Genomic DNA, 139,949 nt, shown 5'->3' with positions numbered 1-139,949 from the left:
TAAGTTTTGTGGGAATGTTATAATGGCTATAAAAATTGATTGGGGTTTTTATCTCCGTACCAAAGAAGGGAGGAAGAATTAGCTGGCATTAACGATGAGGCATTGTGTTTTATCCCACGGTAGCAGGAGGTATTTAAAATTCAATTTTTATGTATCCTTAACCTCAAGTGGGATAATTACCCCAACCTGTTTGGTTTGCTTTTTGCTGTTAGCCCATAATGTAGATAACAATTAATTTTCCAGCTTCTGGCAGGCAGATGATGATGGGGAGAGAAACACGGGTGGTTTTTGATTAGCAGGGAGTGTATAATTAGCACAGATTTTTTCTTTTGCCACATCTATTTGGCTGACGTCTTTTCTGTAGCATTAGTTTATAATTGTTTATATTTTCATCTGAAAAGGATGGCAAAGCAAATCCTTGAGAGCACTGTACGAATTGCCTAGCCTAATCACCAAATCTCTTAAACTTACTCCATTGTAAGGCAATAACAGGGTATCACAGCTTTATTTGATAGCAGGCTGAAGGCGCATCAGTTTTGAGGCTGCATGTGAAAGTGAAGCTCTACTAGCTGTAGAGTGGAACAGAAAGTACAGATAGGAATGGCCATTGTCTTTGATGACTTTAAAGGGGTACTGGACAAATTTGTGGAGCTGGCAATGGTTATTAATCACAATGGTTATTTACCCCCGGTATCAAAGACAGTGACTGCCAGCTGCTAGGGTACCCAAGCAGGAGAGTATTATTGGCACTTGTGCCCTGGATGTAGGCTTCTCATGGTGATTGACAATTGAGGGAACAAAATGCTGGACTAGACAGACCTTTGGTCTGATCCAGCTGGGCTCTTTTTATACATTTTTATTGATTTTTTAACATATCCGTTCCAACAGTCATACAACATATCTTCTCACCTTATACAATGTTTTAGACTTCCGTCAACACCTCTGATGATTTTCCGTTCTTTATCACTTATTCTGCATTTCTTAATTTCTATATTGCATTTAATTGTCCTTAACTAATAATTCTTTTCATAGTCTTTCTTGTAATATTTCAAATAATCCACCTTACAAAACTTCTTGCAGTCTACTAGTGTAATCTGTTCATCACAATTACTTTTCAAATAGTTCATATATTTACTCCAGTCCTCTAAGAATCTCTGATCCTGCAGGTTTCTAATCGTGCCTGTTAATTTATCTAATTCTGCATAGTCCATCAACTTCATCCTCTATTCTTCTTTCGTCGGTAATTCTTCTTGCTTCCATTTTTGTGCCAATGATATTCTTGCTGCTGTCGTTGCACCAGCTGGGCTCTTCTTATGCGTTCTTTGCCAGTGTAAAGCCACATGGATAGAGTCTGCCTAATAGCAGCGCAAGCTTGTGTCCTGCTGGTTTATGGAACTCACTCAACCTTAGCTTTTTGCTTCTAGAAACTGGTGCGTCATCATCAATATCATTGAAACAGACCTGGTGTAAAAACCAGTCATATACACATAGAAAATGTGCAGCGTGACATGCAACTTTGATGCAAGTGATGTCTTCACCCATTTATTAAAGCACAAATAGCGAAGCCACATGGGTTGCCTTCACTGCTTGTCTTTGCTTGGGAAAAGCAGGCTGAACTTCTGATGCTATGTCGTTTTCCAAACGTCAAAGGCAAAACAAGTGTGTGTTTTTGCAATGCCCTGAAAGATCCTTGTTGAAGGATGCAAGCACAAGCAAGGACATAAAACCATTGGCTCCTGGCAGAACCATCTACGGCCTGTGAGACCCCAATTGGGGCAGCTGCTCCCCCAACATCCCTGCAGCTGCTAAAGACCCATAGGAGCCAACTCCTAGGGGCTTAGGTCCTTTGGCCTCCCCAATAAAATATTTGAGGGGGCCACTGTGGCGATCACAGAGGGTCCCCAAACATTTCACCATCTATTGATCCCTGTGCCACCACTTTATTTCTCGCTGCCACCACCCAGGACCTACCTGGTACAATACTGAGTCCAGTCAGGGTTAAATTGGAACATAAGTTTAACAAGCGTGTGGTTTCATAAACAGTATCGGTCCATTACAATCATTGGGTGCCTATCCAGACCTACAACTTCCGCTACCTGCTCTCACTCACTAAACCACCTCTCAGATATTTACTTGTCTTCCTAGCCCCTAACTGTTCCTGACTCAGCTTATTTCTCGACACTAACTCAACCTACCCACAGACTCACTCCCACTCCAACCAACCTCCCAACGAACTCCTCCCTTCGCCCCTCCCAGAGCTGGTTTTATAGTCCCTCTGACTCCACCCCCCGGGTTCTGATTGGGTAACCCGTTTAACTATTTCACCTCCAGCACTCTCATATATTAACGTCATAGCCACCCCCCCCAAGTTGATGGGCATTGCCATTCAAATGGTGCATGTGCACCATGTCATGTGATCGATTATGCAGGGTGGGGCGCCCCTGGCCTCCCCCCCCATATTTTATTCAAGTTGGCCCAGACCAAGGGCCACATATCCCATTGGCTCCCAGTTGGCCTGAGAGGACTCTTGATTACTCTGCATTTTATATCTTAGTGTTTTAAAATTGTAAGGCACCCTGGGTTCTGTGAACTGCCCTGACACCTCCGGGTAAAGGGCCGGTATATAAAGTCAATAAATACTAATAATAAATAATGATGACAGTGAGCCTCAAAAACCTCACTTACACCCATCCGAAGCTAAATATTACGTGGAGGAGATTAGCAAAAGTTGGGCAAGCTATTATTTGCAGAAGCTTACCCTCCTCCACTACTCTGTGAGAAACTCCTAACGTGCTCCTGCAGAGCACCCTTTGGAAACAACTGCCTCGCACAATTTCCCATTCCCTTATCAAAAATCAGCTGAAACCCAAGGACAGCATTAACAAAGAGCTTTAAAAAAAAAAAAAAAAAAAAAGATGGCAAGAGGAGGAGGGGGAAGGGAGAGCAGGCAATTTGACCTTGTCTCAAATGAAAACCCACCCACAACTGTTAATTTATTTGGTTATCTATTAACAGTCTCTAGGCAGCTTAGTTTTTACGTTTAAAATTAAGTGCTTGATTGATTATTTTCTGGAACAGTGATGGGATGTTGTTCTATACTTAAGCCAATCCATTAGTGAGCTCTCATTACTGATCTCTGGCATGTGTGTGTGTGTTTATGTAGAAAAGGCATTGAGGGTGAAGGGAAGACCAGGGTGAGCTCAGATTCAAGATGCTGTATGGATTTGATTAGCCATTAAATGCAGGTCCAACGTGAATGTATTGCTGTATACATGCATGTGTGTACATATGGAAGCGCACGCACATGACCCCGTGATCCTCATTCATGGCTGCATCCAATCACAGCAAATTAACCATAAGATGCTTCTTAAGGGCAGGAGATAAGGAGCTGGCCTTCCAGGCCAAAAAGGCTTTCTACCCCTGCCCCAGGAGATACCCAGCTGTAGGTATGTATTAAGAGCCATGCCACAGAACTGCATGAATTCCTGTTTCATAAACCTCTTACATTACCAAGACCTATAGGGAGCCTAAATCTGTAGGCGAGAATCAACAGGCTGCATATCTGTTATTACCAGGGTTGTCAACCTCTTTATATAGTAGCCTTCTTAAACGTTTCTTCAGATTTACAGTGGGACCTTGGTTTACGAACTGAATCCGTTCCAGAAGTCCATTCTTAAACCGAATCCGTTCTTAAACCGAGGTGCGCTTTCCCTAATGAGGCCTCCCGCTGCCGGTGCGCTTCCACCGTTCAGCTTCCGTTCGTAGACCGAGGTAACGTTCACAAACTGGGACAGTACTTCCAGTTTTGCAGAGTTTGTAAACCGAATAGTTCGTAAACAGGACTGTTTGTAAACCGAGGTACTACTGTACTAGTTAATTTTGGTTTATCTGTTATTATCAAGCTTTTGGCGTGACATTTGGGTCTCTGCGTTGTTGTTTTTTCAAAAGGTCGTGTATATACTTCCTGAGGAGTATTTAGATTTATGACTAATTTAATTCTTCTGTTATAAAAGGCTTGGTAGGCCTATGGGCTAGAGAGCTGGGCGTGCCAATGACAGAGATCCCTTTGCATTAGAAGAAGAAACTGTTTTTAAACTACATACCCACACACCCACACCCCTGCAACAAATTGTCTTCACATTCAGTTTCTGCTTGAATCTAACATTTCTGGGCCATTTCAAATTTCCACAGAGCTTATTTTTTCTTGCTAGTAAAAAAAAAATTCTCAGCAAATGTTTAAGACCCACTCTCCTGATTAAGTGACAAAAATTCAGTATCAAGCCTTAAAAGTTTGCTGAAAATTATGCTCTTCCCAATGCCCTCGGAAAGGAAATCTAGAATGGTAGTATATTTAATTCCCCTGCAAGAGTTCAGGGAAGAAAAATCTTAACATTTTGAAACTCTAAATATTATGATTAGACCATGTTTACCGCTCTATGGTGGTTCCTTTTATACCTATTTTTTTCCCTTTGCCAACCAACGCATAGCAGATGAATCAGCTGAAGGGAGATATAGGTACTTCTGGTCACTAAGGCCACTTGAGCCTCACATGACGATTCTGGATCCAGGAGTACACCCAAACTTCAAATGTGGAGTAGTCTGGGTGTTCTGAAAGTGTACGTAGGAATAAGCCATCACTATTATTTCCTTAATCCATGTGTAGTGAAATTTGCTTAACTGCAGACTGAATTGTCTCACGATGTTGTATGTAAGTCCTTCCATTCCATCCATAGGCCGAACCAACATATAGAGGAAAGTGGAAGGTACAATTCACATTTGGTTTGTGATTCAGCTGAGAGAATTACTGGGCAATGCTAATTGCATTAATTAAAGATAAACAGGGTTTAAGCTTTCTGTTGATCCTAAAATGGGGGTTTATTACGAAGCTATTAAATCCAGTCAGGTCAGTGTGGTGGCTACTGGAGTGGGGAATCTTCCACCATTCATGCCCATATGGGGAAAAAAATATGGACGTAACAGTTCTCAAACTGTGTTATAATCAGAGAAGGGTGACAAGTGAGAAGTCTGTAGAAAAAAAGGATTTGATTTGCTCAATATGGAAATGAGAAGTACAGTTGATAATAGTGGTCAGTCATTTTCTTGACATCATAAATTGCTTCCTTTACTCTTGCCGTAAATTATGGACAAGGCTAACCGCATTAGTTAAAGGTACAACAATCTGGATATGTGTTGTCTGTTGGTCTTGAAACTAAACTAAACGAATCCTAAACGATTTAGGCCTCAACCCTATGACCACTGGCCTGGGACGAAGACCTATTGGGGCTTACATTCATTGTGTTGTTGGTCAGCTAGTTGTCCAGCCTCACAAAAGCCACTAGATTCATCTGGGAGGAAGCAGGCAAGAGATCCTTTAAACAAGAATGCTCTGAGGTTCTTCGCCTTGTCACAGCTCTGAATCTGGCAGCTTCCCCCTTTATTGCAGGGAAGAGTGAATAGTGGACCCGTCTGGCTGTCACAGGCCTAATCATGTCAATTCTTCCCACTCATCACATCACAGGCTGATTGGAAAATGCTTGCCCGCTGCTAAGAAAACACCCCACTTAGACTTATTGCATCCAGAGAAATCTCAAGGTGCTACAATACCCGAGTTGCAAAAACCCAACCTGCACGGTGCCCCTCCACTGTGGTACAATATGCAATGGTCAATTTGTTGACTTAAAATGGCACCTTCCTCACCCTACCTAATGGTAGAGGCTCAGCCTCTGGAATTCTCCTTTCTCCGCTGACAAAGTACAAAGTAATCCCTTCCAGAAGTCCGTTCTTAAACCAAAACCATTCTTAAACCGTGGCGTGCTTTCCCTAATGAGGCCTCTCACTGCCGGTGACCTTCCACCGTTCGGATTCTGTTCTTTGACCAAGGTAAAGTTCTCAAACCGGGACACTACTTCCGGTTTTGCGGAGTTTGTAAACCGAATTGTTCGTAAACAGGACTGTTCTGAAACCGAGCTACCACTGTATTTCTGTAATATTTATTGGAACAGGATGATGAAAGGGATGACTTAAAACAACAAAGAATGACGCCTGGGTAATCTCAATCAAGGAAGGCCAACATTAACATCCTTCCAGCACCAGGTGAAGACCTACTCTTTCTTCCAGGCAACAGAGAGAACGTTTCCTTCCACCGCTGAGCATCTTTCTCCCCATCAAACCACAGCGAGGAACGGCTTGCAAATTAATCGTTCTTGTCAGTCACGGCTTGGAGAGCCTTCCCCTCTGTCCCACGCTACCAATTTGCTTTTGCACCTCACCGAGTTGGCTCGGAGGGTCGTCCTCCCCAGCTCTGTTGCAGCTCCCTCTCCCCTCGCGACACCTCGCCCCACACTTCCCTCCCCTGGTCCCCAATACACAAGGCGAATTTAGATTCAGGAGCGAACGCCGGAGAGAGAGAGAGCGTCATTTAATTTGTACGCCGTGCCCTGATTGAATGGCATTCTTTATTGTGACCGCGCAGAGATGGATCGTCTCTCAGGGCTTCGCAGTCTTTTATCCTCTGGAGTTCAGAGGTTACATCAAAAACTGCCTGCCTGCTGCCTGAGGTGACCTATGAACCACAAAGGCCAGGAGGTCATGAGGCCAGTGAAGAAGGCAAAGGCACCGAGAGTGTCATCCCCATTGTTCTCGAAGGAGAAGAGTTTAAGGCTGCACCACATGGCTCACACTGGGTGGAATAACGAGAAATGGCACCCGCAACTGCCTTGTGATTAAGAACTGGCGTTGAGCCTTGGGGGTCACTCTTGCACCCCGCATATATTCTTATAAGCATCCCATTTTAATAAGAATGTTCGTTCTTTTCTGTCATGCTTTTCGTATCTGTCTAAAGCCAATAACACAACATTTAATTTTTTTATCTGCTTCGCACATGTACAGAAACGCTTCACCGAGGTGGTTAACTCTCTAGGGTGCTTTTCTCCTTTTTTGGTCAGGACTGTCCAGCGCTTGATGATAATAAAGGAGCCATCACTCCCCGTCGGAGCGATTTTTATGTTCTTTTAAGGATGGTACACAAAAGCAGGGAAAGAAACGAAACTCTTTTAGCAATTAAATAATAGTAGTAGTACAAGGAATTCGGTGGCACCATAAAGAGCAACAAATTTATTGCGGCATAAAGTTTTGCAGGCCAAACCCCACAATATACTTGTAGGCCTTTAAGATGCCACCATGGCGTTAGTTTTGCTACAACTGACTAGCATGGCTGCCCGCCAGGAATCTTACGAATTAATCCTCTGCCTCGTGGCTCAGGAAGAGTTCTGCCACCAATTTTGTTTTCCCAGCCACAAGTGATGGATTCCCACAGAATACAGTGGTGCCTCGCAAGACGAAATTAATTCGTTCCGCAAGTTTTTTCTTCTTGCGAGTTTTTCGTCTTGCGATGCACAGTTTCCCATAGGAATGCATTGAAAATCAATTAATGCGTTCCTAGGGAAACCGCTTGCCAGGCTGGCGGTGCGGAGAAGGGCTTTTCTCCCCACCGCAAGCCTTCAGGACAGGTACGGGAACAGAGGGGAAGGCGCGCAGCGCTTTCCCTCTGTTCCCAGGGCTTGCGTGGGAGGAGGGTTTTTCCTCCCCACCGCCAACATTCAGAACAGCATTCTGAATGTTGGCGGTGGGAAGGAAAACCCTCCTCCCACCCCAAGTCTTCAGGAAAGCCATCCGATGCCGGGCGGCGGGAGGAGGTGTCCCCCCCCCGCCCGGCATCGGAGCTTCTTTCCGATGCCGGGCGGGGGGAGGAGGCGTTCCACCCCCCCCGCCCGGCATCGGAGCTTCGTTCCGATGCCGGGCGGGGGGGAGGAGGCGTTCCCCCCCCCGCCCGGCATCGGAGCTTCGTTCCGATGCCGGGCGGCGGGAGGAGGCATTTCCCCCCCCCCCCCGCCCGGCATCGGAGCTTCGTTCCGATGCCGGGCGGCGGGAGGAGGCATTCCCCCCCCCCCGCCCGGCATCGGAGCTTCGTTCCGATGCCGGGCGGCGGGAGGAGGCATTCCCCCCCCCCCGCCCGGCATCGGAGCTTCGTTCCGATGCCGGGCGGGGGGGAGGAGGCGTTCCCCCCCCCGCCCGGCATCGGAGCTTCGTTCCGATGCCGGGCGGCGGGAGGAGGCATTTCCCCCCCCCCCGCCCGGCATCGGAACAAAGCTCCGGTGCCGGGCTGGGGGGGGGAGGAAGCGTTCCCCCCCCGCCCGGCATCGGAGCTTCGTTCCGATGCCGGGCGGCGGGAGGAGGCATTTCCCCCCCCCGCCCGGCATCGGAGCTTCGTTCCGATGCCGGGCGGCGGGAGGAGGCATTTCCCCCCCCCCGCCCGGCATCGGAGCTTCGTTCCGATGCCGGGCGGCGGGAGGAGGCATTTCCCCCCCCCCCCGCCCGGCATCGGAGCTTCGTTCCGATGCCAGGCGGGGGGGAGGAGGCGTCCCCCCCCCGCCCGGCATCGGAGCTTCGTTCCGATGCCGGGCGGGGGGGAGGAGGCATTTCCCCCCCCCCCGCCCGGCATCGGAGCTTCGTTCCGATGCCGGGGGGGGGAGGAAGCGTTCCCCCCCGGCATCGGAACGAAGCTCCGATGCCGGGCGGGGGGAGGAGGTCCGAGGACAGTGGGGAAGACGCGCTGCGCTTCCCCGCTGTCCCGGAGATTTCCCTATGGGCTTTCGTCTTGCGAAGCAAGCCCATAGGGAAATTCGTTTTGCGAAGCGCCTCCAAAACGGAAAACCCTTTCGTCTAGCGGGTTTTCCGTCTTGCGAGGCGTTCGTCTTGCGGGGCACCACTGTACACGTTGTTATGTACTGAGCTGAATCCTAGAACAATAGGATCCAGAATGCAGCAGTCTGATTGGTCCGCAGGGGCCACCCAATCCAGCTCCAGGTGGAAGTGAATCAGCAACCTGATTGGCCTGCATGAGCAGCCAATGAGGCTTCTGGAGGAGGTGAATCCGCAACCTGATTGGCCTACAGGAGCAGCCTGGAATTAGCCAATCACGCAGGGCCCAATGTGTAAATAATGTATATATAGCTAGACATTTTGGGGAAAGTTTCATTCATTGCTACTATGAGCTGAATAAACAGCATGAAATTCACAGTTGACTCCGAGTATATTTCACACGTGTTGCTTCAAACAGACATTTTCTTCGTTCTCTTTACTTTCTCATGGTTCCCTGCCCCCTCCCCTTCCCAGTCGCTTGATATAAACTAGATCTCAGCAGCTTCCATGCCTATGTATGTGGCCACACTGCATTACGTGCCTGATTCTTACAAATGCATAAACACTTTGGCTAGGATCCATTTTGTGATGTTTGCTGGAGCCAACCTCAAAAGCATCCTTCCTTGAAATACTTTGATCTCTCTCTCTCTCTCTCTCTCTCTCTCTCTCTCCCCCCGTCAGGGTAAGTAATGGCTGTATGAGAATTTTTCAAAAGAAAAATAATGCTGATTTGCAATGTTTTTCTTCAGTTTCCTGAACAGATAATATACATAGCATTTATTTCGTGCTTTACTATGAGCTTTTTAAATTGCAGCAACTTTAATAGATACGACTGCAGCTGGCACCAGACTCGGCCTCCAATGGATCCTTGTTAAAGGATTTAAAGCACACTCATTCCAAATACAGGGACTTAAAAGAGTCCTATATGGTGTGTGTGTTTTTTTTATCACTACCTCCCTGACTTGGAAGTGGTTAATTTGTACACCTGCTTCCTTCCTTGGATGTGGTATCTTCTTTCCCAGGGAACTTCATTCTGATTCTCCATTACTGTGGTAGACGCAAGCTAACTATCATTTATTTCTTTATTAAATATCTATCCTGCCATTCCTCCCAAAGGAGCCCAGGGTGGCAAACAACAAATAATGAAAATGATAAAAACATCCATAAAACAATTCCAATGCAGATGCAGACTGGGAAAGTCAGTCAGTCAGTCAGTCAGTTTTATAGCACATAGCCTAAGGCTGCTGCAATGTACACAGAATCATTCAACAATTAAAAGAAAATATACCGGATTGATACAAAAAGCTTAAAACATTTATATTATCAAGACATTACCTACTCTAAACAGAGCTATAATATTAATATTATTAATAAGGTATTAATATTAATAATATTAATATTATTAATAAGGTATTAATATACCTTAATATACAAATTTAGACGTTAATAAAATTTATAAGCTAAAATTATCACATGGCCACTAATATATATATAAAAATGTTAATTAATACAGTGTGCAATTATATTCAGAGTTTGGTGATAAAGATAGAATATAGCTTGATGTAGATAGGGTCAAATAAATTCATCTCCTTTACAGTTGGTGGCTACCTTGGCTATATAATTTGCTCTAATTTTCCTAGCGGCAGTTGCAAAGAGTACTACACACCAGGTCACATACTTATCTGTGTCTGCGAGGCGATATAAAATCATGTCAGAAGGGTTCTGGCCAGGGAACCTTGTCATAGGTGCATAAGGTCCTCTACTTCAGGACATCCCCAAATGCAAACACGTTCGTTTGTTGGTATGCCTCTGTGTCTCCCATCTCTAGACTGGGAAAGAGGAAGTTCTTCAGTAGGCACTGAAAGAATAACAGCAATGGTGGTTGTTGCTGGCATCCGTCTGTCTTGAGAGACAGTGGAGTGCGCCTCCAGGGGTCAAGTCAAACCCCTGCGTTAGAAGCACCAAAGTGACCTCCCCGGGGTGCAAGCCTGGGCAGCGTGTATGGAGGTTTTGGGGGTGCCCAGATTACAAGACCCCCCTCTTGGCCTTGCTGATGTGGTCCAATGGAAAGCAGAGCAAGATGTTTGACACCAGCTTGTCTGCAGGAGTTGCCAGAAGGAGGCGTACAAGGCATTATTCAACCATCCTAGGGACGGCTCTGTGTAGGGTTAACTCCTTAGCCTTTTCTTCCCCCATAGATATCACACAACGCAGTGGCAGTGCCTATCTAATACCATAGTGTGGGTGTCACAGCACTAAAGGCCCCGTTCCTACATTGTGCGGAACCTGCAGAGCTCAGTGATCAATTTGGTATCTAAGGGATAAGCAATCTTTTAGGCAACTAAAAACAGATGGACACTATGCCTCTCAAGCATATTCAGTGCACGTTTAAAGCACATGACTTCCCCCAGAGAATCCTGGGAACTATTCTTTGAACTGGAGAATCCTTGATTCAGCTTAGTCTTCTAAGCACTACACTAACAGACCCTCCAAGTGCTCCTATTTTCCAGGGACATCCCTGATTTAGAGAAGCCACCCTGGTTTCTGATTTGAGCCCAGAATGTCCCACTTTCCCTTAGGACATTCCTATTTTCATCAGAGAATTGTTGGAGGGTATGGAGTTACCCGACCCCCAACCCATCTGAAGGCAATCCTGTATAGGGAAGTTTTTAAAAAAATGTTTATGTTTTTATATATGCTGGAAGCTGCCCAGAGTGGCTGGGGCAACCTAGTAAGATGTGTGGGGTATAAATAGTAAAATTATCATTCTGGAATGGGACGTCTCTATTTTTATCGGAAAAATGTTGGAGGGTGTGCACTAAACTAAAGTAACAAAACACACCAACATTTCTCTTTCTCTTGTACAGTGGTACCTCGGGTTAAGTACTTAATTCATTCCGGAGGTCCGTTCTTAACCTGAAACTGTTCTTAACCTGAAGCACCACTTTAGATAATGGGGCCTCCTGCTGCCGCCATGCTGCCGGAGCACGATTTCTGTTCTCATCCTGAAGCAAAGTTCTTAACCCGAGGTACTATTTCTAGGTTAGCGGAGTCTGTGACCTGAAGCGTATGTAACCTGAAGCGTATGTAACCCGAAGTACCACTGTATATTATCATAGCAAATGTTTCCAGTTTACACAATCTGAACCTTTGGTTCTCACCCACTCAGTTTTCCTGGGTAACTGGCCTGTTCCTTAGTGAGTATTGAGGTGCTTTCTACTATCCTTCCAACCACCCACATATTGATTATGCCCCTGCCCCCCACCATCAGCGCTGATGTGATATTCCCTCCCTGACCAAAGATCTTATGAGGTTCATTAGGCCCAAACAGATATTCCTAAAAGCTCTTTTAAGAGCTATTTGTCTTACAAGTAATGGGGAGAATGAAGTAGGGAAGCAGTAGAAGGAGGGAGAGAGAAACTACCCTCACTGCTCAAGCAATGGACTAAAAAGCTTTTTTTTTAAAGTGTCATAATAGTAACTATTACTGCTTTTTAAAAACACAACACAGCCACCCCCAAGGGGATTGGAAGCAACCCAAGCTTCAAAACACAGCGAGATGTCATTAGAGGGCGGGAGGAACAACTCTCTCAACATCGGTTTCTCATTTTTCTATTCATAAATTCTGTTCTTCGAACCTCCCTACCAGTTTGCTAAGTAATAATATTTTTTTTAAGTTGTCGTGAAAGCTCATCAGCGTTTTAGTGCAAATCACTCTGGATGTAGACATTTTTGCATGGAGTTTTCCCTAATACAACACCTCTTTTTTTTGCATGTTATATTTTCACTAATATATGCATTCCTCTCATGTACACATTTTGCGTGCGTCGTTTGGTCGGAGGAGACCACCAAATCTGGGAAAGCGCAAAGTTTGAAAGATAAACGCAGTTCGGTTTGCGTATTGTTTCAGAGTATATGAAATAAGGAATTTGCACTGCAATGCAAACTGAACCAAATGTTTACCCCATCCCTAATTCGAGGTGAGAAGATCTACAGTGGTGCCTCGCAAGACGAAATTAATCCGTTCCACGAGTCTCTTCGTCTTGCGGTTTTTTCGCCTTGCGAAGCATGGCTATTAGCGGCTTAGCGGCTTTAAGAAAAAGGAAACAAACTCGCAAGAATTAGCAAGACGTTTCGTCTTGCGAAGCAAGTCCATAGGGAAATTCGTCTTGCGGAACGACTCAAAAAACGAAAAACTCTTTCGTCTTGCGCGTTTTTCGTCTTGCGAGGCATTCGTCTTGCGAGGTACCACTGTACTTGGAATAAGAGCAGCACTACGTTCCGTGCCTGGCTAGCATCTCAATACACAGCAAAATAAAATAACTACCAGATAAAGTGAATCTGAACACATTTAGTGTTCCTGACGCTTTGAAGGACTGTGCCCCCCGGTGCTCCCAGAGATTTTTATGGACGCCTTGGGTGTTCAGAATTTCCCAGTAAGCCAGGCCTCAGCGGAGTACAAGGGAAGTGTCTCATTGTCTCACTACAAAAAGACATTACAAAAAATTAACTTGTGCTGATTTATGCCAAGGCTTCAAAGATCTCTTCGGAAATGCACGTGGAGGCACATTTACACTCCCCAGAGGTCTGGAAAACCTTATACAGCAGCAGAAAAGCAAAATACGTGAGTGAAGCTGAAAGCTTAAGAGCAGGGAGTGCACAGCCGTGTCTGAAAAGAGCCATTATAAATAGAAATCTCTCCTCAAACAATATCCCCTGACGGTCGTGATAGTGCACCTAACTCTGTGCCAAAAGCGCTTTGAAACGCAATGCCTACACGCACACTTACACACACCAGCCATAGATGGTATCCCAACAATTCAGATGGAGGGGAAAAGGAAAGGGAAACTCTTGTCTATTTGCAATGTTTCTCTTTCTCTATCAAGGACTAGGATCTTCCTTTGTCTCCCCTCCCCCTTGTTTAGACATTTCCGAAGCACCTATTGCATGGGTAGGCAAACTAAGGCCCAGGGGCCGGATCCAGCCCAATCGCCTTCTCAATCTGGCCTGCGGACGGTCTGGGAATAAGCGTCTTTTTACATGAGTAGAATGGCCACCTCATGAGAAGAGAAGACTCCCTGGAAAAGACCCTGATGTTGGGAAAGATGGAGGGTACAAGGAGAAGGGGACAACAGAGGACGAGATGGTTGGACAGTGTTCTCAAAGCTACGAACAAGAGTTTGACCAAACTGCAGGAGGCAGTGGAAGACAGGAGTGCCTGGCATGCTCTGGTCCATGGGGTCACGAAGAGTCAGACACGACTAAACAACAAAGAATGTGTCCTTTTATTTAAAATGCATCTCTGAGTTATTTGTGGGGCCTGCCTGGTGTTTTTACATGAGTAGAATGTGTGCTTTTATTTAAAATGCATCTCTGAGTTTTTTGTGGGGCATTGGAATTTGTTCATCCCCCCCCCAAAAAAAAATATAGCTTGGCCCCCCACCAGGTCTGAGGGACAGTGGACCGGCCTCCTGCTGAAAAAGTTTGCTGACCCCTGACTATTGTGTATTATAGTCGCCCACTCTGCCTTCTGTTGGCTTCTGAAATAGGCAGTGATGTGCAACACTCTGTTGCCCTTTGCATTTTTGAGTGGACTTGCATAGGATTGCACTGTTACATTTAGGCAGTTATGGATTTTTTGGGCACTGCAATCTCGCGCAGCCCCGAAAGAAGCGCATGTTTTTTTTCCTGCGGTGCCCCAAAATGCATGTTTTGGGGGAACCATGCTTTCAAAGAGCACACCCCCTCAAAACAGAATGTCCCCATCATGGGAACAGTTGAGGGGTATGCACTCGCATACCATGTTGTAGATGTGTCACACTTGGCATCGAGCAGGAGGCTAAGTGGACCATGATTAACCATAATCATTAAAGGATGAGGTGCTGGAAAGAACTCTGTGGACCACAGATGACTGAGCTTACTCACAGAAAGGAACTCTGAGTTGTTCATCAAAGATGAAACTTCCTTCTAATGTTGAGTCATGGTGAACACACATTTCAGGACTGTGATGTATGCAGAGAAGGCCAAGATATCTCTGAAACAGAGGCAGAAGACTACGAAGGCAGACTGCTTTCTGACATGGCACACAGAACAATGTGAAACTTTAATAGGATCACACAGAATGGTACTTTTAAAATTGCTCAGGACAGTCAACTGCTCAAAAAATGACAGCCCGACTTTTGCCTAGTGCTAGATGACGAGAGCATATCATTCTGAGTTTGTTCCAGCATCACTGGTTACCTGGGCTTGATTTAAAACTTCAGTATTGGCCTTCAAAAATGGTCAAGGGGTTGGTTTACCTCAGGCATTACCCGCTTGCTTCTATAGCAACAGCCGGCCCTGCCATTAGGCAGAGTGAGGTGGCTGCCTCAGCAAATTTTGGGTGTCACGAAAAAGCAGAAAATCATTCGTTTAAAATTTATTATCATTGCATTTCCATTGCTGAGAAGCAGGGCAGTTGCTCAAGTACCCTTGTAACTTGACTATCTTTGGCGCTATGTACTGGAGTGCAGGTGGTGCCATTTGCTATTCTGCCTCAGGCAGTAAAATTTCTTGGACTGGCCCTGCTGCCTGGACTTTAATGTTTCAAGAATCTCTGCTCTCTTTGTGCCCTCATTATAGGTGGCTAAGCGAGTGAGTAAAAAAGACAGAGCCTGCTTGATAGAGACTTTGGACTGCCCTCCCTGTGGGGTTCTCACCTGGTTCCATCCTTCCCTGTTCTCTGTTAGAAATACATTGCTTGAACTGATTTTATTTTTAATTCAGAGGCTGTCAATGTCTAGGTCTGCTCCTGCTTTAAATGACTGCTATATTAATTGGTGGGTTTAATATTGCCTGTTGTGTTTCTGTTTTCTTTTCTGAGTTGTTCTAGATGTTAATCTGAATAGAAAAGTGGGGTGGAAGTATGACTGAATAATAATCTGCCTCTCAGCTTCCTCATTTAGAATGCGGTTCTCACAATGATATAGGAACATGGGAAGCTGTCTTATATTGGGTTAGAGCACTGGTCCGCCTAGATTAGGACTGCCTGCACTGCTTTGCAGTGGCTCTCCAGGTTTTCAGGCAGATAATCTCTCCCAGATTGGGACCATCTGCATTCATAACAACTGAGCTACAGCTTCCCATTATAAACCTTTGAGTCCTTCTAGGCCATGCACTTATGCTTATAGGGATCTTGCCTATAATATCTGTTTCTCGATAGATAGGGATATGGATTGATTAAATACATAGACAGATAGATATAGATTGGTTAGATTTCCTTGAAGGTTGAACCAAAACAGTAGCACAGAACAGAACTGTAGAGTTGAAAGGGACCTTGTCTCGTCCAACCCCATGCAATGCAGGAATTTCAACTAAAGCATCTATGATAGATGGCTATCCAACCTCTGCCTAAAAACCTCCAAGGATGGAGAGTCCACAATCTTCCAAGGAAGACCACTCCACTGTTGAACAGCTCTTACGGTCAGAAAGTTCTTCCTGATGTTTCGGCTGAATCTCCTTTCTTATAACCTGAAGCCATTGGTTCGAGTCCTACCCTCCAGAGCATGTCCAACTCAGAAGTAAGCATGCTCACCTGAAGCCCCTTATTTGAAAAAAACACATGATGCTGGCTGCCTCGTACCCCTGAGCTATGGGGCCTTCCCTGGAAGGTGGACCTGCCCCCTCTGTTTTCAACAAGTGGAACTCAGCCAGTTCTTGGCATGTTTATGTGGGAGATAAAGGGGAAAGCATTGCTAAGACTACCACCATTCTCATTTCCTGTGCAGAAAACACATGGGCACCAGCAAGCACACCCTTATATGAGAAGGGCCCCTGAGATACGTTGTTTTCTTGCCATCGGTTGGTTCGGCACACTCAAAACGTGCTATGCTCCTTCGTTGCGTTTGTCATAAAGTGGTAATTTTCCCACATGGCAACGTAATGGAACAAGAGGCGTAATGGACCTTTCAGAGCTCTCTAGGTCGTTCATTCCCCCCTCCCCTCCCCTTCCTCCCCTCCCCACCCCTCCCCTGTCATTTTTAAGGATGATCCACAATGTGTGAACGCCACCCACAAGTGAGGCCTAATTACGTTTCTTAAGTGAGCATGTTGCATTTCGGAGGAAGTCTTAAACGAGCACTTATGCAGTAATGCTCCAGAGTCCGCCGCTGCGGATTTTAAGGCCCACTATGTATCCTGGAGGCTGTGCTGAGCTGGTCGCGGACTACTCCCACAAGTACTTTTAGCACAGAGTTATTAGACCATTATGGCCGACGATTGTCTTTTACTGCCTTGGATCTCGTCTGTTGTCAGACGTGAGGAAAGTGATGTGTAATCCGATCCAAAAGGCTCTTGTTTGTTTTAATCTACTGTTTTAATATATTATGGCTTCCTGCCATTATAGCTTCTCCAAGAGATGGACCCTGGAGTAATTGGGAATGGTTTCTATATAGGCCAAAACGTAAAGCTTCCCGCCCCTCCCCCTCTCGTTCCCTACCCAGCCCCCACTCCAAATGGCCATGTACCATAAGAAGGAACACTACCCTTGCTCTCTTGTAGCTCTTACGCAGAGCAGGAGATGGAGAGGCATGTGGTGGATGCTTGTAATGGGCTGTGTGGGTTAAAAGAGCCCTCTACACATTTATTGCGTAATGCATTATGGCTGTGGGCCTCAACTCTCCCTATGGATGCATGATTGCTTGGAGGTGCGAATTGTTCCTTAGGCTTCTCCCAGCCATGATCTGAATGTGTCTTGGTTAACATGACTCTGTTCCCATTGTAGTGGATCAGGACCAGACAAACGGCATTTTAGGCCACTACTCTGAGCTGAGAGGCTCTCGGATTGCTTACTCTGCCTTTTTTTGTAATCCCTACCCCTATCTTTGGAATGCACTGTCAAGGAACGGCAAGCAGAACATCCTCCTGGAACAAGGGCGAAGATGAGGAAGTCACACACCCCAGAACCGAAGAACAAGTAGAAAAAGTTGAATAGTGTTATGTACTGAAGTTCTCACCCTGGGCCAGCAGGGGGATACTGTAGATAGTTTTCACTCAGGTCCACATATGCAAATAAGGGATTGAAAGTGATGTTAAGTGATTGGAAAATTAAAGAAAGTGGTTACAGTTGCGTTGTACTGGAGCTCTATATAAGCAGGCTGGCTGAACCCTTCAGTTCAGTTCTGTTCTGGCCTGTGAATAAACAAGAGCTGTTCGAAGAATCGCTGTGTCGTCTGATATGTTCACCCACAACTTAACAAATAGGGTGCAGCTAACTTGATTCTACAATGGGACATGGATGGTGCTGTGGGTTAAACCACAGAGCCTAGGGCTTGCCAATCAGAAGGTCAGCGGTTTGAATCCCCATGACGGGGTGAGCTCCCGTTGCTTGGTCTCTGCTCCTGCCAACCTAGCAGTTTGAAAGCACATCAAAGTGCAAGTAGATAAATAGGTACCACTACGGCGGGAAGGTAAATGGTGTTTCCATGCACTGCTCTGGTTCGCCAGAAGTGGCTTAGTCATACTGGCCACATGACCCGGAAGCTGTACCCTCGGCCAATAAAGCGAGATGAGCGCCGCAACCCCAGAGTCGTCCTCAACTGGACCTAATGGTCAGGGGTTCCTTTTTACCTTGATTCTACAGCAATGTATACGTCAACGCTTTACAACCAACCAGCATATAGCATGATATACCCTACTGATGGCTTGATGTAAGCAAAACAGGCACCCATGAGGTGTGCAGGCTTGAGAATCCATCCCCCTGTACCTTCTCACTGCAGTCTGAATAAATCTTTTCCTATTCCACCCTGGTGCAATTATTGGCTCTGGTCACCCCAGCTCCGGACTCCTATTATCTGTCACTCCATTTCACAGCACCCTTTCTTAAACAACGTACAAACTGATACACCGCCATCCTTTGAAATTCAACCACCTCAAAATTTTGCAGCAGAGTTTACCAGCCACATAATGTGTACAAGAAATGCATGTGCTAGGGTGAGGTGTGTATATGGATGCATAAAAGATAAAGGGACCCCTGACCATTAGGTCCAGTCGTGGCCAACTCTGGGGTTGTGGTGCTCATCTCACTTTACTGGCCGAGGGAGCCAGCTTACAGCTTCCAGGTCGTGTGGCTGGCATGACTAAGCCACTTCTGGCAAACCAGAGCAGCGCACGGAAACGCCATTTACCTTCCCGCCACAGCGGTACCTATTTATCTACTTGCACTGGCGTGCTTTCGAACTGCTAGGTGGGCAGGAGCAGGGACCGAGCAATGGGAGCTCACCCCGTCGCGGGGATTCGAACTGCCGACCTTCTGATCAGCAAGTCCTAGGCTCAGTGGTTTAGACCACAGCGTACATTCGGGCAAATAACATACATTAATGTAACGTCTTAGGGGAATGCTTTTTTTCAGAAATGCATGCATTAGGCCAGATTGCGTACAAAAATGTGTATATCAGCAGAAATTCGCACTAAAACGCTGATGGTTTTTCACGAAGCAAACTGAACTTTTGCGTCAGGCAGGCACCTTCACTGTACTCTTTTCAGCACCTGCTAAAAACATTTTTGTTTAGAGAAGGCTACCCATATACGTGGAACGTTGGTGTGACTTTTAATCTGTTTCTAGTCTATCTCAGGTTTTCATTTAAAAAAAAAAACATTTTAAAGAGTTGTTTTTAACTGTTTTTACTGATAAATTTATTGTTTTATTCTTTTTGTAAACCACTTTGAGGTTTTGCTTTGCAATGAAGCCGTATATAAATTTTATGATGTAATTAAAATGTGAATAAACTGAAGACTGCAAAAGTGAGAGAATGGGAGAAACCGGAACTTGACATATTTGTCCATTCCTTGTCTTGGTGCAACCATGTTTTCCCACATCATCCTTGTTGTGTCTCCTGGTACATTCCTAAAGTTCTGCTCTGCCTCATGATGGAAACCAGGCTGTATGGTTCCTCTTTTCCCTACTGCTCAGTTTCTCAAAATGGAGAGTGCTCAGAATATGAAGGGGCAACTATAGAGAGCACCACAACCTTACTTCGCCCAAGATTTGGAGAGCCAGTGTGGTGTAGTGGTTAAGAGCAATAGACTCGTAATCTGGGGAACCGGGTTCACTTCCCCGCTCCTCCACATGCAGCTGCTGGGTGACCTTGGGCCAGTCACACTTCTCTGAAGTCTCTCAGCCGCACTCACCTCACAGAGTGTTTGTTGTGGGGGAGGAAGAAGGAAAAGGAGAATGTTAGCTGCTTTGAGACTCCTTCGGGTAATGATAAAGCGGGATATCAAATCCAAACTCTTCTTTTTCTTCTTCTTTAGGGCTGGCACCAGGTTTAGGCATACCCAGTTTATTTATGTAATGTTATTTAATTTATGAATCACCAAGCCAAAACAAAGAATCTCCGTTTCTCCTGATACCAAATTCTAGACACGTTATCAAAACTCTGTGTTTGTGCTGCATTTGCATGGAATATGCAGCCCTACCTTTGAGGAATAATGTGGTAAATCAATCAATTAATAATAATCATAATCGTAGTACTTTGAAATAACTAATCACTCCTCTGAATACATATTTCCGTATAGGTGTTTAATCATTTGCGCTGTTGTTTTTTCTCTGTTCAAGGTCAGAATTGTTTCTCGTTTCTTTAAAATAAAATAAGAGAGAGAGAAAGCGGTTTAACTTGAAATAATCATGCAAGATCTTGTCGGGTCAAAAAGCAGGGAGACCAGGGCAAGGTCATAAGAATAGACTGATTGCACAAAGTGAAGTTAATCTGGCTGGCACAGAATGTAAAATGTTAATGGAGAATGGAGTATAAATGTCATGACCTTAAACTGATAGAAACAACCGTATGACAGAAATGTAATTTTTGTCTTAGAAGGCTTTTTAAAATATATTTTATTGATGTTTGCCAGCCAAGAGGGAAAGGCATTTCCTGTGTGGTAAATGAATGCTTTTCTCCTCACAACTCCTGGTGGTGTTAGTGAAAATTATACTTGCAGTCCCCTGAGCTGCACCTTGATTTTAAAGAATACAGAGAGAAGAATTTGAATGAGATTATAAAGTGGCAGTGATGTTTGCTTTTTTGGTAGGAAAACATGGTTGGGAGGCGAGAGGAATGACAGAGGGACATAAAATTATGAACGATGGGAAGACTGGGAGAAATCCTCACTGCCCCCCCCCCCACTATAGGACAAAATCGGCAATACATTCAGGATGGAGTAAAAAAGTAATGACATCTCCATGTAACACATAATTAAATTATGGAACAATGTAGGAACATAGGCAGCAGGCTAATACAGAGTCAGACCCATTGGTTCATCTAATTAGGTATTGCCTTTACCAAGGTGGGGAGCCTTCAGTCTTCTGGTCAAACTTGACCGCCATTTTGAGCATTGTGACACCAGAGGATTGACTGGTGGGCAGCCCCGTCTACCTGCCAAATTTGGATGCTAATCAGGATTTAGCCCATGAAGCCTAAAAGGTTGTTTGGTTATCTCAGTCCCCTTGGAATTGCTAGGGATTCGACAGTTGGGAGAAATCCAGTCCTCTCCTGGAGCACGTTTGGTGAAATTGCCTCCTAATTTTGCTACCTGAATTGGCTGCAGAATTTCAGGTGTACTTATTCCCCCCTAGAGTTCCACCCAGTACCTTCTTGCCATCCATCCCTGACAGGTGTTAGACCTGCAGAGCTTGGGGAAATGGAGGATCTTCTGCCACAGAATCTGCTTCCTTTACTGAAGCTCTCCAAGAGTGGAGCTTAAATCATCCGGGGCGTGTGGAAATAATCACACAAAAAGCGTTTCACATCCATCGGCTTTTAAATACATACATTGTGGGGAGACTAATTAGACTCCAAAGTCTTCGTCCTAAGTGGTTTATAATGACAACCAATCTAAAGAAGCCTATAAACATCCTAGAAAGATTTCCTGTCCAATCTCTTGTCTCCCTGCTGGCGAAGAAGATAATATATTTTGTGTAGGGTGGCTGCACATTCCCCCACCCCCCACCCCCACTCATGCTCTGGAGAAAAAAAGTGCAGCTCTTCACAGTGTGCTGCTGTTACCAGATACACAGATGTTTTCTGTGGATGTTTGTTTGCTCCAATTTAGCGGTAAACAGTGAGTTTTCCAGGGGAAAGCGGCAGAATGAAAGAAAAAGCTCTCAGACCTGAGTCCAAAAATCAGAGGACAAGTGTTAGAGTGGGCGAGCCCTTCGTCATGTTCATTAATGTCAGTGGGTCTACTCTAAGGTTACCAGATTTTTTTCAGTGAATCTGGTGACACTTCAACTTCCTACTAAATAGATGGATTTTGTCAGGGGACTGTCCCCAGGAAATGGAGACGTCTGATAACCTTAGTCTTGCTGTTGTTTAGTCGTTTAGTCGTGTTCGACTCTTCATGACCCCATGGACCAGAGCACGCCAGGCACTCCTGTCTTCCACTGCCTCCCGCAGTTTGGTCAAACTCATGCTGGTAGCATCGAGAACACTATCTAACCATCTCGTCCTCTGTCGTCCCCTTCTCCTTGTGCCCTCCATCTTTCCCAACATCAGAGTCTTTTCCAGGGAGTCTTCTCTTCTCATGAGGTGGCCAAAGTATTGGAGCCTCAGCTTCAGGATCTGTCCTTCCAGTGAGCACTCAGGGCTGATTTCCTTGAGAATGGATAGGTCTGATCTTCTTGCAGTCCATGGGACTCTCAAGAGTCTCCTCCAGCACCATTAACCTTAGTCTACTCTGACTAAAACTTAGTTGAATGCCACTCATTTTGTTGCCTGACTTGTAACAACAAGCGGCACCTCTGCCTGCTAAGGTGCGTATTATTATACTCTCCTTCCTTGGAAGTTATGAAGTAGAAGTTGGACGGCCATCTGCCATGGATACCTTAGCTGAGATTCCTGCATGTTTAGTCTCCATGGGGCTGCTTTTGGGGCTCCATTTTAAAACTTTGTGTGCTTCTGGAAGCCGTGGGGCTCCCCTGAGGATGAAGACACAATCCCAAAACGGTTTGCTCATCTGAAGCTGAATTTGATGTCTTCTCCGCACAGCTAGCAAAGGCCATTTTATTTAGAAACTGAGACAGGACATTTGTTCATCTAGTTGGAAGATGAGAATGGCTACCAGCCACAATGGCTACCTCCTGCCTCTTCTGTTGGAGGTAGTAAGTCTCTGAATGCCTGCTGCTTGGAATTGCAGAGTGAGGAAGAGTGCTACTGCACTCAGCTTCTGCCTGCAGGTTTCCCATGGGCTCCTGTCCTACTCAAGTTAATTGTATTGCTTCTGTTTTGAGTGCAAGAGACATCTTTGTACTACCAAAGTACAGTGGTACCTCGGGTTACGAATTTAATTCTTTCCGGAGGTCCGTTCTTAATCTGAAACCGTTCTTAACTTGAGGTACCACTTTAGCTAATGGGGCCTCCCACTGCCACCACACGATTTCTGTTCTCATCCTGAAGTAAAGTTCTTAACCCGAGGTACTACTTCCGGGTTAGGGGAGTCTGTAACCTGAAGCATCTGTAACCCAAGGTACCACTGTATGGCTATTGTTTTGGGAAAAGGGAGGTTCATCCCAGTTTCTTGTGTATTTTGTGTTTTTTATCTTTCCATATGAACCTACCCATCATCTTCTGAGGCCCTCCTTCGTGTGCCTCCTCCTTGTGAGGTTCGGAGGACGGCAACACGAGAACGGGGCCTTCTCTGCAGTGGCTCCCCATCTGGGGAATGCTCTCCCCAAGGAAGTTCGCCTGGCGCCTTCATTATATACTTTTAGGCGCCTGGCAAAAATGTTCCTTTATAACTAGGCCTTTGGTTGATCTAATTTACATCCTACGCCCTTTTAAAATGTGTTTTTTGTGGGGAAGGGAAGCTATTGGGTTGTTGTTTTTCTTTTTATTATGTATTTTGTGGTTTTATATCTTGATTTTGTTTTGTGAACCGCCCTGAGGACCCCCCCCCCCAGGTATAGGGCGGTATATAAATTCAATAAATAAAATAAATAAATAATAAACAAATATGGTTGTTTTGTGTTGTGAACAGCCCTGAGATCTGCGGGTATAGGGAAGTACAGTGGTACCTCGGGTTAAGAACTTAATTTGTTCTGGAGGTCCGTTCTTAACCTGAAACTGTTCTTAACCTGAGGTACCGCTTTAGTTAATGGGGCCTCCCGCTGCCGCCGCACGATTTCTGTTCTCATCCTGAGGTAAAGTTCTTAACCCGAGGTACTATTTCTGGGTTAGCGGAGTCTGTAACCTGAAGCGTCTGTAACCCGAGGTACCATTGTATACAAATTTTAACGACAACAACAACAATCTGATTAGTCCTGTGAGAACAGGATGCTGGACTAGATGGGCACCTGACCTGATTCGACAGTGTTTTCTCATGTTTTTATGCTCATTCTTGCCCACACTCATTGGCAGACAAGAGACTCTGCCAGTCCCTGGAGATGCCAGGAATTAGACCCGAAACCTTCTGCAGGCAAATTAGAACCTCTACCAACTAAGCTGGCTTTAATGTGAGCGTGTGTGCCTCTGCCTCTGTGCTTTATTGATTCTGCTGGCTTGTTTGTTTTTTATTAATTCCGCTTAGGTTTTTTTTTATTGCTCTTCTGTGTTTAATTTATGTTTGTTTTTCTTTGATATTGCTCTGGCGACTGGGAGTTTTGTTAAACGGAAGGGCGGCACAGAGATGCCTTAACGTAAACAAGTAAAATAAAATAAAAGCAGTTTGCCTTAAATCTGGGGGCTCCGTTTAGCTTCCTTGGATGAGAGGTTGGCGGATAAATTGGCCTCTTTAAAAGCTAGCGAAGCCAGTCAGTGCAATAAATGAATTGCATCTTGAGTGTGAAGAAGCAATTCCTTTTGTCCATCTTGAATGGGCTGCTAATCAGCCCAAACAATTCTAGATCTGGGCTGGGGATCCTGTGGTCCTTCAGACATTGTTGGACTCCACCTCTGAGTCCAGCAGCCAGCACTGCTACTGGTTAGAGATGGTGGGAGTTATAGTCTAACTATAATAATAATAATAATAATAATAATTTATTATTTATACCCCGCCCATCTGGCTGGGCTTCCCCAGCCACTCTGGGTGGCTTCCAACAAAATATTAAAATACTGTAATACATCAAACATTAAAAGCTTCCCTAAACAGGGCTGCCTTCAGATGTCTTCTAAAAGTCTGGTAGTTGTTCTTCTCTTTGACATCTGGTGGGAGGGCATTCCATAGGGTGGGTGCCACTACCGAGAAGGCCCTCTGCCTGGTTCCCTGTAACTTGGCTTCTCACAGTGAGGGAACCGCCAGAAGGTCCTCAGCGCTGGACCTCAGTGTCCGGGTAGAATGATGGGGGTGGAGATGCTCCTTCAGATATACTGGACCGAGGCCGTTTACTAACACCATCTGGAAAGCCAAAGCTGGTAGAATGGACTCTACTGCTTCAGAGTACAAGTCACATTATTGAATGCTTTGCTGTGTTTTAAAATACACACAAACTTCCTGTACCTAGCAAAGCGGGGTGAACACCCTGGTCTGCAACATTTCTCCAGTATATGCTTAAAAAAAAATACATTGGAGTTTTTGTTTGTGTCCGTAAGACAGCAATACAAGTGACACCTGCAGTCTGGAATAGTACATTCCACTCTACCCCCCTCCCCTCCCAAATTATCACCTTATCCTGCTGTGTGTATAAACCAGGCCTAATATTGTTCCCAGTGGGGTGGTTGTTGGAATGAATGGAAATGTTCAGAAAGGATGTTGTCAATCAAGCCGCACAATGCAGGGCAGGGTAATTAATACAGTGAATTGATCCCATCAGTTAATTGCCACTTCAGATCCTCTTAATGGCCATTTGGTTTGCTCCAGTCACCCACTCCAGAAAAATATGAAGTGGTTTCTTAGATTTAGTCAAGTGGCTCAGAGTCAGAAGTGACAATTGGTTGCAGCCGGTTGAACTACCATCCATCTCCGCGGTCTGTGCTGCTTAACACCAGGTCAAGCGAAATATAGGCTCTGTAAGTATCCAAAGTCTACAAAACTGAACTCACAAATACAAGGGCAACACAGATGGGTCCTTCCGGTTGCTGGACTGGTAGAATGTCACTTATGCGTTGCCAGAAGAAAAGGAAACACCTCTCCAAAAATGGGGACACAGAAGATGGAGGAAACTCTTATGGGAAGACATGCAGAATGGTTGCCCGGCTGAGGTGGAGTTGCTATGTTAGCTTCTCAGCAGATTGGGTCCTCCCTTAAAGAGGGCACGTGTTGTGGTGAGACCTGGCAACCAAACCCTGTGTTGTGGGTGGGTACAATTGGTCAGCCACAACACCCAATTGGTAGGTCTCTTGACGCAGGGTGCAATCTGGTCAATGGGACGCAGTCCAAATGGTTCGAGGGACCTATTTATGCCCATGCACATGACCCAGAGCTTCCTCTTTTGGCTTGTGCATTCAGAACACCTGCCCACCTCTCCCTACTTTTAGGGCATTGTGCAAATGACCTTGCTATGCTGTCGTGTGTCATCTGTCGTTGGGCTGGGCACGGCAGGAATTTTCCCACTTGGCTGATTGGCTGGTGCCATTTGGGTTTCGCCTGCCGCGTAGCAAATCATCACAACTTGTAAGGTTGCAGATAGGCTCTGGTTCAGGTGATAGGGATGGGAGAACGCTTTTGCCATCCCTATGTGAAGGGTATTCTGTTAAAGGAATCCAGGGACTCGATGGTTTGGTCAACCCTGTGAGGGGGTTGTGCCCGTGCCTGAGTCCAGGGGGACATCTGGGTGGTCCTATCCGGGTATTCACCCTTGGCTGACCTATGCTGGTGCCCTGGGTCAGCGCTACCTGTAACGGTGCAGGGAGTTAGTCGGACCAGAGCCTATGCAACCACTCACTTGCTGTAATCAATAAAGTTGTGGCCCAAATTCTGCCAAAAACCAAACCAAAATTTGAGTCTTGTCTGAATTTATTGAAGGGGGAGGTTTAAAGGTCTGAACATGCAAATGGGCAGCTGCTGTTTACCAGGCGGAAGAGGGGGGTGGGATGAGGCAGTTGAGAGGTCAGCATCATGCAATTGCACCAACAGAGCAATTCTGATGCTCAGCATTGTTCAGGTTCACCAATGGGCCAAATCCTGTAACCAAAGTACCTGGCTGGAGCCCTGCCCCACCGGACCAGGTTTACACAAGTCGTCCTCTATGGCTGCTTCTGAGCAAACTGATCCCATCCCATGCCACATGCAAGGAGTTGTCACACTAGTGACCATTGTTCCAAAACTGTGTCTCTCCTAGCCTGATACTGAAGTCTTACTTTCTTCTTCTTAGTTGAAACTGGAACCGCCTTTCAAGACGCAAGCCCAGAGTAATGAAGAACAGCCAGCACAGAACACAATTGTGTCTCTGGGTGAGTACTTTTGGGGTGATTGGAGGGGTGGCTTTTTATTATTCAATTAATTTATTTCTCATGGCCTGCTTGTGTACCCTGGCACACCAGCTTGGGAAGGATGGCTTTAAATATTGCTTCAGCAGGTTAGTACGAGCCACTGTCAGCCCTGAGACCAGTTGCATCTACCGTCAAAGGGAAATGGACTTAAGGTCCTGTGTATGTATTTGTGTGTGTGCGCTGTTTTTCCATTTCAGTTGATAACAGAGGAAATGGCTTCTCTAAACGCTTTAACTTTTTTTTTTCCTTTTAAAAGAAGCAGCAGCTCTGAGACACAAAGGGAAAGTTCACTCCTAAGTGCTTTCCCTTGTTTGTTGATGCAATTGCATCTGTTCTACTCTGTGTGAGGCCACTCGAGAGACAAATGCTGGACTTTTCCATTCAAAGTAAAATGAAGGTCAACGGAATCCATTGTCAGAAAGCCTTCAACTCTCTTCTAGGTAACTAAAACACTTTTTTGGGGGGGGGGAATTGTGTCTACATTGGATGGTTTCGCTCAACTCTTAAAAGATAACTATCCCAGTTATATTTGGATTCTCTGAAGTGGCTGCCCTTTTATTCTCTCTCTCTCTCTCTCTCTCTCTCTCTCTCTCTCTCTCTCACACACACACACACACACACACACACCTGTTGGACTTACTGATTTAACAGTCTTTCTTTCTAGAGAATCTTGGATTGGGAACTTGTGAGGAAGGTCAAAAGCTACACAATACACTTAGTACATACTGGTGGCATAGACGCCATATTTTTAAACCACATTTAAAGCACTCCCCCCAAGAATTCTGGGAATTGTAGTTTACCTCTCAAATAGCTACAATTTGCAGCACCCTTAACACGCTACAGTACCCTGCATTCTTTGGGGAAAGTGGAATGTGCCTTACATACCCTTGCAAGGTATGGTTTGTATGCAGACTTTGCCTCAGTTTCTCCCCCCCCCCCCCACTTTGGACTAGACACCCCATCTGCTCCCTTCCCATTCTACAATTCTATGGTTCTAAGTGTTGCAAATACTGTGAGTGGCACCCGCTGGAATTTTTCATCACTCAGGGAAGTGAGGCAAGCCCTTTGGGAACTATAATAACAGAAACTCCAGACTGAGGCTATACTCTCTCTTGGCCAGTTTCCCGCTTCACTGGGATGAATTCTGGATAAGCCACCTTATGCATGTGTACTCAACCCTACTGAATTCAATGGGTGTTACTCTTAGGCAGTGCTTTTTTCTTAAAAAAAATGTTTAGGGGTACGTGTCCCCCTGCGTCCCCCCAGGAAAAGAACCCACTGCTCTCAGGCATTGCTGTTTAGAAATGCAGCCTTATACAGTGGACCCTCCGGATACGAATTAAATTCGTTCCGGGGGTCCGTCTGCAACCCGAAAAGTCTGTAGGCCGAGGTGCTGCTTCTGTACGCGCACAGCGAAATCCAGAAGTATACACTTCCGGGTTTGCCGCGTTCATAACCCGAAAATTACGTATCCAGAGTGGTATGTAACTAGAGGGTCCACTGTACAACTGTGGGTTGCATCAAACCAAGTTAGCTGAACTTAGTTCCCATTGAAATCAGTTGGGTTGAGTTAGTCCTAACATAATTCCTGTTCCGCTGGCTTCAATGGGAAGTAACTTTGCCTGAATGCAGGCCTATGTTCATTCCCACCAGCTCAGCTTTGTAGCTTTCTAAGAAGAGTTTGGATTTGATATCCCACTTTATCACTACCCGAAGGAGTCTCAAAGCGGCTAACATTCTCCTTTCCCTTCCTCCCCCACAACAAACACTCTGTGAGGTGAGTGGGGCTGAAAGACTTCAGAGAAGTGTGACTGGCCCAAGGTCACCCAGCAGCTGCATGTGGAGGAGTGGGGAAGCGAACCCGGTTCACCAGATTACGAGTCTACTGCTCTTAACCACTAACAACATTTGGGCATAGCTCAGTGTCTACAATGATTGGCAGAGGCTATGCAGGGTTTCAGGCAATCGCTCCCTTTTTGTCCATGGCACAAGGTGCGTCTTGTGCAAGGGGATGCAACAAAATAAAAGTAAAGTAAAATAAAAAATAAAAAAGAGTAGGCATTCTTCATTTATTCAACTTTGACAAACCATACGTGTTTTTCTCTTTATTTTCACATCAAGAACTATAAATTAAGACTTTGACACATATACAGTAATTTGTTATTAAGGTAAAGGATGTCTGTTGGCACAAATAATTGAGTAAAAACCATTTAATAATAAAATAACATTCATTCTGTAGCTACTTTTATTTGTCTGGAACACTCGATTTAACATATCACCTTCACAAAAGAAAAACAAAAAAAACAAAAACGAAAACCCAAGACATATAATGGCATTATAAAATATACCTTAAATTACAAGTATTCTTGGCAAAACTTAGTAAGCTGGACCACCTGCTGTTTGGCGAAACAGCAGCTGGCATTGCCATTCTCTCACATACCCCTTATTTCCTTTGGATCGAAAGAAAAAAATAAAATAAATGCATTTGAGTGTTATGCAAACATTACAACAAACGGCTGCATTTTGGGTAACTATGGTTTGTGAATCTGTTAGCATGACTGGAATTCACTTGAAACAGATATTTGGTTCGGCTTATTGCGGAAGAACATATAAAGCTTTTGGGAAGTTTTTTTTCTTTTTCTTTTTAAACACTATTACAATCATTAACTGTCTTACAAAAAAACCTATTTAAAATCCTTGTATCCAGTACCATCTTTGGCAGATAAATAGGAAAACAAAAATAAACAGACTATAGTACAAAGCTTTCGTTTATCACAATCTACTTTTATAAGGCCAAATAAAAAATATGTTCCTTTGCACTAATGTAAAGCACACGTCCAATATATTCTTAATGACAAAAGACATAGAAACACACTACGGATGTTAATGTTGGACGTCATCTTGTATAGCAGACTGCCGTTTCCCACACACGGCCTATTTCCTAAGTGGCACTCTCCTAAACATAGTAAAGTGTACTTAGCAGTTTTTTTGGCTTTATGGTGTGGCCGGGTGGATGGGTTGAGGCAGAAAGTTTGCAGATGGGACCAGTAACGAACCCAAAGGAGATCCGGTGTGCTAATGACAAGCCAGTTCTGCCACATACTATGGTTTTGTTTTTGTTTTAATTTGGTCAAGGCTGGTTCAAGTATTGTGTGCTACCCTTGACAGGAGAGTGTGCTGCAGGGATTGGGCCAAAAGGAATTCCCCTCATAACCTGAGAGTGCACCCCATCGTTCTTGTTAAACCACAAGGATTCTGCAAAGCACTCTTGCAAGGAGCTGGCTGAGACAGATGCAAGAACCCATGTTTGACATCTGATAATGGCAGGCCCAAGGTCTACCCTGCCTATATGGTTGAGGCAGCCTTTGATTCCAAAATGCTGGACCAGATCTTGTGGGTGTCCAATTTTTGCGTTCGTGATTGGAATCAGCGAAGGTGCCCCAACCAAGGACCAAAATCTATTGCTGCCCACCCTCCTTAGCAAAATGCTTCTGAAAGGACCGAGTCAGAATAGAGTGCACAGCATTCTTGACCTGTCTCCAAAATATACCTTCGTGAATATAAGCCGTGGCGCCCTACTTTGTCCTCTAAAGAAGGCTGTCCCCATTTTCTTTCTTTCTCTTTTTTTTTGGTGAGGTACAAAACAAAACGGACAAACACCTTTCGGACACACTTGAAAAGTGAAATACAGTTGCATAGGCAAGGTAGATGAGTAGCTATTATAACCGTGTTGGGTGTGTTTTTTTTAATTGAATTTTTTTTTTAAAGACTGAACTACCAAAAGAGCCTGTTGTCAGTCACAGCAGACAACAAGACTTGAACAGACCCTGCTAATTCTGGTGGGGTTTGGCTTATGCCAAACATTGACCACCTTGTATACACCCCAAGAGAAATAAAGCACTGGACCATCTGTATGGTGTTCATTCCCAGCAGAGCTAAGGGGGAAATTGCTGCTCTTTCTTCTTCATCTTCTCAGAATTGCTATATAAATTTGCTATAATATTTCATGTATTGCTGGAGATTTATTTTATTTTATTTTTTAACCATAAAGCCAAAGGAACTCCTTTTGTATTGGAAAACAATGCACAGCTGACTCATATTTCCAATTAAGAGGTGTCAAAGTACTCACATATAAGTGACATTTGTCTTAGAAACAGGGAACTGCCGACTGGCCAATCTTTCTTGTTAACATTATAATTTGAATCTAATTTGGACTGGGTGTGGGTTTTTTCTCTCTCCCCAATGTGCACTGATCTAAATGCATATTAGAATAGAAATACCTTCACTTTGCAAACCAATATTTCAACTGTATGAGACAGAACTGTGCACATTTTTCACAGTCTAAATGCAATGTATACACAAACTGTTTCACAACCGCTAACGGATAACAGGCTCTCATGCATAAATAAATTTCATCAAATGAAAGGGAAACATCTATTTCCAAATGAAAAAGAAATTGCTATTAAGAACCACAATGCATTACACTGCTAAGTTTTTTTTCTTTTGCCTCATGCATCAAAATTATAGCACTGAAATTATAGCAGTTGCTAATTATAATACTACACCGTTAACACAGAACAATTAATTGTTCAGACCAAGTAGCACAAATGTAGAAAATAAATCATACTTTTTTTTCTTCTTCAACAGAGCAAATTAACACAGATTGTTTCTTCAGCAAAATATGAAAAACTGTAAACTTTGGGCTCATTCTGCAACTTTTCCCAATCCAGAATAAATAAAAATCCAAAGGGAAGAAAGACGGACATACAACTTTAAGCGCACCTTTTTTTTCCTGTCTATTACAAAAGCACAACCTAAAACGTATAAAGCTTTTTTTTATTTCTTTTAAATCACAGTTACCAAAATGAAACAAGTGAATAATTTATTACATACGCTATAATAACATTACTCTAAACACTATCATCTATGAGGTATATCTGAGAAAATTCGGTAAGGAATTGAGCGGTCTGCGTTGCCAACATGCCCATGGTTATATTTTAAAGCTTTGGAACCATGAAGAAAGAGAGAGGAGAGGAAGAGAAGGAGGGAAAAGGAGGAGGAGGAGAAGGAGAAGAAGAAGAAAAGGAAAGGACCTTTGGTATTATTATTACAAGTCATGTTCTTTGCAGGGTTGCATTGCAAAGCACCACAGTACAATAAGCCCACCAGTTACAATATGGCGGCCCAGTTGACGCTGAGGTATTCACAGGAAGAATTAAAAAAAAAGCACAGAGAGGTCTAGACTGGCAAAATCGTTGCTTTGGTTCAAGCAAGGCACTCATCCTGTGGTAAGTTCACACTTTGCACGTGAAGCATGAGTCTGATAGGAAATGTGGTTTGCCATCAAAGGGCCCTGCCAATTTTGCATCATTTTCTGTGTCCAGGCTCTGGGACTTCCTTCGACGTTCCCTTGCAGGGCGAGAGGTCGACGGAGGGCCCGGCCGGGAAGGGCTCAACACAAAGGATCAATCATTGTCTTCCACACATGGAAGGCATCCTGAGAATTATTATAGCTCTATGTTGAAGGCATATCGCCATACGCAATGTAGAAAACTTTACACAATAGGAGTCAAGAAACTGGTGGCGGTGGGAGGGGGGTGAAGTACGTCATATGGAGGGGATGGGAGGAAGGAGGGGAAAGGAAGGATGCGAAGGCAAAAAGGAATCTGTGACAGGATTGGGGTTTCGTTGTGTTGAACTGACGAAGGGCACAGTTTGCACGTCAAAAAATCTATGCCGATCTGCTAAAACCTTGTTGGAAAAAAGCAAAGTGGAGGATGGGAGAGGAACCATTGTTACTATTATTAATTACATTTGTATACAATATTGTCTCATTTTACTTTTTGTATATTTTAATCTGCTGTAAGATGCCTTGGATCTTTCTTAGAAATAGGCATTAATAATAATAATAATAATAATAATAACTAAACTAAACCAAGGTCTCATCTGCACTATACATTAATATACTATTATAAACAGCCATGGCTTCCCCCACCCCACCCCTTTTCGCCTCACAGGGCTATTGTTTCCAGGGTGGGGTTGATTGTTAAACTCTGGGAATAGGTAAAACGAGCTTTGCAAATTTTTAAGCTGGGAAATGGCAGAATAGAGATGGTTTAAACAGTATTCTAAGAAGCAGGTTTCCCCCCCTGGGACAGTGAGTTCCTGCTTCAGGTGTTCTTTTTGGGGAGGCCAAATTGGTGATGGCTTGGAAAAGGTCTTCTCCTGCGTCATTTTTATGGAATTCCGAGCCCAGGAAAAACCTGGAAGCAAGTTCTCCTCAGAGTTTGTGAGGAACTTCTGAAAGCACATTTCACAAGGTCTTTTGAATATTTTGGAGTACAGGAAGTTGCCTTATACTGAGGCAGGCCATTGCTCCATTTACCATTTAAACTATACTGATTTAATCTGCCTTTGGTTTGCTTTTTCAAATAATAATAATAATAATCAAAAGATGCATATTTGTGATTTTTTGTTTACTCTCTTTTCTTATCCCTTTAAACTGGATTTCTAGTAGAGGACTGTCCTGAAATAAATGACTATGTATTGTAAACTAAGACACACAGACAACCTGAGTATGCCAGAATCAAATGGTGTCAACAAATCTTGGGTGAAGTCCCTCAGATATTTCCAACAAGTATTTAGCAGCTAGCAGAAGGAGAAACAACAACGGCTGAGGTAATTTCCTAGGAACAACAAGAATAGCAATAAAATATGACTCATGTTCAACACATTTGCCTTCTTTACTTTGTAGATCCCCACAGCTTGATCTCAAACACATCTACCCTGATCCTTGTGCAGAAGCTTGCATGAGAATCAAGCTCTTCAATGAAGTGGCAGTTCCTTGCATTCGAAGAGATGCCTTGCTGAGCTTCTGCTGAAATGAAACATGATCGTCCTGGAAGTTTGTGCATTCACAGAAGCCCACATGGCTGGAGCTCCACCTCCAAATGGCCACAAGGCAGAAGAACACTGGGCAAACTGAAGTTAATCAAATGCATAGGTTGATGGTCCAGCCACAGTTGCTCTGAAGTAGGCACCACTGGTGTTAGTTGGATTTACTTCCAAGGAAGGGTATAATTTAGGGCATCCTTCACCAACCTGCCCACCCTCCCAATGTTTTGGACTACAATGCCCATCATCCCCGGCCATCTGGGGATGATGGGAATCGTAGTCCAAAACACTGGGAGGATGCCGGGTTAGGCAAAGCCTGCTTTAAGGGTATGATTAGCACATTCATTTATTTGACCCGGACCCTAAACACACCTGCTTGGAGATTGCATTGATCTCAGTGGAACTTACATCCAAGGATGGGAATCTATAATCACAGTCTTACACAGAGTCTGAATGCTCCCCTCAAGTTAATGTGAGTCCCCTTAAAACTGGTGCACTTGCTGCATGTCTGTGAACAAACCAAGCTAAATTATGCTGTGTCAGACCATTGGTCCGGTCCAGCTAGCTAGTAGCGGGCAACAATTTTGGTCTTCAAGAGCTGCATTCTCTCAGGAGTTACCACCTGCTACCACCTGTTACCCATCAATTGTAATCCACAGTAATAGTTGTAGTGTATCTCATGCTTCCTTCAGCAGCGATACATTATTTAATTTTAATGGGTGATGGCAGTGGTTGAACCTGCGCCCTTCTGGGTGCATAGCCTGTGTCCTAGCACCAAGAAACTGTCTCTCTCCATCGGTCCCAGGCCATAGTCCCAATCAAGTTGTAGTCATGGGCAACTAGATCCAGTAAACTTAACTAGATTCCAGAAAGGGACTCACATTCCCATTCAGCTGGCTAAGGCCACTCCAGCAGAGCATCCAACATTTCTCTGATGAAAACAGGGATGTCCTATTCCACAATAATAATTTTACCATTTATACCCTCGCCCATCTGACTGTGTTGCTCCAGCCACTCCAACATATATAAAAACATAATAAAACTTCGTCTTTTTTTTAACTTCCCTATACAGGGCTGCCTTCAGATGTCTTCTAAAGATTGTGTAGTTGCGTATCTCCTTGGCTTGGAGGTCATGTAACTCCATACCCCCCAACATTTATCTGATGAAAATGGGGGTGTCCTAAGGAAAATGAAGGAGATTCAGAAACTGGGATGGCTTCTGTAAATCAGGGAGTGTCCCTGGAAAACAGGGGCACTTGGAGAGTCTGCTCCAGGGAGCGCGATGCTAGTTTTTGTACGTCTTTCTGATTCAGGTCATTCCAGAAAGGCATGCACGCTGCCATCCTTCAGAGTAGCAAGCGTGAGCGTCATGATGCAAAAATTGCTGGGCAATTCCATCAGCTGCACCCACCCCCCTCTCTTTTCTGCATGTGGATCATTCTTGCTGTAAGAAGGCAACTGTGCCTGAGATCAAGCTGTGGGTCTCATTTTTTGGGGAGGCAGTGGGTAGGGACTGGGGCAGGGGGAAGAGGGGGTGGCAGAAGGATAAAACACAGAAAATGACTTTGTCAGAATTAGCAGTTCCCTCTGATAACGGTGTTTGTCGGGACAGAGGACGGGGCATCTAAGTTGCAGCTGTACATACTGGATGTAAAGGAGGAAAAGTTAAAACTATAAAGAGCACAAGCAAAATGCAGACCGCACAGAGAAAGAAATCTTTGGTATCTTTGGTATCATCAACACGATTAAAATTACAAATGGAAAAAGTCAGTGAGGTAGCCTCTTTGGTTCTCACTAGAAATAGAAAGTTTTTTTTTCCTTTTTCAGTTTTTTTTTTTAATCCTTTTAATTTTTATTTTTTTTACACACACACAAAGTTCATTCTTGGAAGCAGCTACTTTAAGGGTTTCTCTCTTTTTAGGTTTTTTTTATTCGTTTATTATTATTATTATTTTTTGCTTGTTGTTATTTTATATTTTTTTCCCCCAGCTTAAGTTTTTAAAAAGCCACAAAGTTCAGGCAAAGTGTTGCAGTGTCTTGGTTTTTTTTTTTCTTTAAAAAATCCCCTGTTGTTCCTGAATGCATGGTTTAGACAAAATATTCCTTGCTTGTCCAAAAAGAGAAAAGGAAAAAAGAAAAATCATCATCACTCTGTTGTTCTGACAGCAAATAAGTTGTAGTGCTTTAAGTTGATTTCATAAAAAAAATAAAAATATAAACTATACAAGGGCACCTGCAGTAGATGCTGAATAAGTTAAATAAATAAGTTATATTATGAAGGCTCTTATGTGCCATAATAATAATAATTAAAAAGGTATCCCTCACTGGGTTTTTTTGGTTTCATTATTTTGAGTGAGGTGAGGAGGAATTAAATTAAATAACTTAAGGGTCAATCATTTTATAAAACCATTGAGATTGATTATAAGAAATAAAGCATGCTGCAGTTTGGGGAGAGGGGTTGGGGACTCTTTAATATTTTTGGTACCTTGTCTCCCCGCCCCCCCCCATGTCTGTAACAGAACTTTACTAATACTCCTTCCCTCCCTCCCCATTAAATTTATGTGCTAACCTCAGATTTGCATCTAGGATGCACTACGATTCTAGGATTGATAAATAAGGGGGGGAGAGCAAATTAAGTCTAACAAAAAGGCCCAGCCCAGCAGGAAAGGCTCTTGCACACGACCCACTGAAATCTGTGGCAGTAGCATGCATCCATGCTCCTGCACAACTTTGGTTCATTTCAGTGGGACATGTTTGGGAGCACATCCAAGTGGGCTGCGACCAAAATAACCAGCAATGTCATCAAAATAATCACAAAGGGTAATCAACAGAAATCTGACCCTACCGTTTTAGCTCCAGCTAAAGTCGCATCCGAAAATCCAAGATGGCGCACTGGCTCCATTGGAACCAACAGAAGCTTTGGTCGGAAGGAAAATTTAACTGGAGCTAAGGCTTTTGGCTTAGGTCTTGATCTCATCAAAGCAAATCTTACGATCGATAACCACCAATATAGCCCCAACATTATCAGGAAAGAAATAAAGGCTTTGAAGATGACTGGCGTAACTTTTAAACAATAGCAAAAATAATAATTCCCATAATAAATATAGAGTAGGCCAAGCATAATCTATAAAAAAAATCACAAAATACTTAAATATGGTGACAAGCAAGAAAAACATCAGAATTTTTGTTCCCCCATAGCTATGTCATTGCCCCTTCTCCTCTTTTTTTTGGGTAAAAAAAAAGGAGGTTGCTATTCCCGTAAGTCGGTCTGAGCTTTACGTTTTGCTGGTTTTTGTCCTCCGTAGGTCTTTGGATTTAGCTTTAGTTAAGAGAGATCCAGTATAAAGCTATTCAACCGAAGTAATCAAGCACATTCTTTGTTCCTCCACAGATGATTAAACAATATCCAAGGTTTCTTGAAAGTTGAATTCATCTTGGATGTGCCCATGAAAAAAAAACTCCAAGTATAAAAGGTAAGGAAGATGTTGGGATACTATATCGCTATTATTTGCTGGAGCAGAACACACAAAATGAGCAGTACTCAATGCAATTATACAGAAGTTTAAGCCAAGACATTAAAAAAATTTAAAATCTTAACAATGGCTGCCATGTCTCCAAGATGCCCTTGTCATTCGGTGAATGGCAGGTAGCAAAGTTACATAAATGTTTACCAACAGTGCAACTGCAACGAAGGAAATACAGCTGGGACAAGTCAAAATAAGACCTCAAGAGGTTAGGAACAGAAGTAATGGGAACAGAGACACTGGAAAACTTCAGAGAAGGAAGAATGTGTGTTATACGTTGAGTAGAAATCACCAGCTAAACTGTTGGCAGCCATTGGTGGAGCTACAAATGGCATGTCAAACATTAACCACTTTCTTTCGTATTCATATAATTAAAACAGAATATGCGTCTCATGCCTGAGTAGATATACCAGATGACAGGATTTGACAGTCTGAGATTATCCCTTTTCACCAATATGACCATTACGCCAGAAATGCTGTCAGAGTTCTCTTTAGAGTAAAACCGCAGGTAAGTCTGAATGTGTGTGTCTATATATGTATATATCCATGTGCAATGGGTACACACACACACACACACACACACACACACAGGAACACATAATTATGCATAAGGTATATTTTATCAACACTTGGGCACTCCAATCCTAGCAAAGCACAGCTGTAGCAACCTTGATTGTGTGCAATGAATCTGCTCTCCACACAAACTCTTTCTCCTCATCCCTAGGGATTCCTGTTCTGGTGCTTTGCCTTCCAGGGCTTGCCGTGTGTGTGTGTGTGTGTGTGTGTGTGTGTGTGCACATGTGCACACACACATAATGCCAGTGCTGACCTCAGGAATGCAGTTCAATGCTGATGAATACTTTTGATGTTTCGGACTATGTGAAAAAACCCAATGAGATACATGCTCTACTGTTCTGTTCTGAGTTTAATCTCTCTCTCTCTCTCTCTCTCTCTCTCTCTCTCTCTCAAACCTGGAGTAAATGGAAGACCTAATGTGTGATGATAAGCAAAAGCCACATCTCTGACTTGTCCCCAGGTAGCAGGGAGCTAAGGATCTCTAAAGGAAGTTTCTTTCATGGGATTTTTAGGGGAAGCCCACTATAAATTTGTAATGTAAGTATGCCTTACTGCAGGGATGGGGAGCCTCAGTTTTGCTGGATGGGAGTGGTGGATTTCTCACAATAGCTGCAGGGCCACAGGTTTCCCATTCCTGGCTGACTGCTTTGCCAGTGCAATCCTATACACATCTACTCAAAAGTAAGTCACACTGAGTTAAATGACACTTTCTCCCAAGTAGGCGAATGTAGGATTGCAGCCTAAACCTTTTGCCATGTAAAATATTTTCACGCGGATTTTGCTTGGGTAGAAAGGGAGGTCCTAGCTAAGAAGAACATAGTCAGTCAAAATGCAGAGCTCTTGCATCAAGTGTATCATTTGTACTGGGCTGTTGCTCAGTACAATACCAGCAATTATCCTGAGCCCTGGTGCCTCTAAGTGCTTGGATAAAACTGAATTCCACTCCCCTTAACATGCAAAATCTTTGTCTTCCACATTTCTTGTTTTTAAACTAGATTTCCTGTTGTCGTTGACTGTGACTTCTTTGCCTGCATATAACAGAAATGGGGTGTGGGGTCTTTCATGACTTGTGACTCGCATAGATTACAAGCCTCTTTGGACAGCAATCTTAGCACTGAGATGTTTATAATGTTGTCTAGCCTTTCCATAGATAACTGAGTGCTTTCTGCCCATTGCTTGTCTGTATGGTATGGCTGCAATTGGATTTTGTCCGCACCTTTGACAGAGGATGGCGGGATTTGTTCTGATACTGTCTCAGTGGGTAGTTCTAGCTCAGGGTTTTCCAAACTTTGGTCTCCAGATGTTTTGGGAATACATTTCCCATCATCCCTGACCTGCTAGCTAGGGATGATGGGAGTTGTAGTCCAAAAACAGCTGGAGGGCCAAGCCTGGGAAACCCTGTTCTAGCTCAAGGAATAGGGGAGCACTTAGTTATCCCTGCCTTACCAGTTGTGTGTGTGTACTGTCATGCCAGTGCGTGGGGTGGGAGCAGGTAAATGTGGAGGGAATCTCCCTACCCCTTTGCTTGAAAGTTTGTAACACCAATGCAAGATACTCTTTGGACAAAGGCGGACTTCTGCAATTTAGGAAATCCCTCCTGTTGCAGCCGTTTACACTGATGCAAAGACTCTGCAAGTGACTGAGTGTAACGAAACCTTTTCCCTGTCGCATCTATGGCAGTCATCCCCAAACTCAGCCCTCCAGATGTTTTGGGACTACAACTCCCATCATCCCTAGCTAACAAGACCAGTGGTCAGGGATGATGGGGACTGTAGTCCCAAAACATCTGGACTGATCTATGGGGGTGCCTGATCTATGGTATCAATTGACAGGATTGGAGCGCTGGCCATGCTCCCTAAAAAAATGATCCAGAAACATCTTCTGCAGTCCAGAGTGTATCTGATGGTGTGAGCACCTGGATATTAAAATATATATATATATTTCCCACATTCACCAACAGCTGGAAAAAAGGCAATATAAATGGATTCTAGATCAGCGGCATTCAATCTGTGTCACTCTAGGGTTCCTGAGAAGTCTTATCAGGGCTTCCTGGATACCTAAGAGCAGCCAGCATGGCAGACAAGCATTCCGAGAAAGACAGCTTGCTTATCACTGCTAATGTTTCCCTGCAATGTACACACAGCCACAGGGGAAGGGGCGGCTGTAATATAGGGCACACTCTCAGTTCATGCAGGGCAAGAGTGAGGCCTGACAGTCTTAGCCAGTGAGCTGCTTGAACTGACTGTGCTGCCTAGGAAGTTTCCCAGAATCACCCATCTCTCCTTGGCAAGCAAAGGAAAAACAGAGAGCAGTATTTGAAGAGGTTGGAAATGACCTTTTGCTCTTCAGCTGAAGTACCATGTTCATCCCAATTAGACGTCTGAGACATATGAGCAAATCAAATGCAAGAATGAATCGACAGCATTGCATAAGTGAACATTCTTGAATAGAACATGACCCAAGATGCAAAGTGTGTATCTTATTTTGGAGGGATGGGCCACATCTGCCGATGCCTGGATCTGACCATACCCAGACTTTCACATGGACCTCGTGATCCTTTTCATTTGCACAAGAGGCTTTGCAAAACTCACTCAGTGTTGATGTTCTGTGACCATTGAGAAGCCACTGTGGCAATGGCTGGACCTCAAGCCAGGCTTTCAGTTTCTGCCGTGGCAATTCTTAAAATAATTAGAAGGGGAAATTTAGGTTGTTGGCTCCAAGACTTTTAGGGCCAACACTCTCTTCTGATATAAGCAAAATCCACCTCTCACACCAAAGCACTTTGGAATGAATTTTGGGTGCTTTTCCTTTAGATCTTCAGGTTAGGATTTGAAAAGACGTTTCATCTTGAACTCTTTCTCATGGAAGAATCCAAGTTTGTTCTACAGGTGAAACAGTTCCAAATTCTTTCCTACAATGAAGTTAATCATAACCACCCTGTTATTGTTATAGCGATGGATCTGAGCTGAGGGCTTAGTCCAGAATTGTTTTTTTAAAAAAGAAGGGGAGAGTTTTGCTACCAAAGTCTGGCAATACTAGCAACAATTTTAATGGGTGTGGATGATACCTGCAAGTCAACATCTCCAGCTCCTCAGCCAGCTTAAGTTACTGATTCCCAAACAGTAACACCCCACAGAGGAGTTGGAGGTGTCTTAAGGGTGGTTCCCCTTTGAAGTGGGGTGACTGAAGGTGGATTTTGCATATAGCCATTATGAAAATTTCATTACTAGCTCGAATTAACAGAATGCAGGCTCTCGATGGAGACAGAATACCATTGGTGGGTCCGCAATATTTAAAAAGTCACCAAGAACAGTGTTTCTCAACCAGGGTGGTGGTGTGTTATTACTTAATACGCTTTCAATATTCTGGGTTCTCCAAAGGAAGGATTACCACTCCACTCACACTGATGACTGAGAAGGGTAGAGTCATTCATCTCTGATGTTATATGTCCAGTTCCTGAGTTCAGAGAGGGAGTTCTCCCAGGAAGAGTGAATGTATATGAATCTGAGGGAAGAAGCTGTATACCTTGGATGAATCAGAGCTGTATACTGTGTGAGCAGGAGCTAGGCATAGGATTGTTTGGGCCTGCTTGGTGGTGTGGGGACCAAAGAGCTAGAAGGTCTAGAAGGTCTATGATTTTCTAATTTGAGAAACACTGGTCTGGTGGGAAGATCTGGACCTGAGTGGTCAAGACTTAATGGCCATGTGCAGGACACTGGACAGTGAAGTTAAACTGCCCAAAGATCTGACAAAGAACTAACTATTCACTGTCTGGATTATATGTGTCAGGCTCCTTTCCAACAGTATGAGATTCCTCAAGTATGAAACAAGAACACATACCATTCATTTGCATTCACAAAAGTTGTCCTCTAACCCCTGTCTCCCAGGTTATCATTTAAAAATCACATAACATATGCAACCCCACTGAGCCAAAATTATCATTTAAAGAGTAAGATGCTTCTCCGCTCTACACACGCACAACATCGGATTGGAGAAGATCCATTAGCTTAGTATCCCAACATCTTATACTTGGAGCCCATGGAATCCTTTGGAAGATTCCACGTGAGAGCAGAAATTGGAAAAAGAAAAGAAAAGAACCTTTTAATATTAAAAAGAAAAATATCATCCTTTTTGTGTGTTTGTTTTTTGTTGCTCAAAAGAAACAGAATCAATTTACCTTTGCACAGATCAATCATGCTCTACGCATATTAGCTGTGCAAGGGGGGGAAGAATGAACTGAACTAAAAGTCGTGAGAAATCCTCATCTTTGGTATTGTAGCTGTTGAGGTCTCGGTTGCTCTGTTCCTTGTTCTTTTGAAAAAACTGCATAGGCACAAATTAAAGACAATCTTCAACTTTAAGATTACTGAGTTGTCAAAATGAAGCAGCAATCCCCATTGGCTTTTCCATTCGTTTCCTTTCTTGTCAACCCTTTCTTTGAACTCTGCTTCCTAAAAATGTCCCAAGATGTCTGTCAAAACACAGTGTGTTAGCATTGGTTTGTTTCCTGACGTGCTTCCTTGGTTTGGTTTTTTTATTTTTTTATTTAAATTATTATTCATTTCTTTATTTTTTTCCCCCCTAAATGGAACAGTTTGTTGCAGAAGAAGTAGGTGCAGAAAAAGTTTCTTTGGTTTCGATTAAGTAGTACATAAAAGAGTCTCAAGTGTCTTTAAAGGATCGTTACAGCATTTGGCTTGCTTCTGAACACTCAAGCGGTGTTCCAAGGAATGGGGGGCTATTCACTGGTGAATATGCACATTGAGTGACCATAGCAATTCTGATGAGAAAGATGGCGCGTGTTGTGTGTGGGTCTCCTTAGGTGAACACTGTACCCTAGTGAGATTAAAAGTTATCTTTGATGCTTCACTTGAGAACACTGTCTCTTTCAGCTCACTGGACAGGTGAACTGGAATAGAGCTATACATTGACTGGTGTTTACTTCTAACATATTCAAAACCTGACTACACTGATGAGAAGGACAATGGCGATGACAATGAGGTTGGAAAATGGCAAGTTATAATGGTCTTTGGCTTGCAATATCCTGCATCTTTGGTGTGTTGCATTCTTACATGAAGTGGTGGGTGGGATGTTTTTTATCCATGGAAGAGACTTGGAGTAAGTGCTCCAGTGGTCAGTGAAGTTATGAAGGCATTGGCTTTCTTTTCCTGCCTGGAAACACCAACTAACTCAAACACAGAATGGATGTGGCCAAAAAAAAGAAAGAAAATTAAATAAATAAGTGACGGGATGAAATTGGATGTCTCATAACTGTTTAGGACGTATTCACGATTAGTGTTTTTTTTAAATATAAAATAAAGTCTAGAGCGTTTCAAGTGTTGCATTTGCTCTATCTGTAGTAGCATCTTAATCTGGCTTCCTGAGTGTGTGTCTGCACTATGTACAAATAGAAATTGTGAAGACCTGCAAAAGTGTGCTTGAAACCAATGTGTTCGCTAACACCCCCTAACTCCGAGCACGTCTTGTAAGAACAGGCAAAGAGTCCAGAGCTGTTCCTGTTTTCTGGTGTCTTTGTGCTTGATAGTTTGGGTTCAAGGGAACCGAATCGTACTGATCCAAGACCTTATCTTCATTGACATTTTTCCCCCCTTAAGAGAAAGCAAGTCGGATAGTTCTGAAAATGTTTAACGTAACAATGCCTGAGTTTCTAAAATAAACCCCCCGTGTTCTTAGGTCTAGATTAAGTTTGTGCTCAGTACTTGTATGTTTCAATGCTTGTGAGCTTTGGTATAGTAGTGTGGAGAAACTAAGCATGTTGGAAACAAAATAGGTCCAGTGTCTTTGGATTTCCTTTGGTGAACAAATCTTAGCAAAGTTGGTGCTGTCTTGTTGACCGATTCCTTGGCCCTCGAAGCTGATGAATATTTTCAGCTTCCATTGGCTCTGTCATGATAACCCTGGATTAATTTGGGTCATGCACGACCTACTTCTGTTTCAGACATGCTTAGTCTTGCCTTTTAATGTATTTTTGACCTGCACATATATTTTTTTAAAAGAAGAAAACCCTAAAAAACCATTTAAATAAAATTAAAATGCCCTGTGTTGTAAATCAGTATTACTGTTTTAAGAGGATTGTGCTTTCAAATCACCAGTGAAGGGCCCCAGGGAGAATCCATTCCTTTTCATATATATATTAGTTGAGTTGTGCCCAATTTAGATTCTGATTTTCGATCATGCTTTGGTACAAGTGGTGGAGGTTGAGGAGGGCCCCCCGGTGCTCAGATCATCCTGCCATTTCTCGAGGCTCCGCCTCCTAGCATTCATGAAGAAGTTACTGACAGTGGTAAGTTCCAAGCCCAGCTGCTGAGAGATGGTGATCTGCATTTCTTTGGACGGACGTTTGTTCTCTTTGAAGATGGCAAAAAGTGTTCTGCGTTGGAGATCAGTGAAAACCAGACGAGATTTCTTCTGGGAGTTGTTCCTATCTTTGTTTGGTTCTTGTTCTTTGCGTTTGCATGCTTAGGAAAGAGAAACAGAGAGAGGAGAGAGAGAGAGAAAGAGAAAAGAGAATCAATGCATGCATAAGTACCAGTCAACTGAGCAGGTGATACATTGAAAACATTGATGAAGCTGTAGAGTAGATGTAAACTGTTAAACTTTTATTGTGCAAATTGCAGAAACGTCAATATCCAACCTGCCCAGGCCCATCTTTCCTGACTGGGAGTGACTAATGCAAGTGAAGTGCATAGTAAAAACCATCTCCGTTAATACAGAGTGTGTAATTAACCGGGTCGGCATTAGCATATAGGCAGACTACCATGCCTCTGCCCCTAGGAATGGAGGAGAAACTCTGCTCTGCTCAGATTTCAAAGGGAACCCACCCTATCCTGTACTTTCCAAAACAATACGCAAATAGTCATCCTTTGAAATTTGGACTCCTCTGAATTTTGCAGCACTGAATTCTCCAGCCAAGTAATGTGTAAAGGTAAAGGGACCCCTGACCATTAGGTCCAGTTGTGACCGACTCTGGGGTTGAGGCGCTCATCTCGCTTTATTGGCCGAGGGAGCTGGCATACAGCTTCCGGGTCATGTGGCCAGCATGACTAAGCCGCTTCTGGCGAACCAGAGCAGCGCATGGAATCGCCGTTTACCTTCCCGCCAGAGCCGTACCTATTTATCTACTTGCACTTTGACATGCTTTCAAACTGCTAGGTTGGCAGGAGAAGTAATGTGTACAAGAAGCATATCATACAAAAGTGAATTGTTTTCGGGGAAACTACACTGCAGAAATGTGTATATTAGGCAAATTTGATGAATCGCACAATTTCAGTTTCTCATTTTTCCAGCCTCAAGTTCAGTTATCCAGATTTGCACATTAGTTTGTGGTTGGTTGGTTTTTGTTTTTTTTTAAAAAAAGTCGTTGTGAAAATTCAACAGCATTTTAGTGTACAGCGGTACCTTGGTTTGCAAACAGTCTGGTTTGCATACATTTTGGATTATAAACACGTCAAACCTGGAAGTCCGTGTCCTGGTTTGTAAACTTTTTTTTTTGGATTACAACCCATTTTTTTGGGATTACAACAACAACAACAACAAAATTGGAGGTCCCATTGGTGAAAGCACGCCTTGGGTTACAACCTGTTTTGGTTTACAAACGGACCTCCAGAATGGATTATGGTTGTAAACCAAGGTACCACTGTATTCCCCCCCCCCTAATGTGCCCATTCTTATCCCATTTCCCCTAATGTAATGCATTTTGCATGTCCTTTTCACCAATATGTGCATTTCTCCCCACACGTCTCCCCAGTATGTGCATTTTGTACACATTACTTGACTGGAGAGCTGCATTGCAAAATTGGGAGAAGTGTGAATTTTGAAGGGTGGCTGTAGTTTTGTGTATTGATTCAGAAAGTGTGAATTTAAAAGGTCCACCTTTACTTGTGAGCCCAATCAAAATTCCTCCTTCCGAACAAGCTTGTTCCATCCTCCACGTGACAGCCCTTAAGATATTTTGTGGCTATAAACTCTCAGTCTCCTCTTTCACAGACTAAACATACCCAACTCCCTCAACCATTCCTCATAAAACTTGGTTTCCAGGCCCTTAACCATCTTGGTTGCCTTCCTCTGCACATGTTCCAGTTTGTCAATACAGTGGTACCTCGGGTTACATACGCTTCAGGTTACATACACTTCAGGTTACAGACTCTGCTAACCCAGAAATAATACCTCGGGTTAAGAACTTCGCTTCAGGATGAGAACAGAAATTGTGTTCCGGTGACGTGGCAGCAGCAGGAGGCCCCATTAGCTAAAGTGGTGCTTCAGGTTAAGAACAGTTTCAGGTTAAGAACGGACCTCCGGAATGAATTAAGTACTTAGCCCAAGGTACCACTGTATCCTATTTAAATTGTGGTGCCCAAAGTTGGACACTGTACTCCAGGTTGGGTTTGAACAAGGCAGAATAGATTGGGACTATTACATCCCTTGATCTGGCCCCTGTACTTCCATTGATGCATCCTAAAATAGCATTAGCTTTTAAAATTAAATTTATATACTGCCCTCATAGGGCAGCTTGCAACATAAAAACACATAACATATAAAGACATAAAAACACATGCAAACAAAAACATTAACTCAACCTGCCCCCTGACACATTTAAAAGTGTGTTAAATCCCAATCACTGATTTGTATGGACAGATTCACATCTTCCTCACAATCCTAAATGAAAGCTGGGCATTCACAGATTCATAGATACGAACACTGAGAAATCTATGTGCAAAACAAACCGAAAAGCAGGTCTTACAATGGATTGTGTTAATCCCTTGGGAAGAATTACCGCAGACACAGTTAAATCATTGTATTTCCAAAAGATACAGCTATTAGTGTTGGCTTACGCTACTGATTCCCTCCTCCACCCCCAAAATTAAGAGACCTGATTATCTGAACGCTGTAGGATATATTCCCAAATGGAAGCGTTTTGCTCTTTTCCTACAGGGTCTCTTCAGCAGACATGCTTCTCTGCCTGATTCCTACAGCTGTTGGTTTGTGTCCCTCAAATCCAGCCCTGTGTTAGGCTGCAATCCTAACACCACCTACTCAGGAGTAAGCCCCACTGAATTCAACAGGTAAAAGGTAAAGGTAAAAGGTAAAGGCTGGGCTGGATGAATCCCAAGCCGGAATTAAGATCGCCGGAAGAAATATCAACAACCTCAGATATGCAGATGACACAACCTTGATGGCAGAAAGTGAGGAGGAATTAAAGAACCTTTTTAATGAGGGTGAAAGAGCAGAGCGCAAAATATGGTCTGAAGCTCAACATCAAAAAAAATAAGATCATGGCCACTGGTCCCATCACCTCCTGGCAAATAGAAGGGGAAGAAATGGAGGCAGTGAGAGATTTTACTTTCTTGGGCTCCATGATCACTGCAGATGGTGACAGCAGTCACGAAATTAAAAGACGCCTGTTTCTTGGGAGAAAGGCGATGGCAAACCTAGACAGGATCATTAAAAGTAGGGACATCACCTTACCAACAAAGGTCCGTGTAGTTAAAGCCATGGTTTTCCCAGTAGTGATGTATGGAAGTGAGAGCTGGACCATCAAGAAGGCTGATCGCCGAAGAATTGATGCTTTTGAATTATGGTGCTGGAGGAGACTCTTGAGAGTCCCATGGACTGCAAGAAGATCAAACGTATCCATTCTTAAGGAAATCAGCCCTGAGTGCTCACTGGAAGGACAGATCGTGAAGCTGAGGCTCCAATACTTTGGCCACCTCATGAGAAGAGAAGACTCCCTGGAAAAGACCCTGATGCTGGGAAAGATGGAGGGCACAAGGAGAAGGGGACGACAGAGAATGACATGGTTGGACAGTGTTCTCGAAGCTACAAACATGAGTCTGACCAAACTGCGGGAGGTAGTGGAAGATAGGAGTGCCTGCCATGCTCTGGTCCATGGGGTCACGAAGAGTCGGACACGACTAAACGACTAAACAACAACAAAAGGTAAAGGACCCCTGGACAGTTAAGTCCAGTCAAAGGCAATTATGGGGTTGCAGCGCTCATCTAGCTTTCAGGTGGAAGGAGCCGATGTTTGTCCACAGACAGCTTTCCGGGTTATGTGGCCAGCATGATTATACTGCTTCTGGCAAAACGAGACACCGTGATGGAAACCTGAGTGCACAGAAATACTGTTTACCTTCCCGCTGCAGTGGTACCTATTTATCTACTTGCACTTTGACGTGCTTTTGAACTGCTACGTTGGCAGGAGCTGGGACAGAGCAATGGGAGCTTACCCCGTTGCGGGGATTTGAACCGCCAACCTTCCGATCAGGAAGCCCAAGAGGCTCAGCATCCCCCGCATCCCTATTCAACAGACTTACTTGTGACTTGCTGTGGTTAGAATTGGCAGCCTCGGGGCTCCTCCAGATTATCTGTTTATTGGGCATTCATGCAGATTTGCTTGCAGAAAGCTTATGCAGAGGTTAGCCTATGTCTGGTAATTACTGAGCATTTATTCTGATTTGTCTGCAGAGCAGTTACATGACAATGAGAAGTGGCTATCCTGATTTGCTTGCAAGGTGTTTGTACACCTTCCAGTTCATCCTTCATTCATCATTTTTCTAACCTAAAAAGAGCATGCTTTTAAAATAGTGAATCTGTTGCACTAGAGCACTTTAAAGTGCTTTAATTGCACAAACCTAGTATGCTCTCCAATCCCTCCTACAAAATAGCGATGGTTCGGAGGCAGCCCTAGTCCATAATCTGGGAGGCAAAATATAGCATATTCTTGAAGCAAGTGAAAAAGGGTGTGAAATGAATCCAGAACAAATAACTCTTTTAGCATAGCGGGTCAGACAATCTTGACCTAATATTTTATATCTACTCCCATGAACTCTACAGTACTATATTTCCTGCTCCGTTCGGCAGTACTATGCTGAGTAAATGCAACATTAATCTGCTAAGTTAATGCACATGGTTGGAGACAAAGCTGAGCCAACATAATTCTCCTCCCCTCCTTGTTTTGATTGTGGAAAGGCCTTGCCAAATGCACATTTGCAGAACTGAATTTCCTTGGATGAAATGTGGAAGGCCCGTGGGGAACATCTACATCAGGCATGGCCAAATTTGGCCCTCCAGCTGTTTTGGGACTACAATTCCCATCATCCCTGACCACTGGTCCTGTTAGCTAGGGATGATGGGAGTTGTAGTCCCAAAAGAGCTGGAGGGCCAAGTTTGGCCATGCCTGATCGACATGTATTTCAAAACAAAACAAAACAAAACAAAGCAATGCCCTTTGAGAAACTGTTTAGGTTCAATTTAGACTCTAGCAGGGCAAACCAAACCTCCTTTGCACATGGCTGGGGATGGTTTGGATTGGGTGAAAAGCGTTCCTCTGTTGGGTCTCGGTGTCAGCCTTCTGACATCATGTGCCTTTTATACGCATGTTGCTTCCGTTCCCACATGATTCATCCATGAAAATGGCAGGAAAGAACTGTCTGCTGGAATGCCACCCCAAATTGACAAATGTGGGGAAATTACACCATGGAACTCCTACAATATTCAGGCTTAACGAGTTTGCAAACATTTCTTTTTCCTTTCTGGAAGCAATCATCGTGAAAATGAGTGCAACACATCTGCTAGATTTCAAGGAGTGGCTTTTGTGCGAAATATCACATAAAATGCAGGAAACATCAGGTGTGGAACTGGGGAAATGGAATGAATGCTGTCTGAATGCAGCCTTAGGCTGCTTGTTGAAAGATAGCGTCTTTCTAATATTCAAGGGGAGGGAATTCCAAGGGCAGTAGATGCCACAACACTAAAGGCCTGGTTCCTATATTTTATGGAATGAACTTTCTGATAAGATCTGCAGGAGGTCTTCCCCTGCTGTGACTGATTGGGCATATAAGGGGCTGGATCAGGTGGAGGAAGCAAGTCTGCAGAAGTGTTTAGATGCAGGATTCCTCATCCAGATAGAAACGGAACCAAGGCAGATTGTTTCTAATTATTATTATTATTATTATTATTATTATTATTATTATGCGCTCACCCTAACTGGATAGGAATAACATGCCCGTCAAAAATCCCGTTTTCACCATTCTGGCTTCTGATTGGATGTCCTATTTTTTATGCCAAGCTCTCATGTGAGTCAGCTGGCTCCAGCGAGATCATGGCACCAAAAGATATACATCCTCATTCCTTTATAAGACTCAGCTCTATGACTCTTATGACTCCAGACCTTAGGAATAACAACAGCAACAACTACAATAAGTGGAATAGTAATAGTACTAGTGGTAATAATAATAATAATAATAATGGTAACTATTAGTACTAGTGGGACAGGGGTGGCACTGTGGGTTAAACCACAGAGCCTAGGACTTGCCGATCAGAAGGTCGGCGGTTCAAATCCCTGTGACAGGGTGAGCTTCCGTTGCTCAGTCCCTGCTCCTGTCAACCTAGCAGTTCGAAAGCACGCCAAAGTGCAAGTAGATAAATAGGTACTGCTCCGGCGGGAAGGTAAACGGCATTTCCGTGTGCTGTTCTGGTTTGCCAGAAGCGGCAGTAATGGCCACATGACCCGGAAGCTGTACGCCAGCTCCCTCAGCCAATAAAGCGAGATGAGCGCTGCAACCCCAGAGTCGGCCGGCCACGACTGGACCTAATGGTCAGGGGTCCCTTTACCTTTACTAGTACTAGTAGTAACAACTAGTAGTAGTAGTAACTACTACTACTAGGACCTAGCAACTACTTCTAGCCAGGGGCAGAGGAAGGGGGGTGCGGTAGGGGCGGTCTGCCCCAGGTGTCACCACTGGGGGGGTGACAAAATGCTGGGTGGCACTTACCATGGGGCCTGCAGCGCACCCGAGCCACATGTCTCCGTGCTCCACGCCGCCCCAAACAGTCCGCCCGCCGCCTCCCCCTCAGCTGTAGGGCGGCTGAGTGGAAGGAGGCAGGTGGACTCCTCGGAGGCCCCACGGAGGTCCTGCCCTGGCTGGCCCCACTCCTGGGAGCAGGGCACACGTGCCGCCCCAGGTGCCCGATCGGCTTGCTCCACCGCTGCTACTAGCAGCTACTACTAGTAGTATCAGTAGTACGAATAGCCCTGCACACTTAAGAGAGTTTCTGTTCACATTCTCCAAAACTTCTTTTCTGCCTTGGGAAGGAGAAAGACGAGAGAGAGAAGGTAACGAGCTGCTCAGGAAGCTTGCAACCTTTCCCTTTTCCAAAATACCCATTCCCTACTGGAATAAATCACTGCTGAAAACCAATAATGTGACATCAGCAGCCATCAAGCCAATCTCTGCCCTCATCTCATGCTTAGTTGCTGTTTTCCCTCATGAGAGGGAAAAGGCAGCCAGCAGTCCCTAGCACCATTATAATGATGGCCTGTATTTGTGGCGTCATTTTGAGACACATTCCTACGAACGGGTGTTACTACTAAATCACTATCATTACAAATGTTATTTCAGTTACCCTTACAGTTACCCTTGTAAAGTAAGCCAGTCTATTATGATTCTCATGTAACCATACCAATACCTGCCTTTGTCTCTCTGGAATCTACCAGATTTTTCCGTGTATAAGATGCCCCCTTTTTGGGGGGGGGAGGGGTTGCCAATAATCCCTCACCTGCCTGACCACCACTGCAAATCGCACACCTCGACAAGGCGACCAATTGTCTGCCCACTTTCCGCCATCAGCCGCCAATCGCCTGCCATATTGCCGCAGCAGCAGCCAATCGCAAGCAGGCCTTGCCACAGCCACCAATCACACGCACAATTGCCACAGCAGCAGCCAATCGTCAGCAGGCCTTGCCGCAGCCACCAATCACCCGCCCAATCACCAATCGGATTCTCCAATTCACGAATGCCACCAATCGCCCGTTCCTTACCTACACTATCCGTGTATAAGATGACACCCTAACAAAACATCGTTTTATACATGGAAAAATAAGGGTATTTTCACTGTCAACTCAGGCTTCAAACATTTGAAGTCCTACTGAAGGCAAGAGTACCTCTGAGCATATGAAAAGCACTTTGCCTGCACCTCTGAGCAATTACACCTCCAAGATGAGCCGTAAGGACATCCTAAATGACAACGTTGTGGCTTTTATCAATTTTCATTTTTATTTTACTTACAGTGGGACTGCCTTATAAAGTTCTCAGAGCAGTCCACAAGAAGAAATAAAACAACCTAAAAGTCATAAAACCCACACAGAGTTGGAAGGGAATGAGGCTTATCTAGTCAAAACCCCCAACCCTCAACAAATGGCAGCAGTAATATACTCTTTTGCTAAGAGTAAAAATGGCTCAAGTCTAAAATGGATTTAAAAGGCCTGGGGAAATAAGAAAGGTATTCACCAGGCACCTGAAAGTGCCAGATGAGCCTGACATTGCAAAATGAGGGGCCACCACAGAAAAAGACCTTGTTCCATTGCCGTTGTTCCTAGTTGTACTTTTCATGAGGCAGGAGCTAAGAGAGGCTTTTTTAAAGGTTCTAATACCCCCCCCCCCAAATCTTAAACTGTGTATGTGGAATAATTACTGGTTTAATAGGGTCGTATGAGATTTCTTCCCCAACCTCAACACTCTCCCCCCCCCCATTTCTTTTTGCTTCACTTAGGTTATTTATTTATGATGCCTGTCTCCAATATGGTCCCGCAAAAAGCCAAGAGAAGTTACGGAATATGATCAGGAGCTCTTACCTTTTCACTGTAGTTCCTAAAAGGGTTTTTGGGAGGTTATTTTATCACATCACTAATTCATGGCCTTATCCTTCTCAGTAGCGAACAATAAATAATGCAAAGGCTGAATGCGTCTCGATGCGATTCGGTAAATACTTTCCTCCAGCTGTTAAGTTTGCTCTGGAAAAGGAATTGTGGGGGGTCTTCTCTGCCCTCCTCATCTCCCCTTGCCCCGATCACTGAATTTGAAATCACATCTCATGGCTGCAAAAAAACCCAGCACCACACTACACACCAGAAATACATGTTTGGCTAAGCGTGTGACATTTGCACGAGGAATCTTGAGGGTTTGTTTCCGGGCAGACTGTAGAGTGCGCTGGGATTGAGGCAGGAATGTTTGAGGATAGAAGCACAATAAATTACCTCGCGATGAGCCTAACACACATAGTATTGTCCACACTGACTGAAGAAGAAGTTTCACTCCCTTTCAGGAGTCTCAAAGCGGCTAACATTCTCCTTTCCCTTCCTCCCCCACAACAAACACTCTGTGAGGTGAGTGGGGCTGAGAGACTTCAAAGAAGTGTGACTGGCCCAAGGTCACCCAGCAGCTGCATGTGGAGGAGCGGAGACGCGAACCCGATTCACCAGATTACGAGTCTACCGCTCTTAACCACTACACCACACTGGCTCTGACTGACAGCAGCTCTCCAGAGTTTCAGGCAGGAGTCTTCCCAGCCCTACCAGGAGATGCTAGAGGAATGAACCTGCAACCTTCTGATGTATAGATGGTATATTACACCAGTACAGATAGCAAAAATGTACAAAACCGGGTCAAACATATGTTGGAAATGTAAAGAGAAAGAAGGGATTTTTTTATCATATGTGGTGGGAATGTAAAGGTAAAGCTAAAGGGATCCCTGACCATTAGGTCCAGTCGTGGCTGACTCTGGGGTTGTGGCGATCATCTCGCTTTATTGGCCGAGGGAGCCGGCGTACAGCTTCCGGGTCATGTGGCCAGCATGACTAAGCCACTTCTGGTGAACCAGAGCAGCGCATGGAAACGCCGTTTACCTTCCCGCCGGAGCGGTACCTATTTATCTACTTGCACTTTGACGTGCTTTCGAACTGCTAGGTTGGCAGGAGCTGGGACCAAGCAACGGGCACTCACCCTGTTGTGGGGATTCGAACCGCCGACCCTCTGATCGGAAAGTCCTAGGCTGTGTAGTTTAACCCACAGCGCCACCTGCATCCCAGTGGGAATGTAGAGAAGTTAATTTGGGGGGGGGGGGGAAATGATATATAATGAATTGAAAAAAAATGTTTAAAATGACATTTGTAAAAAACCAGAAGTATTTCTGTTAGGGATTGTAGGACAAGACCTGCCAAGAAAAACAAAGAACTTATTTATGTATGCTACAACAGCGGCAAGAGTCTTGATAGCACAAGGATGGAAGAATGAGGAAATCCCAACGAAAGAACAGTGGCAAGAAAAATTGATGAGCGACGCAGAGTTGGCTAAATTGACATACAAATTGTGGGACAAGGACAACTGTGACTTTAAGGAAGAATGGGAGCTTTTCACAATTTATCTAAAAAGACCACAAAAGGCAACCCAGTCAGTTGTGTGGGGAATAATCATAATCATAGGTAAAGATAAAGGGACCCCTGAGCGTTAGGTCTAGTCGTGGACAACTCTGGGGTTGCGGTGCTCATCTCGCTTTACTGGCCGATGGAGCTGGCGTACAGTTTCTGGGTCATGTGACCAGAATGACTAAGCCGCTTCTGGCAAACCAGAGCAGTGCACGGAAACACCGTTTACCTTCCCGCCGGAGTGGTACCTATTTATCTACTTGCACTTTGACGTGCTTTCAAACTGCTGGGTTGGCAGCAACGGGAGCTCACTTCCTCATGGGGATTCGAACTGCCGACCTTCTGATCAGCAAGCCCTAGGCTCTGTGGTTTAGATTAAATTAATCATTTGTAATTTGTGGGTTAAAGGGCCAGCTCTCTACCATAGCACCAAGTGAAGCGAGTTGCTTAGAGTAACATCATTTGGGTACATTTCAACCAGGGCAGCCGCAGTTGTTAAATCCCTGTTCCAAGGAAGCACGCCAAATGAAGGAGACAGATGAAGGTGGGCATTGATGTGTGAAAGGATTGGCCTTTCTATGGAGGGGGGGTGGGCAAGGGGCACGGCTTGGCGCTTTGGTTCAAGAAGCAAAATGTCTTGGACTGTCACTGCTGAGCTGAGCTGTCTCTGGGATGGATTGTCTTGAGGCTGTCCCTGGAAGGGAATAAGGAAATGTCAGCTACTTGCCAGGGAAATTTGGAAAACGCTGTTGAGGAAATCTCCGAAAGGCTAGGAGGGACGCTCTGGTGAGGCGCTCAGCAAAATCATTAGCATTCACAGCCAGAGAAAGAAGCTGCCATTGCATCAGGTGATTTCTCAGAAGCAAAAGCCTCGAGAGATAGAAAAAAAGAGAGGAAAAGTCATGTCAAACAAGAACATTTTTAGTTCTTACCAGACATCTAACAATGCAGACTCTGGTAACTAGAGGACAAGAGACCGGCTGCGAAGATGAGTGATGATATGGAGAGCCCACTGCCAGGAGAATTGAGACAGAATCTGGTATGTTCCCCCAAACTTGCAACATATGCATTCTGCATATTGAGCCATTTTTGCAGGCTGGGAAGATTTTGGAAAGCTTGCACACCTTGTTAACTGGCATAATGTGTGTGCGCCTCTGCATGTGTGTAAGGCAGAATTGGCTGTCGAGATTAGTCTCTGTTCAGAGTGGCAGGCATTGCTTCTCGCAGACCTCCTGTGGGCCCTTGTTTGTGACCTACCCACCTGCTAACTCAAGGCCTTGACAGGAGAGAAGGGGACTGAGAGACCTGCAATCCTTCCACAGAAGCAGCTGGATTTTCATGCCAGGGAATACAGGTCCCATTTTGGAATTCTCAGTAAAGCTGCAAGCGTGTTGAATGGCTTCTGCAATCTGCTTTGACCTAAAATTTGGATCTGAGAACTCTGCTGGCCAGATTTGGGTTTGACCCAAATGTTCCAAGCTAAAACCTTAACCTGACTTATCTGGGCTCCTTTACAAGCAGCACAGACCCTACCATTAGGCAGAGTGAAGCAGCCACAACTTTGGGTGTCATAAAAGAGCAGCAAATTGTTAGTAACTTCACTTTCTTATTGTATTTTTGCTGCCAGAGAGAGAGAGATGCAACATTTTGTGCACCCCTATCATGTCTTCAAAAAAACTAAGATCAAGGCCACTGGGCCCATCACCTCCTGGCAAATAGAAGGTGAAGAAATGGAGGCAGTGAGAGATTTTACCTTCTTGGGCTCCATGATCACTGCAGATGGTGACATCAGTCACGAAATTAAAAGACGCCTGCTTCTTGGGAGAAAAGCAATGACAAACCTAGACAGCATCTTAAAAAGCAGAGACGTCACCTTGCCAACAAAGGTCCATATAGTTAAAGCTGTGGTTTTCCCAGTAGTGATGTATGGAAGTGAGAGCTGGACCATCAAGAAGGCTGATCGCTGAAGAATTGGTGCTTTTGAATTATGGTGCTGGAGGAGACTCTTGAGAGTCCCGTGGACTGCATGAAGAACAAACCTATCCATTCTTAAGGAAATCAGCCGAGTGCTCACTGGAAGGACAGATCGTGAAGCTGAGGCTCCAATACTTTGGCTACCTCATGAGAAGAGAAGACTCCCTGGAAAAGACCCTGATGTTGGGAAAGATGGAGGGCACAAGGAGAAGGGGACGACAGAGGACAAGATGGTTGGACAGTGTTCTCGAAGCTACCAACATGAGTTTGACCAAACTGCGGGAGGCGGTGGAAGACAGAAGTGCCTGGCGTGCTCTGGTCCATGGGGTCACAAAGAGTCGGACACGACTAAACAACTAAACAACAATAAATCATGTCTTCTCTAACTTGCATTCCTCTAAACCGAAAAGTTCCAGATGCTGCAACTTTTCCACATAGGGGAGTTTTTTTAATCCCACACGGTCATTTTGGCTCTGCAATATCCTTTTTGAGGTGAGACGGTCAGAACTACACACACTGCTCCAAATGCAGTTGTGTTCTCATATTATTTCACATCACTTCTAATTAATTTTTTTAATTGCTTCATCCTTAGGCTAGTTCGCACACGATGAAGTGCTGTGGAGTGCCCTCCCTGCTGAAATAGTAGATGCCCCATCAACATTGGCATTCCGCCGGCTCCTGAAAGCAAACTTTTTAAGGCAAGTATCCTCCTGGTTTTATTGTTGTAACTGGTCCTTTTATCTGTTTAAACTGCTGTGCTTTGTGTGTTTTATTATATGCTTTAATTAAGGATGTTTCAATACTCCAGTGGAATTGTTATTGCATATTTTATTTATAGGTGTAAAATGCTCAGGTGCCATTTTGGCATATAAGGCACAGCAATAGATTGTCAGTGCACTTGAATGGCAGGCATTGAAAAGTGCTGGGTTGATCTGAAACTTCTGCCTGTGGCCTATTTGTCATGCCAGGAGACCTGAACTTGTGGTCCACTGGGCTACAACGCCCATCATACCTGGCCAACATCAGCTGGCAGGAGCTGATGGGAGCTGTAGTGCAACTACACTTAAAGAGTTTCCCACGCCTGATGCAAGCCATCACTTGATGCTGCAGTCATCAGGTGATGTACATGCATTTGTCAATGAGCCCCAAGGTTTCCCACTCCTGTTGCAAGCCATCACTTGATGTTGTAGTCAGCAAGTCATGCACACGAGCAAGTCAATGGCAAACACCCCCGTTGACTGAGAGGCGTGACAGCAGGTTTGCCAGGGACACAATAGGAAGCAACCACATATCTCTTTGCAGCAAGTCAGGGTGACTGTATTCAACTAATTGTGCAATCCATTTCTTAACTCTGAGCAAAGCATCATAATGTCCCCTTGGATGCATTATGGAGAAGTGATCAGATCTGTAATGAGGAAGAGTGATTAATGAATCACTCTATATGTATGAACTGGAAAGCTAGTTCAATTAGCGTGAGATCCTTAATGAAACAGGCTTGCAAGCCTGCCCAATGCAGAATACTAAAAATATTCGCACTTAATGCTGACATTAAAAGTGTTAGCATTTTAGTTGATCCTGTTGCAAGATTAATGGAGGGCAGGGAAGTTCAGGCTTTCTTAAGCTATCTGTTGGAGCTGTCTGAAGCTGGAGCTGCTTACACATGCAATTCCCCTGATCCAGTAAAAGGAAATCCCTGCATGGAAACCGGGGCATCATTTAAGGAGGACAGAGGGGAAGCAGGGCCCTCCCTTCCCCTTGTTTCTGATGCGATCATTCCTCAGCAGCATGGATATTTCACTGGTTCGACACATTAAGTGGCTATCTCTACAAACAATTAAATGGGCACATATCCTTGGAGCAAGGGGTGGCTGTGGTGACTCTTGGTTCATCACCTTTCAACCAATTATTATGAAGCTTTAAAAAGCAACAATAGCAAGTGCTTTTAAAAGACACCACTTTTGCTCTCCCCATTAATTTTTTTAAGCACGCACACACACACACACACACACACACAAACAACATTATACACCTTTTGTTTCTTTGTTAACAAGCTCACATCTTATACAGTTTCCTACTTCTTCCACAGGTCATGTCTCAAGTCTGCATTCAAGCTGCCAAGTTCCAATATGCTCAGAAAGTCACAGTCTGCTTTTGGTGAATTCACCACTGGGTGAGCCGAAAACCCAGCCTGTTACCTACAGCCCACGTTATTTGGAGATCAGGGGCCTTTCCAGAGCCGGCTCTGTACCACAGCCAATGATCTATTAGTGCTTTTGTCAAGAGATATGTTGCGGCCCTCTATTTTCTCACATCAAGAAACACAAGGGCCTTTACTCTAGCCAGAAGCTCAGCCTTGCCCTTGCCGGTTTTGGAAGGAGCATTTGGAAAAGTCCCATATGCTCAGAGACTTTGCGCCTGCCCATTAGGGGAAATAGGAAGCCCCAAGCATTTATTTTTTAGATACAGTGGTGCCTCGCAAGACGAAATTAATTCGTTCCGCAAGTTTTTTCTTCTTGCGAGTTTTTCGTCTTGCGATGCACAGTTTCCCATAGGAATGCATTGAAAATCAATTAATGCGTTCCTAGGGAAACCGCTTGCCAGGCTGGCGGTGCGGAAAAGGGCTTTTCTCCCCACCGCAAGCCTTCAGGACAGGTACGGGAACAGAGGGGAAGGCGTGCAGCGCTTTCCCTCTGTTCCCGGGGCTTGCGTGGGAGGAGGGTTTTTCCTCCGCACCGCCAACATTCAGAACAGCATTCTGAATGTTGGCGGTGGGAAGGAAAACCCTCCTCCCACCCCAAGTCTTCAGGAAAGCCATCCGATGCCGGGCGGCGGGAGAAGGTGTTCCCCCCCCCCGCCCGGCATCGGAGCTTTGTTCCGATGCCGGGCGGGGGGGAGGAGGCGTTCCCCCCCCGCCCGGCATCGGAGCTTTGTTCCGATGCTGGGCGGCGGGAGGAGGCATTTCCCCCCCCGCCCGGCATCGGAGCTTCGTTCCGATGCCGGGCGGGGGGGGAGGAGGCGTTCCCCCCCTGCCCGGCATCGGAGCTTCGTTCCGATGCCGGGCGGCGGGAGGAGGCATTTCCCCCCCCCCGCCCGGCATCGGAGCTTCGTTCCGATGCCGGGCGGGGGGAGGAGGCGTTCCCCCCCCGCCCGGCATCGGAGCTTCGTTCCGATGCCGGGCGGGGGGGGAGTTCCGATGCCGGGCGGGGGGGAGGTCCGAGGACAGTGGGGAAGACGCGCTGCGCTTCCCCGCTGTCCCGGAGATTTCCCTATGGGCTTTCGTCTTGCGAAGCAAGCCCATAGGGAAATTCGTTTTGCGAAGCGCCTCCAAAACGGAAAACCCTTTCGTCTAGCGGGTTTTCCGTCTTGCGAGGCGTTCGTCTTGCGGGGTACCACTGTATCCCTTTTATGATGAGATACCCAGAGATACCATTGACCGTCAGCTGGAGAGGCTTGCTAACCTTTCGGATAAGTCTAAACTCAATTTTCTGCTCTTAGGCAAAGACCACAAGACGACCTGGATGGTCGCCAGATTATGCATGCAGATTTGCAGGCGCAGACCACCCCCTGAAACAAATTAGTTCACCAGGAAAACAGTCGAAGTCGGCCTCCATGGTGGCAGGGCCAATTTGTATGGTAGCACAAATTTTAGGTCTTTATGTGTACAGTGGTACCTCTGGTTGCAAATGGGATCTGTTCCGGAGGCCTATTCGCAACATGAGCAGAACGCAACCTGTGTGCGCGGGTCGCGATTCACCGCTTCCGCGCATGCACGTGATGTCATTTTTGCGCATCTGCGCATGCGCGAGCGGTGAAACCCAGAAGTAACCCTTTCCGGTACTTCCGGGTCACTGAGGGATGCAACCTGATAACACTCAACCTGAAGCAAACGTAACATGAGGTATGACTGTATATGCGTTTATCTCTTATGTGTATATGCATTTATGTCACTGCCAAAGAAAACCAGGGTTTGCCATGCTTCATAGAATTGTAGAGTTGGAAGTGCCCCCCCCCAAGGGTTGTCTACTCTAGCCCCCTGAAATGCAGGAATCAGGGGCAGGGAACCAAGGGCCATATTCCTTTGTGTGCATCCTTCCATGGGGGTTGGGGGCACATGCCAGTGATGAGCAAGGCCAGAGGCAGAAGTGGGAAGAACGAGAGATGTGACTCTGAACTTTGCACAGAAGGCTACGCAAAAGCCAGAGGTGTTCTTCTGCATGACCTCCCACCCCAAATATGTGTCATCCATCCAGACAAACAAGAAGCATTATCACCATCCAGGGACTCTTTCCAGCCAGGCAAAAGAATACAGGGAAGGCATGGAGCAGGGCCAATAAGAGGGATGGTCTAAGCAGAGTCCTGAAGGCCAGGCAGAAGTTCTCCACCCATGTCACCCTTTATTCTTGAGTGCATCCCACAACAGGCTGCCGGGGATTGGCAAGACTCTGCAGAGAGTGTGCCAAAGGGAAGGGACCAGGGGAGTGACCCAGGAGAGGGACCAGTGATTTGTAGGGTGTGATGCCACTCACAAGGCAGGAGCCAGGGCAGTCCAAGGAAGGGAGAGCCAGGGCAGTCCAAGGAAGGCGCACAGTAGATTCCCCACCTTCCCCTGCACCACTGTCTCCCTGAATTCTGGAGGTGAAAAAGCAGGATTCAGATTTCAAAATAAATACATACAATTAAGCAAGTCAAGGCATAATTTTGGGAAACTGAAGATAGATAGAAAAGTCATCACACAGAGCATGTTCAGGGGCAGAGGAAGGGGGAGCAGGCTGCCCCGGGTGTCACCACTGAGGGGGGTGACAAAATACCAACGGCATTCACCGCGGGGCCTGCAGCGCGCCCGAGCCACGCGTCTCTCCTGGGAGTGACGCGATGGCTTGGGTGCCCGCCATAGCTGTCAACGTTTCTCTTTTTAAAAGGGAAATTCCCTTATTCCGAATAGGATTCCTCGCAAGAAAGGAATCACATAAGCCTCAAGGCAATTTATAAGCATACAACTAAAAACAACTAAGATAGAAACACCCAGGGCAGAGACCTAGGAATGAAGCATTCATCGGGTTGGTTCGCACATCACTTAAAACCACAGTTACGCCTAACTATGGTTTACAGGCGGAAGTGCAGCACACAGGTGCACAGGGGAAAAGCCACAGCCTCTTCCCTCTTTCCTTCTGTGCTAGCAGGAGTTAAGCCATGGCTTGGCTCAGCATGATGTTCAAACCCAGGTTTATGGTTTGCCTCTCTCCAAACAAAGCACAGGCTGTAACCAAAGCTAGCTCACCAGTCCTGGAGATAAGCAAAGCACAACCCCAGGCTTGGATAGAATGCCAAGCGAAACCATGGTTTTAGCTCTTGGTAGCAGCAGAAGCGGGTGGGGGGGAGGGGGGACAGCAAAGTGGCTGCAATTTTCTCCCCGTGAACCAGCATGCTGTGTGTTCACCTTAAAACCATAGTTAAGCTTAAAGTGTAGTTTAAAGTGGCGTGCAAACAAAGCCAGTGTGATCGCAGCAGTTTGTGAAGTGCTTTGCCCATCTGGTGTTCCTGCTGGTGCATTTGCACCATGCTGACCTGCCCACCACCTCAGCCCCCCTCCCCCCTTTTCCTTCCTGGTAAGAAGAAGAAGAAGAAGAAGAAGAGGAGGAGGAGGAGGAGGAGTTTAGATTTGATATCTCGCTTTATCACTACCCTAAGAAGTGTCAAAGTGGCTAACAATCTCCTTTCCCTTCCTCCCCCACAACAAACACTCTGTGAGGTGAGTGAGGCTGAGAGACTTCAGAGAAGTGTGACTAGCCCAAGGTCACCCAGCAGCTGCATGTGGAGCAGCGGGAAATTGAACCCGGTTCACCAGATTACAAGTCTACCACTCTTAACCACTACACCACACTGGTAAGCAACAGTAACCCATTCACTGGGACGCTATCACAGCAACACCCTCCACCCAGCGAACCGCTTTTGAAGTATCATGTGGAGTGCAGCCACATGACTAAAACCCATCAACCCTCAACAGGATCATATCCATAGCCAATACATTCCTAAGTCACTCTGCATTTTTTGCAAGGGAAAGGCTTGCATATTGGTTTATTATGCATTGTTTTCTGCGTGTGCAGAGTGCATCTAGCTCAGCCGAGTTATCTGCCCAATGGAACTAAAAAAGAAGAAGAAGCAGCAGTTTCTCAATTTGATTTCAAACAGACCTCAATGTGAAGAGAAATTCAATTACGTCCGTAATGCTGAACACAATGAAATGACTGTCAAAAAGGGGCTTCCAAAGGTTTAAAATGTTTTCCTTTTTCCCTCTAATTTAGTTACAGCAACCTCTTGTATATCTGTGTTAGTACAATCTCTTAAAAAGTAGGCCCCAGAAATCAATTTGATTACCTCTCTGAATTAAGTATGCACAAATGAGAGCAATTGAGATCGATATAAATTAGGTTAAGTACTCCGCTGTGTACAAAACCATTATGTAACAGGGAACAATTGGAATGAAGACACAAATAAACATAGCGTAAGGGGGGAGGCTAGGACGGTAAACATATTTATCTGCTTATTTCCACCAGGTAGTTGCCCATTAAGCCTGCCTGTTATTTTTAACCTTAGGAATACCCTCTAAAGACACTTTACATATCACTGTAAAACAGGCATTCGGAAGCCGTTAGTCAAGCCAGCAGTCCTCCTACCGGCATAGAAGTTTCCCATCCCTGGTGGGTGCTGGAACTTCAAGCTGATTTGGTGACCACTGGGAGACTGTAAGCCCAGTTCAGACATTGCCCTAGCGAGTGTGGCTGCCATGCCAAGGTCAGCTCAAGTTGCACTGGTGACAAGAGAAGTTTCCTACCATATGGGCCACCCAGATTGCATAGGTACTTCACACACCAGCGCCAGGGGTGTAAGAAAGCATCGTTTTCCCATTCTACCGCATGCAGCGCTGTTTCTAGTGCACTGCAGTTCATCTGCCACCCAATACTACATCATTCGTCTCGCTGTCCACTGTGGTGAAATTACATAGGTTACACCATTTACCGTATTTTTCGCTCTATAGGACGCACTTTTCCCCTCCTAAAATTAAGGGGAAATGTGTATGCGTCCTATGGAGCGAATGCAGGCTCCTTGGCTTCAGCGAAAGCAACACGAAGCCTCCAAAGCGCTCCCTCTGAGCTTCGGAGGCTTCGCATTGCTTTCGCTGAAGCCTGGAGAGTGAGAGGGGTCGGCGCGCACCGACCCCTCTCGCTCTCCAGGCTTCAGGGATAGCCGCCTGAAGCCTTCAGAGTGCAGCGCGAGTTCCCGCTGCGCTCCGCAGGCTTCAGGTTCCTTTCGCTGAAGCCAAGAGAGCAAGACTCTCCTGGCTTCAGCAGAGAGGGAGAGCTGCGCAGCGCCCCTTCAGCCAAGCGGGAGGAGAAATGGAAGGGGCTCCGTTTCCCCTGCCGCTTCGCTGAAGGGGCACTGAGCAGAGAGGGGGAGATTTTTTCCCCCTTGTTCCTCCCCCTCTAAAACAAGGTGCGTCCTATGGTCCGGTGCGTTCTATAGAGTGAAAAATACAGTAATTGCGTAAATTACGTTGTTGTTACATTACGCCATTCCATTTGTACCAATGCAAACAAGGAAAGGAAATGCCAATGGGGTGGAACATAATTATGTAACATTTACAGACCGAAAGCAGAAGCAACAGCGAATAGCAATCTTATTCGCTGGGTTGATTTCAGTCCTGGGCATGGGATGAATATGCAAACACTGGCCGTTCCTGCTCCTGTTTCCATTTCCACTGGAATTTTCCAACATCTCCAAGTGGTGTGAGTGTGTGAGTTTAGCCACAAATATTTCATCCAGTCATTCTTTCATTATTAAAATGCATATTCCATCTTTCCCGGTGAAACGCCCACTGAAGGCAGCTTATAAGAGCGAACTCAGGTGGCAAGTGCAGACTAAAAAAGAAGCCCAAACTGGACGACAGAGAAACTAAGGAGTGGCATCAGCATACTCATGGTTTTCAAAATATAGACTGAGCATGCTCAGTAGTCTAGCTTTGGTGCGCTGGGTGTTCATAGGCAAAGAGAAATGGAAAACCAAGTGGGAGTTGCCATGGTTTGGCTGGCTGGAACCCTGATCAGGAGCACGCACCTTACATACCCTCTAACATTTTTCTGATGAAAATAGGGACGTCAACAACAACAACAACAACAATAACAACATCTCACCAATCAGACTGGGCTGCCCCAGTGGCTTACAACATTTTAAAAAACTTCCCTATCCAGGCTCTCTTCAGATGTCTTGTAAATGTTATACAGCTACTTATCTCCTCAGTTCGTGGGGCTCATAACTCCGTACCCTCCAACATTTCTCTGATGTCCTAAAGAAAAGTGGGACATTCCCGGATCAAATTAGAAACTGGGGCAGCTTCTGTAAATCAGGGAATGTCCCTGGAAAATAGGGACACTTGGAGGAGCTGTTCTTAGGAGGCAAAAATATATCACAATGTTTTGTTGCAGCAACCTTTTTTGTGTACCTTATGCAAGATAACAGAATGAGATAAAATATAATGAAAGCATAAACCAGTCTCACTAGACAAGGCTACGTGGAGCATATCCATACATCTGAATGACCTACAATATTATGGGGAACATCATACTCTTCTACTTCCCAGTAGGGTTGCCATGTTTCAAACTTGAACTTTTTTTTACCAAAGTTGTTGAGCTTTTTTTAATTTTTGGCAAAACATGTTGAGTTTTTTGTGCGAAATTGCAGAAATAAAAAATTCTCCTCCTACCAGGTCCACTGCCCACTATTCCCTACTGATCTAGGCCTTTATACCTAATTACTGTATGCTAGTTTTGGGGGGATTTTTACACTGCAGTAGCCTCTCTCCCTCCCCATTGCCCTCTGAGGTGTAGTAATTTGAGTGCTGTGCTAGGATATAGGGGACCAGAGCTCAGATCCACACCTGGCTATGAAGCTCAATGGGTGAAATTCATCCAGTCACTGTCTCTCAGTCTGCCTTGCAGTGTTGTGAGGATAACCCATGTACCATTTATGCCACCTTGAACTCCTTGGGGGTATAAATGCAATGCTAAATAAAATAGAGGGCGTTGCTGGTTCAGGTGTCTAATTTCAAGCAAGACTGTAAAGGCGCCAGACAGATGCTGCTCCCCATCTCTGTCTTATAGGAAACTGTGTTGTGCTACATCTGAAGATTTGCCAGTTTAGTCCAAGGGTGGGGAACCTGCAGTTCTGCAAAGGCTGGACTCCACCTTCCATTAGCTCTGGCCAGCGGTGGCAGACCTACATTTTTTGGGCCCTGAAGCTTGAACTGTTATGGGGGTCTCTTTGCAACCAGCAACAAGGTCTGAGTAACCACTGTTATCTTCTTCAGTTGTGGGTTAAGGTAACCACTGTTGTCTTCTTCAGTGGGGTTGTTCCACAACACCACAATTTTTGGGTGGGGAAACACACCTCAAATTTTGATTAAAATTGCTATACTGAATTATCTCATATTACGTGAAGTACATTCTGCAAAATACACCTTTTCTGATTTTTCTAGCAATCTATTCACGTACAGTTTCATCCTATGAGAGTTTCCTTGCAATATCATTTTCTAGAGAATAACAAATTTAAGCCCTCTTACCGTGACATTCCACTTTACAACGTATGTCCTACTGACTCTCAACTTTGGGATTGTTGACATATATACAACAAGAAATTAAACAGTTTGAGTCATGCAACTCAAATTGGGTCTACTGGACCTAATTTTTTTTTAAGCAATGTCGATGAAAGTCGCTTCTGGGGCCCTTCCTGGATTAGGTGCCTTGAAGCTTAAGTTTCATTCGTTTCATAGTAGATCTGCCCCTGCTGGCCAACAGGGCCAATGGTCAGGGGTTATGGGAGCTGGAGTCCAGCCACATCTATCAGGAACTCAGGAAGCTACCAAATGGTCCATCAAGCTCAGTCGTGCCTACATTGAGTAGCAGAGGCTCTTTGAGGTGTCTTCTCCTAGCCGGAAGGGATACACAGGAAGTTGCCTTGTACTGAGTCTGACCATTGATCCAAATAGCTCAAAACTGTCTGGGCTGGTAGGCAGTGATTTCCCAGGACTTCCGACAGGGATCTTTCCTACTTAGAGGTGTAAGGAACTGAACCAAGGATCGTCTGCATGCAACGCATGTGCTCTAACTACGAGGGGCTTAGTTAGATGTCCCTTTCTGAACTGCTGAAGAGCCACTGCCAGCCTGGTGCCCTCCAGATATTTTGGACCACAACTCCCAGCAAGCATAAACGGACCATGAATGGAAGCTGCAGTCAAAATATTCCACAGGGAACCAGGTTTGCAAAGACGGTTGTAAGTTAAGGCCCTGAATCCAAAACAACATTCACTGTTCCTGAGATGAAGGTTATCTGGTGCCATTCTGAACATGCTCAAAAGAAGTGAGAGGAGAGAGTAGATTAAGCTTCTTCTTCCATTCCCATTCTGGAGTGTCCAAAGCTGTTCTCAAATAATAATAATAATAATAAATTTTATTTATATCCTGCCCTCCCCAGCCAAAGCCGGGCTCAGGGCGGCTAACAACAATAAAATAGTACAACATTCTAAAATCATTTCATTATAAAATTAATTCAACTCAAATTGATGGCAACCATTAGGCTAAAGTTCTGTGAAGATTGCCAGAGGAGGGAGTCAGGCTGTGCCCTGGCCAAAGGCCTGGTGGAACAGCTCTGTCTTGCAGGCCCTGCGGAAAGATGTCAAGTCCCGCAGAGCCCTAGTCTGTTGTGACAGAGCGTTCCACAAGATTGGAACCACAGCCAAAAAAGCCCTGGCTCTAGTTGAGGCCAGCCTAACCTCTCTGTGGCCTGGGACCTTCAGGATGTTTTTGTTTGAAGACCGTAAGTTCCTCTGTGGGACATACCAGGAGAGGCGGTCCCGTAGGTACGAGGGTTCTAGGCCGTTTAGGGCTTTAAAGGGTAAAACCAGCACCTTAAACCTGATCCTGTACCCTACCGGGAGCCAGTGCAGCTGGTATAGCACTGAGCAAAATGCTCTGTGCAGCTATGGAGCAACTTGGGTTGCCCAAAATGCCCCATCTGTCTTTTCTCTCTCTCTCTCTTTCCTCCTCGACACAATGTGCACACATCACCACCGGCCTTATATATTCGCGCTACCTCATATTTTCACACCCCAGCAGCTTGATTCTGTATCTCTCACCATCTCTCAACTGCCCATCATTCTTCTTACAGTTTATATCAATGAAAAGTCTGGTTGACTATCAAATGAGAGTGCAATGCCAGACACTCTTCACATGCAAATCTCTGCCAGAGATCAATTGGAGATCTGAAAGCAGCGGGGGTGGAGGAGTGGGGTGGGGGTGGGGGGGTCAACCTGGCAGGAACAGGCTTAGACAAAAGACCCTTCACTTTGACACACAAACCTGTTCTGCTTTCAGGACTTGAATGGCATTCCCTTCTGTCAGAGCAACGCTGAACATGGATCTTTTTTTCTTTCTTTTTGACAAAAGGGTGAGCTAGCTTGTGTCTGGAGACCCACATCAGGTGTATGAACATGATTTCAGTCTATATTATCTTTTGCAGAAGATGCTAAGAATGATGTTGTTGTTATGAATACATATCTCTTAGTACATTTCTGAGCACAATTCAAAGTGTTGGTGCTGACCTTTAAAGCCCTAAACGGCCTCGGCCCAGTATACCTGAAGGAGCCTATCCACCACCATTATTCAGCCCGGACACTGAGGTCCAGCTCTGAGGGCCTTCTGGTGGTTCCCTCACTGCGAGAAGTGAGGTTACAGGGAACCAGGCAGAGGACCTTCTTGGTAGTGGCGCCTGCCCTGTGGAACATCATCCCATCAGATGCCAAGGAAATAACTACAGTCGTAGCTTGGTTCTCAAACAGAATGTGTTCGTGGAACCTGTTCGACTCCCGGAACCATTTGAAAACCAAGGCGAGGCTTCCGATTGGCTGCAGGAGCATCCTGCAGTCAATTGGAAGCCATGGAGGCCGAGCCAGATGTTTGGCTTCTGAAAATCATTCGAAAACCAGAACACTCACTTCCAGGTTTCGATGGTTTGGGAGCCGATTTGTTCGGGAGCCAAGGCGTTTGAGATCTAAGGTACGACTGTATCTGAATTTTAGAATACATCTGAAGGCAGCCCTGTTTAGGAAAGTTTTTAATGTTTGATGTTTTATCGTGTTTTTAATATTCTGTTGGGAGCCGCCCAAAGTGGCTGGGGAAAAAGTAATAATAATAATAATAATAATAATAATAATAATAATAATAATTAGTTTAAATCACTTTGAATCAGAATGGCAAAGAACTGATTTCTCAAGCATCCATGGTTGCATCCAATACAGTGGTACCTTGAGTTACAAACTCAGCTAACCCAGAAGTAGTACATCGGGTTGAGAACTTTGCCCCAGGATGAGAACAGAAATTGTGCGCCAGCAGTGCAGCGGCAGCGGGAGGCCCCATTAGCGAAAGCACGCCTCAGGTTAAGTACAGTTTCGGGTTAAGAATGGACCTCTGGAACGAATTAAGTTCGTAACCCGAGGTGCCACTGTAGCAGCTTTGCAGTTATATAAAGTAATTCTACTTTCCCAAGATGGGGGGGGGGTCCCATTTCCTCCTGACCATACTGCTCTGAAGGACCCCCCAACTCCCAGGAGCAGCTTTTCAGGGTGTATTTGGAGAGATGGAGGTCCTGCAGTGTGGAAGTGGAAATGATGGAAATTAAACATAAGATAGAACTAAAGATGGGCAAATCTATTTCAGTTTCTTATTTCACTTCCTCCCCATTAGTTTGCAAGGGCTTTTTTCTTACAAACGTCCGCATAAATGTATTTGTTTTTGTACACAGTGAGTGGCTGGTGAACTGCACTGCAAGATTGGGAGAGGTGCACATTTCGAGTTTCAGTTAGCGTGTTGTTTTGGAAACTGTGAATTAGGTAAAAAGGTAAAGGAACACCTGACCATTAGGTCCAGTAGTGGCCGACTCTGGGGTTGCAGCACTCATCTCACTTTATTGGCCGAGGGAGCTGGCGTACAGCTTCCTGGTCATGTGGCCAGCATGACTAAGCCGCTTCTGGCGGACCAGAGCAGCGCATGGAAATGCTGTTTACCTTCCCACTGGAATGGTACCTATTTATGTACTTGCACTTTGACGCGCTTTTGAACTGCTAGGTTGGCAGGAGCAGGGACTGAGCAACGGGAGTTCTGATCGGCAAGTCCTAGGCTCTGTGGTTTAACCCACAGTGCCACCCGTGTCCCTGTGAATTAGGTAGGTTTGCCTTTAAATGCAAACGCAGTTGAATTCCTAGACAGATCCCCCCAATGTCTTCTCCCTGATATGCAAGGTTCCAGGGTACAGCCTAAAAGCAAATGTAGCTACCACCTTGATACAGCTAAGCAGGTCTGGATCCAGTCAATGCCTGGATATGTGACCTTAGTGATGTTTTACCCTGTGCAAGGCCAAAATTCAACACCCTCTCCAGCCTTGCCCCACCCTATAAAAACTGAGTAAGTGATGGGCTTTAAGAATGAGGTGTGAGGCTCTGGCAGTGTCCTGAAGCCCTTCCTCCTCCTTCCCAATGCCCAGTTAATGCCCAGCTTTAGGAAGGAGGTAGGAGGACTCTAGGACCCTGCCAGGCAAGTGCTTACTAGGCTTTGAGAAGATGCCCTCCTTGGCTGCATGTCAACTGTGGGTGAACCAGTGGCGCTGCCCTAAAACCGCCTCCGGTGTGACTACCTGGGTCCATAATTGAAGAAAAGATAGGATATACATGAAAAAAAGCCAATAAAATTACTCTCCACCTGCAGAAAACATCATATGATTCCATACCCTGCAACACTTCTCCGATGAAAACAGGTATGTCCTATTCCATAATAATAATAATAATAATAATAATAATAATAATAATAATTTTATTATTTGTAATCTGACACGGTTGCCCCAGCCACTCTGGGCGACTTTCAAAATATATAAAAACATAATAAAACATTAAACATTTTTTAAAAAACCTTCCCTATACAGGGCTGCCTTCAGATGTCTTCTAAAGATTGTATAGTTACTTATCTCCTTGGCTCGGGGGTCGCATAACTCCATGCCCTCCAACATTTCTCTGATGGAAATAATGATGTCCTGAAGAAAAGTGGGACATTCCAGGATCAAATGAGAAACCAGGACAGCTTCTGTAAATCTGGGACTGTCCCTGGAAAACAGGGACACCTGGAGGGTCTGTGCTTCTCTGTGTTGCTAGTTGTGATTGACTGAATATACAGTGTGCATATTCTGAATATAAATATATGACTGAATATAATGACTGAATATATGACTGAATATAAAGTGTGCAGTGACTAAATATTATCCATTAATTAAACGCAGGAACTGGCTGGTTGCAACTGTTGTGAAGGGAGGGGAACCAGTTGGTTTTTCATTGCCCTTTTGTCCTTCCCTTCTTGCCCTCTCCTCTTTGCAAAGGATGTTGCCTCGACTCAGGGGACTCTTATTTCCATCTCTTTGAGGAGGTGCATTTTGTCAGATACCTTTGGCCAGCCTACTGTCCATCTGCACCCCTGTGCAATATGGAGAACGAGGTGAGAGGATTCCTCGTTTCCCCAGTGCTAGAGGGTTTGTTTTTAATATTTAAAAAACCCCAGCTATGTTTTATTTATATTATTCTATAAATATAAATATATAAATATATATTTATATTATTATATTATTTATTTATATTTTTTAAAACCCAGCTATGCTGAGAAAGTAGTGATGTATGGAAGTGGCTGTATGGAAATGAGAGCTGGACCATCAAGAAGGCTGATCGCCGAAAAATTGATGCTTTTGAATTATGGTGCTGGAGGAGACTCTTGAGAGTCTCATGGACTGCAAGAAGATCAAACCTATCCATTCTGAAGGAAATCAGCCCTGAGTGCTCACTGGAACGACAGATTCTGAAGCTGAGGCCACCTCATGAGAAGAGAAGACTCCCTGGAAAAGACTCTGATGTTGGGAAAGATTGATGGCACAAGCAGAAGGGGACAACAGAGGACGAGATGGTTGGACAGTGTTGTCGAAGCTACCAGCATGAGTTTGACCAAACTGCGGGAGGCAGTGGAAGACAGGAGTGCCTGGTGTGCTCTGGTCCATGGGGTCATGAAGAGTCGGACATGACTAAACGACTAAACAACAACAACATGTTGAGAAAGTGTTAATATGGCATTTGTTCCAGTGGAACCAAATCAACGTGAAACATGAAAACTTGTGAAACCTGTTGAAATTGCAAAAAACAGAAAGGAAAAAGGATTCCAATCCTGAGCACACGTTTACGAATGGCAGTGCCTAGCATCAGTGCCCACATCAGCATAAAGAAGAACACCACTAAAAAACTAAGGAAACAGAAAGTCCCAACCAAAGAAGAGTGGATAACCAAGATGATGGAATACGCCCAAATGGCAAAGATGACAGTGAAGATCAGACACCAAGATGATAAAATTTTTTAGTCAAGAGTGGGAAAAAGTTATCAAATACCTTAAAGACCACTGTAGATACTTAAAAACGTTAGCAGGATTGTTATAACGCAAACAGGCATGTCCAAAGTCCGTTTCGGGGGCCTAATCTGTTTTAATTCGGCCCTTGTGACAGTTTATTTCCTGGGGTAAAATCCTAAAAAAAACCTTCAACAACTTCAATCCTAAAAAAAAGGTTGGCCCTTCACTTCATCAAATCTGGCCCTCTTTGAAAAAAGTTTGGATACCACCGAAGGTAAAAAAGGAGATAAAATGTATCAGAAAAATGTAATTAGATGCAATAAAAATAGGGAAAAATTGGAAACCCGGGGGTGGGAGGTGGGGAAGTCCGAGGAATCTAAGTAATCCCAGAAGTGCAGAAACTGAAAATGATGTGAATGTATAAGAATATTGTTAAAGAATGAAAATGAAATGTTTTTTTAAAAAAACAAAACCAAAGGAAGCAAAAAGAGAGAGGCTTCCGTATGCTCCTGAAAATGACTTTCTAACAAATAATAATCATTATAAAACAAGAAAATACCCCATGTGTTTCAGTTGTTGACATCCTTCTAAGATTAATGTTCTCCTGCCAAGGTAACGTCACTAGGACTTCCCACAATGCCCAAATGGAATATTGCTCTGAAGCATTATGTGAAATTCCTAAGAGCAGGCGAATTACAATACTAGCAGCTGCCCAACACCACATAAATCCAGGGCAGGAGGGCCCCAGTCCCACACAGGTCAACATCAAGAGATCCCAAGCTGCCCAGGAATGCCAAGTGTTGATGCCAGACCGAAAGCCCATTTCTTCACTGGGGATTAAACAGGCTGCGTGCAATGCAACCCAGAGCTGCATAACAATATTTAGAAAACCTTGCGTGGCAGATGTGCCTTCTGTACCTTGCATGGTTCACAAACAGCTCCACAAATGTGTTCCCAATACTGGAAGACACCCAAGTCTTGAACAACTAAAACAAAACCAGATATATCGCTTTGTTCAAACCACCTGTTTTAATGGCTAAGATATAGGGCAGCCTTTGCCAAGATGGTGCCCCCAGATGCTCTGGACTACAACCCGCATCAGCCCAGATGCTGGGAGTTGTAGTCCAGAGCATCTGGAGGACACCAGGTCTGGCAAAGACGGATAGAAACTTTCTTCAGAGCACAAGACGGTACCAAGTGTATTTTGTATCTGTTTTCCAAGTAAGTCTAAAGAGCTGCCAAGCCCAAAACACCTTGTCTGCCCAGCTACATGTTCCTTTGTTACCCATCATTAGTGGCACAACAACATCTGGGAGAGGGAAGCAGAGCTGACCACCCAAGACTTTTTGCTGCCTGAGTCAAAGGCCAAGGTGCTCCTGCCTTTTCATGTGCAGAATTCAACTTCATTGGCATTTCAACCTTCCTTCAAACTAGCAGCAGAACAGAGTCTGAAACTATACCTGGTTTGTTTGAGCAGGTCCAGGGAACCCTTTTCCGCCCTAGTGATGTGTTCCTTAGTGGACAACCTGACTTAGAATCGACTCTGAGGGTCACCCCCCTGCAATGCAGGAATTTCAGCTAAAGCATCCATCCAACCTCTGCTTAAAAACCTCCAAGGAAGGAGATTTGCAAGATTTTAGGTGGGGGACATTCCCAGCCCTACCTGCAGATGTCGGGAATTGAACCTCATACCTTTTACTTGCAAAACAGATTCTCTACCACTGAGCCTTCCTCTATGTTTCTTAAATTTCATTGCCTTTTAGCTGTATGGTTTACTTAGTAAAGGTAAAGGGACCCCTGACCATTAGGTCCAGTTGTGACCGACTCTGGGGTTGCGGTGCTCATCTCACTTTATTGGCCGAGGGAGCCGGCGTACAGCTTCCGGGTCATGTGGCCAGCATGACTAAGCCGCTTCTGGCGAAACAGAGCAGTGCATGGAAACGCTGTTTACCTTCCCGCCGGAGCAGTACTTATTTATCTACTTGCACTTTGATGTGCTTTTGAACTGCTAGGTTGGCAGGAGCAGGGACCGAGCAACGGGAGCTCACCCCGTCACAGGGATTCGAACTGCCGATCCTCTGATTGGCAAATCCTAGGCTCTGTGGTTTAACCCACAGCGCCACCCGCTAACACACAAAAATACCCCTAGGTATGAAAGACACCTGGATAAGTGGATTCCACTCCATGAAATCTTTTGTCACAAGGAGGTGCGAAACTCTTGCCTGGCTTTGGCCAGAGCACCTACAACGATGGTTTGATTACTGGGCTCAGGTAAGACATCAGATCCACCGTGGTTTGCGCTAATCAGACTTAAGAACTGAATGCCATGGTTTGCGTACAACAGGAAAACTGTGAAGCAGAGCTGTTTGTTTTTGTTTAGCCACGCCAAAACCACCCATCCCACTGCTTAAAAACATAGACAGACCAACAACGACTCAAAACCAAAAGTGGGAGCGCTGTGTAAATAACGCTGCAATGGATATTGCAGCATACACAAACATACACATGGGCACACAATGATACTCTTAACCGCTCCCCCTTGCAGTTTAACCTTGAACATCTCCAAAAGCAGGAATTTGGACCTTGCGAAATCTTGTTGCAACATACCAAAAATAAACATAACTTTGTTCCTAAACTATTAGTAATGTTTGGCATGGAGTTGCCTGGCTTCCATTCTTAGGCATGATGCTACAGCAGCTTTTCCTGTCAGCAGGGGTGAGGGACCTGTGGACAAATCAACCCATTTCAATTTCTCATTTTGCGAACTTTCAGTTTTCCCCATTTCTGCATCCATTTGTAACATTTTCTCTTACAAACTCCGACAAAGATCCATATACATTTTTGCACAGAATGCACAAATCATAAGTGCAGTTTTGCACGCATCTGGGTCTACTAGAATGTAGCTTGACACATTATTTTCACAAATGCATGCATCCTTGTGCACACTTTTTGCTGAAGAAATGCATCACAAAATTTGGAGGAGTGCAATACTCACAGGATGACTGCATTTCGGTTTGCTTGTTGACTCAGGAAATTTGAATCGGGTAGGTATGCATGAACCTGCAACCTGAACACATTTCTTTCTCCCCCATCTCTACCCATGCCCTGCCCTCCCCGATGCTGTCAGACCATGCTTTTCATAATCCCTATTGGCCAAGCTGGCTGCAGGTGGATGAGAATCCAGATAACCTGCAGGGCCACAAATTCCCCTTTCCTGATCTATTGAGATGCACTTTAAAAGCACATGGTTCAGCACCTGGGATCCATATTCAACTTATGCAAGCATTTTGCTCATCAACCTTGAGGGGAGGGAAAATGCAGAAAGACGGCAATGTTTGTAGATTGCAGAAGAGGGTCTTGCTGCCTTTGACTCTTTCGATGGACTATCATTGTTTATACAGTAGGCCTACTTGACCCTTGACCCCTGGCTTCTGCAAATAGCCAACAAATGAGAAACAGGTTAATGAAACTTGCTGGAATCCCTAATTGCATAAACAAAAGGCTCTCTCCATTCTAATAGAACCACTTTTTATTATTCATCGGTCTGAGTATCCCCCTGCCTGCCCTCTCTCTCCAGTTTCTGCCTCTCCTCTGCACGTCAGTCGTTCCAGTATACCAATTATCCAGTGGCAAAAGAAAAACCTGCTTCTTATTCATAGAGTCATAGAACTGTAGAATTGGAAGGGACCACAACGGTCATCTAGTCCAACCCCCTGCAATGAAGGAATATTTTGCTCGATGTGGGGTTAAAACCCACAAGAATAAGTAGTATTTTACAAACAAAACAAAAATTTATAACCAAGTAGTGTGAGCCTGTCTTAGCACTTCCATTTCTGTAAACAGAATTCCTTGTGGCACTGCCCCAGAAATGCAGCTGTTTGCCTACCCTGGATTTGATACAAAACCTCTGTCTGAAATTTTTTTTACTTGCTTTTTTACTTGCAGGAGCACACAGACCCTAGGAACCTGGCTTTGTGTGCAATTAATCTGAACCACGTTTGAACTCTGCCCTTTGAACTCTTCAGAATGGTGATTTTGCTCAGATTTCCCCAACCTGGTGTCCTCCAGCTACTTTGGACTACAATTCTCATCAGCCCCGGGACTGTTGCTCTTCTGTTCCTGGTTGAACTGGTTTTGCTGGGTTTTAAAACAAAAGAACACCAGCCCTGTTAACCAGACAGTAGAACCATTTCCTGACAATTTCATCCCACCCACTTCCTTGCTTGCTTCTCATCCAACTAAAGGACCTTCAGCCTAACAAGGCAAGGGGGCCTCTGCAAACCCAAAGCTGGAGCCAGCTTAATGTTTCCTTCCATGAGAATTACCCCAGAATGATTTCCAGAAGATGTTGCATCAACTAAAAAGCCATGCAGTTTGTGGAAAGATCCCAAAACAGGAAGAGGTGGCAGGGGTCTAGGATCTTCTGGCGAAGGCTAGCTCAGTGGCTTGCCTGTCATGGGCTACTGGGAGAGCCACTGGCTTCCACTGGCTGTGCTGCCCTGTTCATAAGGGTTTCTGTTTGTCATTGGCTTTGCTGCTCTGAATCTGGTCTGAGAAGGATGTCTTCAGCATCATTGGCTACCCGTCCCAGTTTGGTGTCATCTGCAAATCTGATGAGCATCCACTCAGTACCTTCATCCAAGTTGTTTATACAGATGTTGAAGAACAATTGGCCCAGGACAGAACACTGTGGCACCCCACTTGTCACTTCCCCCCCAAGATGACAAGGAACTATTAGTGAGCACTCTTTGGGTTCGGTCAGTCAACAAATCAGCCAAAATCAGTTAACTCGTCCAGTCAGGGGCGTCTTACCCATAGAGGCTAGTGGTGCAGGGTGCCAGGGCGCCAGATTCTGGAGGGCGCCAGGGAAGAGGCGGAGGCTGGACGTGGCGCCTCCTGGCATCAGCTCGCCGCCCTCACCCGTCTCCACCATGCTGCGCCAAAGCAGCGCCGTGCCCAGAGCCTCTGTCTGCCATGGCCACCGCGGCAAGAAGTGGCCAGCTGAGCCGGGAGGCACCGCATCCAGCCTCCGCCTCTTCCCTGCTGGAGGAGCCGCCCTCCAGCCGCTGCCTGCCTTCTCCAACCCGCCAGCAGCGCTGTCCTCCCTAAAAAACTCTGGGAAATTGGGGGTGGAGGGAGCTTTGCACCGCGGCGCCAGATATGCTTAAGACGGCCCCGCGTCCAGCCCATGTTGGCTCTTAGTAATCACAGCATCCTTTTCTATGTGCTCACAGGCCAACTGTTTAATTATCTGTTCCTAAAATATTTTTCCCTCAGACACTGCTGAATCTCACCACCATCCTCACCACCCCTGCTCATGAGATCAGCTGAGAGATTCTAAAAATGCACAACAGCCCTATGCAGATGTTTCACTCAGGTCCCAACCCATAAGTGCGCCTGTGCCGAGTAACCCCCTCACCATGACAGGACATGCCATCCGGCCCCACCTTCTCACAACTGGACATTCATAGGGAAGGAGACTAGATGCATACGTGTGAAGCCTCCTTCCTTGCAGACATTTGCAATGTAGACCCAGGTGCTAGGATGGGGTGGGGGAATAGCTGGTGGACGTGAACACAGGAACTCAAAAAAGAGTGTAATCCAGAATGCCTCGTTGTGTAAATAGCCTGAGGCAACCTTCTTCAACCTTGGATCTTCAGATATTGTCGGACATCAATGCCTATCATTCTTGACCATTGGCAAAGCTGGTGCTGATGGGAGTTGGTGACCAACAACATCAAGACCCAAGATTGAGTAACTCTGGCCTGAAATATGTTCAGATAATCCAAGTTCTGATAAAACCATAGGGATGTAGGGAGCTGCCAAATCAGACCATTGATCCATCTAGCTCTGTACTGACTGCCAGTGGCTCCCTGGATTTAAGGCGGAAAGTAATTTCCAGCCCTATCTAGAGTTGGTGTTGCTGTTTAAATTCGTATACCTTCATCCAAGGATCACAAGGCAGTTCACAGCATAAAAATACGAAACGAGAACCCAAAATACATAATAAATACAAAAGCAAACCAATAATTCCCCTCCCACAAACCTGGGACCAGTGTGGGTGTGAGGCCTGGAAGCAGGGGTGCCAACTTGAATTAAATATTAAGGGGGGGCAGGCCTTAGTCTCAAGGTCGTAGGTTTGAACCCCACGCTGGGCAAAAGATTCCTGCAAGTCTATGACTCCAATTCCCATCAACCTTGGCCAGTGGCTGCAGGTTAGCCAATCCTAGAGCCAGGGCAAAGGCATCATGTTCATTCTTGCTTCTTCTTCTTCTTTTACCATGCCTTTTGTGACACAACTTGCTGCATTTTTGATAGCAGCCGGCCATTGCACAGGCATCTTTGGCGAGCTTCCGCTAATAATTCCGAGATTTCTTTCTTCGGCGGAAGTAGCTTGCTTTCCATTTCGTCCGCTTGTTTAATACCATCCGCTGTTACCCAGACGAAACCACTTAAAAGAATGTTGCAGGCACATAAAGGATAAATCTATCGAATGGGTGTGTTGGGTGGCGGGAGTGGGGGGGGGAAGGGTGCCTTTTAACTATGCGGTTTCCTTAAAGGGAAAGATTGGATCAATAGGATCAATAGAAAAGGTTTCCCTGGCTCTGCATAAAGCATGCACACACATACACACACACACAACGGGCGGAAGCCTTCTTTTCTCGATGGTTTAACTTCCCTCCCTGACAAATGCAAATCAATGGATGTGTGTTTACAACAGATTCCGCTAACAGACCGGACTTGGGGGATGCCATCACTTAAGCCAATGGAAAGAAAGAAAGAAAGAAAGAAAGAAAGAAAGAAAGAAAGAAAGAAAGAAAAGAAAAGACCCAGCAAAGACAATGGTGCTGGACAGCTGCCAAAAGACCCCTGGGTCACGGCCAATTTACATAAAATGGAAAACATTGAAGGTGCCCTTATGTTTAACATGGAAATAGGCTCTGGGGATTCGGCAGCAACGATGCAGGCTAAACACTGCACAGGCCTCCCGACCCATCTTCAAAACCTTAGGCAGGCAACAGAGTCAAATTGGATTTTAAAAAAGATGCTTGCAATAATTTATGCAACGCCATCAATGTACACAGAACTTTACAGAGCAGCCAAAGCAGGCAGAGGAGCCTTGCATCCACAGCACCAGTAAATGAAGAATAGGCCGTGCAGTGTCAGTGGTGGGGACCTTATAATTTTGCATACATTACCACCACCCCCACCAGTCTCTTTATCACCTCTGCACACAACAGAACATAGCTCCCCATGAACCACCACACGGCAGAGTAAGAAAACAGGAGATGCCGGATTTTCAAATAGACACATGGTGCCACGTACTAATTGTGTATTGCAATCTATTTCCCACTGCATTTAGTAACTCTTCTTTGCATCTTATCAAGACTGCAAGTTTCAGTCCAGAATTACAGCTAAGATGGGGACAGAGGTAGAACTTTTGTCTGTGCATTCTCAAAAGCCTACAGTGAGGGCCGAGAAAATTACAGTGGTCTAGGACAGGATGGGGAACATGTGGCTCTCATAGAATCATAGAATTGTAGGTTGGAAAGGATTCCCAACCCCCAGCAATGCAGGAATCACAGCTAAAGAATCCCTGACAGATGGCCATTGAACTTATGTGCAAAAACCTCCAACGGCTTCCAAGGCAGACCATTCAACTGTTGAACAGCTCTTGCTATCAGAATTTTTTTCTTGCTGTTTAGTCGGAATCTCCTTTCTTGCAACTTAAGTCCATTGGTTCAGGTTCTACCCTCTGAAGCAATAGAAAATAAGCTTGCTCCATCTTAAATGTGACAGCCCATTCAGATCCTTTTCCTGGGCTACAGCTCTGTCTCTGCATCATCATTTGTTCTATTATAACCAAGTTGAGCACTGCTTTCCTTTTGGGTGAAGACACAGGCAAAGTAGGCATTGAGCATTTCCACCTTCTGTCTGTCACCCAAGAGCATTTCTCTGTCTTCTCCATGCAGAGGACCTATTGCTTCCTTGTTCCTCTTCTTGCTTCAAACATAAAGATAAGGTAAAGGGACCCCTGACCATAACGTCCAGTCGTGGACGACTTTGGGGTTGCGGCACTCATCGCTTTACTGGCCAAGGGAGCCGGCGTACAGCTGGTCATGTGGCCAGCATGACTAAGCCGCTTCTGGAGAACCAGAGCAGCGCACAAAAATGCCGTTTACCTTCCCGCTGGAGCGGTACCCATTTATCTACTTGCACTTTGACATGCTTTCAAACTGCTAGGTTGGCAGGAGCAGGGACCAAGCAACGGGAGCTTACCTCGTAGCAGGGATTCGAACCGCTGACCTTCTGATCGGCAAGCCCTAGGCTCTGTGGTTTAACCCACAGCACCACCCGTGTCCCGATTCAAACATAGCTTGGGAGAAAGCCATTTTAAACTTCTCTCACAAGCCTGAGCTTGTTCAGAGTTTCATCGCACCTGACCTTCTCTCTGAAGGTGCTGGTCACTCATTTATACTCTTCCTTTTGATTTGCCCCTTCTTCCATTTCTTATACATGCCCCTTTAAAACCACAGCTCTTCCAAAAGCTCCTTGCACAGCCACGCCGGTCTCATTAGATTACTTCCAATTTTCTTTCTTGTTGAAATAAAATACGGCAACCCTGCCCCCAAATCCATGTAGTGAGAACTTGCACGCTTTATGGTCTGGGCAGGGGCAGAGGAACGGGGGCGGTGGGGGCGGACTGCCCTGGGTGTCACCACTGAGGGGGGGGGTTGACAAAATGCAGGGTGGCACTCATCGCGGGTCCTGCAGCGCGCCCAAGCCACACATCTCTCCTGGGAGTGACACGGTGGCTTGGGCACCCGCAGGCTCCGCGCTGCCCAAATGGTCCGCCCGCTGCCTCCCCCTTAGCTGTAGGGCAGCTGAGTGGGAGGAGGCAGGCAGACTCCTCAGAGGCCCTGCGGAGCATCCTACCCTGGCTGGCCCCGCCCCATGGGTGGCTGGCCTCGCCCCCGTGGACAGCTGGCCCCACCCTGGGCACAAGGCACGTGCACTGCCCTAGGTGCCTGATTGGCTTGCTCTGCCACTAGGTCCAGGGCAGAGATCAGTCATCAAGGGGAACCACGCCCAGTGTCATCCCTGTGGCAAGCATATTGCATGCCCAATAATAATAATAATAATAATAATAATAATAATAATAAATTTTATTTATACCCCGCCCTCCCCGGCCAGAGCCGGGCTCAGGGCGGCTAACACCAGTAAAATTACAGTAAAATCATAATAGGAAAAAAAGCAACCCAATTTAAAATACAGGTTAAAATGCAATTTAAAATGCAGCAGTGTTTAACATCAGCAGCCAGGAGTGCTTCAGCCCTGTTTTTGAGTCTGTTTGAAACTTAAAACCTCGATTTCTTAATAGGGCTATGTTTAAAACTTGTTTGAGTCTCTGCCCTGTTTTTGAGTCTGTTTGAAACTTAAAACCTTAATTTTGTATTACTATTGCTTGGTCCTCTTAAACAGGGTTATGTTTAAAATTTGTGATTGAGGTTTTCATACCTTTTTTGTAAACTCGAGGAAGCATTTTCAGCCCTGCTCTTGAACTTGTTTGATATCACTTAAAATCTTATAATTTCTTTACTGTATTTCCTTCTGAGGAATCATAGAATCATAGAGTTGGAAGAGACCACAAGGGCCATCGAGTCCAACCCCCTGCCAAGCAGGAAACACCATCAGAGCACTCCTGACATATGGTTGTCAAGCCTCTGCTTAAAGACCTCCAAAGAAGGAGACTCCACCACACTCCTTGGCAGCAAATTCCACTGTCAAACAGCTCTTACTGTCAGGAAGTTCTTCCTAATGTTTAGGTGGAATCTTCTTTCTTGTAGTTTGGATCCATTGCTCCGTGTCCGCTTCTCTGGAGCAGCAGAAAACAACCTTTCTCCCTCCTCTATGTGACATCCTTTTATATATTTGAACATGGCTATCATATCACCCCTTAACCTCCTCTTCTCCAGGCTAAACATGCCCAGCTCCCTTAGCCGTTCCTCATAAGGCATCGTTTCCAGGCCTTTGACCATTTTGGTTGCCCTCCTCTGGACACGTTCCAGTTTGTCAGTGTCCTTCTTGAACTGTGGTGCCCAGAACTGGACACAGTACTCCAGGTGAGGTCTGACCAGAGCAGAATACAGTGGCACTATTACTTCCCTTGATCTAGATGCTATACTCCTATTGATGCAGCCCAGAATTGCATTGGCTTTTTTAGCTGCCGCGTCACACTGTTGTCTCATGTCAAGTTTGTGGTCAACCAAGACTCCTAGATCCTTTTCACATGTACTGCTCTCAAGCCAGGTGTCCCCCATCTTGTATTTGTGCCTCTCATTTTTTTTGCCCAAGTGCAATACTTTACATTTCTCCCTGTTAAAATTCATCTTGTTTGTTTTTGCCCAGTTCTCTAATCTGTCAAGGTCATTTTGAAGTGTGATCCTGTCCTCTGGGGTGTTAGCTACCCTTCCCAATTTGGTGTCATCTGCAAATTTGATCAGGATGCCCTTGCGTCCATCATCCAAGTCGTTGATAAAGATGTTGAATAAGACTGGGCCCAAGACAGAACCCTGTGGCACCCCACTAGTCACTCTTCTCCAGGATGAAGAGGAACCATTGATGAGCACCCTTTGGGTTCGGTCAGTCAGCCAGTTACAAATCCACTGAGTGGTAGCATAGTCAAGACCGCATTTTACCAGCTTCTTTACAAGAATATCATGGGGCACCTTGTCAAATGCCTTGCTGAAATCAAGGTAGGCTACATCCACTGCGTTCCCTTCATCTACCAGGCTTGTAATTCTGTCAAAAAACGAGATCAGGTTAGTCTGACATGGCTTATTTTTCAGAAATCCATGCTGACTATTGGTGATCACAGCATTCCTTTCTAGGTGCTCACAGACTGTTTGCTTAATGATCTGCTCCAGAATCTTCCCTGGTATTGATGTCAGACTGACTGGGCGGTAATTATTTGGGTCCTCTCTTTTCCCCTTTTTGAAAATAGGGACAACATTTGCCCTCCTCCAGTCTGCCGGGACTTCGCCTGTTCTCCAGGAATTCTCAAAGATGACTGCCAGTGGTTCTGAGATCACATCTGCCAGTTCTTTTAATACTCTTGGATGCAGTTCATCTGGCCCTGGAGACTTGAATACATCTAAACTAGCCAAGTATTCTTGTACTATCTCCTTAGTTATTCTGGGCTGTGTTTCCTCTGCTGAATCATTTGCTTCAAATTCTTCAGGTCGGGCATTGTTTTCTTTATCGGAGAAGACTGAGGCAAAGAAGGCATTGAGGAGTTCAGCCCTTTCTGTGTCCCCTGTTTGCATTTCACCATCTTCTCCTCTGAGTGACCCCACTGTTTCTTTGTTCTTCCTTTTGCTACGAACATACCCATAAAAGCCTTTTTTGTTGCTTTTAACCACTCTAGCAAGCCTGAGTTCATTCTGTGCTTTAGCTTTTCTGACTTTGTGTCTACATGTGCTGGCTATTTGTTTGAATTCCTCTTTGGTGGTTTCCCCCCTTTTCCATTTTTTGTACACATCCTTTTTTAATCTTAACTCAGTTAAAAGTTCTTTAGATAGCCACCCTGGCTTCTTTAGGCACCTTCCATGTTTCCGTCTCATTGGTATTGCCTGAAGTTGTGCTTTTACTATCTCCCTCTTAACAAACTCCCAGCCATCATAAACTCCCTTTCCTTTTAGTATTACTGTCCATGGGATCTCACCCAGCACTTCCCTAAGTTTTATGAAGTCGGCTTTCTTAAAGTCAAGAAATTGAGTCCGAGTATGCTTGGCTGCTCCTTTCCGCTGTATAGTAAACTTCAGGAAACTGATTAGTTCAGTGGAACGAGTTTTGTAGCCGGCATCTCGTAAAGTCTTTGTTTAATTCTAGTTTATTTTTTGATTATTGTTATTCTATAGTCGATTACTTCTCGTTTCAGGGATTTTCACGGTAATTTTGTTTCATTTTGTGTATTTTAAAAGTAGCCCATAGATCAAAACCATAAGGGGAGGGAAACATAAGGGTCAGACTGAGTCCAAACCAAAGGCCTGGCGGAACAGCTCTGTCTTGCAGGTCCTGCGGAAAGATGTCAAGTCCCACAGGGCCCTAGTCTCTTGTGACAGAGCGTTCCACCAAGTCGGGGCCAGTACTGAAAAGGCCACGGGGTCCCCTTGGCAGGTTTCATCCACTCACCCTACTTTTCAAACCCAGCAGCTGGTGTATCTAGAGCGTCCAACCTGATGGAAGGAGAATGACATTGACGAGACGCAAGCAGCGGTCAGCAATCTGGCTGTCCAGGATAACATGCCAGTCAGGTCTTGCAAGAAAAGCTCCCGCCATGTAAATGGATCCTTAATTATTAAACAGACCTTATCCTGCTGTGTTTGGCTGAACAAGATTCCCAGTGGTTCAACCAGAGTGGGGATTTTCTGCCTTAGGCTGTCTGCACATCAATACCCTTTGTCACATTTTATTTTGCCCCTCACTGCATTTTCCACTCATATTATACAACCCCGCTCCCCTAGGGTGGTGGTGCTGCCTTTATTTATTCCCCCGATGTTGTTTGACTTTATTTCACCCACCCACCCACTGATCGGCTCATGCTGAAAAGTCTTCTTAACGTTAAGAATATTCCTTCGGAAGTCATTTTTAATTTCTTGTTTTACAGGTTTTACAATTGTTCACATCATTGGATGTTAGTTATAAGAATTGTGTTGTTTCATATATTGCTACTGTCTGTTTGTCAATTTGTAGTTTGTTTATTTGATTGTATGTTTGTCTGTTGGTTTGGTTTGCTTTCCTGGCATAAATGTATCTATTTTAAAACAATAAAGATATACACATGGGGGGGAGAATATTCATTTGTGAAAACTTACTAGGGAATTCGTTAGTCAATGGGCACTCATTTCCCCCAGACATTTCCAGGAGTTTATTTCCCATTTTGATTTTATTCCCGGAAAAGAATATCTCTTGAGCTTCTCAGCACACAAAACAATGGATGATGCTGTTGCATTGTGGGACGAGGAAGTATAATATGCCAAAAGTGGGAAGCAGAGCCTTGGTTGAACCAAGGATTTTGATTTTTAAGGCTGTAAGCACCAGGAGTGGATGGAAGGATCTGTCACTTCCGGTGCTCTCAGTCTCTCATCCTATAAATCAGTTCAGTTCTCCACATTTTGCAGCAAATTGCAATTAAAAAAAAAAAACTTCATGTAAATTCACCAGCATTTTAGCGTGAATTTATCATACTAGCTCAGGGGTCTGCAACCTTTAAGACAAAAAGAGCCACTTGGACCCGTTTCCAAAGAAAAAACAACTGGGAGCCGCAAAACTCATCATTATAAAAATAACTTTTTTGTCACTTTTTTAAATTATTTCTTTGTTTGACCCTCCTCCTCACAGAAATAAATGTTAAATTAACAAGTTACCTTTTTTTGTGTGTGTGTTCTTCACTCCCCTTCAAAACAGTGACCAGCGTACATGCCCCCTTTCAATGCAGTGACCAGCGTACATGCCCCTTACAATGTAGCGGGCGGGCGGGAAGGTGACGTCGGGACGGTGCATGACTAACGCACGCACCGCCCCCATGCGACGTCACAGCCAGTACAGCGCCCGCCACAGTGGGGAGTGTCGGGGCGCACAATGCGCCTCCTCCCCTCGCTAGTATCCGCCCCGGAGCCGCGGCAAAGGTGTAAAAGAGCCACATGCGGTTACGGAGCCGCGGGTTGCAGACCCCTGTACTAGACACATATTTATACACAGTTTTGACTGGGGTACACATTTTTGCAAGCAATTCCCCCTAACATAATGCATTCCAATGTTATTTTTACTGTGATATATTAATTTTTATGGGCACATTCCTCTAATATATTCATTTTTGTAAACATTGTCTGGAGAACTGCTTTGCAAAATTCCAATAAGTGTGAGTTTCAAAGGATGGCTGTGTTTTGGTTTGTATGCTTTTTTCAGAATATACACCAGGTATTATTGTTTTCATTTTAAACACCTAGAATGCAAAGGCTGGGAGAGATTCTGGTCTAGGTTGTTTGGAGGAGATGTTCTAGGAAGAATATATATATATACCATTTGTCCTCTACCAAATGTCTTTAATTATTCGTTCCTCTTAATGTAACTTTGCTCCATCCTGATTTCATATGATTAGTACTTACGACATGCTCCAAAGTCAATACTGGCTATATACATTTAAATTATTCTCTTCCTGAAGGAGAATGTGTATGTATATTCGATTACTGGAGCCAAAGTCCAAATGTGATTAAATTACGGTCGAGGTATGCTTATAACCCCGACAAAGCCAACCTGTTTCTATGAGAATAATTCATCTTTAAAATGATACAGTGCAGCAAGGAATGAATGCTAATATTTCCCCTGCCTATATTAGTATTTTGGCCTATGGCTCCAGTGCCTGGGGGAAATGCTACTATTGAATACAGTAATATTTAGCTCAGGTTGTGCATGTTGTATTTTATGAAACATTAGAGGGTTTGCAGGACTTCCATTAGATCATCATTTGGAAACACCCCCCTTGTGCTCTTCTGTAATTACCACAATCATAATTATAAGGTTAAAAGGTAAAGGTAAAGGACCCCTGGATGGTTAAGTACAGTCAAAGGCGACTATGGGGTTGCGGCGCTCATCTTGCTTTCAGGCTGAGGGAGCCAGTGTTTGTCCACAGACAGCTTTCCAGGTCATGTGGCCAGCATGACTAAATTGCTTCTGGCACAATGGAACACTGTGATGGAAACCAGAGCGCACGGAAATGCCGTTTACCTTCCTGCCAGAGCGGTACCTATTTATCTACTTGCACTGGCATGCTTTCGAACTGCTAGGTTGGCAGGAGCTGGGACAGAGCAATGGGAGCTCACCCCGTTGCAGGGTTCTAACCGCCAACCTTCCGATCAGGAAGCCAAAGAGGCTCAGTGGTTTAGACCACAGCACCACCCACCATAATTATATATGCTGCTGGCATCCGTCTGTCTAATGAGATAATAGAGTGTGCCTTTGAGGGTGAAATCAAACCCTTGGAGAGTTACAGCGCCTGCTGTGGCTGTAGAGACCAATGCAGGAGAGACATGTTTTATTGCAGCTGGGGCAGATGAAGGCGTCCAGTTGTGCTGTTGCAGATGCACCAGGGCGTTTCTTCTTTCTACGCTCCTCCCAGCAGTGATTCCTCCTCATGTCACTGCTGTGGTTACACAACCTGACTGACTTGTCTTCAGGCACTGCAGTTGTCTGCAAGGGATTCCCACATGGCAGATTTGATGCTGCCAGCCTTCATGTCTGTGGGATGTGATCCATGAGAGGCAGTCAAGTAAAAACATTCCTTGAAATGCTAGAGAAGAAATGCGAGGGAATGTTTGGTCCAGCCAGTAGAAACTTCCTATTCCTCCTGGCTGGAGCATCCTTCCTTTTTCATGTGATAGAAGGTGGGCATGACCTAACCTGTCCAGGTAACAAAAGGATGAGTCACGCAGCAATCTTTCTCTTTTTGACTTCCTTCTTCGTTTGACCAGCTTTTACCTAGGACTGCTCTGCTAGCAGATAGCAGAAGCACTGGGATTATTCCCCCTATGGGGTAGATCCCCATGTACATATTTGTAAATAAGTCTGCCTTCAGGAATCCAACAGTGAACTGATGTAAGTAAACTTATTTTATTGACTTTGAATAAGATTGTGGAATCTTTATTCTTTTTAAGTGGGATTCAAGGGAACTTACCAGGAACGTACAATTCAATCTTAAGACTGAATTGTATAATAGTGAGAGGCTCACACGAGCATGCAACCAACTATCTGCTGTGCATGTAAAAGGGGAATGTAACTCTGCTAAGTAAAGGAACTTGCCAGCGCAAGTTAGGAAGGATATTCAATATATCCTGTCCTGCCACCCTGAACATTCCAACAATGTCATGTTTGCAACACAGAGTTGGTCTGCCAACTCGCCTAGTGCCTGAAGCTGGCTCCCCATAGAGCACATCCTTGAGGGTCCTGCCATCTTCCATTCTGCGGACATGGCCAAGCCAGTGTAGATATCACTGAGACAGGAGTGTGAACATGCTGGGAATGAGGGCTTGAGAGAGCACATCTCTGTTTGAGACTCTGTCCTGCCGTGTGATGCCCAAAACCTTCCTGAAACAGCGTATGTGGAAGGCATTGAGGCATTGCTCCTGGCGGTTGTAAGTTGCCTATGACTCACTTCCATAGAGCAGTGTGCTCAATACGCAAGCCTCGGAGACCTTCATCTTGGTATTGGACATTAGCATCACATTCTCCCACACCCTTTGGGAGAGATGAGCCATTGCCTAGCTGCCTTGCCAATGCACTTCAAAAGAATCTGAGCAGACATTCTGCTGTCTGAGGCAAAGGATAAAATAGTGCCCCAGTCCATGGATGAAAGCTGGCCAGAGTGGCAGATGAATCGTACTTCAACCCTGGCTGCAGCAATATCCTCTACTGCACCTGAGGGCAATGGGGTGATGGTGAAGGTCAGGCTACATGACTCAGATGGGCTTTTGCCACTGCAAGTTCTCCAGGTTCTGCTACCTGGGGCACCTGTCTCACTCTTCCTAATGATACGGCCAGCCCTGAAGTTTGAAAGAAAGCTCTGCCATTGTAATGTGAAACATGACCAATAGCATTTCTTTTACACACACTCTATCCTCTCTCACACCCCCACCAATAGGAAATATCACTTCTTCTTTTTTCAAAGTGAGATGGTTTTACATGCAGAACTTGCTTCTGGACTTTTGACCAACCAGACCTTGCCACTGAGGCTTGAGAATTTGGGACCAACTTGAGTTAAACCACAGAGCCTAGGACTTGCCTATCAGAAGGTTGGCGGTTTGAATCCCCGTGACGGGGTGAGCTCCCGTTGCTTGGTCCCTGCTCCTGCCAACCTAGCAGTTCGAAAGCATGTCCAAGTGCAAGTAGATAAATGGGTACCACTCCAGCGGGAAGATAAACGGCGTTTCTGTGTGCTGCTCTGGTTCGCCAGAAGCGGCTTAGTCATGGTGGCCACATGACCCGGAAGCTGTACGCCAGCTCCCTCGGCCAGTAAAGCGAGATGAACACTGCAACCCCAGAGTCGGTCATGACTGGACCTAATGGTCAGGGGTCCCTTTACCCTTTACCTAATGGAAATGCTAGCTTTGAAATGGGCCCATCCAGTGTTTTCTTAATTCCTAAAGGCAAATGGTGTGGAGAATGGATAGTACTATATCCATCTCTGAGCACCATATTTTAATGAGGACATTGACTGAGAAGAGCGGCCAAGATGAAATGGCAAAAGGTTTGGAAGCAGACTGGTGAGGAACAGTTGAAGTAGCTTGGCATGTCTAGAGAAGCAAAGATTAAGGAGAGGCCTGACAGCTAACTTCAATCGTCTGAAGGGTTGTCATGCAGAAAATGGAGTCAACTTCTCCCCTTTTACCGCAGAGGGCAAGAGCTAGAACTAATGGATGGAAATTGCAAGGAAGCACTGTTTGGCTGAACACTGGAGAAACTTTCTAACTGTAAAAGCTGTCAAATGATGAAAGAAATTGCCTTGGGAGGTGGTGGGCTGCGTTTCAGTGGCGGTATTTAAGTAGAGGATGGATGGCCAAGTCTTGGGGATAGTTGTACTCTGCATTTAAATCCTACACCAAGGTGAGACTTGTGCAATCCTACAGCAATCTTCCTTAATGATAGCCACTTAAGTGAAGCACTTATCAGGTGTTTTGGAAGAGACAATAGTCACAGTATCCCCAGTGAGGGTACCTTGCTTGTTTCCTGCAAGGTTCTCACAGCCATCTTGGAACCAATGTGTCCTTCATCTGTACAGAGAAACACAGGAAGTTAAATCAGACCATTGGTCCTTCTAGCTCTGCATTGTCTGCAATGACTGGTGGCATTTCTCGAATATTTCAGGCAGGTGTTTTCCAAGTCCTGCCTGGAGATCCCTGAATTTGATTCCAGAACTTTCTACATGCAGAGCACTACCACTGAGTCACAAGGTTCTTTCCCAACAGATCACCGGAGCATTGAAATGTCTCTAATAAGATCTTTACCTAAATTTATCTAAAGCCCTGCCATACCACATCTGTGGCCCTGAATTCCATAAATTAACTCACCTGCCAGGTGAAGAAGTATATCCCAGATATATAATATTCTTCCAGTGCTCATTTCACTTTCTCCCTCTCTTTCTCTCCCCCTAGGCAACCCTTTTCTCTCCCTGTTCCTTTATCTTCATCCTTTATCACACTGCACCTGAGACCTGGTTGGGATCGGCCCTGAAATTACACACTAGGAGTGGCTGACTGAGGAGTTGTGGGGTTATCTTCTGGTTGGTGCCTACAGACATCAAATGCATTTTTGATAATAAAAGTAGACTGAATAAAAGTAAAGACTGAAAAGTAAAAGTAAGACTGAATAGAAGATGTTATTATAGTGCACTACAGGGGTCATCAACCTTTTTAGACTCACAGACACATTCGGATTTTTGAGGGAGCACTGTGGACACCATCTCTCTCCACCCAATTACTTTTCGCCCCACCCTCGATCAGACCAGCTACCCAGACAGAGAGTGCACATGGACACCTCTCTTTTCCAAGGGAAAATGTCAGGTGCATTGTAATCTGAGCCTTGAAAGGCACATAGAGCTGAAAGAGGAAGTGAGAAAGAGTGCCACTCTTCCAACTTCCTCTCTGAGCTCTATGTGTTTTTCAAGGGAGGGAAAAGAGGCAGTGTGGAACGGGGGTTCAGATGCTTTCTGGGTGCCAGGGGAAGACCTCCTGAGCGCTACTGCATTCGTGGGCGCTCCCCGTGTATTGTAAGATGGGACCTATGGACTTTCAAGGGACTGATGTGATGTGATGGGAAGACACAGGGATGTCATCAGGCAAAGCTGATCTAGCTTTTAGGTATTTTATTCTGTTTATTCCATTGCAATCTTTGAATTTTAAGTGCTCAGGAAACCAGCCAAGCAAAAGAATGATCATCATTGCATTTTGTGTTAATTAGACATTGCAACTCGCATATGCATTTCCCATAAATAACCCACACCACACTGTGCCACAGATGGAGGGCTGTAGTAATGCAAGGCATTGAATTTGGCATTGCACGTGGCTCCAGATTACTAAAGCCACCTACTAGGCTTTGGGTACTGTAAGGAGGGGACCACAGTCTTAGGCGAAGCTTAGTGGTAGAGCAGCTGCTTTGAATGCAGAAGGTCCCTTGGTTCAGTCTCTTGTATCTCCAGTTAAACAAGGATCTCTCTGAGGCAGCGGATGATGTGAAAAGCCTCTGCCATCCAGAGTGGACAATATTGGGCTAGAGGTCAAAGGCAGCCTTCAGTGTGCTATACCATTAAGGGGAAAAGGAAATGTGTTCCCATTAACCTCCTGCATCCCTGGGGACTGATTAGGACAACCAATGGCAGGGCAGGGATGGGAATTGACTTGATGTTCCATGGCATATTTTGCTAACATCTATTCATATCTCCATAGAGACAGCCACGTCTCACTGTGCCTCATGCCTTAGTAGGGTTGGGTGAATATGTCAATTCTGGATTCTCGTTTTTCCAATCTTATGTTCACTTCTCCACATTTCCACATCAGGAAATTTATCAGCATTTTGGAGTAGATTTTTTTTCCTAATGTACACACTTTTGCAAAGCAATTTTCTCCAACATAATGCAGTTTTGTTTGCTATTGTCACTGGTGTGTATGTAAGTATATGTATATTTATATGCATATTTTAGCCTAGTTGTGCATTTTTGTACACATTGCTTGGCTGGAAGGCTGCACTGCAAAATTTGGAGAAGCACCAATTTTGAAAGATGCCTCTGTTTCAGTTTGGAATATGAAAATTGGGTAAATCTGCCATTCAATGAGAACTGATTTCACCCCCTATCCCTACCTTAAAACAGTAGGAAAAAATAGTTTGTGTTATAGCTCAGTGTTCTCATTGGTGCTATTGCAATTTATGGATCACACTTGTCATCTGAAATATCTGGAGGGCATCAGGATGATGCTTAATTTTCTCCAGATATCTTCTTGGCACAACATGAACATGTGAACATGCTACATGCTGCATGTTCATATGGCATTGCTGTTCTGGGCTTCCCACTTTCCTGGCAGGGGACCTGGGTGAGTGTAGGTGAGTCAAGGACAACACTATAGAGTTTAGTTTCTGTTGGATGAGAGGGCATTAGGAGAACAAAATGGAAGCAAACAGACTCTTGTTGTAGGCAGCACATGTGCTAATAATCCTGCACGCATCTGACTCCAGTGTAACATTTCCAATTCTCTGTGATGAAACTTTTTCTATCTATTTCTCGGTCCTTTTCTGAAACTCTGGTGAGTGTGACATCCCAAAGGCAGAGAGAGAGATTCCAGACCATTAAGGACCATTAAGTTCATTTTCTTAAGCCATCCATCACCCATTAGTTGCATTGAAATCAGCAGGAACTAAGTGCATTGAACAGTCTGGTTTCCACACATTATTTTGTGAATTCTTGAGGCATTTGCCTTAGGGCAGGCAAGGAACATCATAAGTACTTGCTGCAAACAGCAATACCTCCCTGAGTTTCCTCCTCTGTCCTTAAGATATAGTTATCGAAATGCATGTTTGTCACCGCTATAGCAAGTGGTCCTCATCCTGCTGCAGCTGCCATGACAACTGATACTGTAGAATGAGGGGGTCCCATGAAACGGATGCTGCTAAAAACCAAGGAAGGGTTTTAACTATGTGCATAGAGCTAAACAAATCTCTTGTGTAATAGAGGGAGCTTCTTATCTCCCCATTAGAAGTAAGAAATACTGCATGTGGTGTTTTTTTAAAAAATAAAACAACAACAAAGCAAATCACTTGAGAGATATGAGCAATCAAGAGATTTTACTACAATTTAGAGGAGATATTACATCACTCCTGATGAGATTTCCCCCCTCTTACTCACGGGTTCAAAGAGAGTTTGTGTTACTAATTTACTTCTCCTAAGCAAGTGCGCTCTGATGGAAATCCTACAATGAGACTCCCTCCCTCTAGTAAGTGTGCTTAAGACTGTAGATTTTTAAAAATGTTCTCGGGCCCTAATCATTGCACCCCGGTCAAAGGGCATCACATCGTCGTAGCATTGGAAGGGACTGTAAAAATCATCTAGCTCAGCCCTCTACTGAAGCAGGAAATCTACTAATATTACAGGTCCCTGATAGGTGGAGACACCACAACTAAGGCAGCCTGTTCCGCAGTCGAACTTGCACTGTGGAACCACTACCACTATGACAGCTACATTCATATCCCAGCTTCTCCAAGGAACACAAAGTGGCATACATGGTTCTCCCCCTTTTCATTTTGTCCTCGCAACAACCCAAGAGACCAGGTTTAGGCAGAGAGAAAAGGGCTCTCTCAGCCTAATAGTTGGTCATCATTATGGCCACCAACTTACGGTAAAGGTAAAGGGACCCCTGACCATTAGGTCCAGTTGTGGCTGACTCTGGGGTTGCGGCGCTCATCTCACTTTATTGGCCAAGGGAGCCGGCGTACAGTTTCCGGGTCATGTGGCCAGCATGACTAAGCCGCTTCTGGCGAACCAGAGCATCGCATGGAAATGCCATTTACCTTCCCGCCGGAGCGGTACCTATTTATCTACTTGCACTTTGACGTGCTTTTGAACTGCTAGGTTGGCAGGAGCAGGGACCGAGCAACGGGAGCTCACCCCGTCGCAGGGATTCAAACCACCGACCTTCTGATTGGCAAGTCCTAGGCTCTGTGGTTTAACCCACAGCGCCACCCGCATCCCTGGCCACCAACTTTAAAAGATGATTGGACAAATTCGTGGAGGATAAAACTCTGGACGGCAACTAAACCTGATGGCTGCGTTCTCCTTCCACCTTTGCAGACTAATGCTTCTGAATACCAGTCGCTGGAAGCCACAGGAGATGAGAATGCTGTTAAACTCAGGTCTTGCTTGAAGACTTCCCATGGCCATCTAATTGGCCCACGGGAGCCAACTCCTAGGGGTTGAGGTCCCTTTGGTCCCCCCAATAAAATATGTGAGAGGAGTCCAGGGCCCCCAAAGTTGATAGGCGTTGCCATTCAAATGGTGTGTGTGCACCTTGTCTTGTGATAGATTATTTGGGGCAGGGCTTACCTGTCCCCCTGCCCAATATTTTATTCAAGTTGGCATCCTTGGGGTGGCCAAAGTGAAAACAGGATGTTGGACTAAATGGGCTGTTAGCCTGATCCAGAAGAATGTTCATTCTCATGACTGGTCCAAAGTCACCCAGTGAGCCTGATGGGGGTTAAGGTTTGAACCCTGGTCACCCAGATCCTAGCCCAGTACTCTAAACACTGTGCCACAAACCTATAGTCAAAAATTCCTTCCTTGCCAATTGGTTTGGATGCAAAAGAGAAGCCAAATGTGCTTCCACCATCCATGTTGGGCGAAAGATTCTTGCATCGCAGGGAATTGGGGCTAGATGACTCTTGTGGTCCCCACAGCTCTACGATTCAATGTGTCAGTCCTTCTTATAACTCAAGTGGCTTGTTTTTTTTTAAAATAACTGCATATAAACAATTCCATAGGTTAACTCCAAGCTATGTGAAGAATAGCTTGCCAACAAAGGTCCGTATAGTTAAAGCCATGGTTTTCCCAGTAGTGATGTATGGAAGTGAGAGCTGGACCATAAAGAAGGCTGATCGCCGAAGAATTGATGCTTTTGAATTATGGTGTTGGAGGAGACTCTTGAGAGTCCCATGGACTGCAAGAAGATCAAACCTATCCATTCTGAAGGAAATCAGCCCTGAGTGCTCACTGGAAGGACAGATCCTGAAGCTGAGGCTCCAATACTTTGGCCACCTCATGAGAAGAGAAGACTCCCTGGAAAAGACCCTGATGCTGGGAAAGATTGAGGGCACAAGGAGAAGGGGACGGCAGAGGATGAGATGGTTGGACAGTGTTCTCGAAGCTTCCAGCGCGAGTCTGACCAAACTGCGGGAGGCAGTGGAAGACAGGAGTGCCTGGCGTGCTCTGGTCCATGGGGTCACGAAGAGTCGGACACGACTAAATGACTAAACAACAACAATGTGAAGAAGTACCTACTTTTAGCAGAACCCCAATGCAATTTATTTAACACTGTTATTAGGTTGTGTTATTGCGGCGTTATCCACTCCAAAGCCACTCCAAACGGCGGCACCATCAGAAGGGCAGAGCAGAAATCTCTATATAAATAAATGGGAAATAAGCCGTGTGCTTACGTTTCCACCAAAAGGCCTTTTCAACACCCTTCCCTGCCCCATGTTTGCTCATGAATAAGAGCCTCCGGGGCTTACTCCCTCGCTTGAAGCCTTAGCAACTGGTGTGGCGACCGATTTTCAAAATCCAGGCCCGCAGCTCGGGGCTGTGTGGATCCAGAAAGCAAACAGAAACAAAGGCTGGAAACCTGAATGCTTAACTGGGCTCGGTCACGTCACGTGACAACCTTCCCCCACCCCCCCAAAAAATCAATTCCTAAGGGCAGTATGAAATTTACAAAAGCTCTCGCTCGCTCTGCTCCTCTTTCTCAACCTATTTGACCTTCCAAAGGGTTGCGGGGCCGGAGGGGCTAACGGGGGGGGGGGGCACGCGGGGGGGGTAGGGGAACGGGCTTGCTACCGTCCTCTTGGTAAAGCAGCGCACTGCAATTCTTAAGCAGCAATTAGGAGATAACGGCGGTTGCATTTAGGAGGAGGCGGAATGTAGAAAGTAGGCGGCACGTTGGACTGGAAATCTCTAGCCTTATTCTCTTAATATACACCCGCGCAGTTTGCATTTGACTTATTTAAACATCTAAAGCACTCTTGAGGACGGGCTGGTGGTGTCCATACATTTGCTTGCTAAAATGAGACCCAACCAACTCCCCTTGGAAGCCGCGATATGTCCCCAATAAAGGTTGTGGTGATACGGTTTTCAGTGAACTGCGCTCTGCGCATGCCCTGAGACTCTCTTCCCTTCGTGCGGGGGGGGGGGATGACGGGGACTGAGCCCCTCTGCATCAGCATCAAGCCTTAGTTTAGGGATCGGAGCGGCGTGTTGGCAAATAAGAGTGACCGACTCCCCATAGCTTCAAGCCTAGACCCTGTCTTTCGGCGCAGGGCAATTCGAATTGTCCGCTGCTGAGCTTTAAAGTGGACGGCGACCGGCTTTTGCAGGCGGGGGCCTCTTCTATTAATTCTTTCAGTCTTTATTTAGGTGGGTATTTAAATTTGTGGTGCGACCTCAAACTCACAAACCGAGAGTTGCATTCCATTGAAGCGATTTGATAGGGATTTGTTAAGAAGACTAGGGTGAAAGTGATTCCCATGCATCACTTTTCAATACATCCCATGCATTGAAAGCACGTTTCTTTACCCACACCCCCAAAAAATGAAGAATCGTGGGAACTATAGTTTACCTCTCACTGAGCTACAATTCCCAGCACCCTTAAGAAAATATAATTCCAATGATTCTTTTGGGGGAAGGGGAGGGGGTAAGACTTAAATATACGATGTGTGCACAGAAAACACGCACAGGATGGGACCGCAGGATTTCTTTAAATCTGCACACAGAGTTCAATGGGGCTTACTCCCGAGTAAGCGTCCTTAGGAAAGTTGCCTTAGTGCAGTCAAAACACACCAGATCAAGCAGGAAGTCACCACCTAAGGAATGATTTTATTATATTCACCCGGTGGTGTTTAACATCCTGATCCTAGGTGCTTTTACTCAGAAGTAAACCTCATTGATTCCCATAGAATTTGTTTCCATTGAATACAGTGGCAATTGTGCTCCGATGGGTGCTGCTGAGGTCTGAAACCTGCCTAAGGACCACTGAAATCAATTCAGTTAACGCGCAAGAAAGAGTTGAGGTCTTTGTATACGGCGTTTACTTGAAGGTAAGCCCCGCTGAGCCTAGTGGGATTTACTTCCGAGCATCATCGGACTAGAAAACACCGAACAGCCCAATCTTAGGCTTGTTTACGCAGAAGTAGGTCTCCTTGTGCGCATAGGATTGCGGCTTCAGTCGATTAACTGTATGCGTTTGCAACTGCAAGTCAATTAATAAATAGATCTTCCTGTGGAAAAAGCAACAATTTCGAAGGAAATGGCATATTTTGGGTGCGTTAGTTTTTATTTTATTCTTAGGATGCTCAGATCTGTCACAACCATTTTAGAAGGGGCGTTCCCTCAATTCCCCCCCCCTCTCATTTTGATGGCTTGTTTTATTAAGTATTGTGTAAACCGCTTGGTGGCAAATAAATAAATAGATGCGCAGGAATTTTTTTAAAAGGGGGAGGTCTCCTCTAGGTTGACACTTTGCCATCTGCAATTTTATTTCCACTTAAAATTCTTTAAAGGGAATCGGTTGCTCGATTAAGCGGGTGATCCTTTTTAACAGACCGAGAGGTTTTTAATGAATGCATCTAAGCGATTGATCATCAGGGTCACAACTTTGCAGCCCCTGTTCCCGAGTCAAACATTCATAGGATTGGGATAAACATAGATTGCTGGGCTTGGATTAAAAGCAGCAACGACTCTCTGGACCTGACTTGCAAGGAAAAAGAGAACTTTAGCGATGTATACATATTTCTGCATCTCAGCGCTTGGGCTGGAAATGGGTAACCGAGGAAATGGCTCGCGGATTCGGCTCCCTATTTTGGCTTGCCTGCCACCGTTCACCGTGCTTGGATTTCAGGTGCGATCCAGAAGGCAGTTATGCCAACTGCCACCGTTCAAAACACGTGAACTTAGAAACCTGTTGCACTGAAACCAAGCGGATTTATTTCCAAGGAAACCGGTTGGCGATTGAGGATCTTGTAAAGGCAAACCACACCCGGATCGACGAAATTCCCATCGACTGCCCACCCACTTCAAAGGGACTAGCGCCTTAACTCTGTCTCCCGGTTAAGAGAAAGTCCAAACGAACGAAAGCAACAAGACTGCAATTCTACGCGCCCGAAATAGGTCCTTGATCAATGCAGGGAGGCTTGCTTCCGAGTAAGCGGCGGCAAATACTTCCCATAGAGTTCCAAGTAGGTTTGAGATCGGATTGTAAAATGATTGTTGGGGGGGGGGGGGGTTGGAGCAGTGTTTTCCAAATTTGGGTCTCCAGCTGTCTTTGGACTACAGTTCCTATAATCCCTGACTACCGGTCCTGCTTACTAGTCCAAAAATATCTGGAGACTTAAGTATGGGAAACACTGTTTTGGACCAATTCGGGTTCGGCGCGGGCGCTTAATTCGGAGTGAACGCTCGCTTCGTCTCTCCCCCTCTTTCCTTGCCGTCCACATTGTCAGTTCCAGCTTCTGTCTCTCCTTCTCTCCTCCCACCCCCACCAACGGCCTAGACTTCGGGGAAAGAGTGGTGGGCGATGCCCGGGGGTGGGGACGGGGCGAGCGGAAGCCAGACAAGAAAATTCACCCAGACTGGGAAAGGCAGAGGAGGGGAGGGGACGATGCCCCGGGGGGGGGAGGGAAGCCAGAGGGGAGGGAGGGGCCAGCCCGAGCCAGACGAGAAACCCACCCAGGCTGGGAAAGTCGGGGGAGGGGGCGCGGGGGGGGTTGCTGGGTGAGGGGGGGGGGCAGCCTTTGATGCCTCTGCTGGGAAAGGCCGCGCGCCGCCAGCTCGCAGTTCCTGGAAAGGCGCCGGCTCGAGTTGCCGGGCCAATCAATGGCGAGTCGGGCGCGCACGCTCTGCCGTCGTTGGCAGCATTAATGCGCTTTTAATCTTCGCAACATTATCAGCATCGATCCGGCTCCATATACACATCGGCTCGAGAAAGTGACACAACCACAGGGGCGAGCGAGAAGGCAGGCGGGAATAAATAGAAACAAATAGAGGGGAGGGGGAGGGGGGAGGAAGCAAGAGCCGCCAAGTACAGAGAGGTGGAGGAGGGTCTGCAATGGCCCTGCGCCAAATCGAACACCTCCGTTGGTTTGTTGACAAGGTGCTCGCTCGTACTCAGCTGCTTCGCCCATGCAAAAGCTGCCTGAGAGACCTGGCAGCCTCCTGCTCCCTGCTCTGACTGGCAGCGCTGGAGTAGCAGCCAGTAGGCAAGCGAAGCAGGGGCACCAAAAGGAAGGAAGGAAGGATCTCTCTTGGAAATAAATTTGCAATCAGAAAACCTAGGAACAAAACTGTTTTAATGTCTGTATGCATAGAAGTTTTGTACGTTTCCGAGCACGATTCAAGTGTTGGTGCTGACCTTTAAAGCCCTAAATGGCCTTGGTCCAGTATACCTGAAGGAGCATCTCTACCCCCATCATTCTGCCCAGACACTGAGGTCCAGCGCCGAGGGCCTTCTGGTGGTTCCCTCACTGCGAGAAGTGAGGTTTACAGGGAACCAGGCAGAGGGCCTTCTTGGTAGTGGCACCCACCCTGTGGAACGCCCTCCCACCAGATGTCAAAGAGAAAAATAACTACCAAACTTTTGGAAGACATCTGAAGGCAGCCCTGTTTAGGGAAGTTTTTAATGTTTAATAGGTTATTGTATTTTAGTGTTCTGTTGGAAGCCGCCAAGAGTGGCTGGGGAAACCCAGCCAGATGGGCGGGGTATAAATAATAAATTATGATTATTATTATTGTGTCACTTAAACATAATATTTTCTTTTACCGTCTAGTGTTCTTTTTGTTTGGAATGGCACATGCAGGGAGCGCACCATAATCTTTTCCCTGTTTATGACCTCTAAAGGTCTTAATCCGGCCTGCAGACTGGCACACACAAAGATCAGAGGACTGGTCCCAGGCATAGAGGTCTTTGACATCACCAGGCTATTCCGAACTATAGAAGGCAAGGACTGAACCCAGGACCTTAGTGCTCTATCACTGAGTTACACTCTCCTCTCCTAGCTCCTGACTCAAGGCTTAGGTCTGCCAAAGCCCTGGGAATGTGGAGAATCAGAATAAATGGTGAGCACGACCCACCTGGTCTCATGGACTCCAAAGGGAGAATTAAAAACACACTTCTAAAAATATCAGCCAATAAAATCAATGGAGTGCTGCCCCATGTACTAGGAAGTTCATAACGGTGCATCCTTAGGAGGCTTAACTTTGGCTGGATTGATGAATCCCAGAATCCCAGAATTTCAGAGTTGGAAGGGATCCCAAGTGTCATCTAGTCCAACCCTCTGAAATGCAGGAATCTCAACATGAGGTGTTACAAAGCACGCTGGTCAGTAATCACAGTCCAAAGCTGCAGCTAACCTTTTATTAGCACAGCAGTTCATTCCTGGTGGGTCTTCCTCCAGGAAATCAGTTACTGGGACTGAAGGTCCCTCCCCTCCCCCACAGCTGTCTATGTCTCCTTCAGAGACTGTGCCTACATAGGTGCAGCCAATCTCTCCTCCGCCCTTTGTATGCCTCTCCTGGTTCTGGGAGGAGAACCAGGGGTGAGGAGATTGTCACAGCCGGAGGGAGAGATACCCATAATTCTTCACCGACCTGAATAATCTCTGCCTCTTGGTCTCTCTCCTCCCACTCACCAGCTTCAGCTTCCGATTCTTGACTTCTCTCTGCCACAGACTCTCCCAGCTCACCACCTCATCTTCCTGGTCATCTCCCTCTGACCACTCACTGTCAACCCACCACCACTCGCCGGGCTCTTTTGATGGTTCCCCAGCTGGCTCTTCCCACCATTCCTCTGCGTCCAACCAGTCCAGGACACTGTGTCTCCCATCCAATTTGAAATCATGCTTAGCTTTGCAAATGTGCTAGCAGTTTAATTGCTACACCAATTGCTGCTAAGCAATCAAAAGTTCATGGGTGTTAGGTATGTTCCATTAAATTTTCAACCAGTCTTGTGCATGCTTACTCAGTTTCTTAGTCAATAAGGCTGCAACCCTGCGCACCAGCTATGGCTATTCTGTGGTTGGACTTCCATCAGTCCCAGTCATTCCCATTCATGCTCTGGTATTTGTAGACGGCTTTCATTAAGTGCCCAATTAAGTGCTTCTATTTGTCCTTTCTAGGATCCTGTGGGACAGGTCATTGCTGTTATCCCCCTACCCCATGTTGCTGCAAGCCAAGATCTAACAGCTTGCCTAAGGCCAGGTAATGTAATGAGTTCAGCTTGGCCTACAGAAATGAAAGTGGTTTATGGCTTCTAAACAGCATCCAGAAAAACCAGGCAAGAACAGGAGCCAATACAAACACTCTTGGCTGGGTCAGGTAAGTTAGACACAAGCAGTGCAGCACTGCCTACACTGATTGGCAGCAGCTCTCCAGGTTTTCAGACTGGGAATCGTTCCCAGCCATATCAGGAGTTGCCAGGGGATTGAACCTGGGACCTTCTGCATGCAAAGCGGCTGCTCTACCACTGAGCTATGGCCCTTCCCTGCACAGCTGGATCACGGGGGCCTTCTGTGTACAGATGTGCTCTGCCACCGACCTATGGCCTGCATTCAGACAGTAGCTTTTCCTGGAAACATGTATGGAGCAATTCGCTGGGGCCTCATTTTCCAGTGCCCACATGCCCCTCTGCAATTACAAGACCCACCTACGAACAGACTGTGGGGACAGAAGTGGCAGTCACACCGAAGGATGAAACTGGCATGGACAAGGATGCAGTCGTTGTTTTGGGGCCATTTGCTTTAGTGGTGAAGTTAGGTAATTTTAGACTTTGGACCAAATGGTCTTAACAGGGCCTCCGTCCTCTAAAGAGAACCGTGTGTATCACTTCACTAATACAGTGGTACCTCGGTTAAGTACTTAATTCGTTCCGGAGGTCCATTCTTAGCCTGAAACTGTTCTTAACCTGAAGCACCACTTTAGCTAATGGGGCCTCCCGGAGCACGATTACTGTTCTCATCCTGAAGCAAAGTTCTTAACCCGAGGTACTATTTCTGGGTTAGTGGAGTCTGTAACCTGAAGCGTATGTAACCCGAGGTACCACTGTATCAAACTGCCATAAGGCAGCCCTCCTGGTCATTCGTTTGAGTATAATATAGTAATGCATGCAGATATTTCAAACGAGTAAATTTATGTTGAGGGACAAAGACCCAGGGAATAAGGCAAACACAATAATGACAGACTGGGCAGTTACGTTAGTGCAATGCCTTTGAGTTGCGCAATTAAACCTCCTCCTCCCTCTTCTCCCCACACTGCCCTGTCCCCTCTAGATCTGCTCTGTGTTTCTCTTCAGTCCTCAGGAGCAGAGGGGTGCTCTGAGAGCACACAGGGATAGGATAGGGTGGGGTAGGGAGGTTAAACTGCACACCACGTCATGCTAGAGCAACTGGTTGGTTGTATACCACACTAAAGAATGTGGAAGGAGGGCCTGAATTTCCTCTAAAAAGGAAACAGGGAGAGCAGTGAGTGCATAATATTCTTCAAATATCTCAAGGGCTGTCACATGAGAGATGGAGGAAGATTTTTTCCTCTCCTGCTCTGGAGGGTAGGACTCGAACCAATGGCTTCAAGTTACAAGAATGGAGATTCCGACTTAACATCAGGAGGAACTTTCTGAAATTAAGAGCTGTTTGACAGTGGAATGGTCTTCTTCAGGAGGTTGTGGACTCTCCATCCTTGGAGGTTTTTAAGCAGAGGTTGGATGGTCACCTGTCATGGATGCTTAAATGGAGATTCCTGTGTTGCAGGGGGTTGGACGAGAGGACCCTTGCGATCCCTTCCAACTCTATGGCTCTATGGTTCATAGCACATGGATCAGGAACTGAAAGCCTTCTGGTCAAATGATACCCCCACCAATTTATTATCCAACTTTCCAACATTCAGTCCAGAGGGTGAGGGGAACAGTGGAACTGAACACAGAAAGCTGCTTCATACGAAGTCAGACCATTGGCCCATCTAGTTCAGTACTGCCTGCACGGACTGGCAGGAGCTCTCACTGCCAGATACTCTAGCGCTGAGCTCCATCCTTTCATTTGGCTGTGGGACTTGGAGTAACTCAAGGCACAGGGATCAAGGGTGGGGGGAAGCCTCTGGTGCCCAAGCTGTTGTTGGGTTCCATCTCCCATCAGCCCCAGCTGGAATGGCCAGTGGGCAGGGAGCTGTAGCCCAAGAACACCTGGTTCCATACCACTCAATTAGGTCGTCTGCCCCCTCTGGTTTTATGAGACTAGAGACTGCCTTATCTGGATGCTTTGGAGTAAAATAAGCACAATAGCTGCTTTCTTTCCCCTGCAATGCACTGTTGCCCTCCTCCAGACACACTTGGCCAATGTCCTTTAAACTGAAGGACCCAGGACTGGAGACAGATCTCCAAACAAGGAGGTATCTAACCAAAGCAGAATGAAGCAGTGCCATTACTGCTTGGGATCTGAGACTTCTGCTCATGCAGTGAATGACAGAGTTTAGGCAGTGCATAAACTTACTTCCATAGAACTGCATAAACTTACTTCCATAGAGCCACTTCATTCATATTCCTTTTAAGGAAGTTACATGGGCACTGCTATAGGTTAGTGATAAGGTCTGCTCCTACTACATGTGTCTTGATTGCTTTTTTGTACATGGGGTGTAGAGTCCTTACCTGTTAAAGGTAAAGGGACCCCTGACCATTAGGCCCAGTCACGGACAATTCTGGGGTTGTGGCGCTCATCTCGCTTTACTGGCCAAAAGAGCCAGCGTACAGCTTCCGGGTCATGTAGCCAGCATGACTAAGCCTCTTCTGGCGAACCAGAGCAATGCATGGAAACGACGTTTACCTTCCCGCTGGAGCGGTACCTATTTATCTACTTGCACTGCGTGCTTTCGAACTGCTAGGTTGGCAGGAGCTGGGACCGAGCAACGGTAGCTCACCCCGTTGTGGGGATTCGAACCACCGACATTCCAATCGGCAAGCCCTAGGCTCAGTGGTTTAGACCACAGCGCCACCCGAGTCCTTACCTGTTACATGTGCTTAAATCTCTTCCATTTAAAGCAACTGAGGATTAAATGTGCTTAGTTTTGTCTGGGCTGAGCCCCACACATTGAAATCATTCATGTTGTGGTTCCAGTGTAAAATCTGGTGGCATGTAAGGGGTTCAATGAGGACATGAATTTAGAACAAGCCAAGTGACACTATTTTATTTGAAAAAAAATTCATATTAAAGCAAGCGTCACACACACACACACACACACACACACACAAACACACACACACAAACACTGCTTCTTGAGCCATACAACGACTCATCTGGATAGTTCATTACTGCTCCCATTTTACAGATGGGCAAGTCAAAAGAACAACTTGCCCAAACCTATAAACAACAACAGGCCCAGTCCTGACTAACAAGTTCCTGAATTAGAATTTGAATCTAGAACACCCGTTTTTCTCTTGAACCACATTCTCTTGAGCTTAGGATGCTCATATTTTTATGACGAATTTTATGGAAGCAATATGTTGTGACTTATCATAACACAGGAGTGTAACATAAAGCTTTTTTTTAAAAAAAAAAATCAAATTAGGCTATTGGTTCTTCTAAGCCTACTGCTGCCTGTGGCTTTCCAAGATCTCAGGGATAAGTTGTTCTGAGTCTTACCACACTTCTGACCTTTCTAAGTGAACATACCAAGGATAAAAATTCAGACTTCCTGTATGCAAAATACCTGCTAAGTTATGGCCCCTCCGTAGTTCTGTGCACATACATGTCATGGCATAGCCTGATGCAGAAACATACCAGAGACTCAAGAGACTGCATTTCAGAAAGTACTCACAGTGGTAGGCAAGACAGAATAATACATACACATATGATTTGGTTATAGTGCCTGGAGACAGACAGATAGATCATGCATTCATAGCCGTGACCAGAGGAGAAACTTCCTCTGCCCCAGCTGCAAAAACACATGTCTCTCCTGTATCAGTCTCTGCAGCCACAGTAGGGGCTGCAACCTTCCAACAGTTTGACTTCACCCCCAAATGGGAGACACTTTTCCGTTGCCTCCCAAGAAAGACGGATGCCAACATCCAGTAAATCAAAACTTTTTCAATTAGCTAAAAAGTTGGTAATATAAGGACAGCGAGCTTTAATCAGTCTGATCATTAGATTAATCACCCAAGCCTTTATAGACCAATTCTAAGCACATTTAGTCAGAAGTAAACCTTAAGTGTAATAGTTTCTCTGCAAGTGAGTGTGCTTGGATTGGAACCCTAGTTGATTGATTGGGAATGGGCTAATTTTAAAGGGTGAGGCCAATTTTTGAGTTGGTGCATCTGTTTATCCCTCCATACACCTTTTAAAAATTCTGCTGCGTTACTGCAACAAGCAAAGGAAATTATAATGTTATGTCCATGGTACTATCAATGGGAAGTAGCTTTCGTTTCTCAAGGCTGCAACCCTGCGCACACTTATCTAGGAGTAATTCCTATTGAAATCGGTGGAGTTTAGTTGAGTAGACTAATTGCACTGTAAATTGCTAATTATTTCAAGGTCTGAAAAATAACCACATATTCCATTTTTTGTAGTATGTAAGTTATTTAAATTTTATTCAACAAATTGGTTAAAAGGCAGATTATTAATACATGATCGTTATCGTGTATGCACGTGTTTCAAACACAGCAGTGGCTAAGTATCATTATTCCATTTGTGACCGGGAATTTTCTAACACCAATTGATTGGGTTGTTATTATGACCAAGAATGCTCATAAGCATTCCAGTCACTCAAAAACTGTCAGAATGTTTACAGTCCCCCGTCCAGCTTCTGTAAGGGAAGAAGAAATTGTTGGTCTGGCTAGAAGTAAAACTTCCTATACACTCCAGGGACAGAGGTGGCTTTGTGTGTTAGGCTGGAAGAAAATGGAGGAAAAAGGTGTGGGACAGAATTTTGCATCTTGATTTGGGTCAAATGATTCTTGGCTGCTTATTCTCTACTGCTGCATATTCGGTAATGTATCTGTGCACGCAAATATTTTGCCCACCGATATCTATGAATAAAAAGAGATTGCATTGTGACAACCTGTCTAAAATACAGAACATAGTATTGAATGTTATGGTATTGCAAGATGGTTTGTTTTGGAAGAGGGGAAACTCTGTGTTTTGTTATAAAGGCTTTGATATGAATAGGTGCTCCAAATCTGTTCTCTCTCGCATAATGTTTTTGTTATTTATATCTGCATGTTGCAGTGACAGGCTACAGAATAAACAGAGAGTGATATGTAAATAAACCCAGGCAAATTTTGGAAGGTACTCATTGAAATTGCTAAAAAGGGTGGGAATATGAATGTATAAAGCAAAATACATGTAATATACATGCAGGCACCAATATTGCATACAAACTGCTGAACTCAAAAAGCCCGCCACTGAGCAGTGCTCCCTGTCTCCCCACAAACCATATTGCACAAACCATAGAATTAAAGACTGCATAAACCATAGCATTCAAAATCCCTCAAACCATAACATTCAAAACTATGTCCTGTATTTTGGACAGGTCTCACCACCTTCTGAGTCTAGAGATAGAATCTATACGTGATAAGTAAAAATGGATGGATTGGTCAATTTCTATTTCTCATTTCTTCAGCCTTAAGGTCACTTCTCCCTATTTCCATATCCATTTGCAATTTTTTTTATTATTATCTTTAAGAAATAGTTTGCATGAACACTTGCGCACATTTTTGTATGCAACCTTGTCTAATATAGATATTTTTGCTAGTAGTTTCCACTTAGATGTACAACCATCGTTTTTGTATGTTATTTTCGTGAATATAGGCATTTTTTGTGCAATCTCCCCTTAATATGTACAATTTTGTATGCACCTTTGGGGTGGAGAGCTGCATTGCTAAGTTTGAGTGAGTGCAAATATTGAAGAAAATATGTATTTCAGTTTGTTCGGGAAGTGTTCATTCCATAGGCATGACCAAACAAATGTCTTTCCCAGCCCTGGAGATTAGTACTGATGATCTGTTCGACAATGGCAATATGACTTAGTGTTTATCCCCCTCCTTCTGCACAACACACTATTTCATGCGCAGGATCCAAAATGATTATTTGATTGCAGAATCTTCTTTCCACATGCACATCACCATTTTTACACCAGGATAGCACAACACATGTGCACACTGTGATGAATAAATTTGTTTTTAAAAGATTAGCCAAAACGTGCAGTATTCAACTAACAGAGTGGTTTGCATTACATTATTCTTGGCTTATTATTGCTGACACTGTATTCTTCCGGCATTGGTATATTATAATAGCACTCTGCTTCTAAACATATTGCTGAACTATAACTCTTACTCATGCTCAAGTTCACTGGTTTTAAATATGCTCCAAACTCTCTTGGGTTGTGTCCATTGATACAAGTTTAAGGAGTATTTAAGGATAATTAAAAATTGGTCAGAAATAAGTATCAATGAATTTAACAGGGCTGACTCCAAAGCAAGTCTGTTTAGGTCTGTATCCTTAGTACAGGTTGAATTTCACAACAATTTAATGGGGGTTTTGGTCATTAGTTTTGGTAGTGTGTGTATTGCAGTTTAGATTGGGGGTGGGGGAATAATTCAATCAGGTTGCAGAAATCAGGTATATATTATTGGGAGTAAGCCTATTTTGTAACGATCATGCACAATGTATGAACATAATCCACTGGTAGATGGTCCTGCAAAAGCTCCTTAGATATAAGTCAGAACTGTGTAAGGGGTGTGTAATTCTTTCAATGGTGATTAGGCCGAAGTCGTTCCCCATTTCACTGACCGATTACAGCTGTATTCACTAATCTGTATGGTTCATAATGAATGTGCTTGCACCACTCTTGCGCAGTTCCCAGTCTGCATTGGAGAAAATCCCAGTCTGCTCTGCCTCTCCTCTCTTATATAATATATACTGTACACCCCATATTCAGAGGCCAAAGACTCTTCAGCCAGCTCATGGCATGAAATCGCAAGGCAACACAAAAATTGCAATTAAAGCAAGCAAGCAAAACAAATGAATGAATAAAGCAAATAGCAGAGATCTATAAACAAGCATGTGTTCAACGAAGCAGACACAGGGCTGATTCAGCCTCTGTTAAGCACTCTCAGATCCCATTGATTCCTATGTGCGATACTGAAGCACACAAAGGCGCTCTCTCTCTCTCTCACCGATTTCAGTGAGACTTCAGAGGTGCTTAATTGCCACTATAATTGTGCCCTCTATTACTCCACGATCTGCATATCCCACAATTAACCACCCTTAAATCATCTGCCAATGCCCTTATTCCTTTGGCATCAGGGCGGCTTGGAACATCTGGCAGAGTTCAAAATTCCATTGTTTTTTGTTTTGTTTTCCCTCCATGAGTGTGCTTACTTACCCTAGCCACAAATTATCATTTAACAGGTCTTTAGGACAGCAAGGGAAATTTAAAACCTAAAACACTCACACAAATAAATGCTGCTGGTTTTTTTTTAAAGGAGGGAAATGTTCTGTACGAAATAGGTGTCTTCTGGGAAGGGAGGCGCGGCGGCGGAGGACAGAGTCCTCCTGTTTGCAAACAGAAGCATTTGCATTGATCTGAGTGGGAACCTGACCATGTGCTCCTGTGCCAATTAGGCGCACATCTGATGCTCTGGAATTGCGCAACGGCCATTGCGCATTCAGAACTCGCCATAACAAGAGGAGAAAATGTCAGCCGGGGGCTGAAGGTCTCTCTCTCCCCCCCCCCCCACTCCACCCCCGCAATCCTCCCCAGAGGGAGGCGGGGAGGGCAAATGAGGGAATGGTAATTAAAGGAACACCGGGTGTTAATCGAAACGATAGCTTCCTGATAGCACTAATATTAGCCGTTCGAGGAAAATGTGGGCGCTCATTAATAACCAGCGCCGCACAGCAATGGAAAAGGAATATATATGCGTGGAGCAAATAAAATCCCTCGGAATGTCTCCCGCTTGCACTGCTGGCCAGCCAGCGAAATGTGTGCATGTGTTATATGCGTAGATACACACAGATACAGAAATATAATCAATGCATGCGTTATAGCGATTATCTGGCCTCTCTCCCCCTCTGTCCCTCCCTCCCTCTTCCTGTTATGTTTCTTCCTCTTAATTGAAAATCGTTAAATTTAGGGGTGGGGAGGGGGCGCCGAGGAAGTGGATGGAGAGAGTGGCGGGGCGACTTTTGCATAAGTGATATTTATCGCAAAGGTGAAAACAATTAACTAGCGTGTTCAGATCTTCTGCCAGCGAGGGCAGGCCGGCCTGGCGATGGTTGCGCGCGGCTAAAGGGAGAGACCACCACTACCAGCCCAGCCCAGAAAATGCTGTTAGGAGAAACGTCTGTCTTCTGCATCTCTCTCTGTGTGTGGATAAATTTTAATGGTAAATTTCGAACCAGTGAAACCCGTCGGCTCTTCCTGCTGCTGCTTTTTCGAGTGGCTGCCTATATTATTATTATTATTATTATTATTATTATTACAGGCTGCTTTCTGCTTGAGCAAACAGCCTAAACAGACATTAAATATGTAAAGAAATCACCCCGGCACAGCGGCCCATCTCGCCCTGTGGGGCTTGAGCATGAATTTTTAATAGCTCAGAGAGAGAGAGATGGAGAGACTATACCAAGTCACCTTCCATCATCACTCAAACGCGGCTCTTGAAATTGACCAGACCTTCCCCCACCCCTCTGCACAGGTCGCTGCTGTTGCAGCTGTGAAACTGAGTGGACCAAACGGTGGGTTGTCACTCCCTTGAAATACGCAGAAACCTCCATCCTCGGTGTGCTGCCAAGGCTCCGGTTCTGTGACTCCCCAACCCAAACCGGAGTGCGCTTCGCAATCCACCCCCACCCCACAAGCATTCCCCATTTCCCCCGGCTCTCCATAAGCACCCAGATTTAGTTTAATAATTCATAGAAAGAGGGCTTTTGTTCTTTTGCTCTGCGCACGTCCCCCGCGCTTTTGCTGGTGTCTGCAGCTACGCGTAAAGTCCATGGTAATATCTCCTCCCTCCGTTGGATCCTTCGTGCAATGCCAGCAACATCTCCAATAGACAAGCTGCGGTGGTGAATGTGGCAATATTGGCCATCCCCGCACCGTGGAGAACTCCTTAGGCTGCGTTGCAACAAGTGTGCCAGGGCTACTCGGAACAAAACGGCGGATCAACATCCAAAACGGAGCCGGAGCGCATCTACACGCGGTTTTTCAAAAGGTGCAATCCGCATACTCTTGAAAGCGACGAGGGAACGAGATTGTGGCTGTACTAGAAACCTTATCAAACAATCAAGTTTTTCCTCCTCTTTAACTGACTCCTAGCCGCACCTTCAACGCACCTGCTGGAAGGAAAGCTCGTTGGTTTCAATGGGCCCTACTTTCGCGTAGTGCATTCAGAGGGGAGCTGCAAGGAAGCAGCCTAAGAGCACAAGCCTCTATATGTTTACTCGGAAGTAAGTGTCGCTGTGGAGTTAAAAGTGCAACCTAAATGGGATCGCGACGCCAAAAATGTTCATAATAGTATCTTAGCCTACTGATATTTAATAGGCAGGACAGGAAAGTATTTCCCACCTATTGTCACCCTTGCACCTCTGATTTTGGATTATAATCGGGCAGCTCTGAAGGTCAGCATATTTTTTAATGCTTTGAAATATGAGCTTCTAGACACAAGATGTGCGTGCGGTCCCATTGGAATCCATAGGGTTTACTTCCAAAGAAGGGCGTTGAGGACTTGAATCCTAAAAAGCAAGAGACTTGGGGGTGCATTCCAGCGCTCCCCCCATCCTGAAATTCCTTCGGCTCTGCGTAAATCTCTTCTCAGAAAAATCAGAAAGAAATATGGGACCCCCTCAGCACCCCAGTCTAAAATAACGCCGCGTTAAACCACGAGGAAAACACCACCGTAAGACTCTCTCTGCCCCCCGCCCTTCGTTCCCAACGCTTTGCTTTATTACCGCAAACAACCTTGCTATTAAAAGGGGGAATACCAGGCAAAAGGCGGGTCGATAGACTAATTCAGAGGGTTCTCACGTTAATTATCATCAGTAAGACCCAATGAGAAAGGGGAGGGGGGCCGAGAGGGAGGGAAGGAGCGGGTGGAAGCGGAGCTCATCTTTGGAGACGAGGTGTTCACAAACTGTCTTGTTAGGGAAAGAGTGGCGTGACAACACACACACACGAACAAAGGATGTAGCCACACACCCAGCCTCGCCAGGAAAGCAAAACATTCACACACTCAATTTCCTCTCCTGCCTTAGTTTCCCACGAGCTGGTAACGCGGCTCGTAATTAAGAGAGCAGGAATGCTACTTATTAATAAATCGCCGGAGATGCGTCAGGGGAAAAACCCCCCACTCCCCACCCTCCTAGCGCCCCCTCCCCAAAGGAGAGGGATTTGAAATCTCCTGCAAAGGATCTATCAGTCCTTTGGTATATCTATAGTAAAAGGCAAGGGTAATTTTGGGGATGGGGTGGGAAATTGGGGCGAGGTGAGAAGAATTTGGAAGCGAAGTCATCTCCTGGGGGGGGAGAGGTATCCCTGTGTAGTAGTTTTCCCCTCTGCTAATCAATACCAGCCAACGATTAATTGCAACAGACCAGAATCAATCAAACTACAGGTGAATGAGGCAATTGTCAAGGATAGAGGAGGAGGAGGGATTCCTCTTATTAAACGCGGTTGTAAACATTGGACGGGGGCGTTAGACTGTGTGAGAATGTTTAAATATGCCCAGCTGGAGCAAGCCTAGGAAACAATAGATCTCAATGTACCAGAAATCAACACGCTCCTCTATGACTCTAGCCTTGGGCATCTAACTACCTTGTGATGAAGGGTGATGAAAGGATGAGAGGCGAATCCCCGCGCAGGGTTATCTTTCCATACCCGAGGCTGCACCGCAAAATAGCTGTCAAAACCATGGTGCAATCAGTTTCCCCTACTGATGCATACATTATATGGGATGGAAATATATATATTTATACACATTCCCTTCTGGCGTCTCCCAGTTTCAGCCCATTCAGCGTGATTTGCATAGTAAGATCTGCCGAGCATATCCCCCTGCCCGCCTTTATCCAGGTGATTCATTTGTCAACAATCCGTACTGTAATATTTTTTCATTACGCACAAATGGACGAAATTCCTTGCCATCTTTAGAACAATAGAAGGGGTAGAATGCTTCCCTTAGCTGCCACGAGAGGGCGCCCGCAAACAACTCGGCACACATCAAAAGAACAATATACCAAAAAAATGTGATTGTTCTCTCTCCTTCCCCCTCCCCCCACGCTCAAATATATCCAATCTGTTCTGCAGAAAATAGCGCCCTTTCCCCTGCTTCCTTCCCTCCCTCCCTCCCAAAAGAGTCCCCAAGCTTTCTGATGCTTTCATCTGGTAGCTTTCAATCTCAGAGCCTCATTTTTCGCAGAGCGAACCCGGGTTTTAATTCTCCATTTCCACTCATGATGACTTTTAAATGAGACACACACATATCTGAAGGGAAAGGTGGGGGGTGGGGGTAGACGAGGATGGAAGATTTCCACCTCGACACAACCACACACGCTTTTATTTATCTTGCAGACACCTTAGCAGACTCCAAAGAGGAAAACTTTGGTTTTGTGCTCCGTTTCGAATGTAATAAATAGACGAATTAATTCACAAACAGCACTCAGAGATTGGAGCTGAGAAAGGCACTGTCCTTTCCCAAAGCTGGGGTAGTCAACGTGGCGCTCGCCTGATGCTTTTTGCACTCCCGTTAGCCCCAGACACCATGGTCAGTGGGTCAGCAATGAAGTCCAGCATCACCTGAGGAAGGGGCACTAGGTTGGCGACCCCTGTTTCAAAGCATACACAAAGCTGTAGCTGCCTTCTCCCGCGCCCGCTCCCCGCGCATCCTAAAAGCTGCTCAGGGGAGAAGAGCTGCTCCCTTTTCTCCATCTTCCAGGGAACTTTCCTGAGAGAGAAGGGCACAACACAACACAACAACAACCCCCCTCTCCAAAGAAGATGTCTAATTTTGGAGCATTCCTGCCCGGAAGATGGAAACCTCGGGGACTGTTTATAGGTGTCGCCATCCAGAAGTACCACAGAGACCCAAACCGAGACCACCGAATAAATAATAATAATAATAATAATAATAATAATAATAAGGCGGCAAGGGCGGGAAGGAGAGCAAAGGCATTGCCTCGCGAGCATCCTCTCCCGAAAACCAAGGCGGTTGGTTCTTGGGACAACCCATCAGCCAAGTTCAAAAGCCTGTGCAGCACTCAGGCCCTACACACACACACACACACACACACACACACACACACAGAGGCGAAGTAACCTCTCTCCCTAGCCTCCAACCTGTTTTGACCCGAGGACCAACAGACTTGGCCGCTGGCTCCCTGGGAGAGCGAATATTCTGGTGACCCCCCGTGACACAAGGAAAGACCCGGGGAGAGCGAGAGGGACGGGTGGGAAGGCTTACCAGCAAGTCTTAAGGCTGACATCCTCTGGAACTCGGGTTCCTGCAGCCATTTCCACATTCTCCTGAAGGTCTCCCTGCCCGATTTCAGTTTACTCCAAGGTTTAGGGTTCCTTAGAAGGTCTGAAAGGGTCCCCTGAGAACGGCACAGCACCCTCTGGGCGAAAATGGCCTGGGGGATGCTGTAGCGCTTCAGCTCGGCCGTGATTCTCTGCGCCACTTCTTTGGTGTTGATCTCTTCCAGCTGCCCGGAGTTGTTGACCTGGGTCCCCGAGGAAGAAGACGGGGGCCTCTCCCTGCCGGAGGCCAAGACCGGCCCGTGAGACTGAGAGTGGCCTCCGGGGTGGCTGGGGTGGTGCATCCCGTTGAGGTGAGACATCATAGGCGCCGGAGGGGTGCCCAGGCCCCGCGACAGGTGCTGCTCCCCACGGGCCAGCATGGCAGTGTGCGCGTCGAAGTTAGGGCTCAGCATCTTCTCGTGGCCCGCGGGGCCGTAGCTCTGCAGGCCCTGCTGGGTGTTGTGGATGGAGCCCAGCCCGTTGCCCAGAGGGCTGCCGCCTAAGGGGGACAAGCTCTGGCCCATGCCGGGCATCTCCTTGTAAGGGCTGTAGAGGTTGTTCATGGCCGGGAGGCCCCTCTCGTCGCGCATGAGGGTGAAGCTGCCGCTCACGTTGCCCGACAGGCGCTGGTGGTGGTGGTGGTGCGCGTGCGGGTGGTGGTGCGGGTGGTGGTGGTGGTGGTGCGGGTGGTGGTGCGCGTGCGGGTGGTGGAACTTATCCGACACGGTGGAGATGGGGGGCAAGGGCTGCAGCGGCGTCAGCGTGGTGTAGGTGCTGGTCATGCTCATGCCCGGAGGAGACGAGTCGCACGGCATGCTCATGGCGTGGTGCAACGGGATGGACAGCTCCGCGCGGTAGTCCCCCGCGCCGTCCAGCAACGAGGCCATGCTGGTCACCATGGCTGAACGCGACGAGGCGGACGCCAAGTCCTGGTGGGAAGGCGGCGGCGGAGGGCCTGGAGGCGGCGGCGGCGGAGGCGGCGGCGGCGGGTGGACCCGGAGCGATCCGGCGCTCCGGCTGCTGGGGTGGTGGTGGGGGCTGGGGCTGCCCATCAGCTCCTGCTCATGGCTCGAGGGCCCGTGCAAGGGGCCCAGCGTCTCCATTGTCATCTCCGGGTTCATGGCGCAGCTGTCCAGCTCTTTGGTTAGGCATCGATAGGAGGTGCACGCAGTCTTCATTCAGTCCATGGAGAGGGGTGGTCGGCACCAGGGGGCTTCGCGGGGCTGGGTGCAGAGGGGGAAGGCAGGCAGGCAGACGGAGCTCCGGGGGTCGCTTGGCTCTGGGGAAGGGGAGGAGGTGGGGGGGATCAAAAGCTCCAGCCGCGGCGCTTCGCCAGAGGAAGATGCTGGATGCTGCTGCTGACGCTCCTGCTGTGTTGGGTTTTCCTTTCTTTTCTTTTCTTTTTTTTGGACGGGGGGTGTCGATATAAGGCCTCTCAGTTGTGTGCGTGTGTGAATTGTGTGGTGAGTGCGTGTGGGGGGCGGGAGGGGAGCCGAGAGAGAGAGAAGGGGGGGTGGGGGAGAGAAAGAGAGAGAGAGAGAAGGGAGGGCAGCCACCAGCCTCTCCGTCAGCCTGGCCAGCGCCGCTGCAGCCGCCTCGCCATGTCCGAGCCCTTTCCTGCTCTTACGTCGTCTGTTTGGGTAGCTGGAGCTGTCCAGAGTTGCGATCGAGGCTCGCCTCCCATCAACCTAGCCCAGCCCCGGGGAAAAGGCGGGCTCTGCGGACGGATGGACGAGACGATCGCCCACTCAGGACGCCTCGTCGAGCCAGCCGGCTCAAGGTCTGCGGGAGCCCGGCCAATGGCAGAGGCGAGGAGGAGGAGCGACGCGCCGGGAGGCTTCAAGCTTGCCTGAAGATTCCCAGGCACTGGAATCAAACGCCAAGGAGAGAGGCAGAGAGAGAGAGAGAGAATGAAAGAGAGAGAGAATTTAAAGATGCAGCGTCCTCCTGCCTTGGGTATCGAGACGGAGCTGGCCAGCCCTGCTTTTCTCTTTCTCCCTCTCCGCGCCCAGGCGCAAGCAGGGCGCACGGCGCGCACAAAGGGAACGCGGGAGAGGGAGCTGCTGAAGATGGGGGGGGGGGGGGGGGGGAGAGGAGAGCCACGCCCGGGAGCTGCCTCCCTTCTCGGAAATAAAAACAAAATAACGGGGTACCGCCAAGACACTAATCAGAGGCGGTTAAGTGGGTACCTAAAAGGGGTGGCGATGCCCGGCAGAAATCTCTTTTCCAGCTCTCCTTTCTGTTAGGCACAGGCACCAGCTAGTCAACGTTAAAGGCTACAACACACACACACACACACACACACACACACACACACACACAAATGTCTATGTTAGTGATTGCCCCCCCCCCCCCGCATTTTCATGGTCGGTCTTTATTTAGGGAGCCCGTCCACCGCCAACCCAGGTATCCAGGGCTGCAACGCCTCTGCGCGCCTGCCTGAAAGCGAGCCTCCCTGGAGTCCTAGGGGGTTTCCTTCGAGTAAGACAGCCAGGGGATCCGGCTCTTCGTCACCAAACACCCAGCCCCCTCCCCAAGCATTGCCTTTCTATAGCAGCTCAAAGTCCGTCAAAGGTGATGTTCTGTTTTTTTTTGTTTTTTTTTTTACTGGGAATATTTCGGCTGGCTTTGCTGGATGGCTGGTTTTTAGAAAAAAATAAAAATCGTCAATAATAATAAATGCATAAAACCGACTGTCTCTTGGGGAGGAAGAGAACAGAGCTTGTGATCCTAGCCGATCGCCTTTGGATCCGGAGAATCTTTCAGCCTTCTTTCTCCCCTCACCCCGCGCCGCCTTCCTGGAGCGCCACAGAACTTAGCCAAACTTGGCTTCATTATGCAGCAGCCACGCTCATTAGCGGCGGGTTGATCTTCGCTGAGGAGCGTGTCGGCCGAGGCTGCAGCTCCCCGCGAGGTAGACGGCAGCGGCGGCGCCTGCCTCGTTGCAACCACAAACAACAACAAGGGTGTGTGTGTGAATATGCATAATATATGCGCTATTTATGGAGAGGGGATGGCCCTTTATGGAGATCTCGGCAGTCCCAAGAATGCCTCTAGCTGGGCTGCTTCGCCATTCCATCCCAGTCTCCTCCTCCTCCTCGCCTCTTTCCAAAAAGAGGCTTCGGTGAAAGTCTGCGCCGAATGAGCTCTGCAATTATGGACTATGAAACTGGCATCTCGATCCTTAAACTGTTAGGGCGCATGGAGCTTAAGCAGATTGACGCAAGGAATAGAGAGGTCTCTGCCCCGGGGGCACGAAACATTAAATTTACAAATTTCCCAGGTCGCCTTTTTGCGCGCGTATATGCAAGTATCGCAATCCTGTGCATGCACACCGGCTCCTGAACGCGTCGGAGCTGCGCTCTTACATCGACGTACTTTGCAAGGGCAATCCAGTCGCGAAGCCAACGGCCAAGACTCATCCGCAGCTAAGCGCCGCTGCTAAAACGCCCATTGGTTTCAATGGGAAAGATCAGCGCCTGCAATGGGGACTTACAAGGCATTTAATTTAGGCTGGATCGTGGCCAATGCGCTTAGCTGTCCTTGGCAGCAAGAGCCTTGATTTTAGTGGAGCTCAGCTCCACACACACCCTCCTTCGGAAGTAGGATAGGATGGCAAGCTTATAAAAAGCACGGTTTCCTCGAATGTAAACCTCACTAATGTGAGAAAATCCAAGGAGACGCTTGGCTGTCTTGTGTTAGGGACCCCCAACATGGCAGAAGCTTTGCAGTAGCTGTGCCTTCAGGAACCTTAATGAGATTTCGTGTGTGTGTGTGTGTGTGTGTGTGAGAGAGAGAGAGAGAGAGAGACAGAGAGAGAGAGATAGTTAAAACAAATGCCAAAGGCCTGCTCTTGAACACCCTCAAGTTTAATTAGCAGATAATAAATAAAATACAAATTTATGGTGATTATGATTATTACAAACCTGTGCTTTTGGTGGTTATTTTCCAAACAGCTCATAATAACCAGAAACACAGAGACTCCGGAAGATTAACCCCAAGGGATGCAGTTGGCCCGATTCATATCAAGACATGGAAGCTTTACCTTAGTTTATTTACTCCCAAGCAAATTCTCCCTAAGTTCGACGGAGCTTCCTCCTCTGGGCACTTCGCCCAGGGTTGCAAGGAGGAACTTGACTTCGTGCAAGCAAATCCTTTACAGATTTACTTTGGAGTAAGCCCTAATAAGCTCGTGGGTTGCCTTTCTGAGTGCAAATATGTCTAAGATCCCTCTGCACGGTCTACACCGAACTTTTTAATAAAAAAATTACGGTCCAATGTACATTCACTTGCGAGTAAGCATCATGGAACTCAGTTTTTGAGTAAGCATGCCTTCAAACAAGAGAAATAAAAGGCCATTGAAAGGACCGAGACTCAAACATAAATGAAGACTGCAGTCCTATACTGTATACCTACTGTAAGGCCCATTGGACGCAGTTGGACTTACTTCTGAGTAAACATACAGGATGGCGCTTGCAAGCTGACCCAAGGGAAGTGTTCCTGTAGATCACCCACAACAAGTAAAATTGATGTCTAAGGAATTTACTCCTGAGTAAGGAGTCGATCTTGAAAGCGGCCCAGCCCCAAATCATTCCCCCCAAAAATTCAGAAATTGAGGGCTTCCGCTGAATTGGGTTGGGCCAATTCCGGACCTGAGAAGGTGCAGCCCTAAGCGTGCTTACTCGGAAGTAAACCCTATCCAGCTCGGCTAGCTAGCGTCGTCGCAGTGGGATCCTATGCATGTTTCCTCCCTCACTGGACATGGCGAGGGTTACTCCCTAGCAAGGCTGCTTGCAGTCACATCCCACGCGCATTGACCCACCAGTTAAGACCCCATTCAGTGCCCTGGGATTTTTGCTCCAGTCGCGATGCTTATTTAGGATTGCAGCTTTGGGGTCCTCCCAGAGCCCTTGCCTGCCCGCCCACTAGTACGCATCCATCCCTCGCATTTTCTGTGCCAGCCTCCTTGCACTAGCCAGCCGCCGAGAGAGAGAGAGAGAACGAGAGCGCGCGCAGCCCCTTCCAGAAGTAACAGCTTCTCCAAGGGGGGGGGGGGCGAGAGAGCAGGTTGAGGCTGCGCAGATGTTGCCTTTGTTTAAAGAGACAGTAATTAAGGGCAGGAGGGACATAAGTTTGAAAAGCGTGACCTATTTTCTTTTGATCAGCTGTCAAAAGAAGAGCGGGGGGTCTCTTAAGACAGTCCCTTCCAACCACTTCCAGCTGTTAGAGAAAACTTGGCTCGGAAAACAATGGTGGGTTGCGGGGGGGCGGGGCGGAGAAAGAGAAGCCCCACTTTTAAAAAAACAAAAAACTTGAGAAAAGCTTGCAAAATAAATCTTTGGACCAGTGACATGGACTTGTGGGGCTTTTGAGGGGGGGGGACACGAAGGGGGGGGGGAATAGTAGCGCCCCTCCCCCAAATCTCGAGGACGCTTGAGACCCTCATGCTAAAACAAAAAACAGGACTTCGAACGAGACGTGATTACTCAAAAGTTAATAATAATAATAATAATAATAATAATGGCCACTGAACTCAATAGGATTTCATTGGTATTATCATTTGAATGGGACTTGCCCCTAAGTAAGGTTTGAGTATGGGAGAGGGTGGGTTACTCGTACGTAAAGCCCTTAGTATGAATACATATGGCCTGAGCCCAAGCGTGTTTATTCTGAAGTAAACCCTGCGTGGATTGGGACTGTCTCCCACGTAAATTCGCTGGAAATGGAAGCCATAGGCTGCAACTCTATGCACGCTTACTTAGGAGGCGGCTCCACAGAACCCAACGAGGTTAATTCCTGAGTAAACATGCCTAGGATCAAGACTACAAGGACCTGAAATTGATTCAGTATTGGCCTCGGGAGCGGTAAATTCTCAAACCACTCACTTCTGGAGTAGTCCTCTTGAATGTAGGCTAACAACGGTAGTGATAGGAATAATGAAGATGATGATAAGTGGATAATTTGAGGATAGAGAGGTTCAGTCGCTTTCAGAATTGAAGCCCTACGTGGGTGCAAGAGTCCTAGACAGCGGTGGGAAGGAAAGTCCCAGCTTCTCAGGTAAAGCAACAAGGTTAACTCAATAGACGTTGGGGTATCAGTCCTTCCGGATAGCCTTTTTAAAATTTCTGTGGTATTAAATGATCAAATAGGATTAGGCTTGCAAACAAACAAACACATTATATTTTGTGCTAAAATAAATTTCTCTAATATTACCTGTATCTTGATGTGGGTAGTATAACCCCTTCCATAAATAATAATAATAATAATAATAGGGATTAAACTGAAGGAAGTCACTTTGAGATGCAACCTTTCTGAGTTGGGTTCAGGGGGTCAGGAGTCCAGTTCCTTACCCAATCATCCTGCTGCATTTTTTAATTGTTGGTGGAGCACCGTCTCTCAGCCCAGTCTACCTCACACGGTTATTATGAGGTTAAACAGAGGGTGGAAAGGGGATTTCTCCAAGGAGCGAGGAAAGAATAGAAACGTCACCATAAACATTTTTAGATAGGGAATGTGTATTAATTTATGGGCACGCATCTACATTTCTTGCAAAAAAAATTTCTAGATTTTTTTGGTTTGGTTTTGGTATGTCACAGCAGAATAAAAAGCCATTAGAATTATTTCAACTCCCTCCCCATTAAAATCTTAATCCTGACAACAACATAAATCCTCTAAAATGGGGGTGGAGGAACACTTTTGAAACGTGCTCAGTTTGGGGCTTGAGAGGGAGAATCTCCTGTTTGGTAGAAATAGAGAAATCCATCCACGTGTCAGTTTTAAACTAAGAAGGAGGTGTTTTTACAGCTGACTCCAGAGGAGCCAATCGCAATTCCTGGGCGCGAATCCGCTTTGCTCCTGAAAGAAAGCCTCTCTGACTCGCCTCAGAACAGGGGGATCCACCGCACATCGAAACGATTAGCTAGGATTAGCAGCACTCCGCGCTCCTAAACCCGTTTCCCGGAAAGTTAAGTCCAACTGATCTCCAGCCGACTTACTCGAAAAGGTGCTTCCATTCACACGTGACGCTGCGCTAAATCGGACGAAGCCCCAGCAGATCGCTCCACCTGCTCTTTTGTGCTACTCAGGCCGCAACGCCAATTTACCCGGGAGTAAGCTCCGCTGCATTCAATAGGACTTACTTCTAAGTAGGCATGACTTAGACTGCGCTGCCAGCTTCCAAACTCTGTCAAAATCAGGATCCATCCGTTTGTAAGGTTTGAGGGGGAAGAGAACCCCTATTTGGAGCAAAGCGTAAACATGCGGCACCCAGGAACCCCCAAGGCTGGTTTTTTGAAGATTTCTGCGGCCTTTTTCATCTACATTTTCCTGTAGGGAAGAAGGGGAGCAGTGAGTGCCCCTATTCTCTTAACCTGGGGGGTGGGCATGGCGGGTTGAGGTTCTCTAGGGTGGGAGAAGATCAACCTGGAAAAATAAACCTGTTTTCTGGCTGCTGAGCTCCCTGGTCACGTGGGCCAGAGTTTAAAGGTGAGGTGTTGCATGTTCCCACCTCCGGATCAATACTCTGCTTTCTGTATGGAATCAGGCAGACAAGCGGCTCTTTGTGTGCTGAATATGCCTTTGACTCGGCTCTGGATTTCCACGCTGAGCGTCTCGAAGGCGAAATGAAAACAGTCTCCAACACCCCTTTTGTAGGGAAAGAGGCACACGACACAGGATTATTTCAGATTAGGATCGTTTCCTATCCAGGGCATTAAATGACTGACAAACACACATAAAACGCCTTGCTCGCAGGAGTCCTGGGAACCTCAGCTGTAAGCGTCACCATATATATATGCCTTTATTATCAGCAATAATAATAATCGTTTAAAAAAAGGAAACATGCTCTTGGATCAGTATAAGTGTTTTGCTTTTTACCGTGCTATTTTAATTTCTTTCTCCCCCCACCAAAAGCAGTAAATAAGAGTAACTCAGGAATTGCCCCCCTTATTAATATTTGAGAAAAATTGCACGCACCCCAATGATAGGAGACGTAGGTTTGCTGTTTTTACGCATCCAATAGCAAGCGTGGGGAAGGATATAAAATACTGTTTTGATATCAAATATTCTCACCGTCTTTCTATAATTGTAAGAGGAATCCTGCATGCTTGTGTCAGAATTTAACCTTTCTCCTCTTCAGTCCTTTATATTAAAAGGCGCGTGTGTGTGTTCTCCAAATATACTTAACCTTTCTCTCTCTCTCTTAAAAAATCTATGTCATCATGACACCAGCGTGCAATATTCGAGGAGCAATCGTGGGCAGATTGAAGTCAAATTTGAGCACTCAAGTCCCATTCATTCCAGTGAGGGAGATTTAACCACCAATTCATCATCCCCCCCTCCCCAATGAAATGTTTAAACACACCCACAATTTAATGCTATTCGATGAATGTGTTGACATACATTGTATATGTTTTTATCCGATAGGCATTCAGGCATCTAGTAGTATTTTTGCTCGCGTCCTGAGCGAGGTTTGTGGAAAGATCACAGGCTGAACCCCACCCCCCGCTTTCTCTCTCACACACACGTGTGCACGTGTGCAGCACGAATGGCTGTGTCCTCGTGTGCAAAGCCTTCATTCCTGTTGGGAACAACCTAATTGTACACGGTGTGCTTGATGATTCTCTGTGAAGGTCCATCGGTGCCCTCTGATTTTTTTTAACCCCTTGCTCTCCTTTGAAACAAACTAAATCCTCGGGTACACGTGTTTAAACACGCCGCCCAATAGATACACGCATGCAATAGATATTTTAAGCGAGTTTGTATTTGCTGCAGAGGGGGAGAGAGTGAAATCTCAACATTTAATCCGGGGGCAGGGGCAGTATTTTTTTCTAGGAGGTGAAGAAGCAAAGAATAACGTGTCACTGATATTTTTTGTTGGTTGAAATGTCTTTATATTTATTTTTAAAACCCTTCCACAGGTCTGTGGGATACTAGGGAGGCAGGCGTTGGGTGGACCTGAACTCTCTTTTTTCTTTTTTTTTAGTTTGGAAGGTTTTTTTCTGCCCCCCTCCCCTCCTTCTCTTCCTTTTCTTTCTCCTCTCCCAAAACCATCTGGCACGTGAGTGCGGGGGTATTGATCAAATCCGTGTGTGCTGGTGACCCCATGCTAATCTATAGCGTTGCTGGCCATCAGTTTTGCTTAGGAAGCGCATCTGCCCGCCCTGTTCCGCTCCCAAACAGTCCTATGATCCTTCCTTCAGGTTCCCCTTTGCCCCAACTCCAACCTCCATTCAGGGGTAAGTCATGCTCTCTCTCTCTCTCTCTCTCTCTCTCTCTCTCTCTCTCTCTCCTTTTCTTCACATTTTGTTTTGGGGAGGTGGGGGCTGGCGGGGCGACAAAGGACCGAAATGCCGTAGACCAGGCTTTCCTGCATTTGGCGAGCTTCTCCGATTTGACTTCGTGGAACATGAATAATAATAATAATAATACTGGCGAATTAAGAGCAGGAAGGAGTTTGCAGGAAGGCCTAGGGAGATGCCGCCCAGATACTGGCGCTGCGTTTAACATCTGGAAGAGGAGGTGGACTCGCTTTCTCTGTGGCTGTATTTAAAGCAGAGGCACCTCAGGGAAATGTCCGGACGGTGAACGCGAAGGGGAGAAGGGTTTTTTGGCTGGTGAAATGAGCTCGCCCCTTTAGAAAGGCTCAAAAGAGGCGCTGAGATCTTGGGTGCCAATTCAAAGTGAATGAATTTTAAAATCCTATTACTTCCGCCCACCACCCCAGGGGTCAACGTTAGGAGATGATCTAGGTAAGGAAGTGAGGAAGATCCTCGCTTCTTCTGGCAAGAGGGAGAAGTTTTGCAATGTGTCCGAAGTGGAGTTTGAGAGTTTCATAGCTTTCTTGGTTGGAGAAAGGCGGGGAGATGGGGGCAGAAAGAGCTGGGTGCGAATTGCAAGATTTATGCGGCTGTAAATGCCAGAGGAACAAAAAGGAGAAAGGAAAGGAAGAAAGCGATTGGACAAGGGAGGGATCCTGCTCCTACTGAAGGCGAATGCAGTTGGGGTTGGAGAGAGGGAGGCAGGATTGGTAGTCCGAAGCGCTTTTTTGGGTGGAGCTTTTTTTACTGGTGCAAAATGAGGTGGTTTGCAAATCTGGCCTCAAGGTATGATCAAGGCAATGGTGGCCTTGAAACTGGTGAGTCTTAAGACTGGCCACCTGTCAGGATTTGGGGCACGGTGCCCTCCTCTCTCCATCTTCCCTCCTCTCTCTCTTCACGCCAAAAAGCTTGGGTGGGGTGGGGGGAGGAATAAATGGATGTGGGAAAGAAGAGGGCGTGCAAAGAACCGAGATGGGCGCAAGAGGAAAGGGAGGACAGAGCCACTTCCCCCCAAAAGCTTCGAAGTTCCTTGACTCACAGGCTGGCAAGTCAAGTCAGTTAGCCAGGAAAGATCGCACATTTCGGGGGATGAAACTCAACCCAAGAGTCCTGTGACACCTGCAAGGCTAACACATTACTGTGCAGTCAGTCACCATCAGCTTTTCCTGTAAGGGAGCTGACCCTCCAGTCCAGGAAAACGTCCGTACAGTTGACCAATGTATAATAATAATGATAATGATGATATAATAATTGCCACAGACTAACATAGCAACCGCAGTCGAATTTACCACGTTTTTCACTTCGAGGTTTAAAGGGCTTATTTTTTCGTATGTGTGTGAGGGTCTCCTTTCTCTCCGTCCAACACCCCCTTATTTCCCACCTCCCAGTTTTAATCAGTAACTTCGAAAGGAGTTCTCTCTCTCTGTCTCTCTCTCTCCTTGTTTGGCGGGACAATCTTATCTCTGGCAACCCTGTGGCCATCTTTTGTTTTGTTAAAGCTGCCCTCTTTTCAATTCACCCTCTCCACCCCTTTCAACCCCTCCAACCAACCCCACCAACCCGGCCCCCCCCTCCTCCAGGAATCTGTTTCTTGCTGCTGGGAATCGCTAGATGGAAACGTCACCTTCTTTTAAGGTCAGAGAAAGTTAATCCTGTTTCTATTCTAACCCACCGAGGAGGACATCAGGGAGAGTTTCAAATTCGACAGAAAAGAAATAAAGAAGGGGAAAAGAAAGAGGGGAGAGCGCGCAGCCTTCCAAATCCTTGCATCAAGATAGCTCAATTATACTATTTTGGGTTTTGAGCGTGGAAGGGAAAAAAAGAAAGAAAAGGCCACAGGTTTCTTTGAAAGCAGAGGAAAGCTCTAGGTCTGGATCCAGACTTAATCGCACATAAAGCAAGTTAGGCATGGCTTACTTAAGTCCCATTAAAACCCACGAGTCTAACTCGAAGTATGACCTTAAGTCTGGCGTCAACCCCGTAGACCTTTGGAAAGGGAAAAATGCGATTTACAGTACTGGTGGCTAATACGATTGCCGCTTTTGGGCGCAAGAGCACTGGGGGGGGGGGCAGCAGACTCCCTTTATGAACAGAGGAAAACTTCCCAATTGAAAGCCTCAAAGGGGGAAATGGGAGGGGGGGGTGTGGTGAAAGAGAGGCGACATTTTGCCCCTGTCCCTCCCATTAAACTGAAGACACCCCAGGAGTTCAGCGGGCTGCCGTTTCCATCGTCCTCTTGATTCGATTCCGGTGCTGTTTGTATTTCCAAGAGGACTCCATCCGGCTGAACGCCAAAGAATTTGGTTTAACTGGGATGCTGACCCCACCGTGTACGCGAGGTGTGTGTACCCCTATGCTGACCTGCATGTGTGCATTCATACACCAGACTCCCCAGGAGCACACGCAAGTTGGTGGTAGCAATACAATACAATACAATACGTTTTAGTTATTTAAATTCAAAGGCCACTTTAACCCAGCTACAGAACCTTCCCATTCTTACATCTTACGCAGTACCTTTCTTAAACATACCCAGTTTTATCTTATGCATGCTTTATTTGTGAGACTGTACAACTAGACTTTATATGTGTACGTCCTTTTATATATTCTTATACACACCTCTGTCTACATTTTATTTCTATATACTTTCTGCATATGGATTATTTAATTATACTTTATTTATCTACGTGGCTTATTTTATAACCTTCCTTCCTTCCTTCCTTTCTTTCTTTCTTTCTTTCTTTCTTTCTTTCTTTCTGAACATTTTAGTAAAAAAAAATTAAATAAAAAATCCAATGAGACTGAAAGCTTTTAACGTCCTTTATGGAGAGATCCCGAATTTTCCTTTTCCTTTCAAGCCCGCAGTCCTCTCCTGATTCCAACTCAGGGACACCTTTCCTTCAAATAAGAAAGTATGTATAAAATTGAGTCTTCTCCTCTCATCCCCCCTAACAAGCGACTCACCCTCCGTTTAACACGGGAGGAGGAGGCGGGCGGGGCGGCGGGGGGGTCCCGAAGCAAAGCGGCGCGAGGTCTCTTTGTTCCGCTCAAGTTGGGCGTGAAATCTTTTTGTTGCGCTTTCAAAAGGAAGGCAAAAGTTGCTGTTGATTGTCAAAGGGACAAATTTAACTCTCCGAAAGCGGAAGCTGGCTTCGGAGGAGAAACTCGGGCCGCGATTTTTTAATTTATCGCCGCTTTGGGGTGGACTCTCTCGCTCGTCGAGGACATTTCACGTTTACTTGTGAGAAATCCAAAAGAGAAATCCAGCCGACGTCTCTCTTTCTGAAGTTTAAGGGAAGGAGAGGGAGAGGGAGAGGAGGAGGAGTACGAATTTTAAACCCGAGAAGTTTGAGCTATAAATAATTTCCTTTCTTTCTTTTTTACTTTAGGGGAAAGTTTCCCACTTGTTGGAAACGATAAATCTACAGGCAGCGACTGTTCTGAGCTATAGGAAAGCCTGCTTCGATCTGAGGTCTTTGGAAACTTTAAGAATAGCATGAAAAATTTACTAGGTTTCAGCTCTTTTCGGTGGAAGGTGCCCGAAAAACTATACTTTTGGAAATATCTTTCTAAGCCGGTATGGGAACAAAGGAAATTTGTATATATATTTTTTTAACTCCCGGGTGTTTGCTTGAAGAGTTTTCCTGACATCCAACCAATTTCTTCACGGCTTCGCGCTCCACGCAAACACCTGCCCAAGATCCCGAAAGCACTTCCCTCAACTCCTCGGTAGTAACTTTTGCTGAAAGCAGTAAACTTCCAATTAATCGAGCAAATCAAAGCCTTGTAAACCGGCTCGTGAGCTTTCCTGCAGCTCGATCCGGAAAGCACTCGAGCGGAATTCAGCTCAAATCGGCTCAGAGATCCATCTAAATCCAACGCACAATGAAAACCTACTCGGCAATTCCTGCTGGATTTGGACCTCGGTGTGGTCGGCGATATGGAAAACTTTTTATTTTTTATTTTTGATGCGGTGACTTAGCTGAGTCTAATTCTTCGTTTTCCATTCGCTGACTTTATATATATATATATATATATATATATATATATATATAAAACTGTGTAAGATCCTACAGCTCAGAGTAGAAGAAATCCAGGCTATACCTATACTGAAAGAGGTTTGTAAAAGATCGGTTTGTAGTGGACTTCATGAGGTATATATTTAAATCTGCCAGGCTGCGTTGAGGAGGGTGCAATATGAATAATAAGAAATATAATTCATGCATGCTTTATGTTTACACATAGATTAAAATGTGTATATCTATCTCTCATTTCTCTGACATTTATTAATTGCACAAAAGACTAGCCATATAAATATATATATGGCTGTCCCAACTTTTCCTGGAAATTTCTGGTTTTAAGAGAGATCTAGCTGTCTACTAAGAGTGTCAGAAATGTTAGAAAAGACGTGTCCTGGAGATGGGAAGCTGAAAGGAAAAATGGAGAAGGGGTGTCAAAAAAGAAACAACCCACCCAGAAATGTGATTTTTGTGGCTGTCCTTCCATCCGTTCGGAAGATGCTATTTTTGTAGGCAAATGTATAGTTTAAAACTCTTCAGGAATACCCGGAATCGGCCAGGCAGAAGGAGAGCTCCCATGCCAAATAAGGGACACCCCCCCCGCGCAGCAGTACACAATTGGCATTTCCCAAGGAAAGGTTTTGATCTCGGCTGCAAGCAATGGGCGAAGGAGACCAGAGGGCAAATTTGGGACCCCAGTTCCCATCTCTTTCTCTCTTCCCGCGGAGCCCCCGCCCCCGAAGCAGCCACGGAAAAGGAGACCCTCCCTGCGGAAGATTCTTCATCCTTGGCTGATTTGGGATTCTCTGACAAGCGGCTTTGGGAGAAATTCAGAAAGGAGGCGAAACCAGGAAACCAGTCCAGGAAAGCGAATGCTACAATAAATCTGTTTATTTAAGGTTCTTAGCTGTTTTAGCTTTTCAACTGAAGGAGGATGAATCTAGCAGGCAGTTTAGGTCAGTGCAATAAACACACTGGCAAACATCAGAAAACACGACCCTTTCATATCCCTCCCTGCTCCCATAATTAAAGATGCCGTCCTCCTCTGCATACTTTTCTTGGACTAAGCCAAGCTGAACTCAGAATTTAGTTCTGAGCAAACAGCATTAGGCCTCCTTTCTGCACTCAGGGGTTCAGAGTCCCGTTGCACAGAGCCTTGCCTGCTTCAGAGTATAAACAGGTGCAGTGTTGCAGTGCTGAAATCCTTTTGCTGCTGGAGTCATCAGCAAAACTCCCCCTTGGTTTCAATGGAGCAGAATGACTGCCGAAATGTTTCTGCATAGTTTGAACTTTTATCTTTGTCTTTGTTTCTGCCCTGGTAGATAATATAACCAAACACTTCAGTTGGATAGGTACATATAAATATGTTGAGTTACAGAGAGATAACCTAAAACTTTCTGGACTGCAGGTTTATATTTGGTCTTCCCAAGGCTGCAGATAGCAATGGCTTTGCGGCAACTTGCTCTCCATGGAACCACACTGTTCGTAATACGTTCCAAAGAGAAGTGGAATTGTCCACTGGAATAAAATATCCCAACCAAACTAAGATCCAGTTGTGGACTAGACGCAGCTGTTGTTGTTGAGATACGACATGGCCCTCAATTAAAATCTATGTTGCTCTCATACAATCAGTTTATCTAGAGCACAATTGCCAGGAAGTTCTTAGGTTAAATTTTGCCCATGCCAACTTTACAATTTTTTATTTTTATTTTTTGCCCATGCCAGGAATTTAAAGAGGAGGACTCTGGACAAGTCACTGTCCCTCAGTCCTCACTTGCAATACAGGCAACGCTCAACTTACGCTGGGTTAGTGCGTAAAGCCATTAACACACAGTGTCAAAAAGCATTGGAGTCTATGGTGGGTGGGCTTGCCGAAGTCTTTTTCCCCCTGACGCCCACCCCTCTTCTGACCCCTTTTTAATTTTTGATTGACAAGGATGTAAAGCTGAACGCACATAAGTTAAATGTGGGTAAGTTGCGAGTTACCCGTACGTAGGCAACAATCCTGGCCCACTTTATGGGACTGTCATAAGTTTAGCCAAGATAATATATGTGAAATGATTGCAACACTCGGAGCTTGCTGTGTAAATGTGGAATGCTGTTGCCATCTATCTAGTGCTGGCTTGTGTGAATCCAGATTTTTCTCTATTGGTTTATTGAATTGATCGCAGCAGTCTGGTCAGATTACTTCCCTCCCATTCTGTACATTCACCCAGCTGAAGTCCTGGAACAGGGTGTCCTGCAAGGGTTATTTCCTGACCGATTCAACAAGATTTCCAGGAGCTGGTTTAGGAGAAAGCTATAACCATTTCATATCTTACAGTTTTCTTACAGTGGAAGAAATCACCCAAAACCTATGTGTCTGCACATGGGCATTTTCTGTGGCATGACAATGTGAGATATTTGAAAAAGGTTGTGCCCATACATGCTATCTCCTGCTCCCTCCCTGCCTGTTCCTTCAAACCAAAGCAGGGTCCTCAAGTGGTTTGTGTGTGTGTATTCCTTGAGAATTGCTGTGGGTCCTGGTTTAGCATTTAATAAACTTGTTTTTCCATCATCATCATCATCAAAACTAGTTGGAAGCAGGAACAAAAACCAGCAGGTAGACAAAACATGCTAATTTAGCACGTTTCAGACCCCGCTGGTTCTTCGACAGGGAAATCCAAAATCTGTTTTAAGAATCTATATTAAACTTCAGAGCTGAATAGTGTCATATGATATAAGTCTATAGATACGATGTAAAGTATATAAAACCATAATTGACTTTAAAAGGAGCACATGAGCAACTAACACCTTACATTGATCTTTTTCAGAAAGCGAAATACACAGTGATCAAGAAAAAGTATTCTAATACTTATTATACTAGATTGAAAATGAATGTTAAGACTGATTACTTGCTTGGTGAAATAATGATTCAACATTTAAATGTGTTGTATTGTTATGTTATACTAAACCAAGCAACTAGGGCCAAATATACCTCCCCAACTACTCCAAATTCCAAATAGCTGTATCTCAAAGTTATGGTAATCACCCCAGAATCTTATTAAAGCCTATAGGAGCCACGATGTCAACCTCAGAATCCACCTGGCTTTCTTCTCCAAAAGTATCCTGTCCATTAGTTTTTGGATTTTGTTCCTATAATTCCAAAAGAGAAATCCCATACTTTTTTGGTGCATTTCATGAAAACCAGTGACATATTATGAAAACCATGGTTCCTAGGCCAGAGTTTTGCTAGCCTGTTAGCAGGCTGTCCCACGTTAAAGTTGCCACAATCAGAAAATCAACTGATCACAAGACCAAATACAGATATTCTTCACTGTTCAAAAATCTTCCCAGCAGAACTGGACTTGTGCTACGCAGATGACAGTTTGAAAATTGCCAGTTTTTCTGCGGCCCATGGTACTTGCGACTTCAACAGGCAAGTATTAACAAGGGGACGTGTCTATTTCTCCCTGCTGGGAAAAAAAATATTCACCTGCTTATTTCTGCAGTTAAGGGCTCAGAATACCCCACCCCGACTTCCTGGTCACTTGGTAACTCTACTTGAGGCTGACCTTTTATATGAGATTGCCCCACTGTCACCGGATACAAATGGCTTCTGCCTTAAGGAGGCTGGCATTAGGAAGTCCTCGATACAGCCTGCTGCACTTTCAATGCAGCATCTCAGAGGTGATGATCTAATGAGCTGCCTTTATCCATAGACAGCCTGATTTCACCCCACCCTTTGCCTCCCAGGGCACAGGCAAGCAAAGGTCAGCACCTTCAGGCCTGGCCAAGCGAGGTCCTTTCTATTAGCATAGGCCTTTTCGTTTCGAAGACCAGTGGGTCGAAAGAAAGGAAACGGTGTGATCTAATTCAGGGCGAGCTAAGGCAGGGATTCTCCCGGACGTATGCACATTCATGCACACATTGCGATCAATGGTAAAACAGCAAAGGACACTAATAGTGGTGTGTGTTCTATCGAAGGTACAGAGAACGCACACAAACTGACAGCATGAACGGAGAATTTTGCACACTTCCTGGTCACGAAGCTGCCTTGGTCATTGGCTTTCAGTGCTTTTTTGATTGCATTCTATAATTGTGCTAAACCGATATATTATTTGTGATTTGCTCAGAGGACTCTGTTGCACAGAGGCTCATAAATATAATAAAAGGTAAAGGTACCCCTGCCCATACGGGTCAGTCGTGTCCGACTCTAGGGTTGTGCGCCCATCTCACTTAAGAGGCCGAGAGCCAGCGCTGTCCGGAGACACTTCCGGGTCACGTGGCCAGTGTGACGAAGCTGCTCTGGCGAGCTGGCACCAGCGCAGCACACGGAAACGCCGTTTACCTTCCCACTATAAAGCGGTACCTATTTATCTACTTGCACTTAGGAGTGCTTTCGAACTGCTAGGTGGGCAGGAGCTGGGACCGAAAGACAGGAGCTCACCCCGCCGCGGGGATTCGAACCGCCGACCATACGATCGGCAAGTCCTAGGCACTGAGGTTTTACCCACAGCTCCACCCGCTAATGATAATGATAATGATAAAATGCAGAGTTTCCAAGTGATGTTGAAGAATGTGCACAAGCTAGCAACAAAAATTGGCGCATGTGTATATGGTCTGGTCACTGTTTGGATCCCCGACTTAGGGAGTATGAATACTGGGCATGTGATGCACAAAACTTCTTCAGTCTTCACATTGTCAGCTATCAGTTGGTACTGTAATTCTCCATATCGATGGGACAGTAATTGAAATCAGCTGTGGATTGTGTGGGTTCCCTATGTCTCTGTGCAAATGTGCCCATTTGTCCATGTTGATACATGCTGTTCATTAAAATCACACCAACCCTAGAGTAAATATACCGTACTTTTCTCTGTATAAGATGCGGCCATGTATAAGACGCCCCCTGTTGAGCTTTTTTAAGGTGGGATTGCCAAAAATCACTCAGTGGCACACAGTGCAAAATCTGCCTCTCGTATGTCCCCTCACCCAATTGCCGCAACATCAGCCAATCAACACCAGCCCTTGATGCAGCAACCAATAACACGCCCAATAGCCGCTGACAGCCGTGGCAGCAACCAATCAAATGTCCACCCTGTGCACTATCCATGTATAAGACGACCCCCACTTTTAAGCATATTTTTTAAAGAATAAAACCTAGTCTTATACACGGAAAAGTACAGTGTATTTTTGTATTACAAAGGTAATCTGTAAGTTTTGGAAGGTGTGCATTGTATTATACCAAACAACTATACAAAAAAGGGGGGGGGGAGAGAACTGAATGATCTGAATGAGAGCCAGTGTGGTGTAGTGGTTAAGAGCGGTGCTCTCGTAATCTGGTGAACCGGGTTCGCGTCTCTGCTCCTCCACATGCAGCTGCTGGGTAACCTTGGGCTAGTCACACTTCTCTGAAGTCTCTCAGCCTCACTCACCTCACAGAGTGTTTGTTGTGGGGGAGGAAGGGAAAGGAGAATGTTAGCCGCTTTGAGACTCCTTCGGGTAGTGATAAAGCAGAATATCAAATCCAAACTCTTCTTCATCTACATGGAATGATCTCTCCTTGATCACGATCTGTTCTGTTTTACAGTGCTGCATCTCCATTCATTTCTTCCATATAGCTTTAATGCTTTTCTTCATATCACAGTCCTCATGAATGACCTCTTCTTTTGTAGCCAAATACAACTCATTTAAAATTCACACAATTATGGCCAAACCCAACAATTCTAGCACTTTTGCTTTGGGGGAATTATTATTATTATTATTGAACTTAACCATATAACCCCGGTGACAAAACAGAACACAATGAGACTAACACATAAAAACCAAACCAAAGAAAACCAAGGCTGGCATGGGATATCACATTCACAAGGGAAAATAATATAGCTGGTTATATGGATATTTGTGATGAGCTACAAACAGGTAAGTGGAGAGTACAGTCATAAGAATTAAGATAGAACAAGTAGTGTTGACTTTCAAGATATACAAACATATAAAACTGTGATTGAAACCATCAGAGGTGCAAGAAAAAGCTAGAAGTTTTAATATGTACAAAGTTCTTTTGTGTGTTTCATCTTCACAACGGTCCTGCAAAGTACTTGAAATTTTTACAGAATAGGATCTAAGTTTCGTGACTGGTCCAAGATGATGCCCTAAATCATTGGCAGAAAAGATTCCCCCCTCTATAGACCCCCCTCTAATATCAGACTTCCTCAACCTCGGCCCTCCAGATGTTTTTGGCCTATAATTCCCATGATCCCTAGCTAGCAGGACCAGTGATCAGGGACAATGGGAATTGTAGTCTCAAAACATCTGGAGGGCCGAGGTTGAGGAACCCTGCCATATATTGTTCTAATATGGGACCATTTTGAAAAGGCTAAAATGTGGTTGGAAAGGATTCTCTGTGTAAGAGAAGACTGCAGTAATCAGAACTGGTTGAAGGGCTGGCAAAACCTTGAGCCTTGTGTTTTTGCGTCATCTAGTCCAACTCCTTGCAGCACAGGAATCTTCACTAACACATCCATGACGGATGGTCATCCAACCTTTGCTTAAAAAAACTCAAAGAAAGGAGAGTCCACCATCTTCTGAGGTAGTTCCTATCTCTGTCAAGCAGTTCCTACTGTCAGAAAGTTCTTCCTGATTTTTAGTCGGAATCTCCTTTCTTGTAACTTGGAGCCATTGCCTCGAGTCCTACCCTCCAGAGCAGGAGAAAACAAGCTTGCTCCATCTTCCATGTGACAGCCCTTTAGATATTTGAAGATGGCTGTCATATCTCCTCTCAGTCTCCTCTTTTCCAGGCTAAACATACCCAGCTCCTTCAAGCGCTCCTCATAAGGATTAGTTTCTAGACTCTTGATCATCTGGGTTGCCCTCCTCTACACATGTTCCAGCTTGTCAATATCCTTCTTAAATTGTGGTGTCCATAATTGGACACAATATTCCAGGTGTGGTCTGGCCAAGGCAGACCACACCTGGAATATTACTTCCCTTGATGTGGACACTATACTTCTGTTGATGCAGCCTAGAATAGCATTAGCTTTCTTTTGCTGCACCACACTTTTGACTCATGTTAAGCTTATGGTCCACCAAGTCTCCTAGATCCTTTTCACATGTACTGCTAGTAAGCCAGGTGTCCCCCCATACTATATTTGTGCATCTGGCTCTTCCTGCCTAAGCGCAGAACCTTTCATTTGTCCCTATTGAAATTCATTTTGTTAGCTTGTGCCCAGTTCTCCAATCTGTTAAGGTCATTTTAAATTCTGATTCAAGATGGCTGCTGTGGTGGGGAAGTCTGTGTTATAGCACAAAATGGCTGCTGTAAGGGTGTGACATAATCAGGGCTTTCCCCCCCAGTCATAGCCATTCTAAGAAGACAAGGGAGAGGTTCGTGGTGAGTTCCGGCACCTCTTTTTCGAGAAAAATAGCACTGGACAGAATTGTTTCTATACATGTAATCCCCTCCCCCCACACTTGTTTTATGGTTGCAACCAATGCTTTTTTCTGAGGGTACTCAAATGTTAAAAATATGGCACTTACTGTAACAACGTCATGGTGACTACTGGCACCTTTCTCCCCCTAAAAACTGCTCTATTTGTTTTATAATTTTTCATTTTATTATTGTAACTGTCCTAGGAACTTGTGGCGAAGAGTGGATAAGTTTTTAATGTCTGATGTTTTATTATGTTTGTAATATTCTGTTGGGAGCCACACAGAGTGGCTGGGGTATAAATTATTATTATTATTATTATTATTATTATTATTATTATTATTATTATTTGAAAGACAAGACAAGAGCACAAAACAGGGCAAGCAGACTCATATATCAGGGCCACCTCTCTGCCAAATAGGGAGAAAGGCACCTAAGCTAGGCAACACCAAACTCACTCAGCGAGAGATGCCCTTTGCATCCATCCTCTGTCTAGAACAGAAGAGAGCGTGTCCAGTCCTGGCATCCAGTGAAATGTGGGCATATTTAAGTGAATGTTTTACTGCAGTACTGGCTAAGCAGGAGCAAACAGGAGCTGAGTAGGAAGCTCAGTCTCCTGCCCACTGTGTATTTTTGAGGGGATATTTACTGAGTCCTTTTATAGGTGCCACAGAAGGTCCTGGTGGACACACTGGTGCCAACTTAACATAGAGGTCCCAGTGGTCTCCTGTCTTGGCAAGGTGGTGTAGTGGTTAAGAGTGGTGGACTCATAATCTGGTGAACCGGATTCGCTTCCCTGCTCCTCCACATGCAGCTGCTGGGTGACCTTGGGCTAATCACACTTCTCTGAAGTCTCTCAGCCTCACTCACCTCACAGAGTGTTTGTTGTGGGGGAGGAAGGGAAAGGAGAATGTTAGCCGCTTTGAGACTCCTTCGGGTAGTGATAAAGCGGGATATCAAATCCAAAACTCTTCTTCTCTTCTCTCTCTCGGTTTTTTATTTCCTGATGAGTTCTCGGTTGATATCTAATAAGAATAATAATTTATTATTTATACCCCGCCCATCTGGCTGGGTTTCCCCAGCCACTCTGGGTGGCTTCCAACAAAACACTAAAATACAATAACCTATTAAACATTAAAAGCTTCCCTAAACAGGGCTGCCTTCAGATGTCTTCTAAAAGTCTGGTAGTTGTTTATCTCTTTGACATCTGGTGGAAGGGCATTCCACAGGGTGGGTGCCACTACCAAGAAGGCCCTCTTCCTGGTACCCTGTAACTTGGCTTATTGCAGAGAGGGAACCGCCAGAAGGCCCTCGGCGCTGGACCTCAGTGTCTGGGCAGAATGATGGAGGTGGAGATGCTCCTTCAAGTACACTGGACCGAGGCCATTTAGTATCTGTATCATACATTTAACTGTTATGGTGGTACTTAATGGAAATTTGAAACCATGGTCATGAAGTAATAAAAGTGGAGATTACTTACTTATTTAAATAAGAAAGAAGGGAACATTCAGTTTTGGGGAAGCCTTTACATAAATATGCAAGTTCTCATGATTGGGCTGTTGCATTTATACACTGTTGAGCTAGAGTCTTCTGCCTTGCTGTGTTGATGTGAACATCTGCAGAGCATCCAGAACAACTAACAGATCCTACAAAGTCTGGCGAGGACAAAGAGATAGAGAAGGCCTGGGGGTTTCCAGTGCACAATAAAACATTTTATTTAAAAACAATGCATTCAATATCATGTTTTGGCACATGAGTCAATGTGGCAGGCACATCCACACCCGACAATAACGTTGTTGAAATATTCAAAAGGAATCGTTGCAAATCTCCCGCACCCCACCCCCAATAATTTTCAATCACAATAACTATGCAGAATTCATCTACAAGGAAACAATAAAGAAAAGAAAATACACACACCAAGGTGTACAATCCAACCAAACTGGATCCAACCTTTCAGCCTCTTTGATTTCAGAGGAGGTTTCTGATGCTCCCACTGAAACCGGTAAGGTTGAAAAATCTTAATTTTGGCTGGATGAACTAGCTGGCAATGAACAAGTCAGACGAAATATTTACATGTACATTACATTGTACAGATCACATTCCAATCTCAGAGGTGTGGCCCTGTTTCATACATCTTTAATACTTATTATCCTGGAGCTGAACCGAGTTCTACACAAGCTATTGGGAACCACTCCTCCATCAAAAATGAATTAAGTTGTGTATCAGGGCAACGCTTCATTCATTTAATGGCGCTTGCTTGTTGACTGGTTCCCCCACCAGTGAAATCTCCACTGACTTCACTAGGACAACCTCCAGGTTTTTTCCTCCCCCATGCCAAACGTTTTGAAACATTGTGCAGCTTTCCACACCATTTCACCTGAGATTAAATCCTGACTCTAGTGTACATTTGCTACCTGAAAAATAAAGACTTTCTAATATGGCTATTTAAGAACAAATGGTTGGTTTTGATGACCATGGCAGAATTTCTGAAGAATGCGATTTCTGTGTAAAGATGATGCCACTCAGCAAGGAACAGCAAGCTCCTTAGAGTAGTTCACACTTATTTACAGGATCCTGTCCTCTGCTTGCAACCTCCATTCAGATTTCCTATTCTTGGCTTTTTGGAGATTTTGGATGCTTAAAGGAAAGAAATGGGAGTAGACAACTTGTTGGTATCTGATTGGGCTTGCACTCAACAAACTCACCATATTATGGTCTGTCAGGAGCCCCCTCCCCCTGGCTGTGCAGCTCCAGGCAAGTTTCCCCCCTCCATCTTCCTTGGACCTCCTATACTTTGACCATGCTTGGACAACTGTCTGCCTTTGGTTCCCTCTATCAAAAGTTGTGCAGGCCCACTGTAAATGGATGGATGCTAAGAAGTACACACCTGCGCGTAAGTCCATGAAATTAGGGAATCAGAAATCTTTGTTGATCTACTGCCAGTCACTCAGAAATTTACTAGTAGATCTCAATCTCCCTTCTGCATGCCTGTTCTATATTTTATATAGACCAATTGACAATGGACGATCATGTGAGCCAGAGTACATAGATTTGAGCTGGATTTCCAGTCTTGAAATATGTGTGTCTCAATTGCCAGCCCAGTCATCAGATCCTCACAGGTAGTTTTGATTATTTTGACCAAGGCCTATCTATCGATGCCTAATCAAATCTAGAGCTTAACAACACATGTTGTAAACAGCAGTATGTACCAGCATGGGGACTGGGGACTGCCATTCGGAGTGTTTGCACATGCATATCTCTTTGATGCCATTGCGGGTCTTCTGCAGGTGAGAATGAAGGCATGTTACATACGTGGACAATGGAATACGCATGCATCTTGAACACATACGTTTGGATGTGAGCTTCCTTCCACCACAGGCAGTGCAAGTTTCTCATTTAATTTCAGTGAATGCAAGGTAGGTCTTCATGCACGATGCTGTCAAGAACAGCAAAGATGTCAAGCACCCCAGTCTAAACGTCTACTGTCTGCCAAGATGCACACATGGACCTCTTGTGCACATGGAATGTGCCCCGCCATTAATTTCAATGAAGGGAGCCAAGCTACACGGCTTAGCTGGTTCCTTCCACTAAAATGAATTGCGTAACCTTCCAGGTGGGAAAGCTGTGTGCACATACCAGAACACTCATGCCCCGAACAGATCACTTGGTACAGTGGTGAAAAGAGGTCCTAGAATAATTGGATTAATGTTTGTTTGTTTTGATAGACATCTTATTTAAGTCCTGCCCTATATTTACATTTCTGCTGCGTCTATCTATCTCTTGAATCTCTTAGTCAAGGACCCACACTACTCTAGAAGCCATGCTACTCAAGGAGTTGTGTCACCCTAGAATTCACAACTCATTTAAAAATCTATGTTGCATGAGCGTTACATACCATTTCAGGACTGATGGTACTCAAGCATTTATACGATTGTTGAACAGCCTCTCTTGGGCTCGGCAATGGACAAACACAGTGGAAGTCCTTTCAACTGATGCCAGCAGAAAAATAAAAGCTATTTACAGTTTTGGCCAACAACTGTAGGATCACACCAGTTTTCAAAAGCAGGATTAAAGCAGCATATAGGAAATACATGGTCGTGAATCATACACTTAGCTTTAAGGAGAGACTTCTGCCCTGAAACCAAGTGTATTGATACGTCAAAAAAAGTAATTTGCTTTGGATGATATTGAGCTGTTGATTTTGAAGTTGGACTCCCTGATGGAATCTATGGCTCTGAAATATTCAATGAGGTTATGAAATATCAATGGTGAATTCCACATGAAAATCAATGACTATGATATGACCCTTTCGTTGTCAATACCTTTCTGAATTCCAATTACTAATGTCTGAATAATTTGTTTTCTTTCTTGGATCTCTTTCTCTCCTCTCTTTTTACAGAGCCATAAGTGTTAACCTGCACAATGTTTTCTTGGGTGGATTTCTACTGCGGTCAATGGATTGCTCTTGTTAAAGAGGTTCAAAGACTGCAGGCCATTATGCCCAGCAATTCATCTTAGCTGGATTGATGGCCAACTTTGTGACTTGGTAACAACAGTAGCTATACAATAAGGAGCACATAAGTGGTCAGTGCAATTTCTTACCGTCATCAACTAGAAATTGAGAAAAGAGAGAGAGAGAGATACTCACAAAGCACATTAGTCTGTGGGTAACACAAACACTATTACTATGTCCCTATTAATGCAACAACATATCAATAATTAGAGATCAGTGCTGTTCAAACGTTCAATGAATGCCTTCCCTGAATTGTCGTCAAGGATGACAATTATAATTCAAATAGAATAACCAGGCTGGCTTCTGATCAAGTTCTTAATATAGGACTTAGCTTGGAAGTCCCCAAATGCCTGGACCACTATATGTTATCTTACATTAACATGTATTAAAAAACCACAACAAAACAAAACAAAAACCTCAGCAATCTAGGGTAACTAACACAATGAGATAGGCTCTGTTTAGGAGCTTACTATCCTCAGGGTCCCATCTGCAAAAATGGCAAGTCAGGAGGCTTCCGTTTCATTTCCCACATTTAATAACTCCTATCTGCTTCTCCCCAAGTACACATGTATCAAATACAGGATCAGGCTACTACTTTTTGTCGCACTGTTCTTCCACTATCTGCCTCCAATACAGCACACAATGGCAAACGGTTATTGATGTCAATGATATCACCAGGAAACATATGTTAAGTGCAGGGTCTTCTTCAGTGGAATATCATGGTGGAATAATGGAAGTGCAAATCAGTTCCTATACATTTTTTGTGGAGGGGAAGAGAAGAAGCATGTGTTTAAGGACAGGATATGGCCATCTGAACCAGCTCAGCTAACACCAATGAAGCTTTTGAACCATACATCAATAATATCAAAGCTTGAGGTTAAAACAAACAATCAAGATTATATTGAAATATAGGCTGAATAGCTTTGATCCCCAAGGTGCTCCAGTGATAGACCATTAATGTCAATGGGCTGTTATTTCAGTAGAGGACCTTAAAGATCAGATCCTTTGAAGTCTTTAGCAAAGCTCATGGCACACTCAACGAAGCTGAAATCACTATTTATTTATTTCCTTTTAAAAAGCAAGTTCTGCAGGATTATGGTATACGTTGCAAGTTTAATTGTTTCTGAGACTTAAATTTTGGAAAGTGGAAGGACTTGAAAGATGGTCCATCCCATTCCACCCCCCAGAAGACCCATGCTTGATTAATCATACATATTTTAGTTGACTACTCTGATCAATCTATTGCTTTAAATCTGCAAAAATCTTCAGATGGGCAAAATAAATTTGAAGCAAAATCATCGTTTTTGCTGTTGTTGTATGTTTGTCTCTTTTAAAAGAGGAATTATCTCTTGCATGAGAGGGGGTGCGTGTGCCTGTTTTATGACGGTACTTTTAATGCTTGTGTTAAAGTTTGTTTTAAAAACAGACAAAAAAACCACCCTTGCTGCTTGACTAAACTGGGAGAGTTTTTTAAAAGGTAATTTAAAACTGTTTAATAAATGAGTCTAGCTAAGGAATTTTCAACACTGCAAAATCCGGGGAGTAATGTCTTCGCAAAGAGGCAGTCAAAGAGAGTTGAAACTTCTCCAG

At 45.4% G+C, this 139,949-nt stretch overlaps 1 protein-coding gene and 2 long non-coding RNA genes across 6 annotated transcripts; 2 read left to right on the top strand and 1 right to left on the bottom strand.

Moving 5' to 3' along the window:
* Positions 1 to 27,481: 27,481 nt before the first annotated feature.
* On the top strand, positions 27,482 to 33,028 carry LOC308458909. The gene is made up of 2 exons (XR_013977771.1): positions 27,482 to 27,535; positions 31,743 to 33,028. It is a non-coding gene; the product is annotated as an uncharacterized lncRNA (long non-coding RNA).
* Positions 33,029 to 37,114: 4,086 nt separating this feature from the next.
* On the bottom strand, positions 37,115 to 114,778 carry ONECUT2 (one cut homeobox 2). Its single transcript, XM_080973545.1, has 2 exons — positions 113,053 to 114,778; positions 37,115 to 44,568 (listed from the first exon to the last, which is right to left on the bottom strand). Exons 1-2 carry the CDS (start codon positions 114,284 to 114,286, stop codon positions 44,282 to 44,284), a joined length of 1,521 nt encoding a protein of 506 aa, XP_080829671.1. The 5' UTR covers positions 114,287 to 114,778; the 3' UTR covers positions 37,115 to 44,281.
* Positions 114,779 to 119,057: 4,279 nt separating this feature from the next.
* Positions 119,058 to 126,693, top strand: LOC308458786. Of its 4 annotated transcripts, none has more exons than XR_013977657.1 (3): positions 119,058 to 119,165; positions 125,192 to 125,334; positions 125,812 to 126,693. It is a non-coding gene; the product is annotated as an uncharacterized lncRNA (long non-coding RNA). The 4 variants fall into 4 exon arrangements; XR_013977658.1 differs by lacking the exon at positions 119,058 to 119,165 and adding an exon at positions 122,174 to 122,344; XR_013977659.1 differs by lacking the exon at positions 119,058 to 119,165 and adding an exon at positions 123,674 to 124,060.
* The last annotated feature ends 13,256 nt before the right edge of the window (positions 126,694 to 139,949 follow it).

Source organism: Podarcis pityusensis (genome assembly GCF_964106645.2).
Source record: "Podarcis pityusensis genome assembly, chromosome: 11".
NCBI classification, from domain to species: Eukaryota; Metazoa; Chordata; class Lepidosauria; order Squamata; family Lacertidae; genus Podarcis; species Podarcis pityusensis.
Note: the sequence above shows the minus strand (reverse complement) of the source record. Positions and strands in the feature narration are given on the sequence as shown.

What these genes read in the sequence shown, in the direction of transcription:
- ONECUT2 (XM_080973545.1), bottom strand. Translation starts at nt 114,286, where the DNA reads ATGAAGACTGCGTGCACCTCCTATCGATGCCTAACCAAAGAGCTGGAC. An exon ending in GTCAGCCTTAAGACTTGCTG is followed by an intron (nt 44,569 to 113,052) that starts GTAAGCCTTCCC and finishes CTCTTTCCTAAG; the next exon opens with CATGCAAACGCAAAGAACAA.